General features: G+C 35.7%; 11 protein-coding genes across 22 annotated transcripts; 5 read left to right on the top strand and 6 right to left on the bottom strand.

Moving 5' to 3' along the window:
- Window positions 1-5,100: 5,100 nt before the first annotated feature.
- LOC119077612 (endoglucanase E-4-like) lies at window positions 5,101-6,969 on the top strand. Its single transcript, XM_037184829.1, has 7 exons — window positions 5,101-5,400; window positions 5,468-5,484; window positions 5,546-5,680; window positions 5,732-5,864; window positions 5,919-6,099; window positions 6,167-6,637; window positions 6,700-6,969. The coding sequence occupies exons 1-7, from the start codon at window positions 5,181-5,183 to the stop codon at window positions 6,911-6,913; spliced, it is 1,371 nt and encodes a 456-aa protein (XP_037040724.1). The 5' UTR covers window positions 5,101-5,180; the 3' UTR covers window positions 6,914-6,969.
- An 11,919-nt stretch (window positions 6,970-18,888) lies between these two features.
- LOC119077611 (sodium/potassium/calcium exchanger 4-like) lies at window positions 18,889-22,574 on the bottom strand. 2 transcript variants are annotated; one of them, XM_037184827.1, is made up of 10 exons: window positions 22,494-22,574; window positions 21,508-21,768; window positions 21,284-21,436; window positions 21,085-21,221; window positions 21,002-21,032; window positions 20,803-20,942; window positions 20,516-20,741; window positions 19,490-19,840; window positions 19,327-19,428; window positions 18,889-19,273 (listed from the first exon to the last, which is right to left on the bottom strand). In XM_037184827.1, the coding sequence occupies exons 2-10, from the start codon at window positions 21,599-21,601 to the stop codon at window positions 18,948-18,950; spliced, it is 1,560 nt and encodes a 519-aa protein (XP_037040722.1). In that variant the 5' UTR covers window positions 21,602-21,768; window positions 22,494-22,574; the 3' UTR covers window positions 18,889-18,947. The 2 variants fall into 2 exon arrangements, with proteins under 2 accessions (XP_037040722.1, XP_037040723.1); XM_037184828.1 differs by lacking the exon at window positions 22,494-22,574 and having other exon boundaries at window positions 21,508-22,211.
- Window positions 22,575-31,346: 8,772 nt separating this feature from the next.
- On the bottom strand, window positions 31,347-43,507 carry LOC119077609 (myogenesis-regulating glycosidase). Of its 3 annotated transcripts, XM_037184824.1 has the most exons (8): window positions 42,572-43,507; window positions 42,329-42,506; window positions 37,539-37,636; window positions 33,809-33,983; window positions 33,506-33,737; window positions 32,138-33,439; window positions 31,661-32,083; window positions 31,347-31,596 (listed from the first exon to the last, which is right to left on the bottom strand). In XM_037184824.1, exons 1-8 carry the CDS (start codon window positions 42,769-42,771, stop codon window positions 31,460-31,462), a joined length of 2,745 nt encoding a protein of 914 aa, XP_037040719.1. In that variant the 5' UTR covers window positions 42,772-43,507; the 3' UTR covers window positions 31,347-31,459. The 3 variants fall into 3 exon arrangements, with proteins under 3 accessions (XP_037040719.1, XP_037040720.1, XP_037040721.1); XM_037184825.1 differs by lacking the exons at window positions 42,329-42,506; window positions 42,572-43,507 and adding an exon at window positions 37,759-38,571; XM_037184826.1 differs by lacking the exons at window positions 37,539-37,636; window positions 42,329-42,506; window positions 42,572-43,507 and adding an exon at window positions 36,825-36,971.
- A 4,931-nt stretch (window positions 43,508-48,438) lies between these two features.
- On the top strand, window positions 48,439-50,441 carry LOC119077608. Of its 2 annotated transcripts, none has more exons than XM_037184822.1 (4): window positions 48,439-48,675; window positions 48,740-49,315; window positions 49,372-49,551; window positions 49,663-50,441. In XM_037184822.1, exons 1-4 carry the CDS (start codon window positions 48,547-48,549, stop codon window positions 49,756-49,758), a joined length of 981 nt encoding a protein of 326 aa, XP_037040717.1. In that variant the 5' UTR covers window positions 48,439-48,546; the 3' UTR covers window positions 49,759-50,441. The 2 variants fall into 2 exon arrangements, with proteins under 2 accessions (XP_037040717.1, XP_037040718.1); XM_037184823.1 differs by having other exon boundaries at window positions 48,444-48,675; window positions 48,740-49,316; window positions 49,376-49,551; window positions 49,663-50,440.
- A 1,430-nt stretch (window positions 50,442-51,871) lies between these two features.
- Window positions 51,872-53,201, bottom strand: LOC119077607 (putative uridine kinase C227.14). Its single transcript, XM_037184821.1, has 2 exons — window positions 53,019-53,201; window positions 51,872-52,944 (listed from the first exon to the last, which is right to left on the bottom strand). The coding sequence occupies exon 2, from the start codon at window positions 52,787-52,789 to the stop codon at window positions 52,073-52,075; it is 717 nt and encodes a 238-aa protein (XP_037040716.1). The 5' UTR covers window positions 52,790-52,944; window positions 53,019-53,201; the 3' UTR covers window positions 51,872-52,072.
- Window positions 53,202-54,656: 1,455 nt separating this feature from the next.
- LOC119077606 (sorting nexin-27) lies at window positions 54,657-62,354 on the top strand. Its single transcript, XM_037184820.1, has 7 exons — window positions 54,657-55,014; window positions 59,881-59,983; window positions 60,054-60,618; window positions 60,689-60,849; window positions 60,917-61,106; window positions 61,901-62,079; window positions 62,161-62,354. Exons 1-7 carry the CDS (start codon window positions 54,809-54,811, stop codon window positions 62,227-62,229), a joined length of 1,473 nt encoding a protein of 490 aa, XP_037040715.1. The 5' UTR covers window positions 54,657-54,808; the 3' UTR covers window positions 62,230-62,354.
- Window positions 62,355-70,913: 8,559 nt separating this feature from the next.
- LOC119077603 (tyrosine-protein phosphatase non-receptor type 9) lies at window positions 70,914-113,532 on the bottom strand. Of its 2 annotated transcripts, none has more exons than XM_037184816.1 (10): window positions 102,342-102,526; window positions 98,123-98,356; window positions 97,833-98,063; window positions 77,159-77,199; window positions 76,644-76,811; window positions 76,224-76,574; window positions 75,993-76,153; window positions 75,694-75,923; window positions 75,335-75,542; window positions 70,914-75,270 (listed from the first exon to the last, which is right to left on the bottom strand). In XM_037184816.1, the coding sequence occupies exons 1-10, from the start codon at window positions 102,396-102,398 to the stop codon at window positions 75,044-75,046; spliced, it is 1,908 nt and encodes a 635-aa protein (XP_037040711.1). In that variant the 5' UTR covers window positions 102,399-102,526; the 3' UTR covers window positions 70,914-75,043. The 2 variants fall into 2 exon arrangements, with proteins under 2 accessions (XP_037040711.1, XP_037040712.1); XM_037184817.1 differs by lacking the exon at window positions 102,342-102,526 and adding an exon at window positions 113,355-113,532 and having other exon boundaries at window positions 74,858-75,270.
- Window positions 88,270-89,827, top strand: LOC119077604 (serine/threonine-protein kinase/endoribonuclease IRE2-like). The gene is made up of 3 exons (XM_037184819.1): window positions 88,270-88,785; window positions 88,845-89,023; window positions 89,086-89,827. The coding sequence occupies exons 1-3, from the start codon at window positions 88,422-88,424 to the stop codon at window positions 89,692-89,694; spliced, it is 1,152 nt and encodes a 383-aa protein (XP_037040714.1). The 5' UTR covers window positions 88,270-88,421; the 3' UTR covers window positions 89,695-89,827.
- Window positions 113,533-117,144: 3,612 nt separating the features above from the next.
- Window positions 117,145-120,104, bottom strand: LOC119077746 (probable cytochrome P450 313a4). The gene is made up of 10 exons (XM_037185030.1): window positions 119,891-120,104; window positions 119,794-119,834; window positions 119,381-119,549; window positions 118,757-118,945; window positions 118,633-118,699; window positions 118,265-118,565; window positions 117,699-117,936; window positions 117,479-117,643; window positions 117,398-117,415; window positions 117,145-117,324 (listed from the first exon to the last, which is right to left on the bottom strand). Exons 1-10 carry the CDS (start codon window positions 120,042-120,044, stop codon window positions 117,158-117,160), a joined length of 1,509 nt encoding a protein of 502 aa, XP_037040925.1. The 5' UTR covers window positions 120,045-120,104; the 3' UTR covers window positions 117,145-117,157.
- A 3,084-nt stretch (window positions 120,105-123,188) lies between these two features.
- On the top strand, window positions 123,189-124,898 carry LOC119077601 (mitochondrial import inner membrane translocase subunit TIM50-C-like). The gene is made up of 5 exons (XM_037184814.1): window positions 123,189-123,437; window positions 123,514-123,685; window positions 123,744-124,272; window positions 124,446-124,569; window positions 124,635-124,898. Exons 1-5 carry the CDS (start codon window positions 123,284-123,286, stop codon window positions 124,823-124,825), a joined length of 1,170 nt encoding a protein of 389 aa, XP_037040709.1. The 5' UTR covers window positions 123,189-123,283; the 3' UTR covers window positions 124,826-124,898.
- Window positions 124,899-126,756: 1,858 nt separating this feature from the next.
- Window positions 126,757-130,972, bottom strand: LOC119077600. 7 transcript variants are annotated; one of them, XM_037184807.1, is made up of 3 exons: window positions 130,586-130,972; window positions 128,818-129,050; window positions 126,757-128,489 (listed from the first exon to the last, which is right to left on the bottom strand). In XM_037184807.1, the coding sequence occupies exons 2-3, from the start codon at window positions 129,027-129,029 to the stop codon at window positions 127,169-127,171; spliced, it is 1,533 nt and encodes a 510-aa protein (XP_037040702.1). In that variant the 5' UTR covers window positions 129,030-129,050; window positions 130,586-130,972; the 3' UTR covers window positions 126,757-127,168. The 7 variants fall into 7 exon arrangements, with proteins under 7 accessions (XP_037040702.1, XP_037040705.1, XP_037040706.1 ...); XM_037184810.1 differs by having other exon boundaries at window positions 128,818-129,065; window positions 130,591-130,972; XM_037184811.1 differs by having other exon boundaries at window positions 130,683-130,972.
- Between the last annotated feature and the right edge of the window lie 3,553 nt (window positions 130,973-134,525).

The raw sequence follows: 134,525 nt of genomic DNA, 5'->3' as shown, positions 1-134,525 counted from the left end.
TCTATATATTAAATACAGACAATCGAATTATAATTTTCATTCAATGAGCGACAACAACAACAACCATTGAATGCGTTATGTCATCCCAAATGATATGAATTTATGATGATATGTTTATTATATTTTATAGATTGAACCGCATGATTAAAAATTTTTAACTCGTAGCGAACATAACATTTCGTTCAATGTCAAGTTTTATGAATCATAAATATATTAGAGCTTCACACTCGAAGTGAGCTGACACGACTCACATGCGAATGTTTTTTTTTTTTTATTTGCTTTGTGAATATTGAACTATAAGAGATATTTAAAAAAAAATATTTTTCTTCAGACATGCTGGCTATTAGCAACGAAATTATTTTTTTTGTTTCCATTCGATACAAAATATGTGTACCCACAATATATACATGTATATCACTGTAGTTCTGTTTGAATTTAATAATCGTAAAAGTATGAATGGATCGCTGGAAGAATTAAGCAGTATACGAATTTAATGTTCTTTTTTGGTGGATGACGACACAGAGTAATATAAATGCGCAGTTTGAATAAAAACAGGTGAACTATTATAATGCGGTTCATCTTATCGCTTCTATCAAGAAATTTTGATGGTGACAGCCATGAGAACAGTATCTGTCTTGATATCAGATTGGTAATATCACACGATACGTTCTTAAGATACGAATTTTCTATATGCATTTACCAGCCGAAACAGGTATGGTCCGATATACGTTCTGAAGGTGTAAATTCGCCTTTACATTCTTACGCACACGGAATTCTGAAAACCGCCAAATTTTCTCAAGGGGGAAACAACAAGGGTAACAAGGGTGGGACAGGCTTCACTCGCCGTTGGAGTTAATGTAGGGAAATATGAGCAAATTATTGGAAGGAACGTGCCCAAATTATGAGCGCATGACGGGAAAATGTGGTCGAATGAAGCGAAAATGTGAGCGAATGGAGGAAAGTATGAGCGAATGAATAGTAAATAAGAGCGAAAGAATGGAAAATATGAGCAAATGAATGGACCGAACGATGGAAAAACATGAGCGAATGAATGGAGAATATGAGCGAATGGCATTCGAATGTGAATGGTGGGACAAGATTTTCCGTTGTTGTTTCACCTCGAATTTTCTGGTTTGTGGTTAACTTGTTGATTCCTTTTTAAGGGATGATCTAACAATTAAAAATGGTTGATCACATATTAACAATATATCAATTTAAGGACGGCCAGATTGATGATTTCAAGAAATAAAATTGGTCTGAAATGATGTCAGAATTAATTTGATTGGTTGATTGGTTTGTGTTATACAAACATGGATAACGTTAGGGTTGCAATGTGATTGAAAATTAGTAATGACGAATGATTGGTTTGAATTGATGTCACATGATTGGAATGACGCGTCAACTAAATATGATTGGTTGGAAATCGCGTCATTCTGGATTATGACACAATTGGGAACAGTTGAGTTTACATTAATAAAGGTGTTTCGGTGTTACAGAGACACTAGGTTTTAAATTTGTGTTGAAATACGTAAATATAATAAAAAGAACTAATAAAATTATGTAAACGCGCATACGTGGTTTCGTGCCCAGTGGAATAGATCCAATTTCTGAAATTGATTTATGTTCTGTGGTGAACATGATTTACTCAATTTTCATTGATGTGATCACTGCCAACACATTGTTATTCTTTAATCAAATTAAAATTTATAATTTTAATGAAATCCACTACAAACCACTGTAACTTTAACATACATCCGTAATTCACATACAATAATTATGGTTTGCGGTTCACTCTTTGCTAGGACTATAGAGGGGGTAACAACTATTTGCTCTTTTGTTTCTTGATTTTATTGCATGTTTTGACTATCCGTCTTGATTTTATGGTAAAAATGTAAAGAGGGATTTTTTTGAAAGTGGACCAGGCTTCGTTGGAACTATTTTTTAACGATGGTTTCTTTATACGCCCACACAGCCCTGCCAAAAACCGCTGAATCGTTGAATCTTAACATCTCTTTTTTGGCTAGTAGTTGAGGTTCAAAAGTCCGTGATTTACTGCCACCACAGACTAATCTAAAGAAAATCATTCGCCAGGTGTCACTTTTTGAAGCTCATCAAAATTTCCGGCTTTGTGTGTCCACTTTCTAAACAATTCCGCAGAAGAGCTTAAGAATTAAATCGCATCTTGACTGATTAAATTTAAGGCCAGTTCATACTCGCATAGATTTTTGCGATATATGCGACCATGAACTGGCCTTAACAAAAAGGCGATCAAACAGAGTAATAGAGAACTTGTATGAGTGACAAGTTGTCACACGAGTCGTATTTAATTTATGCCTTATTTATGATTGATTAAAGATCTTGCCGCACAAGAAAATTGAGAACACAAAAAGTAGACAGAGATCAATCCGTTTTACTTTTGATCGATAAACGGTACCCATCTTTTACTTCAAATGTTGTTCTATGCATTGAAGCTTGATTTTAGTAAAATTCTTGAAAGTCCTTATATCCTTATGTATGTACCTCTAAAAACCTTACCTATTGAAGAAAAAGAACTCCCAGCGAAATAGAAATATACGTCTGGGAGTGACCTACTGATGAACAGAAGCAACCAAAATTGTCTTCGGTCAACAAAATTGAAATAAAAAAAAACTGTGACGTCACTTTGACTTCATTTTAAAAATTGCATTCAAACACACGAAGCGAACAAACAACATCGTAAAACGCCTCTTTCATCAGAAAAAAAAAACTTTCACCACATGAACCTATTTGTTTTTATAAAAGTTAAAAAATGAAAAAAAAAAATCAGCAAAAATGATTGCATTACACCAACAACAAAAAACGCGAAATTGAATTTATCAATGAAAATATATAACAACAAATTCAGTATCACTCTTTGCCACCTAAACATCATCGACCTTACCGTGCTTTTGTTTGTTTTTATTCAATTACCGGTCTCTTCCACTATAACTATATGCTTACAGTCCATCGACAACAAAACGTTATTTGTTTTCCTTGCATATTAAATTTTGTTTGCTTTAATCGTAAAAATGTCTTTTTACAACATTCAATATTGAAAACGAGTAGTGGAAGTTTTAGATGCGAATTAAATTTGCTTATAGTAAATAACCATTTTTTTTTCTGTTGTTAAACGAATGGGCTGCGAACACCATGAACTACACTCACGCCAATTTTCAGCAAGATAAGCTTGGACGAGGTGTCTCGAAATTTATTGCCGAAGAAAATAAGTTTTGTGTGAACAATTTGATGAATCGAACGGAATGACATTTTCAATTTTTATATTTTGTTAACATTTCGTATATGGTGCTTTTCATAAAGTGATGTAACACAAAAAAAAACAAAATTATTGATGTTTGTTATATCAATCTGAGTCACTATACATGCTGTGTCGGAGACTGTGTCACACATGTTTTCAATATAGATCTCAAACCACAGAATTTTCACTCTTCATCCTTCTGTGAATTCATTTCTTTTTCTTCAAAACCTTATGGAAACGGCTAGTCATCTGGCTATCGAGAACGATGACATACATAAACTTAGAGCTTATATAATCACAATGTTGAAAATATTGAAGTAAAAGATTTTTTTTATCGAACTGATAGTCATCTGGCTGTCGACAACTATGACATTGACGAAGAACTCATGTAGCAAAATGTTGAAAATATTGAAGTACAAGATTTTTTATCTAACTATCTGTGTTAACACAAATGAAGTAAAAGATTTAATGACGTTTTTGTGATGCACTTGCCATGCCGTTTCTAAAGCAACAGTTTATTGAGTAACCTCTTTGCTAAACTATATCATTTATTACATAATAAAGATTTCACAAATTAAAAACCATACCGACACGACACACAACTGTACATAATAAACAGCAAATTGACCATCTGTTTCGGAATGAAAGAATTTTATGCGAAAACACGCATCAAAATAATAATACACGACTTTTTATTCATATTATACCCAGTGCATGTTTATTTCATTCAATAATCGACATTTTCATTTTGTAAAGTTGAAAATGCGGCAAAATTAATTATCGAAGAAGATAAAGTTGAGATTTGTAAGTCGTAGGCGAAAAACTGTTAATGGAACACCTTCGCGAAAGCCGAAAGTATTGAGTTGTTTGCGTTTTATTTTAAATGGTTGAAATACAAAAAATAATATTTGCATAAAACAGCGACGAAAAAAAAAAATTATTGTAATTTACGGTGTGGATATTTTAATGAGAGAAAGAGGAACTAGAAATTTAATTCCTTTTAGTAAGTAGTGAGACATTTGTGGTTTTTTAACGAAAGTGAGATAACTCAGGTCTGTTTGTTGGGCGGCCAGTATTTCAGTTTTATGTTTGTAGGGCGGTTACTGTTTCGCTGAGATAAAAAGGTGTGAACATAACACAAAATAATTGCGATAAGACGAAAACAATAGAGTACAATGGAAGTGCATTTTTTATGGAACATTTTAAGGCTCGGAATCAAAAAAGTGACTGACCTGAAAAATCCGAGCCTCAGAGCATTTTACAGTGTTGAGTATGTAAATTTTAAACTAAGACTGTCTCCGAGACAATATCTCTAGTCAGCATAGGCGAAGCTAGATACCTAATTCATTTTTTCTTTGTTGTTCGTTCTGCCAGGTTTGACGGTATAACAAAAGAAAAATTTGAATTATGCGCAACGTCAAATCAAATCTTTCTTTTGTTGTATACTGTCAAACTGGTACCTTCCCGTTGCTATGTGTATATAGTAATAAGTCTTTTGGTACAATCTTGTCATCTAGGACGACAACAATTGTCGGATATGAATAATATTGTTCTTATATTTATTTAAAAAAAAGGTGGGTGAAAGAGCAATAGGTGTTTGGGTACTGGTGAAAGTTCGAAGACTGGTGCACCCACCCTACAATTTCAAGACAATAAGATCTGACAATAACGGATTGAACAAGTTCCCCATAGTTATTTCGAAAGACATTTTTCTTGTACCTGACTGCAGCTCTGTCTCTATTTCAAGTAGCGATTGTCTTACAATGACTCTATCAAAATTTTATTTGAAGTACTGAAGGTATCAATTTAGAGATATATCAGCGCAACGGCAGATTTCTCTATATATCTGAGCAGAACAGTTAAAAACAGAGGAAAACTTGATTTTGTCAACAAAGAAACATATTTAATGGAGGTATTTAGAGTGGCTATTCTGTTACTAGGACTAGTGTCATTGTCACTAGCTGGTAATTACAATTACGGTCAAGTAGTAGAGAAATCTTTGCTGTTCTACGAAGCTCAAAGAACTGGATTGCTGCCAACAAACAATCGAATTCCATGGAGAGGAGACTCATTCATCACGGATAGAGGAACTAGCAATGAAGACCTTTCTGGGGGTTATTTTGACGGTAAGTCTTGTCCTACTTGACAGCCATTTTACAAAAAAAAAATTTAATTTAAACGATTGGATGCCAGCTGGAGACTTTGTAAAGGTTAGTTAGCTAAAGACTGGCATATCGAAAGTATAGAAAAGTGATTCCAACAATTTTTAAGTTCGGTTTTCCCGGTGCCTCTGCAATGACAATGTTGGCATGGGGTATGTATGACTCGAAACAAGGATACCAAAAAGCAGGACAGTGGACGAATGCCTTGGCATGTTTGAGATGGGGAATGGATTATATGATCAAGGTAAATTAGAGCTAAATCGACTATATAACCAGCATCTAACGCCCTCCCTAGACCCATCCAAGCGCTAACGTATTGTATGTGCAAGTCGGTGATGGTCAAGAGGATCATAGCTTTTGGGGTCGTCCTGAACAGTGGGCAGGAAGCAATCCACGTCCAACGTTAAGAGCAACCACTACTTTACCTGGTATGCTGTAATTAATTGTAACGTAGAATGTGCTGTAATTTTACCGTTTCATAGCCTCTGAAGTCGCCGGAGAACAAGCTGCCGCTATGGCAGCTGGAGCGATGGTATTTTTAGATAACGGAGAAACAGCATATGGTGCAACACTATTACGTCATGCTGAGCAACTCTATTTGTACGCAACCACATATCGTGGCAAATACAGCGACTCTTTCCCTGTGGTTCGAGAATTTTACAAGTATATCCAAATCGAATAGTAAATCTAGAGTAGAGTATGCTATACCCGAGTCACTGTTTCTTGATAGCTCTTATACTGGATACGGAGACGAATTTCTCTGGGCAGCTGCTTGGCTATACAGAGCTACTCGAGAAGATAAATTCCGACAAGATTACACCAGATGGTGGACAGAATTTTCACTAGGCGGCCGACCAAGTGAAGCCTCTTGGGACTGGAAGCAAGCACATGCTCAAATTTTGTTAGCCAAAATCGATGGTTCTGCTCAATACGTCAACGCAGCACGATCGTTCTGTGACTGGGCTGTACACACAGTTCCCCGAACACCAAAAGGACTGGCTTTCATTAGCGAGTGGGGATCATTGCGTCATGCGTCTAATGTGGCGTACATATGCCTTCAGGCAGCTAGTGCTGGTATAAACGCCAGCGCTTACAGAACATTTGCAAAATCCCAAATCGATTATATCCTCGGCGATGCAGGAAGAAGCTTTGTGGTAGGATATGGTGTCAATCCACCGCAACGACCACATCATGCCGCATCGTTAGTACTTTTATGTTTAAATGATATCGTTCATCGCGTTTTGATGAAGTCTATACCCTTAGATCTTGTCCAAATCTTCCGGCTGCATGTAATTGGTCAGCATTCTCGGCACCTGGTCCGAATCCACAAATTTTGAACGGGGCACTTGTTGGGGGACCGGATAGATACGATAATTACGTTGACGATCGCGCTGATTACGTGGCCAACGAGGTGACGCTTGACTACAATGCCGGCTTTCAATCTGCATTAGCCGAACTTACTTATCTTTACAATTAAGTTCCACTTCTATCAGGCCTGTTTATCGGAAACATTGTACACGCTTGCAGAAATAAAGAGTGTTTTGGTTGATTTGATAAATTTAACTTTGAATTTTTTTTATAGATAAGAGACACACGCCCGAATCGATAATCGTAATTAAGTGGAAACCATATTCCTTATTGGTAATTGTAGGATTTTAGCTCACTTAGAAAGAACCTAGAGGTGGGTGAGTAATCCATAAAATTTGTCTCTAAAGAAGATTGTGTAAAATCAATTGAATTACATGGAAGGGCAATCAAAGTTCAGTATAATTTTGCTTCAGCTGATTTTTAGCTGCTTCACTCATACAACAAAAAACTGGCTATGAGTGTTTATACCGAGGTTTATACTTAACATTACACGCATGTGCGTGATTGGAGCAGAAACGTATAAACATGCATAACCAGTTTTATTTGTATGAGTGAATCAGCTGAAGCAAATTTCGGCTGAGATTCGCCCGCCCTTTCCTGTAATCAAAAAATTAAAAATTCTTTTAGTGGACAATGGTTTTAGGTTGGGCATGGGCTGGACATTTGGTCGAAAAACTTGGACAGTTGATTCAGTATGCACACTGCACACTCAGCTCTAAAAGAAACCAAAGAAATAATAAGGAAATAATAGAAGAAAATTGGATGAATTGAGATTCGAAAGAAATATATAATCGTCTGAACAACACTGATCCATATCACAAATTTAACGGCTAACCCGAAAATTAGCATACGAAAACCAACGAAAAGATAACAAAATTCAATCCTTGACATTTGAAAAATTATATCTACCTCCTCTGGTGGATCGAAATGCATTGTCAATTTAACGATCGAAACTAAATTAATATTCGCATTTATAGTTCGATATGTGGAATAAATTAACACTTTGGGCAATAACATGCTACACGATGAATGGATGCAACATCTGCATAAAGCCGATTGAAATGGGTACTTGAGCATTAAAAACGTTTTTGATTTATTGCGTATAGTAACAATGGTTTACCCGCTGTTTTATGGGCCTTTTCAGGTTGGTTTCTTAATCGTTTCTCCCTGTAGTTCACACTCGATTCTTATATTAGGATATTCAGCAAAGTTGGATGTGTATGCACAATCACTGTCGAAAACCAATTTTCAATATTTTGTATAGAGGTGACATGGTGCCGTTGACCAAATACCAGTATTTTTATGTCTGAACACTAAATTTGATGAACCATAATCATAAAAGAAGTCTGATCCTTTTCAAAAATATTATTATATTGTGTGTGAACGATGTGGTCGGACGGCATAAAGTGATGCGGCTGATTTCCAAATCGCTTAAATTGTGTATCAACATTGAGTCGTAAGTTACAATCATAAAAAAAAAAAAAAAAAATTAATTTACTTGCCTACGCATTTAGCAAATAATTAAACGAAATTAAATTTGAGTGCTTCAACTCATTTACTTCAATTTATCAATAAAAATAACCAATCACCACATTCAGTAGTTTTTGGATTAAATTAATTTATGTGCATATTGAACTTGGTAATAATTTCATTTCATTTATTTTTTTCGTTTACAGTTCTGCGAAATTAGAAAAGACGCGCATTTATTCAATTAATTTGCGCGCAATATTTTCGCGTTATTGTGCTTCAATGTTATTTCCTTTCTTTCTCATAATTCCGAAACGATCAATGCAGTGAAAAGTTAAATTGCTCGGTTAAATGAGTTGAAAATGAAATGATGAACTCATGTTACAGAAAGAGCCAGTGTACAGGAAAGGTCAGTGAAATTTAAACATGAATTTCCTTCAGATACTTTTCAGCTGCACTTTTATCACTACCACGAAAAACAGCTGAATGACATTCATGTCTCAATTTCACTGACGTCCCCTGTACCTTTTTCTTACTCTTTTGTAAATTTTAAGTGAGAATATGAGGTCTTGATGCTTTCGTTCGGTTCAATAGTATTTTACGTGCTACATGCGTCGAAAACCGTACTTTTCATGTTTGAAGCACGTCTTTCGACGCCATCAGCATATAATATATATTACACACTTGTCATGAAGAAGTCGAGGCTTGCTGACAACAACATAGACCAGGATTGTAATTTTTGAATTATTCTTCTACTTAAGTAACTTTGACATCCGAACACCGCGCGTATGTGATAAAATCCATTACATAACTGGGAATAAAAGTGAAAAGTCTCTTCGTGTGTTTATTGACCTCAGCTTCGCCTCGGATCAACAAAATTCACACGAAAACTCTACTTTTCATCTTTTTATACCTAGTCATGTAAATAACTATTACATAACAAGGGATCAAAATTGAAAATTGGGGTTTTTATGTGAATTTGGTTTATACGAGGCAAAGCCGAGGTCATTGAACACACGAAACAGATACTTTTCAACTTTTAATCCCTTCCGGGTATGTAAGGAATTGTTACATGTTCTCACATACACACATAGCTCACATACAAATGAAAAGTCTGAATTTTGGACTTTAAAAAAATCAAAATCTAATCTCTCTAGGCCCTAATGATTTGTTGTAAAACGAAAGTAATTCCCGTGGGAATTAAATTTTAATTCCAAAAAAGATTCCATCGTGCACTGTTCGCTCAAGTAGATTAAGATCTAGGTCGATATTTCTATCCGTGTATCCTGGCTAAATTTTGATAAATGAAAAATATCATCAACGACAACCATCTGAAGCTTATCCTGTCCGGCCGGCGCACAAGTCTGGGCGACAATTTTTTGAGTGTGTACTACAAGATTACCACCTATACATGTTTTCAAAAATGACTTGCAACAAAAAAAAAATGCGGAAGCTCCGAGGCACATTTCAAACTCTATACTGCAATCAGTGCACCACCCTAAAAGCGACCTACGACAATGTCTGCTAATAAATTGCTGTGCTGTTACATGATTTTTGAAAATGTTCTTTCCACAAATCATTTTATTGAATACACGAACAGCTGTACGATACACATACTAAATAGTGTAGCTTACGACAACACTCAGTTTACCATATCGACGAGAAGCTCCCATTCATTTGCCATGGACAAAAGATAAAAGCCGTACACAAATATGATATATCTGCTAAATTTATTTCTGGTTGTGTCTCAATGTTAGTTTAACTAAATATGCTGGCTCAAAGCTATCTTTTTCATTAATATTGTAAACATATATGAATGGATGGACATTATAAACATAACTTGATATTCGTTGTTTTTGCATTAGGTGTGTAAAAAGGCTAGAAATGAATGTTGTATACAATGTAATAAAACTTATATGTTATGAATGGTTCATTCACGATGTTCAGGTCAATGAAAATCTTTCACCCACGGATGTTTACACACACACACCGGTTTTTATTTTTTTTTATTTTTTGCCGCTGCTGTCGATGTATGCAAAAACAATATCATTCAGTAATAAATGGAGTTAAATTGATAGATAATAGAATTTGTACGGAATAAGTGCGAATATTTATATTGAGTTGGTGTCGTGGTATGACATCGTAAAATGAGCATTGGGTGTCGTATCAGAATGGATTGCAACGATACCTAACTGAACAGACTTTAATAAATTATACGAACGCGGATGTTTATTTTGATTTATTGTCTTCGTAAGTGCTAGTGGCTACTAAGGAAACTAAGGTTTGGGACTAGTAAGTAGTGGAAGTTAGGCAAGAGAGTGGGGAACAAGAGGATCTTTGATATGGGTTTCAGATTCTCAATTGAAAAAGCTTTCCAAACACTCTAATCTATCTGGGTATTGATTGAATAGAGTCTCAAATGCTAATCACACAGGTCTCCTCTGAGGTATCAGCAACCTTTTCCCGTTATTTATCAGCGAAAATAGTTAGTGTTGACTTAGGGGGTAACCAATGGAAAAAAAATCTGATCCAGCAAAAATTGTTGTTATGTGCTGGACTAGTGTAACGTTAACAACTTAATTCATAACAAGTATCTACATACCGACCCTATAGTTTTATATCGAGCCAACCTGAAAATCAATAAAACATTATCTCTTTGTCATTTCTCAAGAGCACACGTATTTTATTCAAGTTCCTAACCATGAACCCCTGGTGTTTTCTCACAGGTTATGGGCATTAGTTATTGCTTAAAAAAGGAATTTATGCTACTTGAGTGGAGTTAAAATAGTGAACGATTAGTTTTGTCAGTTTTTTCGTTCAAGTGCGTCGTGTATTGTAAAAGTTACGTATGTGCTGACTCATCATGGCATCCAGCACACAGTTTTTGCCCGCCATTGCTAAACTCATCGGTCGCGACAATTTTACCACATGGAAATTCGCAGTGCAGGCTTACCTAGAGCATGAAAATCTATGGAAATGCATAAAAGGAGACAAAGCTGATGAGGAAAAATTAACCAAAGCCAAATCAAAGTTAATTTTGCTGATAGATCCGATCAGCTGTAAGCATGTCCAAGATTGTAAAACTGCATCAGAAGTATGGGAGAAATTGAACACCAAGAATTCCACCCACCCACTTCCAAAAATTCAGTGGTTTTAGAAGTCATAAATGCAAACAAAATAATAAAAAATTAAATTGAAGTGGATCCAGGTCTGCCAAGTATTCCGCAACGCAACTATCCTAAAAATTCAATTTCCACTCTAAATTCCAAACTTTCCATTACTTATTTTCAGAATTTTCACAAACCTATTTAATTTTTGACGTACGTTTGTGCTGCCATTCCGTGGCAGACAAACAAAAATGTCGGTGTGTTGTAGTAGGTCACTCACCGTGTGACATATTGATCCTCATAACCACAACGTTTTCCTCATGAACACTTTTTGTCGATTATTCACGTTCAAACTATAAGTGATGAGGACTAACAGAAGTCCATCCATTGCCACCGCTAGTTAAAAATACTTCTGTTGCCCATAAGTTATACGTCATGTTGCGCAAAGTCTGTCTATTGTGTATGTTATAATATGTTATCGTTGTATGAGAATATAGATCATTGTCAATGTCGTTTGTGACGCCAAATAAGCTGCCATTTGCACAAAGCTAACCATAATGTCAAAAAAAATTTATATGAAGCTTTCATTTTTTGAGGTTAGCTTTGTGACTATTTGACATTGATATGTAGGACTCGCTAGTCCTTTTTTTTGCTTATTCAAATTTTATATCTTTTTTTGTTACGATAAGAATTAGCATATTACCAATTACCTGCAACTTTCCCATATCAATTTCGATGTGACATCATTCTCCATGATTTGCCATTCAGCCTCTTCTAGCTCCAATCCCTCAACAATAGTTACACACCCATTACAATTACAAAAAAATAATTATTATTTAACCGAAATTAAAACACTTTTTGTGGTCCAGAGTCTCCCATCTAGTTAATAAGAAATAATTAATTCATTTTGCGAAACATCTGGTGGTTATGATATAATTGACTGATCGTCGTTCAGATTTCTTCTATTTAGTATTATGAGGCTACTTACATGCTCATCGGCACATTTCTAAAGAATTTTTCACTTTGCACACTCTATCTCGCTCACATAAATGTTTATTACAAAATGATGAACAAAATCGTATTCAATTATATTTTGGAGACTAACTGGCACCGACAATGACACAATCCGAAGTCGATTTAATAATTTATTGTTGCGAGAGAAAAAAAAAACGGTTCTTGATGTCGATTCATTAACAACAACAAAAACGTTTGAATATGCTTTATACATTGGGAAATAATTTAGATTTAAGATGTGTCAAAGATAGTATTAGAACATCTCAATGTCAGTGTAAAGTCTCACTTTTTTTGAGTGCCTGTATAATTTCATCTTCATTCATGAACGGTTTTTTTTTCTAGAGATTAATTTAAGGCATCTTGATACCTGTACCTATTTACATTTTGCGAGATCAGCAGCAATAGTAAATAAGACAACTTTTATCAATCAATTAAGCTCACTTTAATCAATTTCTTCTTAAATTTCAGTTCTGTTTGAGTATATGATTTATTTGAAACAATCCCAACGAAATGGGGAAAACTTGATTTTCCTAAGCGGGAAGCCTTAGAGAGAAATCAATTTGCATCTGATGATGTTCCAAAAGTAAATATGTTATTCATTGAGTAGGACACTCTCTAACACTTAGAACGTTAAGTATATTTCTCTTTCGTTTCTTCACATAATACTTACAACATGAATACTAGGGCATCTCCACCATATTTATACTGTTATTCAGCAGACCACTTAACCAAAGACCCGTCACAATACTTAGTTTATATCTGAACCATTTACACTCAAAAATTTCTTACAAGAGAAACGATAAAACGACGTAGAAATTAAGACGAATCGACACAACACTGAATTATAGTCTAAATTTGTGCGAAAAAATGATAAAAATGCGACCATCGTTTTGTGTCAAGCAGTGTTGGCTTTAAGGAACATTGATAAGTGTTTGTTGTGATGTAGCATACAATGACAAAACTCAGAATTTGTACCAAGTTTAGTGAACTATTATCATATATGAAAGAGTGACTCTCATTCATTATGCTATTATGTTTTCTCGTAGTAGGTTACTTCACCACAGACGTTTATCATTTCTTACTCAAAGCAACACTCAACATTTCTTGACACAAGACGATGGTCTCCCTTTTTCCAGGAAGTTATCATTTTTTCGAACTTTAAGCTACAATTTAGTGTTGAAACGATTCGTCTTAAGAGCAATCTTCACATGGGTAAATTGTTGCCTACATTTGAGCGCAAAATTATTATTATTTTGATGATCATTTTGGACTCGCATTTTTTGGAAAAAGTATGAAAATCGTTTGGTGTTAAAATGGGGTAGCTTTGAGTAAAAAATTGAAATGTTAATAAAGATATAGGTCCGAGAAAACTGAAAATATATGAAAATGTTCGTGAAATATCGAGGTTTCTCGGACCTAGGTCCGTTGACATTTCAATTTTTTACTGTTAGCTAACACATTTTAACACCAAACGATGCACGTACTTTTTCCAAAAATGACTCGAGTCCAAAATTACCATCAAAACAATAACAGTTTTGCGCCAAAATGTAGGCAACAATTTAGCCATGTGTACATTACCCTTAACTTAAGCAATATTCAATTCAGATGGTTTAGAAAGTACTTACTAATCGTTCTGTTATCATGTTCATCCAATAAATTTAATTAATTTGATAGTCATCATAACTGAGTTTGTAGTTCAAATCGCTGCTCACAACACGCTTCATTGGAATTTCATTTAACAAAAATAAAATTAGCTGAGAAGAAATCACCTTCTTAGAGCTATAATCGCACTTACGTCGTTTTGCTCTTCATTTATATTTTAATAATGAAAAGTTGGAGGAGCTTCCATTATTTGATCGTAGAAGTTTACAAATCGCTTTCCCGTAAATTTTCCGCGAAAAATGGCAAAATTTGCAGCGTTAGGCTAAACCACAAAAACATAAAAAGCGCGGTATAGTTCGACTGTAGTCAAAAACCAGTTATTATCCCCACGCACTTCCAAAAACTATGACACAGAATTATCAAAGCCATTTCACCTTAATCGTCTGATGATCACCGACGACAATGCTGACCAAACAATTTCTATACTAAACACTACACAACCAGCAATCCAACCATAAACGATAAAAATCTGTTCAGGAAGGTGTTCCGTGTCGGGAACTTTGTTCAGATCGACATTGATAACTTTCGATTGGTTGTCCATTTCGTCATTGCTCCACTTTATCAATAGTCCCGCACTCTGCGTTCGGAGTGTTACGTCGTTAGCACATTCAATGAATGGAAAATTTTCGTTCACATAGAATGAATGCAACTTTTTCGTGAATGCTGTGGATTCACCAATGACACGATATCCTCGTACGCCCCACCGCCTCTGGCTTGCTATCAAAATTTTCGCCGCTTTATCCAATGTGAGAAATGATATAGAAGAGTTTCGCAAGTAAATTTCTCGATTCAAATCCGAAGTGTTCAATGTACGGATTTTGCGTCTCCAATCTCGTTGTTTAAATTGATCGTTCAGAATATTGAGGATTTCGTTTTCCCAGTATCCAGGTGGGACCAAAATTGGAATCGTAGACTGATACAGATCGTCAATTGAGTTGATTTGTTTATACATAGTTGGTCGAGTATGAAAGCTTTGGTTCATCGACGAAAGTCCATTTACCATGAAAAATCCGATGAACGTTAATGGGACGATGAGGGTAGCTTCAGCAGGTAACAGTTTCTGGTATCTAATGGCCAGGTTATCACCGATTAATAAGTTGATAACATCGACCGCACTACGGAAAATTTCGCGTTTATTGCGTCGAGTCACGGTCAGAAGTATTACGAGCAAGACTATTATGGCTGTAGACCAACCGTACATTCTGTCCGATGAAACTGTTTTCAAATAAGAACTGATGCTCGCAAATGGAATAGCTTCCGGTACGACAAACACAAATGTTGTCATCATAATCGGATACAAACTCAAGCCTGTCCAAGCTCCAATTTCGTTGTGCCAGTTAGTTAAGACTATATTCGACATTGCAATGATGTCGGTGTCGTTCAGTGCTTGTGAAGTAGCTTGCGTCGCATTCATAGCTCGGGAGAATATTTGTTGCATTTCCGTTGTTAAGGTCGTTACCACATATTGGGGTGGAAACAGAAGGGGGTGCAGCTGGAAGTTGACCTTTTTATCCGGAAAAATGTTTCCAACCGACTCGTTGCCACTTACGTTTATCACACGAAACTTCACGAACGGATCGAACTTGAAAATGTTCAACGGTTCAACGGAGTCATGTTGACTCGAAAACGTCGCAATAAAAATATTCGTCAAACCATGGTTCCAACACCAACGGAATAATTCCTGTAGCACCACATTGTCAGCAAACGGCCGTGAAATGAAGAACCCAATTTTCATATTTCGCTGCAGCCGATGCAATTGTATGAATCGAGCTGGTAGGCTCGAACTACCTTTCCCTTCGAGCGCACCACTTTCGACTACAATAATCATCAACGGATTCTTGCTATTGATTCTCGTCAATCTGTCCAATCCTTTAATTCCCTCGTCATAACTGAACTTAAAGCGGTATGAACTCATGGGTACAATGTCACATTGATTAACGGGATGTATAAATCGTCCCACATCTACCGATGAATCGACCAGAAATATGTTGTGGTCAAATTTGAAGAAATCGTTTAACCGATTGATGAGCACAATTTCCTGATGATGATATTGTAGTTGCACACACGGCGACAGAACATTTATGACGATGAAAATTTGATGGAAATTCATGTTCTAGTAGAAACTCCCAATCGACTGAATGGCTGTGCATTTCGTCGAATATAAATAAAAGCGAACGTGGCCTCAGAACGGATTAAATATTCTGTAATTTGTACGTTGATTACAGCTGGTGATAGCTCAACATAAGCAAAGTGGCAAGTTGAACATTCAAATCATAGTCCTCGTTTGAATGGTGCTGTGATTATGATGGGAAGTGCCTATTTACCGCTAAATACACTGTTTAGTTTGGTAGAATTATGAATCCCAACAAAAATCTCTTCGAGAAAAGTGTGACGCAGTCTTTGAAATACAATTTCTAAAATGAATGATATCGCTAGAGTTGACGCTTTCAGCTTCGTTACGCAAAAATTAAATTTTACACCCAATTAGTTCAAACAAGCTGGCTTAGTTTTTCTCATCATCTGCCAAATAATTTTTAACAAAAAAAAATTTGACTGGAAACAACCAAAATTTTACCAAAAAAATCTGCGTCGCAAAGTGGCAAATGTTCAGGAACAGACCAGCAAGAAAATTTATCTGCCACATGCGACGCAGATTTTTTTGGTAAAATTTTGGTTGTTACCAGTCTAAATTTTTTTTTTGTAAAAATTATTTGGCAGATGATGAGAAAACCTAAGCCAGCTTGTTTGAACTAATTGGGTGTAAAATTTAATTTTTGCGTAACGAAGCTGAAAGCGTCAACTCTAGCGATATCATTCATTTTAGAAATTGTATTTCAAAGACTGCGTCACACTTTTCTCGAAGAGATTTTTGTTGGGATATCAGTCGTTTTAGAAGTGTAGTCAACACTGCTTTTTATAACAGTTTACAGTTTTAATTCAAAAATTTTACGAAAATCGAAAATTTGACGAAATTCGAAAATTTGACGAAATTCGAAAATTTGACGAAATTCGAAAATTTGACGAAATTTGAAAATTTGACGAAATTCGAAAATTTGACGAAATTTAAAAATTTGACGAAATTTGACGAAATTTGAAAATTTGACGAAATTCGAAAATTTGACGAAATTTGAAAATTTGACGTAATTTGAAAATTTGACGAAATTTGCCGAAATTTGACGAAATTCGAAAATTTGACGAAATTTGACGAAATTCGAAAATTTGACGGAATTTGAAAATTTGACGAAAATCGAAAATTTGACGAAATTCCAAAATCTGACGAAATTCAGAAAATTTGACGAAAATCGAAAATTTGACGAAAGTAATTCTCTATCTGCCACCATTCAAGAAATATCTCCAAAATCCCATTTCCAACTTTCGACATTTTTCACATATGCCCCTATGTTCTACTCGTAAAACTCTGAGACTTTGCCGAAGAAAGTAACTCTCTATCTGTCACCATTCAAGAAATACCTCTAAAAACATAATTGACCCACCCATTTCCAACTTTCGACATTTTTCACATATGCCCCTCTGTTCTACTCGTAAAACTCTGAGACTTTGCCGAAGAAAGTAATTCTCTATCTCCCAAAAAAATATTAGTCCTTTCATCCTACGCTCGAGTAGCTCAAAATTTGGTCACTCTAATCACTCTAGCTCAAACGAATCTGACCCGATTTTTTTAATTATTTTTTTGTTCGAATCGTGTTACGAATACCTTTCATTTGATGGGTCGCACGCCTCTGTAGGTTTCAATACAGCTAAGCTACAGCCGAAAACGCGTTCCCGACCCTCGAAAACCACACTCAGAAACCACTTCGAGGCCAATAAAACAAAATTCTGGTTTTTCCTGGGGTAATGGCGTATCACATTTTCATTTTTATGCCCACCCTGAGGTTCCTGCAAAATTTCATGGAGATTGGCTGACTAGTTTCCGAGATCGACCGTCGATAGATAGATAGACAGATAGATAGAAACATACAGAGTAAGTTGAAAGATTTTGATTGTTTGGAAAACGTTAATTTGGTGCATTTTCTATCAAAATGACCAACTTCAAAACGATGTATCTCCGGCAATTTTAAAGCTACATAGTCGAGTAATAGCTCGTTTTGCTCGTATTTGAAGCGCGAATAAGATAGAATAGGATTTGTGGTGATACAGGCCAAAGGAAAGAAACTTAAATTCTCGCCTATATATAGTTGCGCGTCTCAAAAAAATTTCTTCGTTCTTTTTTGGAAGTTAGACTGCGTCAAGTCCTCCGCTATCGCTCCGGACATGATAATTAAAATGAAACCCATCCGGAATATTTTGATGTCTGCGAGATTGTACTACATTTTGATATACAATTTTGTGGGCGCAGGATCTCGGTAAACGATCAATAACTAGATGGCTTGTTGCTTATTTAGTGGGTATATATTTCGTCGCATTTATTCGCAGACATATTCATTGCCATTTCTTATATAACATTTATGCCACTCAGCATCATAATATGCAAAATTTGCAAACTTTAGATGCCTCTGTGGCCTGCGACCTCGCGTCATAATTACACGAGCCTAATAAAGTACTTCGCACTCGATGTCATAAATAACTATTATAACGAAGAGTGCAAAGGGTGCAAAGTACTTCTTTAGGCTCCAGAATCTTTCATCGTTAACAAAGCGATGCTATTGAGGCATCTCCATAATAATAGCAAGATTTCTTAAAACTCATTCAATTCAGCACATTTTTCGACTCGAAAATGACGTGAAGCTCAAGCTTTGAGTACAATTAATGGAATTTACTCATACTCACACAGATTGTTAGAACAGTTTGGTGAAGAAAATATTTTCAGTTTGTTTGGCATAAATCTTTATTGTAAGCAAAAATTTAACTAAAAATAAATAAATAAAAAATTTCCTATGTACAGTTACCGGATGGTAACAAAATATCTAGCTCCATCAGGATACCAAGCGTCAAAAATATCGCGTAAATAGTCAACAATGAGAATCCAACCTTTTTATTGAGACGATATTTTGCAATTGCTAATACGACATACAACAATATCGTTGCTACTAACAGCGACGCAATCGTATATTCAACGCCATAGGAATTTAAAACAATAAACGATTTATCAGTGGTACTCTGATAAATAAGGTTTCGTATGAGCCACGGAACGCCTAGCGACATTAATATGGCGAGTGAATTTGCACCCAATGAGTTTGATACGCCAATTCCGCTTTCGCCTGGAAATTGAACAATTAGACGTTGGAAAAGGTATCGGAGATATTATCTCTACCTTTACGAATCATCAAAACACTTGAAATTGCTTCGGGCATGCAACCTCCAGCAGCCAACAATGTTAATCCCATTACATTCTCGGGTATAGCAAAAGTGTAGCCTAAAGAAAATGTCATTTTGAATCGTTTCAAATTCGATGACGATCAACGAAAAACACTAACCAACAACGGTCATCATCCAAACTATAAGATACGAATTGATCCCAATCCAAACGATACATAGAACAAATGACAGTGGGTAGAGCTTTTTGTATGTTTTCGGACTCGGTATCGTAATCGTAAGAATAAATTTAATTGGCCACGTATATGTCCACCAAAACTTTTTCTGCCATCTCCCATTCGGGAATGACCACAGACTGTCTACATCCGTTGAATCGTCTACTGCATGGACTGATTGACAGCTTGATTCACCGTTGATGTAGTAAATCGGTTTTTCCTGATTTGAAGTATTATTGTTCTGGTCATACCTGGATGGTGTGTCATTGATTTCATTTGGTGATGGAAGCGGAAAGTCTGTAATTAATTCGAAATGACGATTACGATTTCTAAGAGCTGCATTCGAGTGCAGATATGGTCACAATGTCAAGAGTTGCAGTCGCAGGCTTTGATTGTAGTAATACACTTGAATTCACTATCTCATTTCAATTGAGTCAATCAACACGTTTTAAAAAATCTTATCGGCGAGAAGTGTGGAAATCGACTAAGTAGATAATATACAGAAGTATTGTACACCGAAAAAAATATATGAAATGAAAGTATCTCCCTGCTGTTTACAAAATATTCGTCGTATGTTCACCGGTTTACACTTACGCTTACGGTAAGAGATCTTTTTTATAGATTTTCTTAGGCGAAACAAAGGCCAATAAACTTTTAAATACATTAACATTACGCACATATATAGCTGTGCGGCTAGCATCAATTTTGAAATGTGCACGACAAACGTTTTTGAAACATTTTCCCGAATTTTCCTGCAATTTTCCCAAAAAAGAAAAGATTTTTTTTTGGGAAAATGTTGGAAAATATGTGAAAATTCAAGAAAAGATTGGAAAATGATTACCTCAAAAATAGTCCCTGCAAATTTCAGAAATTTCCACTCTTTTAGCCCTACATTCTTATTTAACTTAAATCAGCTTCCTATTGTTGTTCAATGAATGGATCTAAATTGTTGTTTAAAAGTTAAGTACTTACCATAGCTTTTACGACAGCTGCTTCTTCCGGCAAAGAGTCCAGTAACGAAATTCCTAATTCGAGTATTTTGAAACAAAATCACAAAATACGTGAAGTACAAGATGACCAGCACGATCGATTCGTACAAAGTTATTTTGGAATCCCATGCAAATAAAATGAGAACCAACAGATGAACGGAATACAATACCGAATCTCTTGTAATGGGCCACCACTCTAATTTCACTACCTATTTGGAGAAAGCAACGTTAATGTCAACGTACATCGAGATTATTCTACGAAGTTCTAACAGAAACTGAAGCTATCCCTGCAACGGCTGCAACGCCGAGCGTATTAAACATCAGAGATCCAATTATTGTACCCACTCCCATGTCAGAATCCATGACGAATGTACTGATGACATTGGTAAAAAATTCAGGGGTTGTAGTTGCTGTTATTTAGACAATCGTGTCAGAACACTCTTTTTTATTACACATGACTGTTACATACCTGTAGCCATGAAAGTAGCGGCAGCAACATCCTTTGAATTACAGAGTTACACAAGGACAAGTTAGATAAGTTGTTGTAATTACCTTTGATATATTAAGATCACTACAAATACATTCCACAGACGGCAAAAAGTAGTCATTACATACGACTGCTAACAGTGTGAAAAAGTACATTGCCCCCAGTAAATGTAGGACAATAAAACCATTGAGTCGTTGTTCATCTAAAATCAGGAAGCAATTAACTTTCGTTTCAAAATCGAACATTCCTGAGCTTTAAACTTACTAGTGAAAATATCGTCTGGAAATTCATCGATAGACGAGTTGACCATACATTCTGGACTTTGATTTTGATTTTTAGCAAATCGTTCATGGAGTGCAGTAATTAAATGAATGTGATTGGCACTAGTTTCTGTGTCTGAATGGTTGACTGATGTTTCTAAATAGTTTCGGAAGATGAAAATTTTTTGGATTCGTCTTCCATCCACTACACATTGGAGGCACACTTACGTTTGTCAGCAATGTCTGCATACATAATCTCATCGGAAACAACATTTTGAGCAGTCCATAAGGTCATCCAAAGAAGAATTATTATTTTTACCATTCTGTTATGATAAACAGATTTTCTTTCTTTTTTTAAATTGTAAACGAGCAGCTATTTCAATAATCCCTTAACATTGTTGTATAGAGACTGAATAGGAACGAACACTTGATAGCAAAAAAATTTATTAACCGTAGCTCGTGCACCGAATGCATCCCTAGCTAAACGTACTATACAAACAATGTGTCGGTTATTGCACGACTTCGAGTTTAATGCAGTAAGAACGAAAAATTGTTAGACAAAAACTATTACAAAATATACACATCACAGGTTTTATAGTTCATACACTTCAAGTTGAATCGGCTGCAACAATTGAATTATCATTATTGAGTCGAAAAAAAATCAAGAAATCTCACGGTAGCAATTTGTAAAACGTTTTCAGCAATTCGGAATTGGATAAGTAACTGAATGTACTTCGTTGTGAATTACAGAGAACTATATTCTTCAGATGGAAACCGTTCTTGTTGAAAATTCAATCAAAATTGAAAATCAATTGTAAGCCAATTGAAGCTCAAGGTGTAAAAGTGAGAAGTCGGCTGATATGTAGAGGGGGCATCTTGATACACACTACAATTGTCATAAATGGATGTTTGAAACGTGAAAACAATAGCAATCAGAACAATAATGCGATTACAATTTATTGCATTGATAAAGGTGAAAATTTGTCACTACTCAAATATGAATGCCTTGGAAGTACCTACTAGCTTGTGAAGCACGATACGTTGGTGTTGTTCCGATTAGTAGCATAGATAACGTTTTTTGGTCAATTAGGAATTTTAACGGTCAATTCAAATTTTTTGCACCTTTAATCTCGTATCGCTTTTTCCAAATTATTTTTATTAGTTTTAAAGCTCGTTATTGTGTAATCCATTGACAAACGCATCGACTGGCTTACAATCTTGATTTATCTGCTATCTTTCATCAAAGTTTTCGTTTATTTAATGACGATGTGAACATCTTATCAAGCACAAACAGATGCATCGACTCACTTACGATTTTGATTTAACTAAGTCGCATCCGACCATTCGACAGTTGAAATTGTAATTGATGGTTTAGTGCACGTTCATGAACCTCATAGGACTGTGAAGAAGCTGGTGGACTACAATGCGGACGTTTTACGGCAGAAATTGAGTGAGTTCGACTGGGAGATAGACCACAATTCGACCTTAAACACACAAACCAACATTCTGAGCGAAAGAATCCGAACGGCATTACAAATGTTTGTGAAAGATGTCAAAGTGAAAAATCGCAACTGCAACAAATGGTTTGATAAAGAACTGAATATGCTGAGGTTGATTAAAGAGCATCATTACGCATTGGCTGTGATGGATACGACGTACCAAAATTGGAAGAAATACCGTCTAGCGAGAAACAAGTAGGGTACGGACCCCAGTATTCGGCATAGTTTAGAATATCGGCCACAACAATGGGTTTCATTGGGTTTCATTGTTCTAAACAATAGATGGCCGATATTCTAAACTATGCCGAATACTGGGGTCCGTACCCTATCAATCCGTTATTCGTGAGAAAAAACGACATTACATCGAAAACAAGTTACACAATGCAAAAGGCGATTCGAAAGAGACATGGAAAATTTTGAAATCTCTGCTTAACGGAAAAGGTAATAGAGAGATTAGTGAGATAACCATCAACGGCAGGAACATCAACGATAGTGAAGAAATTGCAGAGAAGATGAACGAATATTACGTAAGCAGTATAGTCAACATTAACAAGAGTATCGGCATAAGTGGCACTACAGAGACCCCACTTGTTAGTGCTACAGCGACGTTCGAATTCAGTCCAGTCGACATTCAATACCTAAAAGTATGCCTCATGGAGATGAAAAACAAAAAAGACACTGATTATATAAGTCCAGGTATTTTGATTGATGCATGGCCAATTATTGCCACAACAGTGTGCCGAATTGTTAATCAATCGCTTGAAGACTGTATGCCTGATGATTTGAAGACAGCGACTGTGGCTCCAGTTCCCAAAGTGAATCGACCAAAGAATCCAGAAGACTATCGCCCAATCAATATGCTTCCCACATTGGAAAAACTGATTGAGACTGTGGTGAAAAATCAGATAATCGCCTACATTGAGGAAAACGATCTGTTATCCATATTTCAATCAGGCTACCGTGAGTGTCATTCATGTGAAACAGCGTTGAATTTAGTTCTCACTAAGTGGAGTGATATACGAGGGGATGGAGATGACATTTTGGCGGTATTCCTAGACCTAAAACGTGCATTTGAAACCATAGACAGGAAGAGATTGCTTGCTAAATTGAGTTCGTTCGGTTTTTCACGCTCAGTAATCAAATGGTTTGAAGGTTATCTAAAGGAGCGTAGTCAACAAACCAGAGTGAACGGCTACACTTCGAGTAAAATGCAAAATGACCTTGGAGTACCACAAGGATCGGTTCTGGGAGCCATTTTGTTTATTTTATACATCAACGATATGCCATCACAGCTACGCAGTGCCTTTATAAACTTGTTCGCAGACGACACTCTAATCTACATTCACGGCAAGAATTTGGATGTGATGCGTGATCAGATGAACAGTGAATTACAAAGAATAAATCAGTGGTTACGACTGAATAAACTTAAGCTCAACGTCAGCAAGACGAAAATGATGTTGATCAGAGGATCATCGACACGTACAGCTATGAACTCAATCATGGTGGATGATGAAGTAATCGAAGTGGTTCAAGAATTCAAATATCTGGGAGTGATCATAGACAACAGACTTACATTCAAGGCTAATGTCGATTATGTGTGCAAAAAAGTGTCGAAGAAGGTGGGAGTACTGTCACGGCTGGCTAAGTATATCACCATGGGTGCCAGAATCAGTATTTACAAATCAATAATCGCCCCACATTTCGATTATTGTGCAACGATACTTTACCTTTGTGACGAGACATCATTCAACCGGATGCAAGTGCTTCAAAACCGTGCAATGAGATCTATCTTAATGTGCAAAAAACTTACACCTACACGGACAATGCTTGATTCACTGAACCTGTTGAATGTAAAGCAAAGAGTGCACGAAACGACATTGAAATTCATCCACAAGCTCAAATTTGGTGTCCTACCCAATTATCTGTGCAATATGGTTACATTCAACAGTGATATCCATCACTTCCCAACGAGGTCAAACCGCAACTTCTGGTTCACTTGCAAAAGGAGCGCGAAGGCACGTAATTCTGTTTTCCATAAAGGGCTCATTGAATTCAATTCATTGCCGAGTGAAGTGAGGAACGAAGCGAATAGTGGAGTTTTTAAGAGTAAATTGAGAAGTTTTTTAAAGGACGTCAGCATAAATTTGTGATTTTTATTTATTCGGAGACGAAAGTTGGTTATAAATTGATTTGAAGTATGACTTGTGCTGTATTGTAGTCCTTTTTCTGTGAATTTGTAAATTGTATTTATAATAGCTAGTTGCTAAATAAATGATTATCTTATCTTATACACAGATAATAAGCTTTTCTATAAATAAACGGCACGATAGAAAATTGAACGGTTGTTTCCCGATTACCAATGAACAGATTAGACACTTAGATACTAATATTTGATCATTATCTTTAGTCTTATCATTCGGAAGACATGTGATACCGATTTCCGAGTAATTTAAACTGTCGATACAAGTTTGATGCAGGTTGCCCATAAAACATTATTAGGTTGATTTTCTTGATGTATGACTTGAAACTTCAATTGCACTTCTGCATCCTAGTTTCTCCACCAGTATAATAGAGACCGAACGGCTTAACCGTTGTGAGATGTCAGGGGGTAGCTAGGGTATTTCTTATCAAACTTGTGGTATCTTTCGTTTCTAGTTTAGAGTGTTACAAAATATTGCCAGCAGTAGACTCTAAACAAATTTGTCAGAAAATTTTCCGATCCATTTTAATCCTTCGAAAATTCGCATAAGATTGGATTGGTAAGAGAGGCATGGATTTGGATATATCTTCTTTTTAGCTCTAACCAACGCTATCTTATTGAAATTTTCAATTTGAAAACTTACACGAATTCTCGTAGGCGTAAAATGAATCGGAAGATTTTGAGACAAATATTGATTTCGCAATTCAAAATTAGAGTTCTGAGGAAATTATTATTGCGCGAACGAATTGCGAATTAATTGCGACGGCTCTCTTTTCTCTCAATTTATTACATCTGTCAACATACTGCCAACATAATATTTTTGACTTCTACCCGGTCTGTAGTGTTTAACGAAATAATTAAAATTCAAGGAAACATGGCAGAACTCTTGAAAAAAGTAAGCAAAAAGCACGCCTCAGATGAAGTGAGGTCTTACGCATTGTACGCATATTTTTTTTGGGGCGAAGTAAAACCCAGATTTCGATAACGTACCACAAAACCGTCTCGACGATTACAAATTGGATTTCATTTTATGAAAACACCCGTCTACTGGTACGACCGGCAAGAGTTGGTATCCCGAGAAAATTTGATGAAAATAAACGACAATGGCTGCTGAATCTGTACCACGAAAATCCAGTGCTTTACCTTGATGAGGCGAAACACCTCTTCCAGATGCAGTTCAACATCTCCATTTCGACATCGCATATTTGCCGGATCTTGCACGATAACAACATGACATGGAAAACACTGGAAAGACGGGCGATACAAATTAGAGAATCTGAGATATTCAAATTCATGACTGAACTGGATTCATTGGTTTGGGATTACAGCAATTTGGTTTTTCTCGATGAGGTGTCTATCGACAATCAAGGCCTTCTACGGACAAAAGGGTACGGAGTCGTCGGCGAAAAACTGATATATCGAGGCGAATTCAGCCGGAAACCACGAATGTCTATGTTGGCGTTTTTGGGACAAGATGGTATCTTGGATACATACGTGACTGAAGGAACATTCAACCGACTGAAGTATTTTGACAATTGCAAGGACTTCGCGCTTTCTGGAATGTGTCAAAAGTATCCTGGCAACAACTCGGTGTGGATAATGGATGGTGCAAAAATTCACTGTCATCCGAGTAGTATTCGCTACTTCCGGTCGATTGGAATAATACCTATATTCCTGCCTGCGTACACACCGTTTTTCAATCCAATTGAGTACGTGTTCGGCTACGTTAAAAAACACCTCAAACGGAAGAATGCTGGAAGCAAAAACAATATGGAAGTGCTGGTGAATGAGGAGTTTACAAAAATGAGAACGTTTCCTTGCACCAAAATCTTCAAAAAGTGTGGGTACGTGATGAATGGAAAGTTTGATCCAGAAGTTGCATACCAGCAAGATCCGAAAAACTACGGATTCAGAAGTGGTTCAACCAAGGGAATGGTATAAATTGAGCTGCAGCGTCCTCCGATCCTCATTTCAATTTTAGTCTTCGAATGATTTGTTTTTCAAAAAAATTTATTCAATTTACAGTTCTGCTTACAGCATTGTTTGTAATATTCAGTCTTTGCTTTGCGTCGAAATAAAGGAACGTTTAATGATCACAATCAGCAATGTCATTGATCTGGTTTTCTTCCTCCACGCTGACTGCAGTCACTTCAACTTGCAGCTGGCTACCCATTGCATCCACTAATTGGCCGTTGGCAGCTAGCATGTCTTCTGTGGATTTCAATCGCACCTCGTAAAGCTCAAACGCTCGAAAGACGGTTTCCTTTATCTTCTCAAACTCTTGTCGTAGAGTTTTGACATTCTCTGAATATAGATCGTTCAAATTGCCAGCTATTCGGAGACCATGTTGTGTTGAGCGCATTCGTTCGCTTTCACTCGTCGGGACTGAACGAAACAAATGAACCAAGCTGACAGGTGGGAGCTCATTTGTCATCGCTTCGTGCCGGTTCGCTGGAGCTGAGTGGATAGCATTCGCCCACATCGTCCATGACGACATATTTCCAGATAGATAGCTGCCATGTATTTCCTTTAGCTTTTTGGCTAATTCGGTTAACATGACAGTACTGTGAGCCCCAGCTCTGTCGCGATCGGCTGGTTGCAGAATCGCGGCTGTCATTTTTTGATGTATCGGTTTAGACGACACCGATTTGCCGTATACATGCGCCATCACGTGAACATTTTTATCTCGGAATTTTCTGAGCATATCAGTGGTCAGCTGATCCACCGAATAGACTTTTCGTGCGGTCTTGTCGTGGAAGATAACAAACTTGCCGATTTCGTCACGGTCCGGGATTTCTTTTTCAGCGAATCGAAAACTTTCACCTTCCACTATCACTTCACGTTTTATCCACGGGCTAACTTTGTCCCAAATGACGTCCAGGACTTCTTTACAAGTATCACCGCCAACCACCTCCTCAATATCTGACGAATTCCTTCTGCTGATAAATGGCATTGAAACGGAACAAAGCGCCCGTGTAATCGGCTTGATATTCGATCTCCATTCTTTCGCTCTGCTAAAAGAGATATTTTGTAATTGTGTACAATTGTGTGTTCTTAAAATATTTGCTTTTCCAACCTTTTCAATTTCAATTAAACAAATTTGCTCGCAATAACGGAAAGTTTGAAATCAAAACACATGCACTGCTAATTCTAAGAAATGACAAACATATTCGTAGTAGAAATGTCAGACATTTTTGGTTATGTACCATTTTATTTTAAGTGTTGCCACCATTAGAGAATATGTAAACGCAAAAAATTGAGAGAATTCAAAAAGTATAAATTTGAGTGCAAGTCACAATACTGTAAACTAGAAAAACAATCAATAGATTCCAGACAAATCATTGACTCTCCATACAGGCCACTACCCTAATTACATATTAACCGTTAATTTACATATAAGTTGTCGTTATTAAATCATTAAATTCGTAGTCTCAAAAGGAGACTAGTGCGAAAATCAAAGAAAATAAAAAATTAAAGAGAAAAAATTCTTACATCCATTGATCAAACTGTAACTTTTAAATCTCATAGAAAGACTTAACTCGGTTCTTAAACACAGAAAAATTCGGTTCCAGTATGTCAATCGAAGAATAGTATTCATTGTGGTTGCTCTGAAGTCTATACATAGGGGAATTGCGCTGAATGTTTGATTTTTTGTTGAACGGTAGGTAAAAAGTTTGCTGGTCGCGGGTGACTCGAGATGGGCGATTAAAGTTGAATGCAGAGCTCAGGGTTGAGTCGATGTTACCGTGAACCAGTTTATGGAGTTTATGGAGTATAAGAATAAAAGTGGATGATGAGCTTTTAATGTAGGCTTTAAATGTACGACATCAAGGTACTTGAAGCATGAGTGAAACTCTAAATAGGATACTGCAACTGAAGAGTCTGTCAAAGAACTGTAAGAAACGATTTCTTGGAAAATAGTAGGTACTCTATTTAACGACTGTCGACTTTTGCTTGGAAGTCCGTTCATGCCATTGTTTATGATTAAGATGACAAACTAAAAATGATATCTTGTTCATAAACCTAATTAATCTAGTGATTTATATGGTGAGGTGTATTTTCAATGATATAATTAAGTCGTTCAGACATTCGTAAATCACAGCAATCCAATGTGACATATCTTAACAATGGACAGAGAAACCGATTATATAAAAAAAACATTCGCCGGACTAAGTAAAAGTGAACCGTTTTTTATAAGTGAATAAACTCTCCTACAGCTACAGGTAGTAGAAAAGCAGTAGCGTTTTGAACACTACAGTAATAGTAGATTACGTTGGATGCTGCAAAAGTAATTCATTACACAAGGACACAATTTTGTGATACGAGCAAACTCACGAGTAAGTTTTTGAGCAACAAGCTTCGGTAACTGTTTTCGAGGCAAGTGTAGAGTTTGCTTATCCGAGCCGAAGGCGAGGTATGCAACTACACTTGTCGAGAAAACAGTTACCGAAGCTTGTTGCTCAAAAACACGAGTGAGTTTGCGAGTTCTACAAAATTGTGTCCGAGAGCAATGAATTACGTCGCAGCATCCAACGTATTCTGGTTTATTGCCTGCTCATGCGAAAATTGACTATTACGCGGCTGTTCTGCAGAAATTCTACATAAATTCAGTATCTCAATAAACCAACACCAACAAAACAAAAATAAATCTGTTCTTCCGATAAAACGTTTACAAACAAATCTAATGTACTGACGAAATCGGCTCACACGCTACACGTCTACTAAAAAATTGATCCCGAAAAATGCACTCATGTTACATTAGTATTGTCGCAACAGGAGTTACAATTGCGTTGGTGACATGTTGACATTCAATAGTTTTTCGCAGTTATAGTATCGATGAAGACGCATTGTTTGTGCAATTATTTTGTTAGTCCTTTTTGATGTTTTCAAAAAAATGTGCAACAAAGTGTAGTGTTTGTACTATAAGCAAAAGCAATTAGTGTTACAAGTGGAAAATACAACGAAATGTGTGGCCATAAAGTGTTACTTCGGAACATCAAAATTATTGTTACAATAAATATGACCGACAATTTTGTGTTGCAAATTCTTCTAAAAGTATGTTGTAACCAGATTACTTGCGTAACAAGTTTTTCTGAAATAACTGTGTTCATCGATCAATATTTTTATCAAAAAAATGTTATTTTAGCGATATTTCTTACATTCTTTTTCGATCGATTCATTCAACAAAAAGATAAAATGAAAGCAAGGCAAATTTTACTTGGGAGAACTGTCAACTTGAAATAAACCCAAAATATCCCTAGTGTAATGGATCACTTTCGCAGGGGGTAAACAGCCGTGTAATAGTCAATTTTCGCATGGGGCAGGCAATAAAACAATTTTTTGCTCAAAATAAAGAGTGTCATTGATTAAAAATAGAAAAATAGAAAAGAAAAATTTGGCTCATCTTTTGGTATCTACGTCCTTAGAACACTTCACCTTACCTTTTCCATAGATCCTGAAAATATATCGTTGAAATTGAAACTTCATTTACGGTATTTCTTACGCGCCCCATCTGAAAGTTAACCTAGTTGTAATAGCGAAAATGATCCATTACAAAAGTGTACTATTTTCGGTTCACTTCTTTTCATCCTATATGGATCAACTTTTGCATTAGACAGGTGCTAATTCAGAATATATATTGAATGCTGCTACGTGTACTCCATTACTTCGGAGCTCGGAAGTAACTTTGTGATACTCGCAAACTCATTTGCATTTTGAGCAACTTGCTACGGGTAATGAATTTCGACAACTGTAATTGTATACCGAAGATCTTTGCTCCACAGTCCACAACACACTTGTGAGTCTGCTTTTATCACAAAATGAAGGCGTGTGGCGTATCTATTACTGGTATGAATTTCGCTACCGTTATGAAATTCGTATGAAGCAGTGTGCAGACCAGTCTGAAGTTGGTTTGTAAGTGGCTCACTTGGGAGGCTCTTCAATCTTCATATCTATGTTCAGTTCACACACTTCACACATACACCATACTACGCATTCAAAGAAGCAGAAATCCAGATAACCTTTGTTCAACCGTGGGTGGTGGCATTTCAAACGTCCATGAAGAGGATCTATTATAAGTTTCAACTCAACATATGGCAACTATCCATATTACTTCTCGAAATTTTATAAAATTCACAAGAATTTCATCGGGAGTCTTCTGTTGTTCTGTAAAATTTCATTGAATTTTGTGAAATTTTGAGAAGTCACGTGGATAGATGCTAGAATTAGCCATATACTTTCCAAGCAAAAGCCGTGCTTTCAGTTGCTAAATTTTTGGCGGAAATCGAAGAGGATTTCAACGTTCTTATCGCATTTTTGTGTATCACAGGAGACAGACAGAAGGGAATGACAATAAAAAGCGACGCATCAACAAGATCAATCGAATTAGAAAACTTTTAATAACGACAAAATTTTTCACAATTCTTATCACATTATTAACCATCTCGCAATTTGAATCACTACCGAATTTCGACTAAACGTTTTAAAATCTCGTATTGTCTGGCATCTTCACAAAATAAGCGACTTTATTCTCGGGTACCCGATAATTATGAATCCAACGGCTCCCTTTCCGCAACGATCCATCGACGCCGTCTTTCCAAACTCCTTGTGGCAGATAAACTGAAATTAATTCGAACCGTTACTCCTTGTTTGAGTTCTTGTCTCTTATACCATTGACAATTACCTTCTCGAACGGTTTGACCCTTTTGAACAATTGGCGCCACAATCAATTCCTCGCCCACAGAGAATTCGTCGTAAACATTCAGGCATGCCGCATCGTGAGATTCCAACATCCACAATGGTCGAACTAGCGGTAATCCTTCGTTCATCGATTCGCTGAGATATTTTTTCAAAATCGGGATCACCGTTTTCTGACGAATTCCAAATAGTTCTTTTGCTACCTCGGTCATCAAGTCATTCTTGTATTCGGATGGTAAATGAGAGAATCTCATTGCTGGCAAAAACGTTGCCAATTGAAACCATCGAATGAACAATTCTTTGTCGGGTAATGGTGGCTGTGCAAGTGACTGATATGACGGAATTTTCTGATAATTTTGTGGAAGACTGTAATCTCCACCGACTGGTCCAGATAAAATGAATGGAAAACCTATTTACCGAAAATATTACCAATGTGACACGACCATAAATTCAATCAACATACCAATTACACCATATGATATGACGGCAGGGATGACACTCTGCAGACCTTCCCATGACGAATTGACGGGTGGAAGACTGAGAAATGCTGGTGGTCTCGGAAAAGATATGGCACCAGAAACACCGAAAATAGGAACGTGATCTTCAATACTGGATGTGAAAATGGACTTGTAGTAGTCAGGATTCACCAAACTCTTGTTGCACTGGTAATAGTGAGGCATATTGTATGCCGTTCCGAAATCAATGAAAAATGAATCGATTTTGTAATCGTCGATGATTTTCTTCAGTTTCTCCAAAAGCCAGGGCACGGCATTGTTGTTCGTAACGTCTAGAACGCCTGCGCTGACTGAACTCTTGTATCGCGTAAGGGCTGGAATACTTCTCTCTGACAACCGCTCGTAGATTAGAAATTTCTTTTGAACGGCCTCAGCGAAGTTGGGGCTATCTGTGCTAATAAACGGCTGAATGGTGAATACGACCTTAAAACCTCGTCGATGCAGAATGTCGACTTTTTCTTGTAAGTCTTTGAATCTCTCTTCGTCCACTTTGTAGTCCCCGATTTCATTCTGCCAAAATTCATTTATCAACACATGCCCGATTCGTAGAAACCCGGAATTTACTACTTGCTCGGTGAAGTTATAAATTGACATTGTGTTTAGGTAGTCGACACCATTGGCGGAAATTTGCCACACAGGCTCCTCCATAATTGAATGAACAATACTCAGTTCGCCTTGTTTCATTCCATCAAACAAACTCTGTTGAGTTAGAAATTGATGTAAAGACCTCATGTCTTTCCCAAGACAAATCTTATACTTTAAGAACGGCATTCCGTTCGGTGTCAGACGGTTCACGAATGCAAATTGATCGTGCATTGCTTTCATACAAAATTGTCTAGAATTATTGTGGTTCATACTAATGTGTAAAGGAACATCATCCGCAATTTTTATAGCCACACCTTCCGCACCGATAAAATATCGTTTCACTGCATTCCCGAATTGCTGCGAGTACGAGTCTCCCGTTATAAACGGCGACATATCAAAACTTGCACGATCAATCGGAAATTCATTTGACTTTGTTATGCCTCCGCCGTACCAATTCCCTTTGTTTGCCGGTAAGTCGTAACAGTCCTGAGGATAGACATCTTGACTGAGTGCTTCCCATTTGATGTCATGACATTCGATGCCATCTTTTACTTCGTAATTGAAATACAGCCGAGCATTTTTATCCCATTCGAAGCATATACTTCCATCATCTCTTAAATTCTCATCCAAGCAACGGAATGGCTTAACTTCGTTTATGTTCCTACCTAATCGAGTTCAACATATTTACTAAATATGCAAATTGAAGGTTTCGCTGTTGTTGTTATACATACCCAACATTCCCTTAAATATCTCCTGACCGCGTTGGTTGTGGAGGTGAATACTTCGATCATCTTTTCCGAATTTCACTGTGTCGAAGTACAATCGGGTCAGTACTTTCTGATGATACATAATATAAGCGTAACCGACTAGGAAGACAATAATCAGGAATAGAATTGTGATAAACGTTTTAATTTTGAAGTCACTGGTAACCTTTTTCTTCCGTCTCATCATCGAAGGAAATGTCTACGGTACGATTGGTTATGTGAAACTTTGTCTACTGAACGGTGTTAACAATTTCATAGCATTCGCCTTACCTGAATTTTCTCTTTCAACAGGCTGGCAACCGAGTTAACACTGGTAATGGAGTTTTGGTTGCTGACGCCACCCGAACGATCGAATTCGTTGGCAATCATTTCTTTCCGGGTGTTGTGTAAACGGAGTACGGCAAGTGGTGAAACAGATAGCCGACGTTTGGTTCGTAAGTATGATCTTGAAAAGAAAAGTCAAAAACACGAAAATTAGAAGTTGTGCGTGCTTCCAAGAGATCGTTGTTGTTTCTAAGGTTGGAAATATGCTTCAGGTGCCCATGCACACATGCAGTATTTGGAACAGTTGCTACGCCCCTTTGGCTTATTCAGTTATAAGCGTATTTTTAGTAGCTTTCGAATGACATCAAATTTGACGATATTTGTCACTTCAACTGGACTTAAAGCAGAATTTTCGGATGTAAAATCACTAACTTTTAACGGCCATAAAAGTCCACAGGAAAGTCGAAGCATAGGAAGACGGGGCTCGTTTGAAAGCTACTGATATTACCTTTCGATTAATACTAAACACGATAAAATGGACGGTCTAACAAATGTGGATGGGTTTTGTGTTTTAGAAATACTTTTTGACTTTGGGCCAGTGCCAGCGCTGTGACGTGAGGGGTATAGGACTTTCTTGTACTCTATCTTATACTCCCATCTATTCCTTACCCAAAGAATCACGAAAAACGGTTGATTTTTCACTGAGATTTTACTCACGCCGTTTTTTCGGATTTTTGAAACACTGTTCCCCGTTTTCGGCCCGTCACATGAAAATTACTATTTTATCCGTGTGGTGTGAATATCCTTATTTTCTCCCTTCGAATGCGGTGAGAAGATGGAGATTTGTTGATGCTCTCTCTAATGACAGGTCAGGTGAGAAATGTGTTATTGTTTTTCCCATAGGGTAAACCAGAACAAGAGTTTTTTTTTTCTCTTTGCAACTTTGTTTTGATTTTGGAAAATGGTGAAACAAATTATTGATGTGTTGTTTCGTGGATAAAAACAGCTATTCACGCTTCGCACGGATGAAAAACTATGTGTTCACCTCGGGTGGAAATAGGAAATTACAACTCGCTCTTATTGGAATTTCCTATTTTCTCCCCTTGGTAAACAAACTAGGTCCCACCTGTTGGGTGGGTCAGATCCCTTGACTGTCTGAACCTGAACTTCTTAATAGATGTTGTATTGGTAATGATTTATTACCGGTCTAAATCTCTCATTAATAATTTAATTCTGTTTTGTTTTACTGAAAATCTTTGTAAAGTCTTGAGACGTTGTAAAACGATACTAATTTTTGATTCACAACTTCATTTTCTGTTACTGGCCTGGTTTTATGCTCATATTAGACCGTTATTGTCTATAAAATGATGAACGCCTTCAATAAAATTTAAACTCGTGTGAATTGCGGCCCTCGCTTCGCTCTGGCCGCAAACTTCACACTCGTTAATTTTTTGTGGTTTATTCGCTTTTGTTAACAAGACAAAATAAAACAACAAGAAAGACTTATTGAAATAGATCAAAAAATTCGTTTAGCAACAGCAGCTACATCGTTAGACCAATATAATGTATCTTGAAACCTAACCTCAGGAATTCTGTGCTTTATCAAACATTTTTCTTTAAATCGGTTCAGAACACTGTAACTGGGGACGTTGAAGTTAATTGCGGCTTGTCAACTTTCGGCACCCTGGACTTTACTTAAATCGTCAAGGAATGCCTCCAAATAAATTTCTAAAAATCTAGAATTCCGTTTTGGATTTTTAGAAATTTATTTGGAGGCATTCCTCGACGATTTAAGTAAAGTCCAGGGTGCCGAAATTTGACAAGCTGCAATTAACTTCAACATGTCAAAGAGCAGAAAAGGCTTTTTCTGAGAACTACTCCCAGATGGTTGAACCGATACCATCCATTTTCGAACTTGACCTGAGGATTTCAACACTTAATCAAATAAAAAAAAGTTTTTGAAAATCGGTTGAACTTTGCTCCAGTTACGGTGTTAACAAAGAGCAGAAAAAGCTTCTTTCGAGAACTTCTACCAGATAGTTGGACCGATACCGCCCATTTTCGAATTTGATCTGAGGATTTCAATGCTTCGTCGAATTAAAAAGAGTTTTTGAAAATCGGTTGAGATTTACTCAAGTTATCGTGTTAACAAAGGGCACAAAATTTTAACATTTAACGTTTTTTCATCACATTTCAATACATTTTTAATCATAGTGAACGTGTTATGTACGGTGTATTTGTTTTCGTAAAACCCATGACTTACAGTCAAGGGAATAACCGTTCTTGAAAAACGATAGCTTCAACCGTGTATGCAGAAAAAAAAAACAGTAAAGGGACCTAACCCGACCTCGCCATAGCGAGACAAAGTGATTATCAATCTCGATCAAGTACTAAAGGAATAAAATCATTTTTTGAAACACATTTTGATTATCTATTAAGTATTGTCTAACCGCGACGACGATATAACTCTTTTCTGTACATTATTCTGCTCGAGACGTTAACAAAACATGTTCCGAGTGAATTTACAACAGCTGAGTTGATGAGTTGATTATTATGAATGATTGAATTAAATCTTCGTTACACGTATACACAGAGAGTGCAAGTCGTTTTGGTTTGTGTAAGCATATAAAACATTAGAATGTCGTGTGATTTATTGTGATATAACTTCCTTTACTCTATTAAGACTCTGGTAAAACACCGATAAGCCACTAATTGAACGATGTCAAGCAAAATTTTCTTTTCGTGTTTTTTGTATGAATAATTACTTGTGCAGTTGTGAGTCTTATGAGAATATCACATTCCTAGAACGGAGTCACTTTTCAATCACGTAAGTTGGTGGTCGCAAAAATAAATGGAAATTCAAATTAAAATTCACATTACAATTAAGGCTAGAATTTTCCCGCGTAATTACTCTCAAAATTCACATTTATTTTTCTATCATTACTAGAGTCTCTAACTACATAGTCCCTGCCAGACCTTAGTTCAGTCGAATTACTTTAGAACGTTTGATAGAACTATTTACCGGAAAACTGATTTGTCAATCCACTTCCACCGTGTTATTGTTACGCTTTAGGTATAGACATACTGACTAATCCAGACTGAACGAATTTGAATCGTTCCAGCTATCTAAACAATCAGAAAAACTGTCTCTCTTCAATTTGCAACAAATTGTTCGAATCAACACCAAGGAAATATTGTACAGAAAATTCTCTTCTTTCGTCTGATATGTTATGATCGTTATGATGTAGGTAGATATAATAATAAGATGAAAAAACACTCGCAGAGCATTCGACACCCGAAATGTGAATATATTCAAATTGCGTTCATATGATGAAGATTTTACAGCGGTGTAACATTACACAAGTGTGATGAGTATAACGATGTTTTGTTCTGTCTGGTCGCGCCGTGAATGTAAACTCTTAATCGTAAATTAATTGAGTTACTCGAAAACATTTCATTGATGGGAAAACCCGATTTATAAAAAGACGTAGTAATTCTTGTCACAAGAATCTTACTCATCTGTAAAACATTGTACACCAGTTTAGCTGAAACTTATTGGAGTAAACTGGTTTTTGTAGTGTTGTGCGTAGGTAAATCATTTAAAAAGTTTAATGCGGTTTGTGACCTGAATTTCAGATTAGTTATGCCTTGACGTTACCACGGTATCCTTAATCCCATTTTGCGAGTTTACACATTTGTCTCAATATTTATTAACACAAGTATAAGTGTTACGTACCTGTACTTTGGAACATCATCATCACTTTCGGTTTCTGAGCTCTCATCCTCAATGCTGACGATTTCGTTAACATCACTTATGCTGACACCGTTGCTTTTCTGAAATGGAAATTGTTTTCGCTTTTATTTTGTTTGTCTAATTACTTGGTGTATGTGTTACGTTGTCGATCTCATTTTCTTTCAAGACAAATCAATAGAACTGAAGACCAGAACCATTTTACCTTCTCACTGTTATCAATTGATGGCAGATCGATTGGATCGTTATCCTCGGGAGGTCTGTCGATAACGATTGTTGGAACGGGACAGCTTAACGGATCCATTACAATAGTTCGTTTAAATTTCGATGTGGATCGTGAATTTTAAAAAAACACCAGAGACACAATTTGTCGTTGTGTATTTGCCGATTAGAATTTGAAAAACGATATACGTTCATTATGCTACAAATCTTACATTACTTTTACACAAAAATGTAGATTGATACTTTTTCGAAACGGAATATTAATTTACGATGGCAATACGTATGATGAGTATTTATTCAAAATACACGTGAGTGTTTACTGTTGAACTAATTTACATCTTATCGGTATTAAAAATTCGCGGAAACTAATTCGGTTTTTATTTTCTTCATTGTTTCACCCAAACAGTATAGTAGCTTTTTGTAGACTATAAGCCTTGGCTTTGCTGTTTCTTACTAATTTTTTTTTTAAATATTTTTTTTAACGATTCGTCTTGTCACAAAAACGACTATCTCTATCGACTATATTTATAACGCTTTGACCCTTTTACTGATACTCTTGTAACTCATTACAATATGCACTTAATAAACAGATTTTTGTAATGAAATCTGTGAGTTATATTACACAAGTATCTCACACGAATGTCGAACAACAACTGAGCGAGAAATATGGAAAAACATTTTATCAGAAATTAGCGAAAAGAATCAGAAAGAATTAACTTCAACACATGAACCACACGCTGGCGTATAATAATTTACTAATTAGTTTGATTACAGGCTTTTGTTGCAATTTATTCACTATCCGTTACAAAAATGATAAAAATTTATTCGGAGATGGAGGTAGATACACAGAATTAAGAACGTGATTCGTCCGAAACATTTTCAATGATTCTCGCATGGTGTGACGTAATTAAAATGAAATTAAAATTTTATAGCACTCTCGTGAAAAGAAACGATTTTTTTTTGTGAATGAAGTATCGATCCATTATTCTGTAAATAGACAGGACAGTTTTAATATAGACACAAGATGAATGACGAATTAATTTGTGTTTCGTAATAGTTTTGCAAACAAAAGAGCTATATTTTGTAAAAATAGAATTTTCAATCAATTTTATCAACAAATGGAAAGTAGCTTCAGTGAATGTTGCTATACAATTTGTTTTAACAATGTTCATTAAAGAATGCAAGAAAAGAATCTGACTACAATCAAAAAATAACAACAAATTACAGACGAAACAGCTGGTTGCATAAATCTTGAAACGTCTCCACTTAGAATAGTTATTTGTTTACCAAGTGGAGATAATAGGCAATTCCAACAAGAACGAGATCAAAAAACTGTAATTCGCTCGATTTTGACTCACCTATTCCGCTCCAAGGCGAAAACAACGTTTTTCACGTTTCTTAGTGACAAAATGAAGGGTTTCATATGCAACTATGAAAAAAATCATCTTCTTGTCGAGGTACAAACAACGTTTTTCATTTGTCGGACTGAAAATGAGCGAGTTTTGATATTTTTCTCGGGTTTTCGACCTCTTACATGAATTTTTTTGAGTATCTGTTTTGCATGATTGATTTTAGACATTTTCGCATGTTACTATGCCCTCACTTCGTTCGAAATAGACAATACACATCAATTTACTTGAAAATTTACACCCTTCACATTCACCATATTAAATTTGTTTAATCGAATAGTCATGGAAAAATTCATTCAAAACCGTAAAATTCATTCAAAACCGTTCTCACACGATAAATCGTAAAGAAATGAATTTTTTCCCGCGCGATATATTGGGAAAACCTGACATTTCATTAAAAAAAATCATGGCAAAATATGTCGTATTTCAGTTGTCCGGTGCAGAAAATGAATTTTTGAGAGAAAACTGCGTAACTTAATCGTGTTCTATTTTTCTGCGGAAACGGAGGCAAAACGGAATGAAAACGAAAAACTTTATCATGCGATCCGTGCTCGGACATTAGTAGTAAACAAACATTCTCTCCGTATAATAAGTGAATTATGTGGGAAAACAGATGAATAGATCATTTTCATTATACGGTACTTGTCAACGTAACCCCACTTAATTTTTCGTCAAGTAGTCCTTAACCTCAATCAATTGACGTTAACTGCGTTTAATTTACTGATTTTTATATGAAAATCGTTCGTTCAATTCATTCGATATTTTTCGACATGTCTGACAGTTGGGATCGTGTATGACGTTTACAAGGTCATGAAAATGATCTATATGCAAGAATTTTGCGAGTAAGAAAAGAAAGAATGAATGCAGGAGCCGTCAGGAAAACTCATTATTTTCAGTGCATGTGCGGTGTTAAAACACGAGCTTTTACATTAAAACGAAGTTGTAAGTTTTAGGTAGAGCTGAGTAGGAACAGCCTATAGGAGGATGGAGTTTAGAAACTGCGAGTAAAATCTATTACAATTTAGTACTTTTCTTCATCAAAAGTCTGCTGTCACTGAATTATTTTTTCATGAACAAACTTCACTGCTGTGACATTTCATGGGAATGAATCAATGTGAAGTTGTTACACAAAAAAATAGTACATTGATATAGGTTTGTTCCAAGGCCATTTGAATTGTCAAATTTCATCCACAGAACCATAACCTCAATAACATTTCTGTGTAGATCGTGCAGGCGACGTTGCTCGATTTGTATGAAATATCATGTAAGCGACGTTGCTGTGGATGAAATTGTCGTTATTAGGGTTGTCAAAGTTCGTGTTTACAGTTACTTGGAACAAACCTATTGAAGTACAATAAAAAAAACTGTGGAGCCTCTACAGGCCAACTGACTAGGCGAATGCTCAATACACTTTAATTTAAGAATTTTTAATTGTGTTGGAGTTTGTACTTTAATTTTTTTTTTAAATATAGTTTTTATTATCACTTCTTTTTACACTAGTGTGAAGTACAAAATAGGGCTCATATAGCAAATTTTTCTTACAATAGAAAGTTTAATTTAACAAAATTGACTGTTAAAGCCAGGGCCGTAGCCAGACTCGAATATTAGGGGGGGCTGAAGCCCCAAAAAAATTTTTATAAGGGAATGCGAAAATTTGGAAAGCCGAATTTCAATTTATTCGTTTTTCTTACAAGGTTGCAATTAAGTGACTTAGTGAATTTTTTCGAATAAAATATAGCGTTGCACAAAATTCAATAAAAAATTATTTTCTAAATATTATCGATACTTATCGTCAAATAAAATATTTCATTCATGAAGAGATCATTTTAGAATCATGAGTTTTTGCTGTCTGAAAATCCTGAATTTTGCCTGCAAGTTCTTCTCAGTAGAATTTTACTAGAATTTTCTTTTCGACTGGAATGAAATATTAAATAGAATTGTTACGAATTTGTACAATTGCAATTTAAGCTTCACAAAAAACAGGTTTGCTCAATGTGTCAATTGCAGCAAAAGTTCATCAGAACACTTCGTCAGAACAGACTTTTTATTGCGATCATTTCGGAGATATAAGTTACGGCAATTCGGAGGCGATTTCTAAACTATTAATAGTGTGTCACGTAAAAAATCTTTCAAGCTGTGTTGAGTGTAATATTGCATTTACAAAATTAATTGAAAAAGCATTATCTATCTTGGCTTTTTAGAAGGGGCTCTTCATAGCTCAGGGCACCCCCCTAGATACGGGCCTGGTTAAAGCGCTAACCAGTGTTTGTACAAAGTGTCAAAGCTCACGAAAATTCGAAAATGTCCACGCCAATGGGCGTGTGGAGGCAACGTTTTGGGCAGCAGACTCACCTCAACTTTTATCTACACCAGATTTTGGGAGAATATTCACGAAAGAATAAGAATAATTTTGTCAGAATTCATACAACCTAAGTGCCAATACCCTAGCAACAAAACAAGGAAAATTAAGGTGGTAAAACTGTACAGTGATAGAAATATTTACACTTTTAAAAATAAATTAAATGAAGTATGAGGAGCGTGTTGAAAATATTACGTCTCCTGTTACAATTTCGGTGTTCGAAAATGAATAATTTGTGATTGTGACATCTTTTTTGTGTGTTGCTACGTCATTTTGGTGTTCAAACATGAAATAAATTTTAAAATTTGTCTTTTTCGCGTGACGTCGATATTGCTTTAAAAAAGAACGCGTCATGGCAACTCTATTACAAAAAATCAGTGTAACATTGTCAAATGGTATTTTGACATGCGTCAAAACGAAGTTTGGTTGCTAGAGAGGGTATTGTAATATGCCTACGAGTGGAACGAAAAAGTACAAAGAAAAAGAAATTTGCTTCAGCTGGTCAATTCATACAAACAAAACTGCTTATACTTCATCATATGATCAGTTTTGTTTGTATGGTCCACTAAATCTGAAGTAAATTTTCTTCAAAATTAACTGACGACCGCTGTAACATTTCAGTGTTTTTCTTGTGCGCCAAAATGTTTGCAATGAAGTGCAAGCAAAATCAATGGGAAAATCCATGGACACTTCATCAAGTCCATTTAGTCAATTCCGTAGCTATTGAGATTATCTAAATTATCTTAAGTTGTCGTAAAAATAATACAATCGAGCTGGCTACTTACACTTTTTCTTATCTTATCACCAACATAAGGCCGTTGAATTGCTTCATTATCAACCGTGTCTAAGCCCGACGGTAACGACACCGAATTTCTTCTAAAATTTCTGCTGATGAGGTTTGATGAGTGACCCAACGACGACATGGGTACATCCCCATCTGAAGACTCAGTGGCTGATTGTATTCTGGAATGGGTAACCGTTTAATAACACTTGCTAATCGTTCATCAACCGATAAAAAGGGAGAGTACTTTTTTTCGTCGAACTTCAGCTCATCAATGTGTAGTCCGCGCCGTTCGATCAATGAAATTTCACGCATGGGTATTGTCGGAGGAGGAGGTGATAGGCTGCTAGCACTGCTGGCCAGACTACTTAAATCCGATGCACTCAACAATTTCTCTTCGAAGTCCTCGTAGGCTAATGGCACTGGTTTTGCTTTATCTTCAGACATTTTGGTGTGTAATTAGTACGCTCATCAACAAATTCGATTGTCTCACTACACTAAATTCACTTAATTCACTAAATTACGCGTTTCGTATTACAAGCAATCATTTTAATTCACCAATGTCAACCACTTTTTATCAACTGAAAAAGATTCAGATTTCAAGATTACAACTACCGTAATTAAGCTGTTCTAATTGCTTGTTATCGGAACCATATATTGTCATGTGGTCTCACCATTGAGTATCATCGGAAAGTATTCAGTTTAGCGTTTGCGTCGTATTAGATGTCTACAGTTTGTTCGTTGTGTAACTTCTATGTTTTTTTTTTTAAATTTAATTAATATCGTAATTTAATTATCACATATATGCTACGAATATCACGTCACTGTAATGCATTCCATCTTCGCCGACCTACATAATTTCCGATTTATTACACCTCCAATTCTGTAAGCAACAAATTAGTTCGACGAACGTCTGTGTACTGATTTTGGACAGTCAGTGTAATGGTTTTTGATAATTTGTTATCGATGAACGTAAACACGGTTCGGAACGAACAACAAACAAAAAATAATAAATTTTTATTTTGCGGTCGTTATGTGGTGTAAGAGTATGTATAATTTGCCAATTATTTTCTCATTCGTCACACAAAGAATAACGTCCCGAACTTGTTACATTCAAATTGACTTGCGTTATATATTGTCATGTCGATTTACTTAAAGTATAATACAATTATGACATTGATAGCCGGAACGCAATCATATTATGGGAAAGATAGGTGAAACTATAAACGATACTGACATGTACGCTATCAGATATCAATATTTTTCACAATAAAAATGTGAATATTGTCGTAGACCACATGTAAATTGCAGTTTTTCGTTTCAAATAATATTCCAGCAGTTTTGACGAGACAATTGAATTAGTTATATATTGCTAAGTATATAGCTGGTTAGACAGTAAACTTTGATTTATTCAACAATTTATCATTTAAATTACAAATGAATATACCAGTTCTGTGATAATTCATCTAAATCACTGATTCCACACTCTACAAATATTGAATAAATATTAAGATAAAAATGTTATTGTCGGATCGTTTCACGTGAACATTTCGACGAAATTCCGCAAGGTACTGAAAGTGGTTATCTTCCGAAACAGAAAATGTTTTACCTAAATATCCGCACAGTGAAAAAAATGCGCGATTTGGTCAATTCGTTAACGAAATTGAAGATTCGTAGACTTAAATTCTCAACAATTCATTTTGATTGAAGCTTTTAAAAGCTTTTTTTGGATTAAAGCTCAATCCACGCCATTAGCCGTATAAATTTATGAGTAAGAGATAGCTTTTGTCTCCTTTGTTACGATCTGTCAGTTTTTCTTTTTTGCGATTTAGAATGGAAATGAAAACTATAATTGAGATATCTTTGCTGTTTTAAGTGGTTTTTCATATTTTTTCGGACCAAAATGTTTTAAAGTGTGTTTGGAATCGATTGACATTAATAAAATAGAAAAAAAATATTTTCACACAATCTGTTAATGCCAATCTATTCCAAACACATTTTAAAACATTTTGGTCCAAAAAAATATTGAAAACCACTTAAAACAGCAAAGATATCTCAATTTTAGTTTTCATTTCCATAATAAATCGCAAAAAACAAAAACTGACAGATCGTAACAAAGGAGAAAAAAGCTATCTCTTACTCATAAATTTATACGGCTAATGGCGTGGATTCACACCGTAAGTGTACCTAAAATTTAAATTTTAAGTGAACGAGTTGATGATAAAGTGAACCAAAAAATACATTTCAACCGAGGGGTGACGCACTTACATTTAATCCATTTAATCCATTAAATCCATTTAATCCAAAAAAAAAATTTTTAGTTTTACCGAAATAATTAGGCTACCCACCTGAAAAATTTGTAAAGTGATTGCGAAAAATAGATTTACACGATCCCCAGCTTGTTTAAGTACTCGTGAGGTATAGGAATTTTTTTTTTTGTTAAAAATGGTATTAAATTTATTTAATCCATTTAATCCACTTTACACCGAAAACACCTAAAAGTGGATTTTTTCGCTTTTTAACATTGTAGTATCAGTTGTAGTTCGTGGTTCGATCAAAATCATCAATTTTTAAGACTTTTTACAGTACTTGGTAAAATGAACTTTTTTCCTATTTAATCCATTTAATCCAATTTTTATTCCATTTAATCCATTAAATCCATTTAATACCATTTAATCCATTTAATCTAGAAGTGAGTCACCCCTCGATTTCAACGCTTCCTTGTATGAAAATGACGCTGCGTTAGGAAGACTTGCGTGAGAAAGAGTTTGAATTTCGACCGCACTTACGGCGTGAATTGAGAGTTCATCTGTTCGGACGTTCACTCGTTAACGATAACGACTCCAAGAATAAACGACAAGCTCTGACTAATGTGGCTAGCAAAAACATGTTCAACCAATTTAATCCAATCTAATGAAGATATTTAGATTGAAGTAATTCGATAGTAAAACAAATCAGAATTTATTTTCCTGAATTTGTTGGAAATTTTTCAAAATTCAAATTCTCTAATGGCAGGGTTTATGCCGATACCGATAAGGATATAGGTTCAATGACTGTAGAAAGTACATAAATACTTAGAGTTGTGGATGATCTCCCTTCTACTTAAATCTTTTCTCAAAATTAATAAATTATTATCATTACCACTCGAACTAGGACGACGCTACCTGACTTCAACCTGAAAATTACTGACCTGATTCCTAGAAAAACACCCAACGTGACTTGAATGTGATTTTCGAAAAACCATTTTGTCAGGTCAGGTCTTAGAGAAACATAAAATTTTCATAAAATTTTTCAGTTAAATCTAATCTGAATCGAGAGAAATGATAGCAGGTGGTAAGCACCTCATCTCATTTCTCTGACCAAAAATAATTGGTCAAATGGGTGGAATTTGTTGTAGTTTTGCTAAATTGGTTAACCTGCTACAGACGGCAGCTTATGACCAGTATTATTATCTCGGTCTATTACTTCCATGGATCAAAGTATTTTTCATCGGTTGATTTCAAATCTTGTACTTCAATTTTACTATTTAAGGACTATATTACACAGAGCTTGTCATTATTTTCGTCGTCGGTATCGATAACAGATGAATAGCCGTATGTGACAGGTTAAAGAAACATACAGTCAGATGCAGCGAAATTTCAGCTGATCTATATTGTACAATCAAAACTGTTTATAAATACGGTTGAAGCTGCTACACACAGTCGTGTCAGAACCGTATAATATAAACAGTCACCTCTATGAATTCTCTGTCTCTAAAACTGTATAGTAGGACGTTTGACCACTGTTTCGATCTGAGAGAAAATCAAGTACGTCTTTCGACGTTTTGCATTAATATACAGGTCAAAAATACCATTTCTCATCAGGCCAGTGGTGCTTGATACAATGTTCTAGGAACACTATATCAACTTACATACGAACAAGTATAGCGAATTAAAATCGAAATGAAGTTCTAATCTAACACTATCCTTCCAGACTCATGGCGGTCTTATGGTTGAGCCACCAAAAAAAAATTAAACAAAGTTTTGGCTTTTGTATTTCCTACGATGTAGATATTATTGACTAGTAAGAGATTTTCTGTGAATAAATTCTGAAATAAATTCCTTGCTTCATCTAACAAAAATTAGGAGCTGACATATTTTGAATTTTTTAACAGTGTGTAATATCATAATTTAGATAACAAACTAATGTGCTAACCAATATAACACGACGCGATGGTAAACAAAAGATCGTCTAGAGATGTGTTTGTGATAAATGTACATCTAGATATTAAATGTGTCTTTGGATTCACAACAAATTATCGTAAAGACACAGACTGTGCGGTGTAGAATACTTACTGGTTACTCTGAATAATTGTCAGTATATTTTTGTTAAAGGAATACAATCTTTATATTATTACTGGAGCGAGCACAATGAGTTAGACGGTAAGAGAAATGAGTGAATTGTCTCTACCAGCTTATTGATTGAACTTTCGCTGGTCAAGTCAATAGTAGTATGTTGGAAAATATTGTCCAGTGAGAAATGCTTTCATGCGATTTTTGCAAAGTCTAGCTATTTACAAACGTTGAATCATTAAAAAAAAAATTCTTCTTTTTATGCATTAATTATTGCATTTACAATTACAGATGGTTACTTTCGATGCAACTGGCATTTCCTCTTTGGATGGTCCTGGAAATTCGTTAATTTGAGCGTCAATCTTCTGATAAAATGACGAACCAGTGGATTCGGCAACAAACAAAAGTCTCAGACGTGATGGAAAGGATAGCATCTCTGAAGTGAAATTGGGCAGGACACATTGCGAGAATTAACTGGAATTTTGTATTGCTGGATCTGGAGCAATCAATTTTTGGATGCTGTATTGCTTAAGTTGACAACCAATCTTACAAATGACAACATCAATTTTGTCAACTTAAACAATAATAGTCGCAATATTGAGCCCAGATACAATCTGCGGCCACGAAACTAAATTCTTTTTTGAAACTAATTAGAATTGTCAGTGATATTAGAATCAACGTAAGTTCCAACGAAGTTTATCTCCAATTTTGAATCGCTTTGTCTATAGAAAGTTTGTATTGTTTTAGCCATAACTATGGCCAGTAAATCGACCGAATGCAAGGGATAAATAATAAATAATTCCTTGTAAACGAAGTGGTTTCATTGGTTGTCAACTCAAGCAATACAACATCCAGAAATTTATTACGAAAATGACAGACAAAACATAATGAATTGAAGATTACACCACTAATGGGCAGATCACCAGAAAGATGGACGAACTCGATCAAACTGGCAGCAAATGGCAAAATGGATCGTTCAGAATGGAGGACAAAATGGAAGGCCTACATCCAGCAGGGGATATCAACGGGCAGATTAAGAAGAAGAAGAAGATCTCACCTGTTACGTAATTAGTTTTTTTTTGCCAATTTTGTTGATCAAATTTATCGAATCATCTGATCACGGTCCAATAGTCTCCACCGCAAAAGCAACAAATTTATAATTCTCTGATAGGTCCATGCTTGGTGTCGGGGAATCTCGCACACGCGATCATAGTATGCGTCCTTTTACGACATGTAACGAAAAGTCATGACTCTGCGAGATTCACCACTTAGAGGTGAATCTCGCACACCATGAATTTGTGTGGTGTGCGAGATTACCCTACCCCCCATGCTTTCGTTTCTGAGCAAATTCTGCTGCCGAACACGATTTCACATTATTGATAATGTAAAGCTCAAAACAGGTATCGAAAACGTGTTTCGATGAAAATTCTCTTTGTTATAGTTTCGTTAAGCATCAAAGAACAAAGAAACTTTCGGTCGAAACACGTTTTCGATGCCTTGTGTGTGTTTGAACTTAACTGGCTGCAACCATATCGATACAGGTGGCATTCTAAGCCAATGGTTAGTTTCATTTATGGAGGGAGAGTTGTGTCACGAACAACGTGAACGTTTATGATCGTATTTTTAATCAGCAACTACAGCATTTAATGGATTACTAAATATTTTCTTTGGGTCCATCACATTATAATTTCCCTCTATTCCATCTACTAAAACATAATGAATTTGACTGCTTTGCGATTTCAGTGCCGACCTAACGGAATTTTTTCAAACTGCTTGATACATGTTTCTCTTGCTTTTTGTTTACATTTACAAAAGGTCATTTCTGAACGCACTTCAAGTAAAAGTGATCATTTAAATTCGTGATTTTCACCAACAAAAGCATATTTTCAACATGGCATCAGATTTAAATCAAGTAAAAGTCGGTCAGCAAGTTGTTCTAACCATCGGAGACAATGGAAGACTTGAAGGTGATTATTTCGGTAGAGTTTGCGTCATCAACAAGGAAAAGACTCGTATTCACGTAGGACAATCACACGATTCTTTTGTTGCTGTTGAGATTGGTTAATTGCACGTTCTGGTTTCAGTTGAAAGACATTGAATATGGCCCAGCCCAGCAAAAGCTGTCTGGAACCAAACTGTTTTTCTTGCCGGAGATATTAGCGGTAAAAATTATTTCCGATGTTGAGGACGACGACAGCGGAAATGAACGAACCGAAGCTACGTCAGAAGATCGGATAAAATTCGAATTGAATGTCAGACAGAAGGAAAAAATCCAGAGTCTGATTAGAAACCGTTGTATGATAGAAACTGTTGGCGACGAATACGACAAAGCGCTGGAGGACATTTCCCATTATTATTTTGTGGGATTAACAGCTCAAGTTGGAGATGGTGAATCCGGATACGTCATTTGCAGCACTCCACACAAAATTTATGGCTTTAATATCACAACAATTGGAGGTATAAATGGCAAATTCAAGGAATGGTTCGAGTCAGACACATACACGAAGGTTGTACGCAGCGCGAACACCTTGGAAGAAAATCTGTTTTACTGCCATGAAATCAATGTTAGAGGCGTATTTGACACGAATGCTGTGCATAGAATGCTCGAATCGCGCGTCGAACTACCGTTAGAGTTGGTAGAAGAAATGGACTGTAGTAACGTAAGTGATTCAATATTGTCCTCTAATGAGTTAAATTAAACAATTCGATCATTTAGGGTCGTTGTCGTGTGGACACACTGATCGAACGTACTTCAATTCTTCTTAAGCTCCATGATTTCTTAACGGAGCACCTGTTAACGAATGCATACCAATTGTTTCAACTGAATATGGATTATTTCCGGAGTATGGCCTCAATTGATTTGCAACTGTATTACCGTCGTGGAAAATCAATTGTACCCGATATAGCTGCACCACCATTTCAGTCCATAGCTTTGAACATAAGGTCTCAAGTGTAATTTCTGATTTTCGATGAATTATATTCGGGCTGTACAGTGTACACAACTCGTAATGGTCAACATGCAGGCAATGTTCAATTAAATGATCACAAACTTCTACACGAAGAGCCAATTTTATTCAAAATACCTTTAGATTGTGGGTTTTGATGTGACCAAACCAAACAACAAATTATAGACCCAAAATTATGAAATATTGTGAAAAATATGTCGTGTCGTCCATCGAAAACAAAAGAAATTTTTTTGAGCTGGGATGGTCAACATCCGATAATACGAAATCGTCGTTATGTTTTTCGTTAATCCCCACAGTAAGTGAGTGCGTTTCCTTCCGGGCATTAAAATCTGCGGAAATCCCTGCAGTCCGAGAACCACCGGGTTCTTCAAGACCAGACGGAAAAAAACCTGACGGAATGGCGTTAATTCCTTGGGCAAGAGGCAAATCAGCGCTGTGTGATTTCACATGTCGTGACACTTTCGCACAATCGTATTTGAACAAAACGTCACAACAAGCGGGCCATGCAACGAATCAAGCAGAAACAAAGAAAATTGACCACTACAGTGACCTAGCAGATCGTTTTATTTTTATTACTGTCGCCACTGAAACGTCTGGAGTGTTTGGTGATACTGGTTTGAGATTCATTAAACAAATTGGCAGCAAAATTGCAGAGGTCACAAATGAAAAATGTTCGACGTCATATCTTATACAACGTTTAAGTGTAGCCATCCAAAAAGGTAATGCGGCGTCAATCATGGGAACAATACCTCCATCCAAGAATTTGAAGGAAATATTTTATTTATAAAAACAATGATGTAAATCAGAATAATAAATTTGAAACAACGTTAAAATCAACAATTTCATGTAAATGAACTGTATAAAATCTATTTTTAGCCCCATACGAAGTACTTGGGGCTTATAAGATTAATATGCCGTTTGTAACACGTCGAATTGGAAGCAGACAGTAAGGGCAAAGCATTTGGTTATGTTCATAGATGACGAATCCGCAAAAAAAAAATGTCCGTCCGTCCGTCCGTCCGTGACCCCTCTAGCTTGAGTATATCACAACCTTTTTTCAAAATTCTTTTTTTTCCCCGATTCGTATCGACAAAAGTAAGGTCAAGTTCGAAAATGGGCATGGTAGGGTCGGCCCCTCCAGAGCTAGGGCCCTATAGGTGTTTTTCAGTCTTTCGACGATATCTACCGAAATACGCACGCAATAGCTGCTTGTGATGTATCAAATGAAAGGTATTGACGAGTAGAACAAAGTTGCTGAACATTGTTTTTGGGTAAGATGCAACGTGGGCTTGTTGGGAGGGCTCAAAGGTCGTTACTCGGCCCTAAGTGTTTTTTGCACACAAATCGAGTAAATCTCATCCGATTTTGCTAGTTTTAGTTTTTTATGGAAGGTAATTGAATACCGAAAAGAACGTGACGAAAAAAGTTTCAAATTAGGGCCCTTGGACTAAGGCCGCTACTCGGCCCTAAGTGTTTTTTGCACATAAATCGAGTAAATCTCATCTGATTTTGCTAGATTTAGTTTTTTATGGAAGGTAATTGAATACCGAAAAGAACGTGGCGAAAAAAGTTTCAAATTTGGGCCCTTGGACTAAGGCCGCTACTCGGCCCTAAGTGTTTTTTGCACATAAATCGAGTAAATCTCATCCGATTTTGCTAGTTTTTGTTTCATTTGAGAGATAATTAAATGCCGAATAGAATGATGGCAAAAAAAGTTTCAAATTTGGACCCTTGCACTAAGGCCGCTACTCGGCCCTAAGTGTTTTTTGCACATAAATCGAGTAAATCTCATCCGATTTTGCTAGTTTTTGTTTCATTTGAGAGATAATTGAATGCCGAATAGAATTATGGCAAAAAAAAGTTTCAAATTTGGGCCCTTGCACATAAATCGAGTAAATCTCAACCGATTTTTTTGAGAGGTAATTGAATACCCAATGGAAAGTTGGCAAAAAATTTTGGGTTTCTAAAATAATGTCGTAAATTGTTGATTTTATTTGAAAGGTACTTCGTACGGGCTTTCGTAATTGCGCTATGCGCAATTTTAAAAATGAACAGTTTCAGTAAATTTGACAATGCCCAACTTGACTTGCATTTTGGTAACAGACGCATTAGAGGGTTGTAGACGTATTAGGGTTCCGGGCTTATTAGGGCTAAGGACGTATTATGGTTGCGGACGAAATAGGATTACGGGTTGTACGGGGCTAAGTCGCAGCAAACGCTCCGACTGTTCTGATGCCTTGTTTCTCTTACACTTTTTGACTGTTATGAAGAATGTAAACCTTGTTGATCGCGCACTTTCGTTCACCACGATTATTGATCGTAGATGGGGCGGCTTCAAGTGCTATTCGAATTTTATTGAAATCATTATTGAAGGTCTTGATGTTTCATTCTCACGGAATGTCATCGAGCAACAACCAAAGTTGTACGTAACAATATGACTGTAACTGCATTTTAAACAACGTTTAAAACCACATTGGAATGACACACGAAATCAGCATTACCCTTAGTAGTATCGATTAGATCTCCATTCTTGGAATCACTTCCTTTAGCTCGTAACATGGCCTCCTCTCTTGAAATGTTCATAGAATTCATATGACGCCGAGTCAGGCGCTCTGTGCACTCCATTGGATCGCATTCCAGGAAAATCTTTAACTGGAACATTTCACTAACCCTTTTCCATGCGGCATCATCGGTGTATAACAAATAGTTTCCTTCCACTAAAATCACACGAGCATCGGCAGGTATTACAATGTCATCTTCTTTGGGATCCTTGAGCGAATGGTCAAAAGAAGGTACACGAATTTCATCGCCGGATGCAATACGTTCCAGGTCTCGGTAAAGTTTAGCCGGATTAAATGTCCAATGTGCACCACGGCGAGAAAAAGCATATTCAGAATTGGGTAGTTGACTCAGCTCACTTCGGTATAAATGGTAGCCATCCATTGGCATCACAATTACACGAATTTCATTGTTTGTTCTATTACACATCACATCTGCGATCATATTTGCTAGATTTGTCTTTCCCGATCCAGGCCTGCCGGCTATACCAACAATTAATCTCTCAGATGAATTCATATCTTTATATTGCTTGATTATACGGTCGGCGATATCTTGCACTTCGTGAGACGGAACGAATTCTTTATGATTATCGGACATTTTTAACTGCATCAGTTGGTAAGTTGAAAATTGAATTATGTAAATGGAGCGTCGGGTATAATAAAGCCGAATAGTTCTTTCACTGAAGCTTCAATATTCTCCCATTCCCAAAGCATCCAAGAATTTATGACAGTGAGTGGAATCAATGACGCGCCGTCTGTTCACAACTACAGGTTCAACGAAAGTACATATTTTGATTCAATTAATTGAGATAAGCGATTTGAGTGTAGAACCTACTCACTTAGTTTGGAAAGTCGATAACTTGTCAAATGACGAGAACATAGGTTCAACTAAACAGTCTCGTTTGTTTCTTTGTATTGAAGATATTTGGAGTAAACTTATCTGACGAAGAGACTGTTTTATACTAAATGTATACAATTCGTTCGAGTGTACATACGGGTGAAGAGAGACGATTCGGACGATACTCTTATGAGTAACATACGCTCACTTTAAAGTCGCAAACTGGAAATTCGTAAAATGTACACACAAAAAATTCAATTTCTTTGATGGCCTGATAAATGAGTGAGTATGTGCTGACCAGAGATATTATAATATGGCGACTGGAACGACTGACCTATGAATTTCCAATTTACAGATGAATGCATTTACTTTCTGTAATTCTGACATTACCGGCCTCTTTTATAGAATTTAGTGCGATCAAGCGGTGCGTAAATGGATTTTCATACGCATATTTCACACTTGTGCGTAAAAGTGTTGACAATTTTCAGTGCTAAATTGAATTTTAATCGGTTTATCACTTCTGAAATGGTATCAATTCATTTAGTAGAGTCCTATGTGTGCAATACACGATAGACGCACTTGTCGATATCGTACTTTCGAGTGACGATGGCTCAAAGAAACAGATTTTTAAGATGAAATTTTCTCTGCCAAAAAATTGAAGAATGATGTAGATAAGGATCTAACTGGAACTAATAGAGGCTGTCCTTAGCTACAACTTAAGACAGCATCCAACTTTTAATAATCCCGAATTTTCGAGAATTTAATTCACTAAAATAGGGCTGATGGTCTATGGTTCTAATATCACTTATTCTAAGAACTTCTTTACTATAATCAGAACCATCGACTTCAGTTAAAGAACTTCTTTACTATACGTAATATCAGAACGATCGACCTCAGCCCAATTTTAGTGAATTAAATTCCCGATTTAGCTCAAAACATTAAGAAGACCATAACATTACAACGGAGGCACCTCGATTTATTGTTGGATAAACACTATGGATAAAACGTAATGGGAAATTTAGGGAATATTCTGGAATTTACTTCTTCCAAAGTATTTTAGCAATGGATTTCCGAGACAGATGGTTTCGTTTGGATTAGCATCTCCATACAAATGACACATACTAATTTAAAACAGTACATAATCAGTGTCAGTGTCATAATCAGTGTTAAACAATGTCAAAGCATCAGACCATATTCTCCGTGTTTGATGCACGAAAGAATATTCAGCAGAAAGTCAATAATTTTTGACAAGTGTCAGTGTCAGTTTGACCAGTTGATTTAAATCGATTTTGATCAATAGTATGGATGATTTGTAGTAATTAAAACATGACCAATTTCTTAGGACTTTGATCACTGCGACTGCGACTGCTTTCTGATTGTGTCTAATAGAAGACAGAAACTTGAACATTGTCACTTTTCTAAATCTCCATGGATCCAGCTCATGACTCCTTCTCATTATTTATCAAGAGTATAAAAGGCCGCTGTAATTTGAAGTCATTTTTACGCTTTCCTAATCATGCCTCCATCTGACGGTTAAGTGTGAAAACTCAGCACAACAATAATGATAACAAAAGCAAAACCAAAAAAAAGGGGCGAGCAGAAGTGAAAAATTATGTCAAAAGAAATGTTCACTTCTTTCACATCTAGAGCCATCTATCTGCATTGCTCCATCATACAGTTGACAAGTCTAATGGCGATACATGAATAATTGGATATGGGAATAATGTGTTGTACAATAAGCTTCCACAAACAGTGAAATTTAAGAACAGTCCAGTGAATAAAATACGTGAAATGCAGAGCTTCGGGCCGCGCGTTGTAACGATTTACAAAACGGAAACCGGATTCGGTTTTAATGTACGTGGTCAAGTGTCGGAAGGTGGACAATTGCGAAGCATAAACGGAGAATTGTATGCACCACTTCAACATGTTAGTGCTGTTTTAGATAATGGCGCTGCGGAAAAGGCTGGAATCAAGAAAGGGGACCGAATACTCGAAGTGTAAGTGACCGAGTAACTTTATTTTGATACACGTACAATTCCATCAGCACAATTTCTTCCTACCAACGTATGTTCAATGATGACACAATGAATCGATCGATTTTTTCCTTGTAAATTCGTTTTTATTGTGTGTATGTGAATCATTCATGCAATCTTGTTTGTGACTTGTAAGATTTGGTATCACAATACCATTTCCAGTTTTATAACAATGTTACATCAATGGTGCCAGTGTTGTTGAAATGCCTGTGGGAGCAATTTCTTGTTTTATCGTAATAACAATTATGTTAGCCAGTTTTCCGATTTGTTCATTTTTCTTGCGTCAATTTTCTCGCTTCTTGTTGTACAATGTACAATTAATTTTGGCTGGTGGTGTATATTTACTTACTCACTCTAACATGTTATGTATAGCACAATAGCACATACTGTAGGTATAGAACAACAGAAAACGTTCTTTGCATTTGTAGCTCATTTACGACTTTCAAAATATTCATAAAGAAAATGCCTTTTATGATGTAAATTACGCGGACATTAATTAATATGTTGGCAGACCGAAGTGCCGCACCAAATTGCTTTGTATTGATTTTATTTATCTGAAAATAAACATTGGTCTGTTTGTTTGTTCGTTTCTTTGCGTAAAGAGATGCAAATTCCAAATTTTTCATGTAAATCGTTACTTGCTCGTTGGTCTCTTAAAATAGTCCAATGTCCGAAAAAAAATCAAAGCAGCTCTCTAGGTCGAGTGATTGACATTGACTCTTGATTTCGATTGAATGATCCAAATACTCATCCATGACCAGTCATCTAATCGTTTTTCTTGGACTCCATTTCATTACCTAATTTCGAAACGAATGTTGTAATCACATCCAGGTATTCTATAATAGCTGCAGGGCTGTCACATCTCTTAAAACTCCTTTATATCCAAAAAAATTCAAAAATCCTGCTAACTGATAAAATGGAGCTCTAAGGGCAGATTTCGCCAATAACGGTCTGTTGCGTTACGATTTTTAAGACTGAAAACTCTAGTTTCAAGAAAGAATCAGTTTCAGGCATTAGATTGATCCTTCCACTATTGCCTCAAAGTGTTAAAAATTTGATCGGAGGTAACTGGTCATACAAAACTATTGCAATTGGCGGAGGTCTCCATTTTCAAACGCATATTCTACGGCGTTCTTCGCTAATAACGAATCTGTTCCGTAGTTTTTCACGCTCCATCGTCTCCAGCAAGTTTTTTTCGTCCACCATAGAAACTCAGGCGTCCGCTGTTAGACGGATCCTGAAAATTTACCATGAGCGAACCGTTGAGTTATGTTGAAGGACAACCAAAACTTCCGGGTATGGATAGAGCGGGAAAAGCTGTGGAAAAAATCCGTTTCCGCCCGTTGAAAAATATTGATAGCGGAGGTTGTTCAGACGCCTTTAAGTTCCAATTTCAAATTCCAATTTTTTAAAACATATCCAAGTAATTGATGTTATCACAACAAGTTCAAATCTCACCTGCAGGGCAGGGGTCTTCCTTTCTTTTTCACATATTTGCATTTCATTTTGAAGTTCTCTCTCGATTACAATTGTTATTCAGAGTTCCATACTCGAAACATTAATTAAAACATTTCCTAAACCAAGCAAGAATCTCCTAAAATACCCTTAAATCAAGCATCACCAATCAAAAAACTCCTAAAATCCTTCTTAAATTAGGCCTCCCAAATTCCGAAAATAGGAGGCACACTGACAAAAAAGAGTTGAAAATCTTACCATGAGCAGGTAAATTTTGTCTACAAAACTCGCCATAGCTATCAGGCCTCATAGTAAAAATACAGCTGTGGCAGATAATGTACATTATCTGGAGACAAACTTACCTGTTACATGTACGATTTTTAGCTCTTTTTTTGTCAGTACATTCTAAACCGCGGCAGTCAGCGCCACATGCAAAATACACAGCTGCGACAGATAATGTAAATTACCCGGAGACAAAGTTTCCTGTGACAGGTGAAATTCTCAATCCTTTTTTGTCAGTGTCAAATAGCTTCCGACTTACTTCGACCACCCATTACCTATTAAATGCGTAATCAATTAGACATTTCTGTTGCTAATAAACTATTTGCAAACTTTTCCGTCGCAATAATTCATCAAGACATCTTCAACTCATTAGTCATTCGTTTATGAAGTGATCAGACACATCAGAATATAACGTCTTGTCAATAATTCTTTTCATGTATTGTTGATTGGTTATATTAATAGGCATAAGTGTTACGAGAGTTTTCCGAACCAAAGGAAAATCGCAATATACATTCGCACAATGTATGTAACAAAAATATAACGTTCTATCGGTATCGTAGCTCAAATGATGTTAATTAAGCTGATCCAAATCAAATTGTATTTTGTGCCAAGCAGGCAATTTTCACGTGATTTTTTTCTATTTCGTTTCAAGAAAGAAAATCTTGAGAGAAAAACGGTTCAAAGATTTCTCATCTTCTACACACGCCCTGCCAGGTATATGAACACAAAGAATGTTTATATGCAAAGTTTTCATACATGTCGAGTATGATGTTACGACAGAGTTTTAGTAGAGTTTATTCAATCGTCTTTGTCAATATTGATAAATTGCTGTGCAAATATTGTTAAAGTCAACGAGTAAGAAGGAATCTGCACACAAAGACAAATTTTGTAGCTAAATGCCCACTTTGAAGGATTTCTGATTAAAATTTGCCTCGTATGTTAATAACCTCCCATTCCACATTATTTTCGTAATCTTGGTTACGTCTCTCCGTCTCATGCATATTAGTGCATTCTCTGCTCCAGCAGCGTAATGTGAGAATGTTGATGCTAGAGGACATTTTGAAAATGATATCAAAGATAATTGATGCATTGTCAACGTAAATTGGTTTTGTTGGATATTGAAGAGATGCCATGGATATAATTTCATTTGGTGGTTGTTTGTGCATATACACGCCAACGAATAATCTGAATAAAGTGCAATTGATTGCTATTCGCTATTAGGTTATCGCATTCATGGTCGTAAAGCTGAAACGACCTCGATACACTTGTGCATTTTATGAACCTTGTTTTTTTGATGTGGTCCCAAGATGATTCGATGTCTATGAGTTGAGATTGTTAGTTGATGTAGGGAAAAAATCTTGCTTGGTTTGTTGGAATTGAAATGACGTTCCTGCTGTGATACGAATACTTTTCGGTAGACGTGAGCGGGTGTATTATCCATCTCCATAAAAGAGGGATTTTTTTAAAAATAAGCCTGGCTCTATCGCAGCTGTTTTTAACGGTGGGGTTTTCATAGCGAAGTGTCTCTGAAACCGAACTCGTTGAATTTTTATATTCGCTGATTCAAACGTCCAAAATAGGCTAATTTTTGTACCAAATATACGGCAGTTATAATTGTTGCAAATGCGGGCATGGGGGCTCAATTTCTCGGATCTGATTTTTTTGAAAAACAGTCTTCCGAAATCGGACGCAATTTCCAGTGAACACTTTTATTTGTTCCTAGAAATATATTGGTCACTAGAAGCTAAAACCACTTTCCAAAAAAATTCGACTGTTGTGTCGCTAATGGAAACCTTTTCTTATGGAAATTTCTCTAAATGCATGAAACTACAAGGTTGTGCGGGTTGTCAGTAGAAAGGTAATTACATGTACTTTCGGGCAAAGAAGGTCTTATTGGGTTTCAAATTCATTCACACTGAAAACACTGAGCAGCTCAAATAATTGGCAAGAACTTGACTATTTGATTGAACTTCTAGCGGTTCCTCTGCATCCGAAACGCAATGACAACATCAAAGAACTATTTTGCCTAATCGTTACTGATCTCAGCTTTGATATGACACCACGCATGCATGGATAGTGTCATCACGATAAATGGACATTTGAAGTGTGAATTTGAGAGTCAGACCATCTCCGCGAATAATTCCGGGCACTGATTTGATCAAAAAATATTTTTTATGCAGCAACTATTGCTGCAAGCTTTCGGTTGATTCATAAAACGTTCGGTTTTTCGTTCGAACGTTCTCCTAGGTAGTAGCTGTCCAATGACCTCCCATACCTACGTTTACATTAAATAAAACGGCCGTAAATTTGGTCGAAAAACTAGTGTTTTCATCACTAGCTAATAAGCGAATACAAAAATTAAACGTCTGCGGTTGTAGTCTATTCAGGCCAATGGCTGTTTGGACATATAAACAGACCATGGTTAAAAATGCCGCCGACGGAGCCAGGTTCACTTTCACAGAAATCCCTCCAAATCCCATTTAGCGAAGACTAGATCTATTGACTTCAAATTTAACATCGAATTCGGCACAAAACATCTCCATTTCGAATTACATTGATAAGGAAAAGGTCATGTCATATAAACGACTGAAGTGTATACACAATGTTACGCGAGATATAGATTTGTGTACAATAAAATTTCCAATTTTCAAAGAATGTTATCAAACTGAATGTGTATTACCGCGGTGCGGAACTTACTGTATTGTATCAATTCAACACAAAAACGTTGGGTGTTCAAATGTGATAAGGATTCATGAGTGTTATTCTTTGCGTGATAAATTTTCTGTACACAAATTATGGTATTTGATTTGGATGATTTATTTGCTTTGCTTATTCGCTTATGATATAAGCCGTATGTTCTGCATATTATCAGATTCGAGATGAACGAAACGGAAAATGTGTTGACTAAGCTTTTCAGTGATTCGTTACGGGTGAGGTGGTAATCTAAGGTAACTGAAAACTGGATTCGAAAGAAAAGAAGAAAAGGAAATGCTGGAAAATTCTAGAAGTGACCGCTAGCACCCACCTTTGACTGAACTCCAGCGTGCCCATTTAAAGTCTTTCTTACCTTTTTTCTTCAATTTTTATTCACAGAAACAATATAAATGTCGAAGGGTCCACACACAAGCAAGTAGTTGACCTAATCAAATCTGGAGGAGACTGTCTCACATTAACCGTAATCTCAGTAACACAGCAGGTAAATTGGTGGTCAATATCAGCGATTTGTTCGTCCATTTTAAATCCCATAAAAATTGTGTTAATTCTAGGAGGCCGAGAAGCTCGAACCTCAGGAAGATGGTGCATATTCATACATTGACTATTCGGAAAAACGTTCTCTACCCATTAGCATACCCGATTACAATGTCATCAATCGGAAAGGCGAACGCTTTGTGACATTCAACATTCACATGGCCGGTCGTCAGTTGTGTTCACGTCGCTATAGAGAATTTTCCAATTTACATATGCTGCTGAAGCGGGAATTCAATGGATTCAATTTTCCGAAATTTCCCGGCAAATGGCCATTTCAACTGTCCGAACAGCAATTGGATGCTAGACGACGCGGCCTGGAACAATATTTGGAAAAAGTTTGTGCGGTTCGGGTAATAGCCGAAAGTGATGCTGTACAAGAGTTTTTGACCGATTCCGAAGATGATGTGTCATCGTCACCTGTTGATATTAAAGTCATGTTGCCGGACCACGAAGTGGTAACGGTTTCTGTACGAAAATCTGCCAAAGCTCAAGCCGTTTGGGATCTTATAGTGCAACGAGCCAACTTAACCTCGTACACTCAGCAATATTTTTATTTATTTGAAATAGTGGAGTATAACTTCGGTGAGTAGTGTGTCATTGGGGGTCCTTTGTTCACTCATCAGTCTAACTCAAATTCCGTTTCAATTTTCAGAGAGAAAACTGCAACCAGATGAAATACCCCATCAATTGTACGTGCAAAATTACAGTACCGCATCGAGTACTTGTCTATGTGTTCGACGGTGGCTGTTCTCCATTGACCGTGAATTAACGTTGCCATCCGGTGAACAAGCAGCGAAATTTATATTTTATCAGGTAAGCCATTCACCGACCATTCGTCAGTTGCTCTTGATCACTTAATCGAAACGAAACACCGAATTAGTCCGTGGATGAAGTAAACCGTGGCAATATCCGAGCAGATGGAAGACTGTACGAACTGAAAGCATTACAGGACGCAAAGAAAGCATCAGAGTATCTGACATTAGCCCGAACATTACCGGGTTACGGCGATGTGGTGTTTCCCCATTGTGGATGTGATAGTCGCAAGGAGGGTCATGTCATACCAGCTGTTGGTAAGTGTGCAATTGAGTGAAACTATACTGTATCAGGGTGGGACGATCAGTTCTGATCTGGTGATCCTTTCTCTCCCTCCCAGTCATCATTGAAATCAAGCGTAGCTTCGGAAAGTCTTATAAACAAAGTCTACCAGCATCCCGAATACCTTTCCTTAACTCATTCCGTACAGCTTGGGTCCGTCTACCATTTCTGCAGAATCTAATCTGCCTTAGCTAGCTCATCCGACCTTTCACGTCCTTTGACCCCAGAGTGTCCGGGAAATCAGGCCAAACATATGTGACTGCTCGGACCCATAAGGCATAAGATGTAGTCCTTACACACTTCAATTAGCTTGGAAGTCGTGACGGGAGACAACAGCTGATTGTTCGCTCATTGTGGCTGTATATCTGTATCTCACCCGTTAGACGAAGCTTCCGGCATCTTGAAGTCGTTGGAGCGCTGTTGAAGACGCTGGCCGTACGTGGTTACATTGGTTATGTACTATCCTTCAACCACAATGATCCCAGCCTACATTTAGGCGAGATATCAATGAAGCACATAACTTTCCTGGTATAGTATTTGCATACTTCGATGCGTGGTTCGGAAGTCACGTTAGGTCTGTGGTCCAGACTGCGGCTGTAAAAAGCTGTTAGTGAGGTCTCTAAACGAACAAATCAAATCTATCCTAAGTGGAACTGGTTCTCACTCTGTCTGTGGAAGGTCACCAATGTCTTAACATTCAAAATTAATTCTTCATATTGACTCGTCGATTCGACGCTGGTTATTAACACCAACTTCTTCGCCATTTCAGGAATGAAAAGTTTTCGATTGCACGCATGCCGTGAGGACGGAAATCTCGAAGCTCAAACCGTTGAATTGACATGGGACACAATCACCGAGTGGGAAAGTGATGAAGAATCGATGGCATTCTGTTTTCAATATAGTCGCAACGATAAACCATCCAGATGGGTTAAAGTTTACACGCCATATGTAAGTGCCTGCAAGTGAATTTATTGGGATGAGTGCGACGAATAATTTTTGTTTGTTTTTTTTTCATTTTCACCCGACCAGCATTCATATCTAGCTGATTGTTTCGATAGAATAATGGAAGAGAGAAAATGGAACGACTCCGGTGATTAGCGCGATGTGTTTCTACGCTGTACCTAAACAAAGGAAATTTCTCTTTGTTCGAGCATAATTATGTGAAGAATCGATCATCATAATCGTAGGCAAACCACCACTGATATTTGTTAAGTGAATTTATGGATTTTTCTTCCTTTCTTTTTGTTTGTGCTTAGAAATACAAAAACGAACGGGCTAAGCTGAATGAACGTTTTTCTTTAAAAAAAAAAATCACAAATTTATAAGCAATCGATTAGTGAATTATACAAATACCGCTTGAACTTATCGAATCGAAATGTTAGCATTCCAAACAAAAACAAAAAAAGTTTTCTTTTTTAGATTAAGCAAAGAGTAATTTAGTATATTGTGTAGTGTAATGAAAATTGTCGACGCATTTATTTAATCCACAGACACTCGAACCGCCACACATACACAAAAAACACAACAAAAAAAACATTTAGTCGCTCAGCCACCCGCCGTTTTTCGTATTTGATTAGCAGAAAATGTTGTAATAATTTTCCAAAATGTAATGTCCGTCGTTGTTTGAAAATATTGTGAATTGTGAGGACATTTCGTTTTCAATCGACTAACGCATTTAGTACGACGAAACCTATTTAAATATCAAAAATAATCGCTCGAAAAGCAACACCAAAATCGTACACGCTTTATCAGTTTACTTGTTTAACATTACACATTGCGCGTTCATTACTATTTTTTAAATGTTATAACACATTTAGGTTTATGAACCCCTTTACAATATATGGTATGATATTCGCATGAAAAAATTTAATCATTTAATTTATCATCACAACAAATCAAGTGATCTGCAATGTTCTCTGCTAATTTTGTTTTTTCCTTTGTCTTAGAATTAAGTGAAAAAAGAAAAAAAATTATTACAATTTTGTTAGATGGCCATACTAAATTAGTGAATCTTTCAGTTCAAAGATTTTGTGCTGATTCGGTTCAAGTTCGACTATTGTACACTGTAATTACATAAATGATATCTTCGAGGCTGCGTTTGAATTATTCGGAATTTTAATTCTCAAATTCCGAGAAGTTCCTAAAAATTCTTAAAGTTCTCAAGATTTTTTAAGAATTAAATTCTTTAACTTTGACAAATTTCTAATATTTAGCAATTTTTGGTTGTTTTTAAAGAATTTTTAAGAATTTCATAAAATTCTCGGAAATCTGTAAAACGGTCCTAATATTTTGAGTTTGAGAATTTTAAGATTTTTTTAGGAATATTAGGAGGCACCGAAGCTTAGCTAAAATTGTAGCCTTCATTTCACTTTTGATGATATCTTTTCATCAGAATCCGTTTTGAAAAATGTACGACGTCAGTAACGACCACGAATATGATAGCTTTAAGAAACCTCACCCCTTGGCAAATTTCTAGCCTACATTTGTGCGCAAAAATATTCCTTTTTTTAATGATTTCTCTGAACTAAAATATTTTTTTTGAAAAAGTAAAACCAATAAAGCATGCAAGAATGTGTTTCTTAAAAAAATTGGTTTGTGGTTGATAACTTATCTCACTTGGAGAAACCTTTGCAAAATATGTAAATTACACATTTTTGCAAGGGTTTCTCCAATAAAAGTGGGTAAAGCTAAGACTCACGAACCAATTTTCCCTTTATAAGTAAACTCAACTCAATTTAAGTTTGCAATTGGTTAGCACTCTACAGTTTTAATCGTTTCACATCGTTCTACATATTGTCAACAAAAGAAGCGTAGTTTCACCCACACGTACGTGTGGAATTGAAGAAACGTAAAGACAAACGCTACTTCTTTGTGGTGGAATACGTGTGGAACAAATAAAACGAAAAAAGAACGAAATCCACCAAAATTACATTCTTATGATTTTACAGTTTGTTCAAAAATGAAATGCACAGTTTTTAGTATTTCGAGATATTTCAAAATTGCAATCTGTCAGATAGTAAAGGATGCGTTTAATTACCCGGCGCATTAAAAGATTTGAAATTTGAATGATTTTTTCCACAGCTACATATTTTTGCATGTTAAGTTTCTTAAATTTTTTGCAAATAGCATTTTAATAGTAGGAAACTTAGATTTCGTAGGAAGAATTCGCGGACGGAAAAATGTAAATTTATTTTGAGTCTGAGTATTGTTCTACATCTATGATTTCTCTTAGATCGTGTTTCTTTTCAAACAAATCGATGGTCTTTGAATACTCAAATCTGTAGAAAGACCGTCTGCTTCATACATTTAGCAAATTTTTTACAAGAAGTTTTATCAGCACTTGGATAAATTACGATATTGGAAACACGAATAAGCATCAGGGAAAAAAATTAGTCAACAATTATTTTCTACTAATATATAAATATTTGGCACAAATATGTAAATATTTGTAACAAATAAATTCGCAATTTATTTGTGACAAATATATAAAATATAAAATAATTTTAAATTATTTGTTATAAATATTTTAAATATTTGTGACAAATAAATTCCAAATTTATTGTGACAAATATTTAAATTATTTGTGACACATATTTTATAAATTTGCAACAAATATTTAAATTATTTATTAGAAATAAATTCAAAATTATTTGTCATAAATATTTCAAAAAAATTGAGACAAATGATTTAAAATATTTGTCACAAATAATTTTGAATTTATTTCTCATAAATATTTGAAATATTTGTGACGAATATTTAAATATTCGAACCAAATTTTCAACATTAAATTTGCTTCGAATAATTGAATTTTTTTCCGTGATGATTTTTTGCTGCTAATTGAAGTTGAACAGTTAGCCGATGTACAACACCATCGCCTTCTTTGAATAAAGACACGATCTAAGAGAAATTATAGATGTAGAACAATACTCAGACTAAAAATAAATTTACATTTTTCCGTTCGCAAATTCTTCTGACGAAATCTAAGTTTCCTACTATTAAAATGCTATTTTCAAAAAATTTAAGAAACTTAACATGCAAAAATATGTAGCTGTGGAAAAAATCATTCAAATTTCAAATCTTTTAATGCGCCGGGTAATTAAACGCATCCTTTACTATCTGACAGATTGCAATTTTGAACTGTCTCGAAATACTAAAAACTGTGCATTTCATTTTTGAACAAACTGTATGAAAAGATTTTAGTTTTTATAAATCATCAAAAAATGGATATTTTTCCGCCTAAATGTAGGCTACAAATTTGCAAAGGGACCATTGCTCTTAAACAAAAATGAGTTTAGTTTGTAGTCGTTTGATTAGCTCTGAGAAAAGTCAGCTGTTTCACGAAATTGTCATAAACTGCTTAGTTTTCACAGAAAATATATGCTTTTTAGCAAAGCATCGTTGCCTCTTAAAAAAAAATTGAAAATTTAAAAGAATTTTCAGGAACTTTTAAGAATTTTAAGAGATTTTAAGAATTAGATTCTTATAAAATTTTTAAAAATTCTTTTAAAAAAATCAAAAATTTAAAATTTTAAGGAATTTTTAGAATTACATTCTTTTAAGAATTCTTTAAAATATATCATAAAATCCTAAAAATTCTTAAAAGTTCTGAAGAATTTTATAAATATTACCAATCATAAGCCCTTCGAGGTCCGAAGCGTCGACGTACATAACGAAAATCCTTTCGCTCAGTTAACATACGAAACAGTGATTGAGAAATCGAATTTTATTATTCAGAGATTTTAGATGAAGACAACGCTTCCGTAACGAAATACCAAACCGGAAACCGGACGTAAATTCTGATGATATTCTCGTTGGATGCGTGTATCGCGCGGGATCAAAGTATATAAACCACTCAAGGTAATGCAAATCCACAAAGCAACACGGAACCCAATTTTCGGCTGAATTCGATAGCAGCACTGGGCCAATTTTTGGGAATTTAGATCTTAAAAACTCAAGAATTTTAAATATTTTTTTAAAAGAATTTTATGGAGATTTTAAGAATTAAATTCTCAAAAATAGGTCCACTCATTGTAACATTTACGATGCCAGTAGAATTTTGGTAGTGTTGAAAGTTGTTCAAATACTTTTGTGCATCCGACAATTGAAATACGACCTATTTTGCCATGATTTTTCATTAAGTAATGTCAGTTTTTCCCGAACTATATATCGTGCGGGAAAAACTTCATTTCTTTACGATTGCGGGAAAAGAATTACATGAATTTTTCTATGACTATACGATTGTTCGTACCTCGACAGGAAATGACGATTTTTTCAGCACACTTCCTAATTTTCCTTACTCGCTTCGCTCGTAAGGAAAACTTAGGACTGGTGCTGAAAAAATCGTCATTTCCTGACTTGGTACGAAAAATACTATTCCCACATTTATGTATTCTATAGAAATCGTTAGCCAAATGAAATACGACTCTGCACGTAAATTCACCCGAAACTTGGGTTACGAGTATTTTTGTGATATACTGAAGATTTGCATTACCTTCAGTCTTGGCATGGTTTGGAATGGGGTATCATTTAAAGAGAGTCATCAATTCATTTACGTGTGTACCAATTAAAACGTAATGTCCAGATCCGAATCAGTTCTTTTTCGTCCGTACTTTTTATTTAGGCAACAATGTGATCTTTTTTTTTGTTATAAAAAAATTGTTTTGATTTTACTGTGAATCAAAGGCTCGAAGTAGGTCTGGTCTGAATTTATGTAAAATCTGAAATAGAATTGACCTTATTTGATAAGATTGTAAGGATTGAAAAACATTCAAATTTAACTCAGGTTAAGGCCAACACACATTAGCATCTAGTGTCATCGGGAATACGATATTTCTATTGTTTAAATCAGCCGGTTTTAACAATAGAAATATCACATTCCCAACTGTCACTAGATGCTAGTGTGTGTTGGCCTTTAAGTATTTATCATTTGTGGTCAGGTTCACAAACACATTGTATTGTTCAAGTTTAGACTGAGGAAACCTGCCCAGTTATGAGCTATAACTCTGTTTTCGTTTCATGCGATTTTTAGGCAGAATCTGGAACTGTTTCAAAACGGAAAATTCCCTAGAAATGTCAGGACATTCAAAAGTACCAGCACAAAAATTGTCAACACAAAAATTGTCACTATCTTAAACGGGTAAAGACGAGACGGAAATTGAAGTTTCATTTTCACTCACGTTTTTAGTAGGACAAATGATGAAAGTGGCTTCTTGTTAGTTCACCGACCTTCAAAGTACCATTTACATTGATTGTCCCTGTGATAAGTCATGTGTATCCCCGTGGATGTTAGAGTTCATCCATAAAAGACGTTCCCAACAGAAAGGTCCTTGGCAAAGTAGGACACGCCATGTTCTAGGTATTGGAGAAGTGCCGACCCCCTCTCTGTCAAGAATTTGAAGTAAATCACGAATATCCTTTATGGACAATTTATAGCAATTTAGTTATACAAGTTGGGAATAGGCCAACTGCAGTCACAAACAAGTTTTAAACTTCAGCTGAGGTAATTTTATTTTAAAAAAAATTACTGGACCTAACCTCAACCTGTTTTAATGCAAACTTGTATGGTCAAGGGGCAAAATACCCGAAACGTTCTTCTAAATCAGGTCAATTCAGATTAGGTCAAAAGACCTATAGGTCCTATAGTATAGGACTTACTGACATATTTTTTAGCCGACACCAGAGTTAAATAAATCTCACCTTAATTTAGTAAAAAGGAATTTGGTGAAATTTAGTAAAATGATTCTCGATATTAGACATTCTTCAAATCTATTTTTCACCATGAAATCATGACTTAAAGGATGTCTCGGTCAGAAATATGTCACTAAGTGCTGTGGGTCTTTATCATAGCTCCAATGGAAACAGGTTCTGGTATTTTCAGGCGAGGTAAAGTTTAAAGTAAGCCTGACTTGTTGTGAGCTTTAAACCAACAGATGGTTATGTAGACAAAGTGTTACTTGCAATATTTCTGTTTGTTTTAGCTCGCCAGATCTTGTATTTTGATTCTAATTTGAATTCCTTGTATCTTTTCTGTTATGCATTGAATTTGGTGAATTTGTAAATTTTGGTGAAATGATAAACCAAATCAAAAGAAACAATTTTACACTTGTTACACGATTAATATTCTAAAAATTGGGAAATCATCTTTAAGAAAATTATTATGAAAAATTTGAATGTTTTGAAACGAAAACAACTAAAAAAAATCTGAAAATAAAAGAAATCCAATAGCAAAAACTATTTAAAAACATTTAAAAAAAAAGTTGTTTATAAAATAATTCTTGTGATGTTTGTGTCCATTTATAATGAAATTAAATTTAAACAAAAAATTATTATTATTAAATCTAAACAAGAAAAAAAAAACAAAAAAAATCTAAATAATTATCAGCATGAAATTATCTAAATTAAGTCAAAACTCAGAAGAAGTAAACAGGAACATTCAAAGTTTAAAAACAAAAAAATCTATTTAATTTATCGTGAAATGTAAATTTCATTTAAAACAAACAAACAAAAATATTTAAAAAAATCTATTTCTGAAAATGTATGTCAGAAAATGATTAACATTAACATTGTATATGATTGAACATAGAAAAAAATCTTCAAAATAAAAACAAATCCTCAAAAAAAAAGATACACTTCAACCGTGTGCCTTTGTATTTTATATTAGTCCTGCGACTTTCTCATTGATTTTTCTTAAGGGTTGCGTATCAATGGTCCATGTCCACATATTTCTCATAATTGTTTCTCCAATCCAACAATGTCAACATATTTGGTATAGCTTTGACACAGTCTGCCAACAAGCGAAATCTTGCCGCCAGAATCTAGAAATACCTGGATGTTGCAAGAAGAAAACATTTATTTAAATAATAAAGGTGCTGCCCTTGTAACAAAGGTTGCTCACAGCGTATCCATCTATCACTTAAGACATTCTTTCTTAAACTAAAAACAAATCGAATTTAACAATAGAAAATCGTCGTCAAACAACAACAAAAAAAATAAGTTTTTCAACTGTAAATATGCACATTTTTAAGCTCGGTCTTATCAAGCTTAAATTGGTTAAAAAAGTCTATCACAGATTTCCCAAAGGATTCTATACCACCGAAAAACAGGCCATGCACTTTCCAATTTCTGTTCCCAAACGACTGTTGATATTTCTCTTTGTAGAACGGAATGCATTGAATGACAGATCATGCACACCGTCCTATTCAACCATATTACTTAAGATACACTCACACTCGTCTGCATAATTGGGAACCTAAACGAACACCAGCGGCAATTTTCACGGCATTTTTATCCAATTGCAAAATTAGTTGACTCGATGGGACCACTTGTAGCCACTTTGGAGAAGATCGAAATTTTCATCAACAAAATGTCATTTTGTGAAGGTATTCTGAGTGGAGAAAATAAGGACAATCACACTGCACATACGAAATAGTTATTTGTTCACAGAGGAAAAAAAGAGTTGACAATTGCCTTTCGATGGCGTGGGGTACAACTAAGTAAAAGTTGAACTGGCACTTAATTTCGCTTTACCATTTAGTTGATGACACGGCTAACAAATATTTGTATCAAAAAATTTGCTTTTGCTTCGTTTCACGGTGGGTTGAACAAAACTCGAGTACTATAAAGAGCCACGGTCAGTTTGCGGATCCAGCCGTTTCGGAGAACCGGTACACATGGTCGTCCGGGACTCACGAGTCAATTTGAATACTTATTGTTATCGCAATTGATTGAGTGACTAATTCTAAGCTAATTCGTGTTAAAATGGCTTCCTTCGACAACCTGGCCACGTAGCTACGACCAGCTAAAGTTGAAAATTCGACATTTTTGAATAGTGTTATCCCCAAGACGAAGAGAGTTTAGCGAGTTTATCTTTGAATGGCGATATTAGTGGATATTTTTACAAAATATATTTGAATTGCGCAATATTTGAAAAAGTTTATTTTCACCATCCTCAGCGAAACTTGGACTCCTCTATCTCCTCATCTACCTGTATATGTAGACCCTTCTTGCAACAAAACAATAATGCCTGATCAGCAATATCAGCATGCAGTGGCTTTAAAACGATACCAAACTTGCCATACCAGACCCACAACAAGTATCTGTTAAATGTTTACAGCAAAGTAACTCTACAACGAAATTTTCTATTTATTATCTATCGTCAAGTGCCCGTTCATTTAGAATGAATGGTATTGTGATCTGTAGTTGGTTAAATTGAAGATCCGCTACCACCACTCAGGTTATTATATTCCTTGGCTTCATATTCCTTGGAGACAATTTTACCATAGGGACGTAATGTAATATTGCGAAGGGGCCTAAAAGAGTATTGTTGAAGAATTCGGCACTGAATAAAAATTAGGTCTAAAGAAGGTACATCAGTTGGTCTTGTTGACCTATCAGTTGGAAATTCCAGATTTTTTTAATATTAATAGGTGTCATTTTAAAATTACGAGATTTCCATCGATGTTCATGTTTACCAGGACCTTGTATACGAACAACATTATCAACAATTTCTTCGCACAATGGAATTGGTTATAAAAAAAATTCAATTTTCCATATTTTTTTAAATTTTATTTCATTTTATACACTCATCATGTGTTGAAGTATAGTAATTTACAATGAAATCAATTTTAAATTTTCTTTATTAGGATGGTAAACATTCGTTTAATTTTCGTTCAGTTGTACGGTTTAAATTTCTGATTTAATTAAATCTCTTCCTTAAAATAATTTTCTTTTTACTTTACGTGGACTTTACACCATTTCTAAATGAATTATCTAGAGTTTTCTTCTTGTTGGATATAGGACGATCTTAAAAAGAAATTTGATTTACAATTTTCTCTCATTTATTTTGTACAATCAATTGAAAGACGAAAAACGAAATGAAAATTATATTTTGTTTTGATGTCAAAAGAATATGTTTACACTAGCGATAGCAAGATGAAAAGTCGATTTTTAGTGTGAGTTTTGTTGATTCGAGGCGAAGCCGATGTTAATAAGAACACTATAACGAGACTTTTTACGTTTATCTAGAGTTATATAATGGATTTTACATGCTAGGAGCGTAGAAAGTAGTGCTAAAAAATGAAAAAATCAATTTCCTGAACTGTCGACGCCCACAGCATGTAAAATCCATTACAAAACTCGGTGTAATTATAGACCTCGGCTTCGCCTTGGATCAACAAAACTCCCACAAAAACTATTGATCACTCGTCGTGTAAATAACGCTTTCATTTCTTTTTTTATCGGAAGAAGGTACTTAAAATTGACAAAAATTCTAAAACATTTTCCCATTTTTTGTTTCTTTTTTTAAATTTTTATTTTTACAGTACAAGTTTCCCTAAGGACAATGTTAAATATTACATTTTCATAACAAAATTACAATTGATTCTAAATTTTAATTTATTAATAATAGTACATTATGTATAAATAAATAATACCCAGTTTACGCTTCTAAATGATTTCACTTTTCTTGTTTCACTTTTGCTTTTCGATTTTTTGTAAAAATATTTTTCTTCATTTCTTTTTACACGCAATTAAGACAACCCGCTTGCTGGACAGTGTTATTATTCTTACAAGTTCATCATAAAATTATTTATCTCATCCGGAACAACTAATCAAAATGAGAATTAAAAAACTCTCCTTTCGTTCCTTTCTTAAATTAGCCTTTTTTGGAACAATTTTTACATTCTACATTTTTGAAGCTTTTTATATCGAAGAACGAATTACGGTAAAATTGTTAATCTAACTAGAATCAGACATTTTTACAATTAAAAAATCTTCCCGAAAATTATAATAAATTTCAACACAGCCCGAGTGAAGAAGCACACCGAGTGTGTATTGGGCTGCTTTTAATAGTCATTTATAGAACAAGATATAATGAGCTGAAAAGTGCGAATTGTGTTGATCCGAGGCGAAGGCGAGGTCAGTAAGCATTCGAAAATATGTAATGGATTTTACATGCCACACACACCGAAAATCGTACTTTTCGTAAATCATTGACTTCATTCGACTCTCTTAGCATGCAGTAGTCATTAACAAGCCTCGGTTTCGTCTCGATTCATATAAAATTCACACGAAAACATGAGTTTTCAACTTTTTATCCCTTCTTCTGTAATAGTATTTTACATGATAAAACGATGAAAAGTAGAGTACGAGGTAGAGGATGTGTGTGAATTGTGTTGATCCGAGGCGTAGCCGAGGTCAATAAACACATTAAAACGAGACTTTTCACTTTTAATCCAAGTTATGTAATTGATTTTTCATGCTGAGGCAGTGCACATGAAAAGTGCAATTTCCGGCGCATGTAGCATGTAAAGTTTATTTTACTGTTCCCGATGAGTGTGAGTTGGTGCACACGACACTGCCCATTCTTTCGTTTACCGGTTTACTTTCATTCCAACCGATTCATTACTTCACACCAATGCACTCTCATTGTATGAAAATTTCCTGTAGAGCGCCAGCTGCAGCGGAAAATAATACAGAAAAAGTGTTGTTTTAATGAGGATTTGTTGGAATTGTTAATCAAAACGTTGTTCTCTTCATAATATTTACGAATGAGAAATCGATTAAAGTCAATAGAAATTGGATGGTAAATTCGGTGTGGTGTATGCAGGTTATTGACCTCATGAAATTTCGAACCAAACTTGAGCTATTTGTAGTTCAAAGAGCGGAATTACGAAAATACATATCTTCGTGATAAAGATGTGGGAGTTTACACCGAAATGTCAATGGTCAAATTTTGTACATTTTTTTTAAAGTTTCTTGATTCATATGATGAATGACTGCTAAGACGTTTTACACTATTTTATGAATATAAATTCTATCAAAGAAGGACAATCGATTTCATTACTTTTTCGGTATACGTAGTGTTTGTGGTATAAAGAGACTAGCACAATTGTCGCGCGATTTTTTTTAAATTTTCTGTTTTAATATTTAAAAAAAATCTTGGTACTGAAAGAACAGATTAAGACACCCACAAAGGCAGTTGACAGTAAAATTTGAACGGTTCAATGGATTTGTTCCATATAAAATGTTTTAGTAGACAAAACGTCCACAAAAGTCGATGGAGGCGCCACTAGAAATTAAGCTGCCACTGCCTTCGTGATCAATTCAAACGTGTAAAATCATGGTCTTTCTAGAACCTAGAGAAAAACTACTTCGATCTATTAATATTTGTTTGCTTAAAATCTTCTGATGTCCATGGCCGAGCCGCCTACAACATTTTGTTTTCGTCGTTTGTTTTTTTAAATGTGAAAAGAAAAGATTTTTTTTACATTTTCCGTTTTGTTTTGTTTTGTTTTTTTATTAAAATTTCTATACGAGCGGCTCTACTACAGCAAATATTTTCTTTCTACTTACATCGATAGTGTAGAAAATTGTGTGTTGTTTGTTGTTACATTAAGTTTGGTTGTTGTTTTGTTAGTAAAATTAATTAATTTTAAAACGATTTGCTGAACAATTTTTTTTTTATTCAATTTTTCGGTCACAGAACTAAAGGCTGACAAAGTAACGATTGGATATCGTTCACATTCGACGGAGAGAATTTTTTTTCATTTCTTGAAAACCATATATTTTGAACAGGAATAAGAGCCGCCACCGGACCTAAGGTTTAAAGTAATAAACGTCCAGGTTCGATAGCATCAGGTCTTGAATTTTCTCGATTTTTTCGAATTAAAGAAAACTCGCGAAAATTCTCTGAAAATTGAGAAAACTTGCGGAAATTCACGAAAATAATTTCGCAAATCTTGTCCTTGTCAAAAAGCCATTGTAATGTTGAATCACCATTGCTGATCCTAATTTCCCGTAAACTTTAATTCCTCGATAATGAGAAGAGGACTGATATTCTCCGGGACTTGCAATTCATGGCTTCCACAATTCACCGGGGATTCCACATGAATATCACTTTCCACTCAATTATAATTCTCGATAATTGTAATTTCCGGACACGGAAGTTTTAATGGAATTTGAATGCACTCTTGATATTTTAGGACATTACCGCATTCCCTTGAAACGGGCGAAATCCTGACATTTTGGTAAACCCCAAATGTCAGCCCTTCCAAGTGAATGCGTCATCAGCTCTGAGCCCTGAACAAGTTTTCTGCAAAAAATTCGGCGAACTAGGAGTTAAGGCCCATGCCCGTGTCAAGGGGCAAAATCATTCAGCCCACAGAAATTGCGGTCATATTGAATGATTTAGCAGCCGAAGCACTTTCGGTCTGTAATGCCCATTCGTGCACGTTTGATTCAATGAAGCAATATATTCACCAAAAAAGCGAACAAATAAGTGAACACCGACTATGATCATGCGACGTTAGTCTCTAAAACGAGAAAAGTGTGTCCTTTCGAGATTCGTCACCTTCGTTGACATCGTTTGCTGAGCCAAATCGAATTGCAATCAATTGACTAAATTTTCTCGGATTTTATTTTGGTAAATCGAATGAAAAAAATTACTCAAAAAAATAAAAGTTTACAAAACACTAGAATAGGATACATCTGGAAGGTGTATTACATGTCGTGATGGTCAAATGTGTGATAAACAGCCCGAAAAAATTGCGAAAATTCGAAATTTACATTGTCATCGTCTTGATGGTTTTCTGTGGTTTGCCTGCACTTTCGTCCACTTAAAATTAGTTTTTTTCATTTCAAAATTCCACTTTCATTGACGTGTTAGCAGTGCACCGGTATGTTGCATTAGGCCACGGTTTTTTTTTCTTCTCCTCTCTCATGCTCATTAAATGTACAAACACTTCCGTCCATCTGGTGCCCATATGTATCACACCCACAACACTTTATCACTGACCCCTCAAGAGTAACAAAATTCTTATCTTTTCTGCGTTACAGTCACTTTCCATCATCGTCTGTGTTCGAACCAAAATTGTGTGTTAATTCGCTCGGAATTTCGGGTGAGAAAAAATTGTTTCTATTCGGAGTCTTCTTCGCGCTCGTCAAAGCCACTTAGATCCGCCGATTGTAGCATACCCCTGGATAATGCGTACTCGATGAACGCTAAATGACAGAAGACATACTGATCGGGCATCTGGATGGAATATGCACGTTGCGAGCGAATCTTTTCCACCGTGCCACGAATATCGGCCGTACCGACATCTTCCAGTCGAGATATACAAATGTCTAATGTGATGAATGTTCCTGTTCATGAGCGAATGTTAGCACAAATTTGAATCGGGTCTTGAATGGGAGGCGATCTTCTTACCAGTTCTACCTATTCCAGCACTGCAATGAACGATTATTGGTGGTCCTCGGCCATGACCAGCCCATGTATCATCCATGTCCTTGACCATTTTGGCTTGTTGTTCTCGGACACGTTGCAGAAAGTTCAGCATTGCCATTGCAGACGATGGCACGCCGTAATCGGGCCAACTAGTAAATTGCCAATGGGATACGATTCGTGATTCGTCAGTCTAAAATATTTTGAAAATTTGATTTCAATCGAAAATCTAAATGGTCAGGTCGTCCGAGCGAACGGTCATGGGGCATAACAGCTGTTCGAGTAATTTTAAGAAGCCAGAGTCTCGTTTCAGACACAATTTATCACGGAAGAACGGATCTTACCTTTGAATTTGTAAGCTCAAGCGTTGAAACGGTGTACTCTTCATTCGATTCAACACTGATTGTCCGTACCCGAAAACTGCCGTGTTCCCATTCACCACCCTCATCGGTCTCCCAATACTGTCCGCATTTGGTGCGTCCCCGTTCCAATACTCTTGTCGTCATGACTATCACCAAACAGTGTTGTTCCCAAACCATGCGCCAGAAGTCAGGTGTTGTTTTCGGCAATGGACCTGCAATGCAACAACAACAAAATTATTATTTTGATTGTAAACCAATCGATCCGATGATGATGCACCTACCTTGTGTCGAAATGTAAGCATTCCTTTGCTTATAGCCGTCCACAAAGTTGGCATTTATGTAGTCAGATGTCGGTTCGTCGTCCATTTGCGATAGAATCACTCTACTATGGTCGTAACATAGGACATCTGTGTACCGATTTTTAGCTAAATTAACTCTTATCCTGCCGGCAAAACACGAATCGTCAAAAATCAAACAAAACATAATTTGTGGTAAAGTGACAGCCAACCCACCTAGCATTCGTAAATGTTCCTTCCGGTGCCCTTGCTCGAATTTCAGCATATTCCTGCACCAAACCCTGTCGTCCTCGCGAACGAACCATATCTACAATTTGTTCGATTGTTTTCGGATCACCTTCAGCACCGGCCAAACTGTCATCGTCACTAAAGCCGGACGAGGCGCTGCTTGGTGGATTTTCCGAATAAAATTCGCTCAACTGGTTACCATCCTGGTGATTATTTAACTGTTGCTGATTGGTTGCCTCGCAAACATAATCGTTTGACACCTGCGGTCCGGCTGGTTGCCCAATGTTGGCTAATAATTCGTCCTCACGATTCGTCATCGATTTGTGACAATGAGCCAACCTGAAGAAAAATTGGATTTCGGTTAAGTTTACTGCTCAGAGGTCGGTAATGTCGGCTGAAGGTAGTTACCATGTGGAATGATTAATCTTCAGTGAACCACCAAGATGGATTGGTAACGATTCACGTGGGACGTGTAGGCTGAGTTGAGGCACAGACACGGTGAAGACGCGTTCACGCAGCTTTTCACGTACAAATAGCCGTAATATTTTGAACGGTGCCTTAAACCATAATGGCGAACTGAAATTGGTATTTTATTGTGTCAAATAAATTCGTCTGCATCGAATGGAAATTTAACGAGTCCATAGCACTCGGTCTAGCACCATCAAACAATTTATGTTAACGACACACTTCCATTACTTCATTTTCATTGCAAGCCATCATATAACTTGTTTATGAACAGCCCGAATCATAGAATTTGTATCGAACAACGATACCAACACTGTACAAATTCGGTCAGCATGTATGCGACTTGTTATTCGAATTTTCTTCCTTCGAAATATCAAACATCTGCCAAACACGGCGAAGATGAATATAAGAAATGGAAATCTGTGTCAAATGATGCAAATAATGTGAATTGCACTCACCTCACGATCAACACTTTTTTAAGTCTAGCTGGATAACCTCCCTGAAAATGAAAGAGAACGATTGATTAGTATAGCTCAACGAAGTAGATAATTCACATTTTTGTGTACATAAGTTTAAGAACGATTGCAAACGCACAAAAAAAAAAACGTCAGTACTTTTTTCTGGTTGGCAGAACGAACTGTGTGTATTCCAATTCGCAATAGAAACGAAGCACCGAATTTTGTAAACAACAATGGCCAAAAATAATCAATAAATGGAAGACTGTATACGCAATCCATACATGTATATAACGTACAATTCGTGCATATTATAAACGCAGAATGTCCTCTGTGCATATGTATTCGTTTTATACGGCTAAACATCCCCGTGGTGTACATAAAATGGATTAAGTGATTGAGGGGTTGTTTTTGTCAGCCGAGTGGCGATTATTTTCGGTAATGCTTGCATTCGAAATCGGTCGTATTAAAACGCTTTACCATACATATACAGTATAACCCTCTTAAATTGTACTTTGTGCAACCGATACTATGTTTTTGATGGGCTTTGTTTGGCACAGTATACGATGAGTTTCGATGCGTTAATATAGTTAGGATCAAATTGTTATTATGGAGGTGCCTCAAAACTAAATTGCGGTACCTTAGGAATTTGTTAATTTGTTCAGGAATTTTATGGAAGTTTTAGGAATTGCATTTCTGAAAATAGGCTCTGGTCACCAGAGTCTGGTGTTTATTATTCGAAAATGCACGTACCTCTAGTGGTAAATAATCAAACCAACTACCTATAACATCGATTATTATTGCCTTGAGAGCAAATACAATGAGCTGAGCATAGAATAAAAGATGCAGGAATTTGTTGTTGTTTCGCTCGTGTTCTGGGGTTTGGATTTTTGTTTTTAACATCGATCGAAATTAAAAATTTGACAGAAAATGTATGGACGTAGTCGTAGTGCCATTGTTTTTGTGTGAAGGGAAGAATTGACACTATGTCCATACATTTTCGGTCCGATTTTTACTACCACTCGATGTATAAACCAGACCAAAACGTATACGATTTGTCGTCGAGTTATATTCGAATCATCGGATGTTCATCGGCGATTCACCGGATGTTCATCGGCGATTCACCGGATGTTCATCGGCGATTCACCGGATGTTCATCGGCGATTCACCGAATGTTCATCGGCGATTCACCGGATGTTCATCGGCGATTCACCGAATGTTCATCGGCGATTCACCGGATGTTCATCGGCGATTCACCGGATGTTCATCGGCGATTCACCGGATGTTCATCGGCGATTCACCGGATGTTCATCGGCGATTCACCGAATGTTCATCGGCGATTCACCGAATGTTCATCGGCGATTCACCGGATGTTCATCGGCGATTCAACGGATGTTCATCGGCGATTCACCGGATGTTCATCGGTGATTCACCGGATGTTCATCGGTGATTCATCGGATGTTTATCGGTGATTCACCGGAAATTCATCGAATCACCAAAGATTTGTCGGGCGATTCACCTGAGGTTTGTCGGGTGATTCACCGCAGATTCGTTGGGCGATTCACCGAATATTGAAACAGTGTACATGTTAAAGTAGTCGACTTAGCATTCTTATAAATTCTAATTGAGCTAAATCAATCACATTGGCATTTGTAATAAGAATACAGCCACACCCGCTCCATACACAGAATCTAGCGAAGCTAAAGGAAATTCTATTGAAGAACAACTTTCCACTTACTGAAGAAATTATGAAAGTTTTCCAACTGGCCACGTCGGTCCCAAGGAATGACATCAAAAACTCCGTCGCCGCACCTAAATATTGTTCCGTCACTTACGTTCCCAAATTATCAGAAACATTGCGTCAACAAGTCAAACATTTCATCCGAGAAGTCGTTAACAAACCAGAGAACAAATTAGGAAAATCATCTTTCAAGAATAAGGACAAATTGAATCCAATGGAAAATTCAGGTGTCGTGTATCAAATAGACTGACTCAATTGCCCGTCAAATGCGGCACACGAAAACAGCAGAATCGAAATGCCTGTTCGGAAACTAATTTGGAAAAACCGAAACTGGCATCGGTATTAGCTTACCACACATAATCAACTGGTCATCAATTCGATTGTGACTCAATGTCGACAGAAATTCAAACAAGAAAAAGCTACAAATATCACATCATCATCAACGGCGACCGAGCGTGTAATTAAGAAACAGATTCCGCACATGCAGCCCCTACATATTCGACGGTCCTTAAACATTACGCAGGCACACACACACACACGAAATCGGCCAGTCATACAACGACGATCAACTGACAGTGTTATTTAAGTTTGATTGCGAAACGTTTTTCAATTTTCGCATTAATTTTTCGTTCCGACTGTTGATTATACTTTGTGAACCCTGAAATCCCTCTGACAATGTTTCCACCCACATATTTTCCACACAGCTATCAAAATGTTTGGCCAAATTGCAGCAGTGAGAGGAGGTGGTAAACAAGCATAGCCAAATATAAGGCTATATATGGTCCTGTTGCCAGGATGAGTGGGAAACGAAATGGTACACTTAGTTATAATATTCAGAATTTTCAGTTAAAATGATTTCGTGGAAAATATTCCTTTTAAAATGCACTTAAAACGTGTTTTGTTTTAATCACAAAGCTTAATAATATTAAGCTTTTATCTAACTCCCACGGAACTCCGTAAAGAATTCTTATTTTCAATTAATTTATTCTCATATAATAATTCCACGAAAATTTCATTAAAAAGTATTTCCACCTTATCTTCCCACATTCACTTCTGAGAATCGATTCCCACCCTTGGCTTTTTAGCTGGGTATACACAGTTCGTTCAACATTCTCCATTCAAAAGACTTTTAAAAACTTTTAATTGATGTTGTGCCACGTAACTTGTGAATAGACGGAATATCTAGGATCTCGCATTGCAACTCTGTATATTTTGTGAACAAACATTCTGAACTTATTGTTGATCCAAAATGTCGACCTATTTCCATTTCCTTTTTATCACCTCTTCTACCTTCCGACGGATTTGTTGTTGTTGTTATTCTTGTCCGCAAATATTTGCATTTTATTTCAGATGTAGGTTGTTCAAACATAAACGATACGTGTTATTAAGATCAGCGTAAAGTACTTTATTCACATTAAGTAAACTAATGGTTGTGCAATATGATACCGACGGAAATCCGTAAATTCATTTCTTCGATGAATATGACTGTGGTGGGGATGAAAAGTGGTTGCATTCAATTTTTCAACTATCAAAACAAGAGAGAGAAAATATACATTTTCTCTACCGAACTGTCATCAGACAGAGCGTCAACAAAACGTCATTTTCTCATAGCATTCTGAATGGAGAAAATAAGGTTAGTCACACCTCACATGTGAAATAGTTATTTGTAAACCTAGGCGTTGAAAAAAGTTGAAAATTGGATTTAGTTGTCTTCCAGCCAGAACTCATTACCGTGTAAACAAAAATTAGCTTTTCGCATTTTCTGGCTGCAAACAAGTCAACATACTAGTAGTTTCAAACAACAACCTTCCCACACTCTTCAACAAAAAATGTCCCAGCTAGACAGTAATGTACTGTTGTTGGTGGTGTTGTGCAATATTAAAATAAAAGTTGTCCATGGGAATCATTAGACTATTTTTGGTACCTGACTACCGGCTATTTGAAACAAATTATTCTTTCAAATCCGCTACATCCTATTCGATAATCGATTTTCTATCAAAAGGGCAGATTAAACACTATCATTTCCAATGAAAGTTTTAAAATCATTACCTGCTGAAAGGATTGATTCGATCTTTCATGCAAAAAGAAAACCACAAAGAAATAAATGGAGCATTAAACAGACAAGGGAAACGTTCATAAATAAAATTCCCATTAAAAAAATTTGCCTCAACTGTAGTGTAACATTTCCCATAAAATGCACAGTCAAACCACTGAAGAATGGGTACAGTGTCGTTCAGTTTAGCAATTCAAAAAGTCGCTTTGAAGCAGCCATAAAATCTCAGCGAAATTTAAGCGAAATAATGCAAATAATGCCTCAGTAATACGGTTGGGATGATACTTTCAGTCTCCATTCTATCTCACTTATTTATTAATCAAATTTGATTAATCTGCCTTGGCAACTATTCAAATTTTGGAATTGACCTATTTTATCTTGCACACACTGCATATAGACGAGACCATTGTGTTGGGAAAATTTTCGGTTCAAATTATTTTACTGCATGGACATGCTTTCGCTAGAAATGTAATACTGTTGGTCTTATTATTATGCAATCGATATTGTGGTGCATTCATTGAGGATGGAAAATATTACAATTTTAGATGGAAGTAATTTTAAACATTTTTAAATGATATTCGTTTCATTCTGCATAATAAATGATTATTGCAATGAAATCCTGCATTCACTTATTCAGACAAATTGCCATTTTTCCCGAATTTTCAACATTTCCATGCATTCAGAGAGCTATTCCATCTGTCCTACTTCGATTCATACAACGTATCATTCGAAAAATTCAATTCTTGATGAGTTTCTCTGGAAATTTTATTAAAGCAATTGTACGGAATATTGCCTGACGTAGTGAACTTTGATATTAAATCGCCCACGATGTTCCGCGTTTCGGTATGGATTCAACCGTACCAGTCACTCGATAAAATTAAATCAAAAAAATGGTCGAAAAAGCTTTTACATAGAACCACAAAAAAATTATGTTTTAATTGGTCTGGATATGGAGATAATTCTGTGCAAATTATCTAAAAAATCAGCAACAATCGGTCTAGTAACAGGACAGACTATACTATATATTGACCTAATTTTATCTCTTGCTGGAACAGATTATTGAGTAGAAAAAAATTCAATAATTTTTTTTGAAAAGGTATGCTTTCCACTCAAAGGTCGATTTCGGTCTGATTGAAAAACTAATTACTTGACGTGACATAATACACAATGACATTTTGTTGGACGAAAATCAGGTAAAAAATTAATTTTTCTCAACGCAAGCGAGAAAGTAGTTATTTTCATCCCTCCGCTGAAAAGTCGGAATCCCTTGTTATGAAAAACGTTGTGCAATTGGAATTTCAATCTTCAACTTTTCTTCCATCGTTGAACAAATAAGTATTTGCACGGCGAATTGATGTTTCCGTTTCGTGGAAAAAAGTGCAAAACACAACATGCACGCATTAAAAACGTTGTGTTCACCTCTAGGAGATATATTTTCTCTCCTCGGTAAACAAATAACTATTTCTGTTGACAGTTGTCATTTATACGACTTATTCTCGAAATATTTGAAAATAAACTCAATAATTAGAATACCCTTAAGACATTTCCATTGAGTGTAATGAAATCGAAAAAATGATCAGATTTGATTACACCGAATTGCGGTGGAAAGCAAGAAGCCTTTTCGACGTAAACATGTGGATAATCAATGAATAAATTGATATAAATTGTTGGTGGATGACAACATTTCAACATACAAAAAATTATTTTGGGCAGAGACTATCGAAAATAAACACAAAACTCAATGTGGTTGTGAAGCCGGATCGGATTACAAAAATAGACGGTGTAAAGAATTGAAATTAAAAAGACTGAAATGTCTCGAAAGGTCAAAACAGAACTCGTGTTTAATGAATGAATGGACACGTTCTTCTGCCACATGTTTTTCTCTTATCATTTTTTTAAAATGAGTTAGAGTTCATCCACCACAGCAAAGAATCGTCGTTTTTAAGTCCCTGGATGAAGCCATTCCACAAATGTTTTTTTAAATCTCATGTTGTATTAAATCGATTTTTTTTCGCTTCGCTAATAGTGCTAACAATCACAAATAACATCGATATCAAACCCAACAAAGTGCATTTACTGACCAGCATTGTTCAATTGAACAGAACCGTAGTACGGTTAGAATGTACAACATGCTCTTTATTTCAGAAAAACGAAATGTTCCACAATTTCGTATTGTTGCAAAAACCTCCAACTTTCAATTGCTTTTTGTAATAAAAAATATTATGGAACCAACAACGGAGCTTGTACCGAGTTTAGAACTATGACAATGGGTTTTAATTAAAAAAGGAGCATATCTTTCAACCATGATTCTTTTGTCAGAAACGTATGGATAAAGGACGTTAAAATGTAGAAAAAAAGCTCTTATAAATGGGACATTCTAGGTAATAGATTAAAACAATGTCGATTGAGGTTCAAACCAGAGTAAAAACAAAAAGTTTTAACGAGGTAAAAAATCATCATCCGGAATTTATGCAGAAGATATGAATAGTTAAATGCACAAAGGGGACGTGTAACACTAGCGAATCATAAGAAAAACGAAATTTCATTGATCTACCGTCTTTCTGAAGGCATGTAATTAAAGTGATAGCTATTTAATAAGAAATGATCACAAGAAAATAGGAAATGATCACTAGAAAAAGAGAAATGATCACAATTTTTTTATGATAGCAATAAAAATAGAATTTGATCACCAAAAAATAAGAATTTGATCACTAAATATATGCAATTTTACCACTAACATATGATCGTCTCGAAATAAGAAATGATCTACAATTATACGAATTTGATTACAAAAAATAAAGAAATGATCGTGCAAAATAAAAAATTTGATTGCAAGAAATAAGGATATGCTATCTATTATTCTGTTTGATTATTAGACGATGCAAGAGAAAAAAAAATTAACACCTAAGTTACCAACACCGTTCCGGCGCCCGGCTCGCATTGCGGCCCTCCGCTTCGCTACGGGGCAATGGGCCGGATCGCTCGGCGTGTTAAAACGCTTTTTATGTGCAATGAATTACACAGACTAATTATTAGACGATGCGAGAGAAAAAAAATTTACTCCTAAGTTACCAACACCGTTCCGGCGCCCGGCTCGCATTGCGGCCCTCCGCTTCGCTCCGGGGCAATGGGCCGGATCGCTCGGAGTGTTAAAACGCTTTTTATGTGTATTCGTTCGGACTTTTAGTGATCAAATTCTTTATTTTTAGTGATCAAATTCTTTATTTTTAGTGATCACATTTGATTTAGCGGGTGGTAGGTACTACTTGTGATCACTTCTTATTTTAGGTTGATAGAATCTTATTTCGTAGTGTTATATTTGAAAAACTGGTTGTGATCACATTCTTATTTTCCTGCAATCATTTTTATTTTCAAGTGATCAATTCTTATTTTAGATTTATCGCTTTTATTTCTTCCCCTTTCTGAATAGACTGACGATACGCTATAGACATCCTCAGACTATTCAAAGAAGCTAAATCAATAGAATTTCATTTTTCTTACAATTCACTGATGCCACACATCCCCTTTCTGCATTTAACTAATCATACATGTTATAGGGGGATCGTATGCGAAGCTCAATTTTTCTAAAATAATTTTTGTACGAAAAAATTTCACGTAATTTGCCATCAAGGCAGGAATTTCAAAAAAAAAAAAATGAAAATTGGGCCATTATAGCCATGCGAACGCAAGATGAATAATAGAACATTTTGTTGGTTTGTCGCTTCATTCGGTGTGCGTGACTGATTTCTGTTTTTCAAATGTTAAGGACATTGAATGAACGACGGCGTAGGTATTCCATAAATTTAGAAACTAAGAAATTCATTAATTCAGTCCTAACAGTAACAGTTAAGGACTTTCCAGTATTTTTTATCTATCAGCAGGAGGTAAAGTGTTATTTAAGCACCGTTTCGACACTCTACATAGGTGTTCACCTCACGCTAGATAGACGTAAGACAAGTGACTCTAGACTCTAGACGTACGTGCCTTCAAATGATTGTACTAAGTAGGGTTCTAATAGTTAGTTAATATCTGTGTCTGAATTCTTTATGCACATTAATTATTGCCGAATTTAGACAGGTCTGTTGGATCCATGCGTGATCTCGATGCCGCCTGTTCAAACTGTACGGTAACATGTTAAAAAATTTCGCTATGACAAAACAATTTTTGAGATCGAAACGAGATGCGATCGTTTAACGTTTGATTGAAACAAAAACAAAATTCTCCATACTCATGTGCAGTTGAGAGTGCGGGAAATGGTTTTGCGCGAAGCGTACGTACGTATACATCATAATTAACATTAAACTAAATATTATCATCACTCGGGTCGTTGTTGTATATAAGTTGTTCGAAAGGAACGTGAAAACAAAATGAAAATAAATTCAAGAATAAATAATGTTATGAAAGACCATCAGAATTAGCACATACCTCAACGTCACAAAAATAATTTCCTCGTGCCAAGATTTCATCTGCGCAAATACAACAAGGTGTGCATGTATAACATACGAAGTTTTCACAAAAATGTTAAATTTAAACAATTTTTTTCGGTCGAAAAAAACTTTGTATTACGATCGGAGTTCAAAGCCAAAAGTTTCATTAAATAAAAAAAAAATTGTTTTCCGATCAATGAATGTTTTGGTTCAATTAAAAAAAAATCGAATTTGAAGAAAGCACACTACACAAAAGCCACTATAGATATTGTAGTATTAGATTAAAAAACACTTTTCAAATTTAAATATTTAGATTTCGATCTCGACTATTAAATTCAGCATTCGTATACACATGAACGTGACTTTATTACTAAAAAAATTGGTTTGATTATATGGTCCAAAATATGTCAGTTAAAGAAAGCGATATATAATCGTTTCAAATTTTGCTTTTCTATTTGGAAAATTATTTTTAATTTTATTTGATTTCTTGATCGATCCTTCTTTTAGCAAAATAGATTATAAACTAGAACATCTTTCCATTCAAGTATAAAAATATTTATTATGTCTCTCACATACGCTCTCTCTCTCCTCTTCAAAATTCTACTTTAAACACTACGCATTAGTACAAGAGGATGACTTAAAGTTAATCGCTAAGACTTTTGATTATAAATTCAATTTTAGAAGATTATTACCACGGATAAGCACAGTTGTTTTGTTGTTTTTTTTTTTAATTGCACATAATTAACGTTATAATTTGAAAGCAAATTTCTTTGTTTCCATATAATTGTGATTTTAATTTAAATTTGTATTTGATGATGATTTGTTTAAACTAATTAAACAAAAGATTATCCACTTGCGAGACAGTAATTATAGATCGTACTTTTCAGATCATCACTCTTTTATTTCACTTCATCTCGTCGCTTAAAACAAACAACAAACTCTCTAAGCACACAGTTTCTTCAATCGCAATCGTACACAATGTGTTAGGGTATCGTCAAAATCGAAAAATGAAAATGTCTCGAGTTAGATTTTTAAAATGTCTGCTCAATGCACTAAAACATGTTCGTAAAAGAAAAGAAAATTCGTTTGGTATTGGGGACAGAGAGTGCGAAATTTAAGTGATCATCTGTTGAATTACTTTTTTTTCTCTGTGTATTCGGTTGTCGTAAAATTTAATTTGACTTTTTTCTTCTTCACAATATTGGGACGGTAAACTCAGTTCATTTCTTCAATCACAATCACATTATCGGTTGTACTATTTAAAAAGAAAGGAACAAAAATCATATTGCTCGATGCATTTACCCGGAAAATGATAAGAAAAATGGTTTAGGAATTTTATTTGAAGACAAAACGTTCAACCCTCTTCTTTATTGGATGATGATGGAAAATCAAATGGACGAAATCGAGCTCTAATGTGAATATGTGTGTGTACAACAAAAATTGCCGAGTTATACTGAAAACAGGACACGAATTTTCGAAAGGAAAACTATTTGCAATTCGGTTTTTCGTACATTAGAAGTGAAAAAGTGTAGCAAATCGATTATAACGAAACGGGCCGAGTATGCGTATTGAGATGTTGTATACCGAATGCTTTTGAGAAGTCGCATATTTTACATAGGTAACATTGCTGATTTCCACGAAAAACTTTTTTTTTTCTTTCTTGTTGTGTATTTAACTAAAAATTCCAGTGATAGAGTTTATACTGTCGATCTTCGAGTCAATTCACAATAATATTAGAATGAGTAAAGTAATGTGGTTCGTCAAATAAATTAACTGGAGTGTTAATTAGATAACGACAACCATAATATTGCGGGAATAAAACCGTATCTCGTCAGGTAGTGTGGCATATACGTTTGAATGTTTTGTAAATAGAATACCGATTGTTTTGTAAATAGAATACCGATGTGGTTCATACTAGTATACACACAAAGGTAGATGTGTTACACAGCTTGAACTGAATAATTTATTTTGACATCTAATTGAGCATTAAATCAAGTGAATTCAACGAAATATCGTCACAAGTATACTTAATATTTTATATGAATTATGTTGATTGAATATTAATTAGATGCGAGCCGACCATAAGCTCCATTCTGCACGTTAATATACCAATGCCGTTTACCGTTTCAGCAGGTTAGAAATTGTAAGTGTAAAATTGGATGGCGATAATTAAATTAAACAGAATTTTAACTCAATTACGAGTCAAAGTTGTGTTTGGAGAATTCGAGAACTCAATTAGACAAAGGGAAACGATATGTAGAGTTAAATGCTAAATGGAATTAATACGTCAAATAAACTGTCAACAACCGTTTGATTGAAGTGGCTTTGGTCAGTGGATTTGCAAGGCGAAAAACCGATATTCGACAAAGTATTGTAGTTTCAGACTTTACTTTGATGTTAACTAGAGGTACCACAATACTTTCTCGAAGGAGTTACGCCCTTTGGTGATGTTGCCATCCAATATATATCAGCAGTTTTACTGCCAAATCTATTACTTCATTTGAACTAAGTATTTTCAAGAGATTGATGATCATTTTGACGAGTGATGTCGTTATATATGACATATAAGTAAGCGCCACGTAAAATCTTCTACTTCACTTTTTTAAACATGATTCTTGTGCTGCTTGTTAACATGTAATTGAAATGCAAAATTGGTGCTCAGGTGGGACCCGAACCCACAATCTATAAGGTCACATTTTTCAGAGCCTGTCGTTTATTCCCGTACATAAGAGCTGACAACCGTCCGTAACAGGTTACAGGAAAAACTGTGGAAAACGAAAATGTTTCGGATAAACCTTTTTAATGTAAAGTTCAGACATAGTCGTTCCGAAGGCAGATAATTGACAAAAGATTGACAAAATGTCAATGTTTAATTTCGGTTGAGAACTAAATATTGGAAAAACTGATAAATTATGAACGCATTTGGCAAAATTAAATTCTTTTTTCAGACATTTCACATGGTTTTTCAAAGCAACCTTGAAAGTTTTTACTTTGAAAATGTTTCAAATTGTGTAAAGCAAAAAACGAGATAAATTAATTCCAAAAATGGAAAATATCGGAAAAATTTCATTTGAACGGCAAACAGAGCTGGGACGAGGCTATGGCGGAACGCTGGTCTGTCGAGGCCGCTTTGAACAGCGAAATGTTGCCGTTAAAATTCTGTCGAAAAATTATTTCAAATTCTTTCAAAGAGAAGTGTCAATTTTACAAAGTGTTGATTCACATCCGAATGTTGTTCGGTATTTCTGCAGTGAAGAAGACAATAAATATTATTACATTGCGCTGGAAATGTGCACCTGTACCTTAGATGAATGGATCTCTCGGTCTGACCTTGTTAAAAAAATAAATCCAACGAAAATTCTCTACGAAACCGCACTGGGACTGTCGTTTTTGCATACAATGACGATAAGTAATTTTCAACTCACAATCCATCGGAGAAATTAGTCAATTGAAGTATACTTCTTACAGTTCATCGAGATATAAAACCACAGAATGTTTTACTGTGTATTCAACCAACGGGCGCGGTGACGAAACTCTCCGACTTTGGGATGGCAAAGGACTTTTCACATGACAGTCAATCAACCGTCAGTTCAATGTCTTTAAGTGACAATTGGATGGCGCCGGAACTATCTTCTCATCATAAAGCGGTACGAATCATCAACCCCCTTCATCATCATCTGAAGCGTCTTAATTTCAATATCTATTTTAGAATAGATCGACGGACGTTTATTCTCTGGGATGTGTCTATTACTACACGCTGACACAAGGGCAAAATCTCAGAGAAAACAGTAAAGTATTAAGTTCTAAGCAAGGCCACAGCGTAGTACTTGCCAATGCATTGATAATGAATATGACAAAACTAGAGCCGAATCAACGACCGACATCTGCAAAAGTAGCTAGCAATCCTTTGTTCTGGAAAGCGGAAAAACTGTTGAATTTCATTGTGGACATATCGAATAAATTAGAAAAGCGTGATTCATCCAGCGACCAGATAAGAAGTGAAATGAAAACTATTGAGAGTGACATTGTTGGTGGTGATTGGTTGAAAAAACTTGATGCAGAAATTGTGCGAAACCTGCAGCAACGGCGAGGATATAATGGAACGTCAATGGAGGACCTTATCCGAGCAATTCGGAACAAGAGAGCACATTACGAAGAGACTTCCAATGAAATCAAAGAAATATTTGGTCAACTGCCTGAAAAATTCCTTCATTATTGGACAAGTCGCTTTCCGAAACTTATCCACGCCCTTTATATTATTGCCAACAGATATTTGCTTAATGATCCAACTTTTCACAACTTGTATCTAAGCGAATAAATGACTAAACTTTAGAATTGCTCGATCTAACTAACAATTATGAAAAGCTACAATTTCGAATTCAATTAAAATGTTGCTGCTCGATCTCTCATTCTTCATGTGCATGTAAACCACTTCGATTACATTTTGTGAGCGGATTTCAGAAAAATGAGAACAGGGATGGTTTTGTAGCTAGTTTTGAAATTATAATTATGGAATTTGATGAATTTTCATCGTTGGTCTTACAATATACCATGTTATCGTTGATGTGTTATTATTAATATCGGCTACATTTATTATTAACACAAGGACTTCCAAGTATTTTCTATTCCACTCAGATTGTACAAATTACATTCCTTTCGTTCCATTCCTGTATGGAATGTACGTGTTCCTGGTCATAGTTGAACACATTAAACTACTAAAGTGATTAAAAAGCTTTTACCATATAAAAGTGAAGAACATATAGTAGCTGGGGATTGCATCTACCACAACGGCATCCAACGAATGAGTCGATTTTAACCATTACATTGTAATTATATTGATACGAGAGAAATGAAATGATACACGTCCCATTCGTATTAATTTAAAAAAAAAAATAAAATAAAACGAGGACCAGACCGAGGACCAGACACTCTGATTTATTTTCTTATTAGCATCGTATAGCATCGACAACTGCCCATCGACATTTAGCTTAGGGCATATTATCGATTTTATTTACCGAATTTACTGAAATTTATCGAAACATAAATTCGGTAAATTTTCGGTTAATTTCAGTGAATTCGGTCAATAAATTTACAGTCAGAGACAGTGAAATTTCAGCATGAATTTACTTCAGCTGTTTTTCAGCTGATCCACACAAATAAATCAAAACTGTTTATACGGTTGAAACTGCTACACGAACGCGCGTGGTAGTGGTAAAACGGAATAATCCTAAAATGACTGTTTTGTGCTTCAGGTGAAAAACAGCTGTCTATAGTAAAGTCATGCTGAAATTTCACTGCCTCTAACTGTAAGTACCAATAATAGGCCCTGATTTGTGGCAGGATTTTTTTTTTTCGAAAATTTTGTGCATTTTCAAAAGATTTTCCCAGGTCTGTTTTGAATTTTTTAGTTTTCAACAATTTCTTAAAATTCTTGAGTTTTAGAATTTTGAGCATTGTCAACAAATTTCAGAATTTTCAAGAACTTCGAAAATCTTCAAGAAGTAATTTCACGAAAGTAGGTTCTGATTATGGAGTAGTGTGTTGCCAAACCAAGATGAAACCCCACCAGTTTCTTGGTCAAAAAAGTGTTAAATAAAACTCTCCGACAATGAAATTCTTAGGAAGCAGCTTTTAGAATCAAGTTTAATGTCTACCACTGTATTGCATTGTGTCAAATCACTGCTCCTGAACACTGAATTGACAAGTGTCAAATTTTGAGGCTTTAGTGATAAAAGCTTAGGATTGTTTCTATACAACGAAAACAAGTCATCTATCTGCACAAAAGGAACACAATGCCTACTGTGATTTCATCAGCTTCCAAATATTTTCTATGTTCATGCTAGAAGCAGTGCTGCGGTCAAGTACAACCATACTTAAATCCACTTTCACTGCTAAAATGGACCGACCTATTCGAAAAGCTCTTTCGATTACGCAAATTTATGTTACAACGAAAACATTGTCATTGTCTCTCTGGATATATTATGGCTATGAATGAACAATGTAACACTCTTCACTACTTACAACAAGTGCGTTTCGAAATTTCGAATAGACGTCAGTTGTGTAAAAAATAAACGACACTCAGCAACAACGAGTTAGACACACATCGATGGAGCATCGAATGGAATACGATGTACAATAAAAACCGAAATTTAAGATTTAGTGAGATGATCAGTTGCGTATCAGTGCGACATTAATATGTGTCGCTTTTTTTCTTAAAATATATTAATTTCAATTACCATAATTCAGTCATATAAACCGAGTCAGTGTCAGACGAATGCCATTGTATACCATAAGTACGACACACATTCTTGTGGAGCTATTTTACATACAGACAGACAGATATGTGTATAAGCGCGCTTCGTGTGATGACAAAATAAATATGAATTTCTGTACAGGCGGTGTAGGTGTCAGGATTTATTTATTTTATTTTTATTAGCTCTGAATGTGAACTGTTTTTTGTTGTATATACATCGAACAAAAAATCATCTATGGAAACAGCGTTTTGCACACTGAAGATCTCGACAAACGAACGGTCTCGCGTCTCGGTTTTTGAACTAACAGATGAACAAAACAAAAAAAAAATCAACAAAATTAATCGAGGAGAAAGTCATTAAGAAAACATTTTTTTTGCATTAAGTTTTCAAATAAAAACATTTAATTTCAAATTTATGGCGAATTAAGTTCACCTCGCCAAGTGACTAAGCGAATTGTTCGATTTTTACGCACCTTACTTCCGACTAAACATTTTCACGATTCATTTTTATGATAAAATATTGCTAGAAAACGACTTGATAGATAAATTCATTCCAATCGCAAACGAAATGGAAATGATGTCAGAGAGTCACAATTCGGAAGATTCGCTTTCAATTCGATTTCCAGCCGGATGAGAACTTTTCGATGTTTATAATTTAGAGACCACACCGTGCAAGTGTCGATGTGTAAATGAATATCGCAATGACATATATATATCGTGTCGATTACCAGAAATCTTAAAATGAATATTTAGCACAGTTCAACACTAACCTTGGTAATGAATATCTGACATATCCATTGCTTAAACATCAACGATGGAAATTTAATCTTCAATCGGTTACCACATACACACTATTATACACTGTGATGATCCAGCTACACACCGTACACTGTATATAATTAAATTAAAATAATAATAACGAAAACAAAACAAAAAAAAACTGCTAGACAATCAATCCAGATATATATAATCAACAATCAAGAATCTACATCACATAATAAAGATATTTCCGTCTTGTTGATTTTATGACACACACTGATAGCACACCATTATGTTTTTGATGAGTTTTTGAAATGAAACATTATTTTTAATGGCTGTAACTTCCGAAACACAACGAATTTTTTTTTTCTACTTTGTTTTATTTTGGGTTTTAATTTTCAGATTCGTTTTTTTTCTTCATCATCTCCACTCACTCGGTTGTTTATTAAAAATAATTTTGGGCAAACAACCGTGCACACACTTTTCGAAAACACTACCGTAACATTGTCAAAACGTATGGTTTCGGACCGAGAAAAAACTGAACAACAACCGTTTTCTATTAACCAAGTATAACGATTTGAGCAACGTTGCGAATAATGCGTATATAAAATACACATCCAAACGAAATATACGAGAGGAATGGAAGAAAAAGAAAAAAAATTAACTTCCACAAAAATTACTCGCTTACCGCTTATTCGTACACATCGTAAAACGAAAGAATCATCATCATTAGCGAAAGACGAACTGAACAAATTATTATTTTAATAATCAGTAAAAATAGCTGAATCAAGTCATACGAACGAAAATTTTGTAAAAAATAATCTTCCAAAATTATTTCACGTATACGTTTTGAGGTATGGCTCGAACATACACACGTCGTACTGTCTAATATCTAAGAGCGAGTCTATACGAATGAATTTAAAAAAAAATAATAATCTAAAACCAACAACAACAACAACAGTAGCGGGGAGATTTTTATGAATAAATAAAAAATAAATTAAACATTCACATAGATAGGTAATTAATGTGCAGGAAAACTACTATGTAGACATATACTATTTTCGATACGTAGGGTTGAACACAGAAAATAGTGAACAAATCAGAGATATACCTCGAACGAAGCTATAATGAGTTTTAGTTTATATGTCAACTGAAGAAATCTGACTAAAATAACTACAAAAAAAAACGTTTGACAGCGATACAAATTAACTGACTTAATTTTGCACGGTCTATAAGTTATGTTCGAAATCTATTCGCTTCCAATTGTCGAATAAATTTTCTATCTAAACTCCAATCTATCCGTCTGTTTATTTCTGTACATACAAAGTGAAGAATATCCACCACTCCCCGAAATAACGAAAATTGTTTCATAGCTACAATGCGACTGATTTCGATTTTTTATGTGATTTAAGTGAATTTTTTTTATTATTTTTTTATTTTTTGCTCACAGCAAATAGCTACTTGTGCATTGCATGATATACAACACAACATAAACAATGTATCCATTTTCGTATATGGTATTAGATTACGCGTATAAAGTTCAAGGTGAATTGAGACGGCACTCCTAAAACCAGTATGTAAACAAAATTTTGTATATAAAGAGAAGTCGACTAGAATTAATCTGAATTCATTTAAATTCTGAAGAAGGGGCACCCAGACTAGATTAGGAAGAATAAAAAAAAAAAATTGTGGACAGGGTATTATAGTCTCACAAAGTTAACGCTTTATTCAGGTGTCACTCACACATTTCCTTTGTAAACGTTCCATCGATGCGATCATTTTGTATAGTAACAATGTGCAGAAAGCTGTAAAAGCTTCAACCTCACGCTCCGACTCGGCAAGGTAAAACGCACATAACGAATGACATCTTAGTTGTATATGACAGAATCAACAAAGTTTGGATGAATTTTTGAGAGAATTCTCTCCATTGTAGCCCATCTGTCATTTATATGAGTGTTCTACCTTGCAGAAACAAGTTATCAAGGTCTTCGAGGTCTCACTGTAGCAACACATAGCAAAGCGAAAGAGAGCTGTCAAACTTGACAGAAGAACAAACGACAAATTTGAATTAGATGTCCTTCTCGTGGCTATGTGCAGCTAAAGTTATATTATAGAAAAATAGTTATAGTACGTAGCTGTCATGCATCACCCACCCATCGAAAGAAAAAAAAATCCCAGCAAGAAAGTACGGAATGTTGTTTACCTGCATTTGATAACTTAGCTTCAATGGCCCAGACATATTTTGATATTGATGTAATATTCAGAATTCTTTATCCGATCAAAACCGATTTTTTTTCGTAAACTTCAGCGAATCGCCCTACTCTAGGAACACGGAATATTTTCTGAGTAACTCTAGGGAATTTTGTTGGGGTACGTTGAACGTATCACGTTTGCTATTTTCCCGGGAGCAGAATTTTGTTGCCGTCGAAATTGATACTGAAATGTACAGAATGAATTTTCTCAATTCCGAGAAGTATTTTCTTGCGATATAATATCATTCAAAGAAGCAAAAGGAAAGCGAATTTCTAAATTGAAAAGTCTAAAATTAAATAAATATTTCCAAGAAAACCGTCATCATCTTTCTACCGAACAGTTTTCACTTGGATGATTAAATTTCAACGAAATAACCCAACCCTACCCAGCTTTTTTCTAGTCTTGTAAATAAAAAATATTTTCACAAAGACATACAATGTCAAATTTTGCGTACCTCTAAAATTTATATAAGCATCTGCCCACACATACGTGTGAACACACAACTAGAATTCGAAATGAAAAAAAAAATCATATAAAAGAGTAGAGATATTATATGAATGAGTAAATAAACGAAACACTTGAAACGAATTAATTCAATTTTTTTTTTCATTCATTTCTCTCCTCTGCGGCTTGTGCTCCAACAAGTAAACGTCATAAATTTATGACATAGGAATCCCCTCCCTGGTTACCAATTTTTTTTTTTTTCGTAGAGTTTGCACTCGCTGAACTTTTTTTTCTTCATTCAATTGAGAAACAAAATACTGATAAAAGAGAGTCGGTTTCGGCTACTCTATTTGATCGACACATATACAAGTGAAAATGAGTAAGTTAGAAGCTGAAAACGAAAAAAAAAATCTTCTCATTTTAGCTTTACATTTTGCGTTCCTACACATAAAATGCGCTACTCTAAATGAAAATGCGCAAATCACAGTGGAATGAACATTCCCAAGTATAGAATGAACATTCCCAAGTATAGAAGGAACTTCGAAAATTCGAACAGTAAAGTGCCCATTCCACTTAAAAAAAAAGTACTCCGTGAGAGAGCCGTTAGAGAGCAAGCTGTCAAATAAACAAAGAAAAATTGTAACCCGCGCGCCTAAGATATACTCATCTTTTATTCACATATTTTATTCAATGACGCAATAGATATACTTCACTTGTATACTTCTTCATTATATATAGGTGTAACTTAAGAATCAACGACAACTGAATTATATACTTTCAATCAGTCAGATGGTTCGCATGTATAACTCTACTAAACTTCTGTTTGACATTCATCTGTGGTTGGTGTAGTATTTTTTGTTTCGTATTTCTTTGTTTTTGTTTTGAACGTTATTTTTCAGAGGAAAACAAATGTTTTTCATTTTATGATGCGTAGTTTTACGAAAGTAAACAAGTTAAAGTGATATGGCATCTTGTACGTTTAACATCCTTCTGTTTCAAGTTTAATTCCGTTGTTTAGTAGATTTTTTTATGGTAAAAATGTGGACCAAACTATTCGGTAAACAACGCACATTGTATTGAATGTAAGATAAGTAAATTTCCTTCATCGGGGATTGAATATTAGGATGTTCTATGTTCTGCAATGCAAGGGATATTTAGTACGTTATTTAGGGAACTTTAAAGTTCGATTATTTTCTAAAATTTGATGGGTTGAGATACATTGTGAAAAATCAACTCCATTTCTATCTGGGACTGCGGGTATGGTCGAGTGGGGTGTCAATGGACAGAGCTTGAAGTAAGCAACAAAACTCCATGTTAGAGCTTCCTGCTACAAACTTTCCCAGCCGCCCAAAGCCCTTCAAAAATTTCGGTTTTTTCGAGATCTTTCACTTGTTGCGGCTGCTGGGTGGGCCAAACATCGGCGTTTGTTGGTCAATAATATTGCCCTCATCATCCTTCATAAACGTACACAATTTGACTTTATTCAAATCTCGCATGTTGGACTAACTGATAAAAAACGATTTTCGTGTCCACTTCGGAGAAAAATTTTCTAAGGCCATGACAGCCCAACAAAATTTTTTCGGGAAAAAAGTTGTTCTACAGCCTGGGACAGTCAAAAAAGCGCACTTTTATTCTATACGTGTTTCATCGATTTCTGCTGTTTTGCCATTGTAATTTGTATTGTTAAAACAGCTGAAATCGATAAACACGAAAATCATAAAATACACTTTTTTGACTGTCCATGGCTGTACGATATTCTCAGAATTGAACAACGATTCATTTGAGCCATTATCTCGATCGGATCGCCGTCGGCTTGAATCCCGATTCCAAATAAGTTGTTCGAAGTTTTGGCGAATTGACTCTTACAAAGGCAGTCAATTTTCAGCATAAATTAGCTTCAGCTGTTTTTTAGCTGATCCATACAAACAATCACAACCGTTTATACGTCTTTATACGGTTTTACCACTATCATGCGCGTGCGTGTAGCAGCTTCAACCGTATGAACAAGGAAAACCAGTTTTGATTGTATGTGTGGATCAGCTGAAAAGCAGCTGAAGCAAATTTATGCTGAAAATTGACTGCCTTTGACTGTAAGGAATTTATTGAAATTTTAAGGAATTTAGAAGAATTCTTGAAAACTCTTAAAAATTAATAAAATTCTCCAATTGTCAAGAATTCCTAATAATAATAAGCCCTGCAACCATTATGCAAATTAAGTCAAATAAATTTCGATGTAATCATCACACCCATAACTGTGATTCTACTGTTTTCTATTGTTTCCACTCTTCAGCTTGCAATTTTCTTTTACCGCCTGGTATATATGCTTGAGTCAACAATGTGTGATTTTAATCGCAAGAAGCGGTGAAAGACTAACCCATTTATTCATTAGAAATCTGTTATCCGTACAGCATCGGGTCTGTAACTCATCAAAAAAAATAAAAAAAATTTGAAACAATTTGGTTCATTTTATGAAGATCGTATAACTCATTTGCTATTCCGCTGTCTGCCCACATTAACAGCCAAACAGAAATTTCAAACGGAAAACGCATTTACACAATTTTTGGTGTATATAAGTCATTAAAAACATCAAACTTTTGTGTTACCTCACCGTAAACTTTCTTTTCGAAATTGAGATCAATTTAAGTCAAACTCATTTTTGTGCGTTTCCAACCGAAATGCAAAATTCAATTCACTTTATGTCGGTTTCACGTCTACACCGTTAGGTTACATTTATTGTGTGTACTCACCTTCAGCAACGTCAGTATCTTCTGAGACAGGTCGTAGTCAAAATTCGAATACTTGGACGAACTCATGTCGTAGATGAAAATCAATCCTTTCGATTGCGTTTCAACGTTCTGCAATGCAATGTCCAGTTGATAAACGACACCTTGTAACGTTGTTTTGTGAGTGACAGTCAGAGGACTGTGTAGATTAGCCGAAAATAATGCAATGGCCGCACCACTAACATCTCGTCCCGGCTGTTAATTTGAATTGTTAATCAATTTTCCATTGTACACTCGCACTCGCTTTGTCTTACCAAAATTGTAAACTTTCCGGTTTCCAGTTCCGTTCGTAATGGATCGGACATCGGGTCTAGGTTGTATAAGCATTCACGTTGTCTTATTAGTTCATGCTGCTCATATAGAGCCACAGCTCGTTGAACATCGAATTTACGAGCGAACAAAAATTTAACAGCAGTCGCTGTAGTCACGTTCTTACGGTTTACGTTCGATCCTAATTCGTTGACCAAATCAATGAATTGTTTTACGGCCTGTGTGGAACAGAGAGAAGATTATTAGGATCGAATTGAATTACATTTCAATTTCATCAAATCGAAACTGGAGATTAACTGGCTAATCGACACCCGCGTTCTCAAACAACAATCGTCAGTTGTTTGATCATTAACAGTTTCCAAAAAATTGTTCATCATTATGGAAATAATGACTAACAACATTTTGTTGGATTGGTGTTTAATGGATGATAAATTAACAAATTTTGTGGTTAAACCCGGGTAGTCCGTGACACCACAAATTCATGTGGGCAACTGTCGGATCACGCAATGCTCACACATTACCAAAAAAATTCTCAGTAAAAGAGAATGACTTTCCAAATAACGAGTTCACAGTGATACATACTCACGCCAAAAAACACATCAACTGGTCTTGCAATATTATTATGAAAATACTGGATGGATACACTGTTGTTCGATCATTATAGGTACTGGGTACTCGATAGTCGTCGCATCACAATTATACCTTCGAATGTAATGGCTAATTTGTTTCGCATTTAATTAAACTTTTAACAGAGAATCCGTTACATCAGACACATGTAATCTACGTCATTATTGAATCGGCAGAAGGTTCGGTAGAGAAAATGAATTCGACTTGCTTCGAAAGCGTGTTACTCAATCTTACTCATTCGTTTAGTCATGTGTAATTCGGTACACTATCTCATTTTGTGTGTACAAAGTCATAATTTTTCAAAGAAATTCTGCGGTTCCATCAGATTAGATAGAGTTTGCGTTTTTCACTGATTTCTGAAAATGTTGCTGGCGTATTGGTCTTACATCAATGACAATAAGAAATTTGTCTTGTTATGAAATCTTGTCTTTTAATATAGACGTCGCTGTCGATGGAAAAACGGAGTCCATAGACATCGGACCCATTTTCTAGGCAAGTAGTTTCTATGTGCCGAGAAAGGTATTGAACACTATAAACTGAATCAAAACTATCAGAAGCACTATCAAAACAAAATTCGTCCTACGTGTAGCGACCGACAAAGTGCATTTTCATTATGCGATTTTCTCTCACAGGTGACGATGGACGCAACGGTCCATGGTGTCAATGACTAGCTGAAGTCTTGTAGTTGACTCATCTACTCAGGTATAAGTGGACCTTTGTCTTCTTTGACAAAACAACCAAAATATGAGAATACTGTCAACCCGTGACACGGTCCCGTGTTTCAATTGAATGATTGAATAAATGATGTTAAAACTGTCAGCCATTGGTAAGCTTTGAAATCACACCGAACGTCTAACAGACAGGATAACTATGTACTACTCTATGTACTAGTCTTCCACAAAAATAATCCGGGCTCGATTCCTGCGTAGGACATTTCCACATGGAAATTTCTAGCAACTATGACGCATTGGTAACGTCCTCAAGTTCATTCAAGCTTCATAATTTGGGTCCTTGCAGTATGTTTGGCGGATGCAACAGTGTACACACTGACGTAGCCCAAATACACGACCAATTTGTGTACATTTGTCTAGCCTACATTCAGGCGACATATCAACTAGGCCTCATCTTTTGGATGGGTCAGATCCCTTGACTGACTGACTACTTTTCTCAAGAAGATTTTTGTAATCCGAGCAAAAAAAAATCACTCTAAAAGTATATAAAAGTATACCAGGGTATGCGTACCCTACTTTCGATACAAAACACGTATATGAGAAATTCCAGCACTTGATCATATACTGGCTCATACGTATTTTCAGTACTTAAGAGGCATCGATGATTTGCTGAAAAGTATACATTTGGGTGATTTTTAAATACTGTCTTTTGGTGATATATTTCCACCAAAATTATCATTTTTCAAGTATGTACGACCGCAATAACGACCACGAATGTGTTAGCTTTCAACATAAAATAGATTTGGTTGTAGCAGTTTGACCAACCCTGAGAAAACTGAGCAGTTTATGAAAATTTCGGTACACTGGTCACTTTTTTCAGAACTGGTCAAGTGACTACAACCAAATCTACTTTCTGTTGAAAGCTAATACATTCGTGGTCGTTATTCACGCCGGTAGTGCGGTCGAAATTCAAAATGGAAAGTGCGGAGGTCTTTCTAACGTAGCGTCATTTTCATACAATGAAGCGTTGAAATGTATTTTTCGGTTCACTTTTTCATCGAATCGTTCACTTAAAATTCAAATTTTAGGCACACTTACGGCGTGAATTGCGGTCGTGTGTTTTGAAAAAAGGATTCTGATGAAAAGATACCATCAAAAAGGCAGCACGAGATACAGACCCTGGAAAGAGGCGAATTTCTTGCTTACATATTGAATAAAAATGAAACTCGTGTGATTACGGCCCTCGCTTCGCTCTGGCCGCAAAGTTCACACTCGTCCAAACTTTAATTTTTTTCTTATCATCTATATAAAGATATTACACACACAAAATTTTGTAATGAATCCTAGAATATTACTCCAGTATATTCCATTAACGAGCTTAACCCAAAAATGTCTTTCTTAGTGGGATAATTGTCTTTTGTGGACCATTAAGAATTACTCAACTAATAACACGATAATATCACGGGACGATGATCTCTGAGATCCCCCGACCGTCATAGCCCAACTTTGAACTTATCTTCGGGAATGGAATTCCCCGTTGAATAAAAAAAGTTTTTGAAATCCGTTGAGGATTACGTCAAGCTATCGTGTTATCTCGGAACGAGACAAAAATTCTTTTGGGAATATCTCTAAGATCACCAGCCCGTTACGACCCATCTTCAAACTTAGCCTCAGCAATTTAATTCCCCGTCGATTAAAAAAAAGTTTTTGGAAATCCGTTGAGGATTACGTCAAGTTATCGTGTTATTCCGGAACGAGACAAAAATTCTTTTGGGAATATCTCTAAGATCACCAGCCCATCTTCAAACTTAGCCTCAGCAATTTAATTCCCCGTCGATTAAAAAAAAGTTTTTGGAAATTCGTCGAAAACTACTCGAGTTATCGTGGAATCAAGCGACCAGACAAAAATTCTCCTGAGAATATCTCTAAGATCACCCGTCCGTTATAACCCATCTTCGAACTTAACCTGAGGAATTTAATTCCCCGTCAAATAAAAAAAAGTTTTTGGAAATCCGTCGAAAACTACTCGAGTTATCGTGGAATCAAGGGACGAGACAAAAATTCTTTTGGGAATATCTCTACGAACACCCGACCGTAATAGCCCATCTTCGAACTTAACCTCATTAATTTAATTCCCCGTCGATTAAAAAAAAGTTTTTGAAAATCCGTTGAAAATTACTCAAGTTATCGTGTTATCAACGAATCATCAAAGTGTGACAAACATTTTCTGTATTTAAGGTTTTTGGTCATACATTCATGCATTTTCAATCATAGTAGTGATCATTGTGTGACAAACATTTTAGGGTGTTTATCATCTGTAAGACCCATGACTTTCAGTCAAGGGAATAAAGCTCCTAACTTTCCTTCGAGAGCATTCTTCGAGGCGTGATTCGGAAGTTACGTTTGGTCCAGATTGCCCTAGCACTTGTCATTGGCTGTTAGTGAAGTCCCTAAATGAACAAATCAAACATGTATGGATCTTAATGCGTTGATAATATCAACTTGATATGCTATCATGGCTGTCACTCCAAATCTTTAAAAGTATCCGGTAGTGCGGATTAGTGACGCAAAACAATTATCACATATCTATAAGAGTCGATTGAATTGATTTATAGCTTTCATTATGATAAGGCGAAACAACCGATATAAGAATAAAGAGCACAATGAGAAAAATAAGAAAGAAATGATTCACTTTATTGTGTTGATGTTTAACTATTATCCATGACAAGACACGTTTCCCAGGTCACATTGGACTGATTTTATAGAATTTTTGATGTTTAATTAGATTTTCAAATGTCGTATAGACATCACCACAAAATTTTCATTACAATTCTCTTTTGATAACTCTAGAGACTCACTCAGATTCACGTACATAAAATTTAGTCACTACAATAGGTACACCAACCTGAAGTGTGCATAGCACACAAAAATGGAACACTCTTTTCATATGACTGTCGCACATATTTTGAAGAGATCAGAACACAGAATTATTTTGAAAAATCGTAGTACAAAGCTAACTTCAGCTTCAATTAAAAATAAAATTCTCTGACTAGATTCTGGCATTCACAATACGAACGTTCTGAATCAAATGAAACATTACTTTATCAAATAAATCAACTTCGCTTCAATGTCACATTATTGCAGTCATACAGAACAGATAATAACGTTTCGGTTTGAGGGCTTTTCTTTCAAATAAAATCTTTTTTTTTTTCGAATCACAATACACAATCGCCGTATGGCATATTATTAGTGATTCCATTTTATGTCGACGCTTTTTGATAAACACAGACGAGGCATGTATATATAAAAGCACAACCGTATGAAAAGCCGTATACAATGTTCACTAAGCATAAATATGTGGTATGTGATAACAATTACGACATTCATCTTCAATACGAATTAACTTGATCATTCACCTGACAATCGATAAACTAATAATAGAAATAACTAACGCACGGAATATTACCCTGTTTATGAACAAACGTTATTCCAGATATTAAACCATCAACATTCTGTGAGGTGTCTATCTCAAAGGATCGTTATGACATTGTAACGAAAAGCGTTCCAGTGTGTTTCGATGCAACGATTTCCATAATATGAAAATGTATGTGCGTGTATGTTAACATCGACAATGCTTTGATCTCGGCTTTCATCTCATTTCGTCATAAAAACCTTTTATATTTTTTTATGAATCGCATTTTATCGAGTTTTGTCCACACACTTTGAACATTTCTAAAAATGGAACAGGTGACACATGATACACCTAGTCGTGAAGGTAACAACATTCATTTTTCTTGAAATAGGATTTGTATAGTGAGATTAATGGTAGAATTGTTTGCCTATTAAGGAACGTCTGATGATCTTTGTCAACAATTTTGCAGTTCGTGCGAAATGTAAAAAGGAAATTATGGGCGACGACGACCTACAAATGTTATTAATGTCTGCGACGGCGAGGGTAAATGAATTACGGGACTAATTGACAATTTAAAGTCGTTTTGAATCCACACTTAGAAGTTGGTGATTAAATTTTACAGACACTCAGAGCTGGACTTACTTTTGGTCCTGATTATTCGACGACATGAGTATGGATGATTCTCTGAAGCGAGTTCCTGAAGGATCGATGAGTAGTCGTTTTTTTTCAGGAACTCATTGCTTCTTCAGAAAGTCGTCTTTTCTTCAAATTTTGCATAATGAATATTACCTTTACAAAATGTTAAAAAAGTGAAAAACAAACGACGAGAAAAAGTGACTACTTTATGAAGAAGTGGTGACGTGGTGAGTTCCTGAAGAAACGGCAGCTACCCATCGCAGACACGTCTTCAGTCCTCATCTATACTATTTCTATCTTTCTGGGCGCCAATTCTCTTAAATTTAACAATTCCTAACTTGACAGTTTTCACCTTCATGTTGAGAGTAGTCCATACGATTCGGGTCTTTTAAGGTGATGTCAAGTAACGAATTCTTAAATTCACGAGAATTGGCGCCCTGAAGAAAGGAATTACGGCATCATTTCTCTTTTCGAAACTCTACATATAGAGAACTATTTGACTGAACGATGTCGCTGCAACAAAGCCAATGTCAACAGAAAAATATTTAATTTTTTACTCGATGAATTTTAGTGAATCATGATCTTAGGACTCCGGAACAGTTTGGTGATAAGGGTTTGAAAAAACGTTTGTTGTCATTTCATCATATCGTTTTATAAGACTCTTATCGATATAGGGCCGGTTTAAAAACTGATTAATGTCCTGGATTCCTGAGGTCATGTGCTATACGTTGATATTGACGTTGTTTCAGCTACATCGTTCAGTGAAATAGTTCTCTATCGGTTGAGTTTTGATAAAATTGAGAAAAGAAAAGTGACGCCGTCCGTAATCCCTCTCCTGGAGAGTCAGTTCTCTTTTCTCTATTCAATCAAAACTCTTCTGATAGAGAATTCACTCTTTCACTGAAAGATGTCGCTGCAACAAAACTATTGTCAACAGAAAAATAATTAATTTTTTACTCGACGGATTTCAGTCAAATAAAATGCCATCATATAGCGCACGATCTTAGGACTCCGGAACAGCAATCAGTTTTTCAATCGGCTCTATATCGGCTTAGCGATTAAAGTTTAGAAAAAGAGTATGATGCAATGGCAGAAAACGTTTTTTCAAACCCTTATCCCCAATCCGATATAGGACCGATTGAAAAACTGATTACTGTTCCGGAGTCCTGAGATCATGTGCTGCCCGATGGCATTTTATTTGACTGAAATCCGTCCAGTAAAAAATTAATTATTTTTCTGTTTGACAATGGTTTTGTTGCAGCGACATCTTTCAATGAGATAGTGGAATCGTTCTCTGTCGGTAGAGTTTTGATTGAATAGAGAAAAGAGAACTGACGCCGTAATCCCTCTCCTGGACGTTAGATTCTCGGTGCGTTCATAACTTTAATAATTCGTAACTTGACAATTCTCATGGGATTTTATACACTCAACTGTCAAGTTAATAATATTTGGAGTCACGAAAATAGGAGTATCATCGCCCGGATCACAAACGAATTACCAAATAATTCTACGAAAATTGACATAAATATCTCTCTTTCACTCTCTCTCTTTGTCTACGGAAAAACTACAACTCATCGAACGGATCGTTTTCTTTAATGACTGCAGTTGTGGCACAATGTATATATAATTTGCATAAATAATTTCTATCTATGGACATCCAATTCAATTGTTATTCTACGTCTATTACTATTATGATATCACTAATAACTAGCGTGACCAATTGTTATAAACAAATTACGATTTGCATCGAACGAAATGTATCAGAATCCGAAAAGATATAATGGATAATACTTGCTGATTCATAACAACAAACAAATGCAATAAAATTGCATCAATTTTCGTTCCGTTCATCAAACATCATCACTAAGACTATCATAATCGTAAAAAAGCAGTTCAATTGAAAATTGGTCTCTGTTTTTCCATCATAATAATAAAATAATTATTTTTTTTAAATAAAACTCCATACGACCTTGTAACATTCTATATGTAGTACATCCATCAAAAAAGCCACACAGTGTTTATTTTGAGTCACATTCATACAAACAACGAGAGAAACTGCTTGAAGCATCGTACGCTCAAAACCGAAGGGGAACATCTGCATCATATTTAAGCAATTTAGAAAATGGAAATAGAAAATTGATTTTCGATTATGAAATCATTGCTAAATAATTGCAGTGGTTAAGTGAGTAAAAATGATATACGAAAAAAAAGTTAGATAAAATGGCGAAAAAAGAACAAAATTTTATTTTTATTTTCAAAACAAAAGACATACCGCCCATACACCGCTGAGTAACAAATTTATGTCTTTGCTGAACGCAAAACGAGGTGTCTCCATTTCATGTAAACAAGTACGCTAATGAATGGAAAATAAAGAATTAACACTCGGTGCGATATGAGTAATTGTTTAGTCGTTGATATATTTTCAGAACGGTTACAACGTATTGGGGGCTTATACGTTTACGTTTTGAGTTGGTACAATTTGGTAATGTTGGAGCTGATGGATTCAATTTGTTTATGTCGGCTTTTGAAGAATTCGTACAAATGAATATTCTTTGGTTGGATTTACATTCACGCATCTTATGGTACATCGCGTACTTTAAAAAAAAAACAACAGAAAAACAGCAAAATGGCGAAAATATGTCAGGAATAACACGACCATCGAAAAATGTGAAAATTAGTTGTTATACTGGGCCAGATGTGCTACGTGCATCATATTGTCTTCTCTTTTGTTTTTAACGTCGAACAAAGGAAAAGACAATAGGTTGTTCGTACAATAGGTGCTTGTGCTGCCACAACGTTCGATCGTTGCACAACAGGTGCTCGTAACAAAACAAGTACTTTTAAGTGGAAGGCTTTATTGTATCTGAGATAAGAAATGGCGAGGAGGTACTCACTTCCACTTGTGATTGTAAATCAATGTAAAATACATTTTCCTATAACAGGACGATGCATCATTTTCTTGGCACTTAAGTGCCTTAATGTAACATGATTACACAGTGATTACAAATCGCTTGATTAAATCATATGAGAGTCACGTCAATGACCACTAACTTAAACGTGACGCAAACGACTTCACCATGTGTTGTGTATGTACAACAAAACAAAATTAAATTCTTCTGATCGTACGTAAAGTATCGTTTCCACTCAACAAAAAGTACTCCGTGAGAGAGCCGTGATAGATCGAGCTGTCAAGTAAACAAAGCAAAAATGAAAAAAAAAATCAATTTTGTCACTAACACCGAGCACTTTTATGGTAAGTGGAAATCAAGCCTAAGTCTGAATTCACAATCATCCGTTCCGTTTTGCTTCCTCGTACATAACAGTTGTGATTTTATACAATAGAGCATATTGTTTGAAATGACAACTGTCAGTGTCACCTTAACTACGCATTTGCATTATTTTCAGTGTTTATATCAGAGCCTGTAGCGAGATAGAAGGAATCTGAGGTTAAAAATTGTGTACGGTATGGGAGAGAATTGCATACGAATTCTCTCAAGAGAGGTGCCAATTTTTTCGACATGCTCGACATGTCGAAAAACGTACCAACTTATCGTTTCTCTGCTTTATATACTTTGCGAATACGTCACCAGTTCGCGAATCTTTTTCTATTTGACGTTTGGCTCGTCACTTTGACAGGCGGAAAAAAAAACAAGCTTTTGATCCCAACTGTCACAATTATCATTTACAATTCCTTATGACGGCAGAAAAGATGTTCAAATAATGGCCAATCACTAGCCACCGAAATTTGTTTTGAGCTAGTGTTGTATGGGGACAATGTAGCGTCATCTAGCGTAGCTTTATTTAACTATGAAATTTAACAGGGAATAATGATCTGGCTGTGTATGACTTTGACGAGAGTTGTTTTAGTTCGAATTATACAAGACTTGATAATGCATGCGTTGCATGCGAAATGTATATTGTCTTTTAGAAGAATTAAATGTTGAAATCTAAAATCTGTTGTGGTTTAATTTAGTGACCAACTGAGTTTTTTTTGGCCTATGTTTTTCTTCTACATGTCGTATATATCTCTCATTCATATATGGTTACACCGGACTTTTCAGAGACATTTTTATTTGAAAAATCTAAAAAAGAAAATCAATGCCAAGCGAAATTTCGATAGCTCTTGCAGCAATGTAATTGAAACAAGAGAAGAACAACAAAATGTTGAAAAATATTTTCAACAAAAAGAAAACAACCAAATTGACGTAGCGAAACGGACATCCGCCGGCTCAACACTCAGTTCTTTTTCAGACACGAAACCGATAAAATAAAATGCGTATGACTGGTACGATGACTATTAGCTGAAAGAATGCATGTTTGGCTGGTGTGAATTATGTAAATTGAAACCTGTGTGTCTTACAATAGTTAATTCGAAAACGAACGGATGTTAAATTCTATGGAAATGTTATCAGTGAATATCTATCAAGTATCGACGTATTTAATTTTGCTATAGATAAAAGTCATAAAAATCATGAACATCTGTGCCAATTTCGGCGCTAATCTAATCACTCACAACGCTAAGCATATTAATGACTATTGACTATTCGCTTTTCGATAAAGTGATGAAAATTAATTTCTACTTTTCACAGAATAATAAATGCAGAACTGTCTGTTGAGTGTTGAGCAACACAACGTTTTCACAAAGAATTTTTTTTATTGTACAATGTACCGTATAAAGCCGTATAATCATTCAGACGAAAATTGATTTAGCAATCGTAATCCTTTCGAAAGGCATGAACATTTTCACCGTAATTTAGTGGTTTCACTGCAGACGATAATGGCATTACAGCTCGGAAATGTAATGCTAAATAGCATTAAATGTCGTTGCTCTGCTAATCGTTGGTCGTATTACATTTTATGAAAATGAACTGGTGTAACACAAAGATTGTATATTGTGGAGATGCAAGGCATGTGCGGTGAATTACAGTCTAATAGGCTTTGTGGTTAAGTTAATATTCTTGGTAATTATAAGTTCAATAATTGAAGGAAATTTCTTCATTTTAACCGAATGTTCGACATACTTATTACATTGTAACTGTATGTGTACAGACATTGTTGTTCTTCCTAGAAAGGGTTTCAATAGAATTATTATTGAAGGTATTTGAACTCAGTAATAGTCTCTAACACAAATGTTGAAACATTATCTTTCCCAATAGATTTTAATGAGCTTTTATAGAAATATTGAGTAAACGATACGCCAAATATCGTTTTCACAAAATGCTTGTGCGGTAATAATTAATGTTTTCTATTTGGATTATGTTCTACTGGGTACGGCACAGGCCGTTTCGCGAATCGGCATACGACCGAATTAAAAGCATTGGTATACCAATATTACGTTCGAGATGAGAGAGTCGACGTTTTTCGAAGTAAATCAATAAATTTTGAAAACCCGACGTTATCACGATCTTTCTATGGAAGCAGCTGCACGAGAGAGTTTTTCTTAAATACAATGTGAATGTCTCATATGAGTTAGATGGACCACTTCTTCTCCATGGACATTAGGTTGAATCACAATTTGTATTTCAAATCGTTGGAAAGGGAATTGGATCAGACTCCTGTCAGGCCGAACCTTCGGGTAACTAGTCAATAATAGATTACGTTATTGTCTGGAACTTTATAATTTGCCGAGTGTTAGGGTTAATCGAGAAAGGATATACAGTTACAGGCGCCATGACTAGACATTGCGACCTTAACAAACATACACAAGCTTCTTGTCCGTCTCTAATCAATTGCAGAAGGAGAACCCTTGCCCACGAATTTTTGCATCGAGATCAAGTCCAGCAAACAGATATCAAGGACAAAGACATCCCAAACTTCATTAAAGAAATAAATCCTCAATCGACCAACTAGGAAATTATCACGTTTTCAATTCCAGCTCTTCAATACCAAGGAACTCAAGACTAGTTTGAACAGCACACTTATTTCAATGGTCTCGTGAATATGTCTTGTATGTCCCCTCGATTTTCGTTTTTGTTTCCAAATTGTTCCCGAACCCATTCCTATCATAATAACAGTAAATTTTTGAAATTATTATCGTCGTTGGATCATTTAACAAAGAGAACGTTTTCTCATTAAAACGAAAAAATTAACAAAAAAAAAATTATTTTTTCATTTTAATTACGAAATTTGTTACAAATTATGTAAATGATTCGCGGTCAATGACCGGCAATGATATTATGCTGATAAACTATTTATACGTTGTACCGAAATAAATAAAATGAAAATGACATTGTATTGTGCATTTGCGTGTGGATTTTAAGCCGGACGATCATTTTAATTTGTAACCAGAGTAAAATATATGAACAAACGTGGTAAATCGTTGTGTATATATATATGCAATGTACATATAACTGCATACTACGAACAGCACGCATTCACTTAAGTTTCATTTAAAACAAAAATTTAAAACAAAATGAAAACGAAATCGTTGTGCAATGATGTAAATGCGGTTTTTATGTGTATGTTATCATAGAAATTGTTCTCTTTTTTTCAATGAAAGCTTGTTTATGTCAACATCGTCATTGTTCGACTTAAGTGTGACACATTTTTTTATGTTCACACTTTTTTTACATGACTTTCAATCAGCAGTCAACAACACCGCCAACTGAAGGTCAAATTGATCGGATTGTCTGCAGATTAATATACACTCTGTCTCCTTCAACTACAATCGATTTTTTTTCTTAAAACGTTTTTTTTCCTACTAACTAACCTAGTAGTAGTATGAAATGTGCATCACTTAATGAAATGAGATCAATTTACAAGATTGTGGTTGATTGGTTCTATCAATCTATGAAGCATGAAGGATAAACAAACTCTAGTTTTCATCGTAATGATAGTTGGAAGACTATGCTGGCTCAACTAAAAATGCACTGGTATTATCTCGTACCTACACTCCTTAAAACTGTGACTTCAGCCTATTTTTAGCTTATTATATTTTGGCGCAAAATTTGAATTTACTTTAGCGGTTTCAAAATTTTGCGCAAAAACTTCACAAACTGGAAACACCTGATTTACTGGGAACATCAATGACCCTTACTGTGACTACACACAACGACGCGAAAGTGACAGATACGAAATTTTTCTTTTGACATTAGGACACTTTCGCATCACTGTGTGAAGGCACAGTTAAAACTCTAAAAAAATCTCAAATATGTTCAGACCCACCACAAAAATAATACTTCTGTGTAAAAAAATGTAAACTCCGAGTTTATAAAAATGTAAAAAAACGTGGTTGCGAGGTCTGGAAGTGGTTTCGAGCTCATTTCAAATGAAAAATTTCGAAGAATGTATAAGCAACAAATCGCAAGCATAATTCGCTCTTTAAATACCCGCTTTCATCATCATTTAAAGTGCAACGGAATCGATGAAAAAACTGACCAAAAAATTTGAATACAAAAAATATTCCATTCATCGCATGACGTGTAAGATGTTTCTTGCTGCGAAATCGGTGTCGGGTTAGCTCATCCGATACAGTACATCGAGTAGAAAGAAGAGAAAAAGAAAAACTGAGAGTCTTTGGATCAGTGCATTTTGTTACGAAATCAACTGAACGATTGAACCGACTAAATTACAAAACTTTCAATTCCGATTTACACAATATTTTACTCAATACTACGAAGAAACGATTTTATCGTTTACACTTCAACAATCATTCATCTACAATCTACGTGCAATGATAATGTACAAGCTGATTGAGACTCTTTAAAGAAATGAAGATTATTGTTGTAGAGACCATGAACGACGATGTGTACAACGCTTTTATCTGTTTTTCAAGTTTCCTCTTTATCGACGCTGCTAAACACATTTTCTTTAATCGTTGCTTTTATGTCAGCGAAATTGCTTTTCATGTGTGTTGAGACACAAATCGACATTTGAAATTGTCTTTATTTTGCAGGTTTTTTTTTCCTTTGAAATTTGAGCTTAGCAAATTTTCTTACATCACACAGAATAAAAAGGAAGTCGTTCAGAATTGTTTCAACGGTTTTTGTTTGTCTTTTTTTTTGCACAAAGGTAGAAAATGGTCTCTATTGTCGTAGGAAGAGAAGTGGATGTGTGTAATTATTGTTTGTCATTTGTCAAATATTGGGGATATCTATTCCTTTCATCGTTCCTTTGTTTCGATTTTTTTTTTCAAAAATTTTATTCAAAGTTTTGTGACACCGCAGAGACTAACAAAAGACTTTTGAAAGTCCGGAATGAAAGTGGTTGAAAATAAGGCCGGAATATGTTTAACACCTGCATCAAACGTTGAAACTGATGGGTTGAGATTCAGGTACAGGATATTCATTAGGTTTCGAGATTCGAAGGTCTGTATTTCAGGCAATGACAGCGTACTTCAAGAATCCTTTTGCACACGAGATAATTTTTTCAGTTGCGAGAAAGTCTTCCGGGCTTCGGTCGGGTGTATTTTTTTTTGCTTCAAAAATTCGGGTCTCGGGCCTCCCGCTTGCAATTCACAATAATTTCGAACTTGTCACCAGCCTAATTCCTTAAGATACAGACCAAGAGTAATGAAGGGAGCAATGACAATGACTGCTAGTGTCAAGATGACAATGACTGTCAGATTACCCCTTGACCGCCTTCGGCGAAATAAACTTTTTGAAACAAGGCTGCCTCCTATGCCGAAATTTTTACAATCGTAAAATGAAGCCCGGTTTCAAGCTGGAAATTATCGTAAATTATATGTGAAGTACGTGTCTCCATAATTCGAATTTTTAAATCGTCTAAACATCACCAATGGACAATGGACATATATACCACCGGAAATGATCTATCTAAATGAGACTTGTTTTACTGACGAAAAATTGGATTTACGACGGAAGCAACTAATCCATCCATGAATTTTCGTCTTTTCTGACAAGAACCTCAATTTTAAATCCATAACTCACTTTACACAATCGAGGTGGCAAAAATTGCTTTAAAATGATAACGAAGAGAGAATGAAAAGACGGTGTATGGTGTGAGATATCCAACAATAAATGTGTGGGTAAGTGAAGTAAGAAAGTGTAAGTACAAAATACTCCAAATAATCAATCCAGATTAAATTAGATTAGTTAAAATTCATTTAAACCAAACGAAATATTCAACGACGCAATTCTCTCCGATAAAAATGTGTTGAAGATGTAGAAAATGGTTTATAAGACGTCTGCACGTTGCTCAGAATAAAATTAAAACTAACCAACAACAGGTCAGTGAAATGATTTCCGAGTAATACACACACATGCCATCATTATTTTTTTACTTTGAACTCACTGATTCGAAATAAATAAAAAGCAAAAAAAAAAAATAATTCGTCGTAACATTCAACCAATAATTTTTGTTTCTTGCGAAACACAAAAAGGTGTCATCATACCGAGTTCATTATAAATTTTATTATTTTTTCTTTTTATTTTAAGAACTTAAGTATGTAAGGAAAAATCCATTTGGAGGCACAACATTTGACTTTATACATTTTATGTGTTATGTATGAGTGTAGAGAGACAACTTCAAACAATTGGGACGAATGTTGCAGACGGGAAAAAAGTATTTTTGATTATTCATTTCATTCGCACATTCATTAATTTAAATTGTTTACGAGAGTCCGGCAGCAGGAAGTCGTAATTTATGATATTTTCGACGAAATTCTTTTCTCCGATTAATAAAAACGAATGCAATTAAATTTCCACCCATCATTTGGGTGGGATTCAAAAACAATTTCGTGTTATTAAAACAAAAACACTCGAAATGGGGTGGGTGAACAACACACTTTTTTTTTGTACACATTGAATTCCAATGAATGAAAGACACATAAAGAAAGGCATAAGTAGAACTTTCAATGATCAAAGAACACAGTTTCGACTTGATTTTTCGATAAAAAAATTATTTCCTTACAGTTGTTGGATCCATTTCCGTGCATTTCCTTTTTAATTTCCTTTCAATAAACACTAATTACACGAGTATTAGCACATTTTTTTTGTATTATTAACTTTCAAACACTATTCCACACACACCATTCGACTAATTTCATATAAAGTTCGAACGTCTAGATAGTCATAAAAAAGTATAATGTATTCTCGAAATTCGTAAAATCCATATGGGTTAGTGGTGTGAAGTTGGCTGTCAAAGCCGCACACTTCAAAACGTGTAGATCTCTACAAGAAAAGCGGCAAATTCAAAATTGCGATAAGAGTGTTTTATCAAAAACGGTTAAGTCCACTTTTTTGAGAATTTTTATTAATAGTAGCATGACCACCATTCCGATCACTCTAAAACTTTGAAGAAAGCTTCTTGGTGTATTTCTATGGATAACTGTAGGATTTGGAAAGTATTTTTGAAGTGAAAACTCTCTTTTGGAGGGAAATAGCACCAGACAGTGGTTGCTGAATGCTGAAATCGAATATTTTATATGCTTCATCTAGTACCTCTCACTGTTTTACTGAATTTTTATTATGTTGAGGTTATCAAAGATGATATTCCACCTTTCTGAAGTTCCTCGAACTGATACCTTGGATATCTGTTGATGTCACAGGGAACCTAGAGATTTCATCAGCTTCCATCGAGTCTTTGTCACTTTCGAGAAGATTTTAGTCATTCTTGAGACAGCCGAGGTTGAGTTCCTAAATTTAAGACATGCCTGGGAATGATACCTGGGATTTACTGGTAAAATCTAGAGATTTCATCAGCTTCCATCGGGTTTTTGTCACTTTTAAGAAGATTTTAGTCATTCTTGAAACAGTCGAGGTTGAGTTCTTAAATTTTAGACATGTCTGGGACTGATACCTGGGATTTACTGGTGAAATCTAGAGATTTCATCAGCTTCCATCGAATTTTTGTCACTTTCGAGAAGATTTTAGTCATTCTTGAGACAGCCGAGGTTGAGTTCTTAAATTTTAGACATTATCGACACTCATCCTCAGACTACCAGCCTGTGTGTAAAAAAGGTTTGTGATTTTAGTTTCGTTCTTAATTCGTCCAAGATTTTACAGCCAATTGATGAACTTTTAGGAATGAGTTTAACATCTTCACCTGAACCGGTCGTAAGCAATGAAGCAAAGCTGGCCGATATTTACTCGTTGCTGAGACTGGAAATCCGACGATAGCCTACGGTATTTCAAACAATTTTTTAAATCAAATTATAAGCCCGCTGGTAAACAACAAACTGAGGAAATTGATTGTGATAATTTTGAAGAGTCATGTTGTTGTTGTTGTGAGGAGGACGAAGAGACCTATTTTTTGTAACTGTTAATAGTGGCTGGTTAATGCTTTTTTATTGATATTGTTTGCTACTTCCGTCTATTTTCATTTAATAATTAAGAGCGAAAGAATTTTAAGAATTTGAAGAAGTTCGGAAGACTGGTTTTGTATATGAAAGAATTTTTGTGACTAAATTTATATTTATAAAATGACAAGCGATCCAAGGAGCAGTAAATATTTAAAAGAACAGATATCTATCGCGTTACAACGAGGAAATGCAACAAGTATTTTGAATACAATGCCAGAAACAGAAAAATTAAATGAAGTTTTTTCATTATAATATTTTCTGTAAATTATCGATTGAAAATAAATAAATAAATTGTTAAAAAAGCAAAATAAAATTATAAAATTGCCGATGACTGAACTCGAAAAAATAAATTTTAACATGATTTTAGCTTTTCTTTGTAATTTGAAAATCTATTACTTCACTAATTTTATCGGTAATGAAATCGATAGAAAAGTAGACGAAAACGAGAAAAAATTGAAGGACGTGGTTTCAAAATCTATTTTCTTCCAGTAAGCAATTTGTAAAAAATTAGGAATTAATACCTGACAGTCTGCAGAAATCCTACGAATGACGAAAAATTCGAACGAAATTAGTAAAATCAGTCTCATTCACAGAAAACTTTTAAAAACAACCTTAGATGCATCACAAATAATTAAAATCTATTCAAAAGTGACAGAAACCCGATGGAAGCTGATGAAATTTCTAGATTTCACCAGTAAATCCCACGTATCAGTCCCAGACATTTCTAAAATTTAGGAACTCAACCTCGGCTGTCTCACGAATGACTAAAATCTTCTCGAAAGTGACATTTCAGCATTTCAGCATTCAGGAACCACTGTCTGGTGCTGTTTCCCTCCAAAACAGCGTTTCCACTTCAAAAATTCTTTCCAAATCCTACAGTTATCCATAGAAATGCACCAAGAAGCTTTCTTCAAAGTTTTAGAGTGATCGGAACGGTGGTCATGCTACTATTAATAAAAATTCTGAAAAAAATGGACTTAACCGTTTTTGATAAAACACTCTTAGCGTCAGCATGTTTGGGGGGAGCGTAAGTTATTTTAAATATGATCAAAGAAATGGTTTTACTCTGTACTTTGTCTCGATTTTTAATACAAACATAGTCAAACCTCGGAAATTAACGTAAGATGGTTTGGACTCAAAGTATATATATACACTGAAGGATCAGAGAAACAACTGTTCCCTTTTATCAGGTCAATTCATTTTTAGTGTTTGCATACTTTTGCTTGGACTCTATTGTTGATTTTCACTGTCACTTTTCTGATTTGTGTAGCTCTTGTGACAATTTTTTATCCGCTATTAGTTGACGAATATTTTGTGCTTCTCTGTCAATCTTGCGTCACGTATTATTTCTCATCCCACGCTTTAAAAATTCTCCTGTTTTAGGAGTTGTAGGAGGTTTTTAGACCTATATCTTATCAAGGTAAATATACATACTGAAGGTAACGCAATAGCAGGTAACGCAGGGAATAGCAAGAAATACAGTCCCCAAGGTCTGGGTGAATATAAGATTTGTTATGTTCCATCCGTGAAGTTTGGAGCGATAATGTTGTTGGAAGTGTGTGGTATAGGTTTCTTCCAAGGCCGTTCAAAATGTCAATCGTCATCCACAGAGAAGCCAACACAACCTCACTTTGAAGTTTTAACGAACACATTTGTTTAAATTGCGGTTATGTTTGCTTAAAATTTAAATAAGTTAGATAAGTTAGAATCTCATAAATAAAGAAAGAGAGTAGACAAAGAATATATAGAAAGTAATATGTTAAATCGAAAAATAAATGGTGTAGGTACGCACTAAGAAGGTACAGTCGCTTAACAAAAGATAAAAAGTAAATCCAAAAAATCAAAATATCTAGACAGATGGGGCCATGTGCGATGTTGAAAAATGAACAGGCTATGTTGAAGGTCGACGATGTCAGATAAACTCAGACGTAACCTCACTTAAGTTTCGTTAAATGTTTCGTTCATTCGTTTATATAAGATTTTTTTTTACGTGGATGGCATTTCTTGACGTGGATGGCATTTCAAACGGCCTTGAAGATGATCTTTTATAGAGAGCCCACATGATGAGTCGAAGAGAAATGACAATAATAATTTGCCCTTGGCAAATGAGTTTTAGCTCTACCGTCAATGAAGCAATAGAGTGTTTAAGTGATAGAGATGACGAAATGACAACCTATTGTTCCATCTCGGGGCCTGCTGTCAGATTCTTTTGTATTATCGATGACAGCAGACCCCGAGTTGATTGTCCATCTCGCTCTACTTGAACACCGTATAGCACATTTTCCGGGGGTGAAGTGGTTAAAGAAGATATAACCACTCAGAAACGCTAATGCAACTCCGTGTAAACAAACGAGAACTTTTATTTTAATATTGATACGCCATTTACATATACATCGGCGCCGAACAAATAATTTTATTTTGCCAATCGTTTTTCAATTCTAACTGGATAGCCCTGATTCGCTTTCAATACAACCATCCACTTAAGTGACAATTCCTCGAATTTCAGGTCAGTGGTAAATTTAAAATTGCGCACAAGCCATACGATAAACATACGAATAACAATTTGAGCGTACTTCTTGCCTGCAATTGTTTAAAAAATGACGTCAGTTAAGGATGCAAAGCAGTAAAAAGAAAATAATTTTTAGAGTTCAACCTATGCAATTCCTGGGGCCTGCAAGTGAAAAGGAAATTCAAAATAGAAAACTGAACGAGAAAAATACTCGAATGAATTTACCGGCACTGTATGGTAAGTATGAGTACGGATGTTGTTTTTCAAACCTTTCCGGTAAGAAACGGTCGGGATTGTATATATTGGCATCGTTTCCCCAAACATTTTTATTCCGATGCAACACATATAAAAATAGGGCTACTTCACATCCGGCTGGCACATAGGTTTCACCTGAAAGCCATTTAAAACGGAATGGAGATTGTAAAATTAAGAGAAATGTCCTCACCGATATAAAAATCTTCCGTAGCTAAACGAGATGTGAGCGGCACCGTTGGGATCAATCTCATTGACTCCTTAATACATTGTTCTGTGAATAACAGTTCCTTCAAATGTTCGGATGTTACATCTCCATCGTTGTTTGGGCAGATTTTTTGAATTTCCTCATAGACCTTCTCCTGGTATTGTGGATGCATTGCGAGCATAAGAACAGTGTTAGCAATAGAAACAGCTGACGTTTCGAATCCCTGTAATAAGCAAAAATATTCTAGCGAGGAATTATTTTGAAATTAGCACAAAAAAAAACGAAATCTGTTCCGCCGCTGCGCAAGGCAATACAGTGTTTAAGGAGAGCGAAAACCAGTTAAATTTAATTGGTCTCGGGGTCAGCTGTCAAATATTCATCAATATGAAAAAAGAAATTGAGAGTTGAGCCCAGTTTAAATTTGTATGTGATTTCTCTCATTTTGACGTGTGACCCCGAGACCAGTTTAAACAAAGTGGTCAAAAATCGCTCTCCTTAAACACTGCATTCATGCGATCCGTTAGCACTCGCCTCATCAAATCAAAACTCACCGTCATTAATATAGTCAACGATTCGTTTATCAGCTCATCTTCTGTAAAGCACTTCTGTTCGGTCGTCAACTGAATGGCTTCATCGACAAAGATTCTTAATCGTTTTTCATATTCGTCTTCCACTTGATGGCTCTGATCGCTACTAGCGAGCGCGATCATTCTTTTCCGAATAATGTCTTGAACGACGGCTCGCATACCTGCCGTCGCTCTTTTCGCCATCGGATATAATTTGGACAATCTGAATATTGGTCTTATATTATACATCGGCTCTAACACTCTTTTACGTACCACGACAAGAGCTCTGAAATATACAAAATTAAATGTATTCTCCACTCCACCGGGTAGAACAGCCCCTAGCTCAAGCATACTCATTGAGTGATTCAAAAAATGAACAATGCTCCCTCTGAACGTTGCAATCGACTCCCAATGTGCTTTCTAAACGTATAAAGGTCGAATTGAAAAAGAAATGAGATAGCAATAACAAACACTCACTAGCAAACAGGTCGAAACTGCAGGCATCGATACGTGAAAAAATATCAAAAGTTTCATTTGGACTCTTTTCGTTCAAAATGTCCATCAGAATCCTTAATGTGCTGTTTATGGTGGGATAATAGCTGTTCAGTATCTTGGTATTTTGAATCGTGGGATCCAGAAGTTTTCTGTGATATTTCCAATAATCGCCTAAATAAACAAAACGAAAGAAATGTCGACTTTCAATCGAAATTTTGAAATTAGTTTTAAAGAATCGTTTTTTGTCATGCTTCATGTATTCAGTATTCTTCAGGTAAAAGATCAGATTGTAAATTGCATGTATTTGACAATATCTCCAGTAATTTGATATCTCGTATCCAGGACGAGTAAAAGTATCCGAGGACTTCAGCCCGAGGTACTTTTACTCATCGTGATATCAAATTATTTAACGTGTAAAGAAAAACGTTTTACTTTACGAGCGAATGAAAAGGTTTTCACTAGTGAGGGAATAGCCACATTACTTCACTAGTAAAGTAATAGTACATTACTATACCAGTGAAGTAATTTGATGTCTCGTATCCAGACATTCCTTATTTTTTGACAATCTAAAGTTTTACTTTTAAAGATCAAATGTCAAATAAATACCCGAAGCAGTAAGCAGTCCTTGACCGCCCATCCCTTCTATAGCAACTTCGTAGAAAGAGCCCTTATGCATCGAACTGGGATGATTGATAACGATTTCAGCATCTTCTGGACTCGTAACAATAATAGCGAACCGTGGACCCAGCCAAAAACCGAAGGGTAATCCAACTGCCTGTTAGGGATGGTCGATTTTTTTATATTGTACCTATCCAGAAAAATTTCTAATCGCTCAAAGTTCAATGTAGCAGATGCAGGAAAATGACGAACTTCCGGAAATTTAACCCAAATTATTCTGAATTATGAATTCTAACGACGCAAAAAAAAAACTTTTAAACTTAGCTTTTCCTTCACAATTTTCGGTGACTTTGGGCGATTAGAGTTTTTCCAGATAAATCCGTTTTCAATAAAAAATGTACCCCAATTTTCTGCAGGTACTCCGCCCCTCTCGCCAAGATATCTAAACCAGTATAATGTACAGCTTGAAATTCTAACACTGTTCTCTTATTCGAGTACCTGTTGTATTCCAAAATATGTACGCTCCACCAATTATGGGCAATGACAAGATGCCGGGCAGATTCCAAGACGCGCGATACCAATTTCGCCGTTTCCAGCAATAGTTTAGAAAAATAATCAGAACGACAGTAATGAAAATGCTGAACACAATCATTTTTCAACAGAAAATCGATTACAGTCTCAACAGTAGCAAGTTACTTTTAAGTATAACGTCGTGTCGTACAAAAAAATCGTTTCTGTTCTAAGCTTCGATAAGACTGGACCAACCAAACTGATTTTTTTCGATTTCTATGTGTAAAAGTTTTAACCACGTATAGTTAACTTCGTTTCTTAAGCTAGATAAGTTCTTTCAAAAATAAGCGAAAAGATAGTCCATGTCGTCCGTTTCCCTCTCCGACTAGTGCTGACACGATTTACTGATGTTGCGTGTTGATTCTTCGCCGTTGGTAGAAAATGTTTGTGGTTCTTCTTGGACTGTCGTGGTGATGTAAATAAAAAATTGAAACTTCTTTTTTCGATATTTTGATCCTTGGTTCAGCTCTTCTTCAGGCTATTTATGCTAAACAAAAATAAAAATTTTACTATTAAATTAAGGGACATCCGTAAATATCATGTGGGTGGTTCACAGCTGTGATATGTTTGTGCAAAGGAATTAGAGTAAAAGTTTTATTTTTGATTTTGTTTAACATAAATAGCCTGAAGAAGAGCTGAACCAAGGCTCGAAATATCGAAAAAATAAGTTTCAATTTTTGTTGTTTTCGTCAAACCGCGATAGTCCAAGAGGAATGATTTACAAATGTCCCTTAATTATAAATTCGGATTCTTACAAAAACGAAAGAAAAATTTCGAACCAGTCTAATTAGATCTGGTTTACATCTGAAGAACATACGAAACACAAAACTGTTGCGTGTTGCATGGATGTTTTGCCAGATTCTTTTTGTCATAAAATAAAGTAATTCAAGGTTGTGACATCGGAAAAAAAATTCTGGCAACCAGACTGTTCAATATTTACCGAACGTTACTTTCTTATAGACAAAATAAGAATACGAAATATTTTACCGGGTAGGACGTGGCACATTCATTGTTCAATAAAACATGAGAATTTTAAGTTTTAAACGAACACCGGAAATACAGCAAAGTTTTTACGGGATCATTGATATATTTTCTCCATTACAAACTTCTCAACTCCTAATATAACTGCAAGTAGAAGTTATTTGGACGGTTTCGTCTAGGTCAGAGAGATGCTAATATGACGACTGGGTCGTTTTGATGGATAGAGGGAATATGTCAAATGATTTTGAAATTGGTTGAGAGAAAATGTATTGAATTCTCTCTAAAAAATCTATGTCAATCAAATCTTTGAAGAGCAGATGTGTAAACTCAATACCCTCTCTAGCAAACAAACTGCTTTTATTAAGGTGGTGAAAGAATCAAGTCGCCTTTGGAATTTACATTTAGATTACAGCGTAGTCAGTCAAAATGTAGAATAGTGTTTGTAGAATACAAAGAAATAAGGTGTGAATTTGACACAGAGAGCTGCGAGTTTGGTTGCTAGAGAGAGTATTGGTAAACTGAAATTACAATAGATCATCTTCAAGGCCGTTTGAAATGCCATCCACGTCAAGAAATGCCATCCACGTTAAAAAAATCTTATACAAATGAATGAATGAATGAAACCTTTAACGAAACTTAAGTGAGGTTACGTCTGAAAGTACCGTATCTTGAAGATGATCTATAGCTCACAAAGTTTGTCCGGCGGCAACTTCGAAATATATTCGGTCAGTTATTGTCGAAACAACTGTTTTTAATAATTAGCAAATTTCAGCCTAGTTAGGAACCGAAGGTATCGAGACGAAGGCAAAATGTAAAGCTCCGAATCATAAGATATTTTAGGTTCAGGGAAATGAGTTGTAACCGTTGTAACACTCAGAAACACTAATTCAACTCCGTGTAAACAAATGAGAACTTTGATTTTAATATTGATTTGGGAGGTTTCTAGACTTAAAAGTTTTAGGAGATTTTTGGGAAGTCAGCGATGTGTATTTTGAATAAGACTATTCACGATTCGTCATCTATGAACATAGGCAAACACTTTCCCCTTACCGTCTGCTTCGAATTCCATCAATCCACGCCATTAGTCGTATAAATTTATACGTCAGAGAGAGCTTTTTTCTCCTTTGTTACGATCTGTCAGTTTTTCTAAAGATCATTTTCATTATACGGTACTTGTCAACGTAACACCACTTAATTTTTCGTCAAGTAGTCCTTAACCTCAATCAATTGACGTTAACAACGTTCAATTTACTGATTTTTATATGAAAATCGTTCGTTCAATTCATTCGATATTTTTCGACATGTCTGACAGTTGGGATCGTGTCTGACGTTTACAAGGTCATGAAAATGATCTATTTTGCGATTTAGTATGGAAATGAAAACTAAAATTGAGATATCTTTGCTGTTTTAAGTGGTTTTCAATATTTTTTTTAGACCAAAATGTTTTAAAATGTGTTTGGAATCGATTGGCATTAACAGATTGTGTGAAAATATTTTTTTTTCTATTTTGTTATTTTGTTAATGTCAATCGATTCCAAACACACTTTAAAACATTTTGGTCCAAAAAAATATGAAAAACCACTTAAACCAGCGAAGATATCTCAATTTTAGTTTTCATTTCCATACTAAATCGCAAAATAGAAAAACTGACAGATCGCAACAAAGGATAAAAAAGCTCTCTCTGACGTATAAATTTATACGACTAATGGCGTGGATTACACACGGCACCGTAATCCTATAAGCCCCTTTGTACTTCGTACGGGGCTAAAAAGTGTCATTAGCATCGAACTTACGTGTTAGGCCGCGCGTCTAAATGGCATTACCTCCATACTACATACTACATATACCTCGGTTCAAACCATCGATTTTCGGTCGACAAGGTTTCGATGTGAAAGGACACCGCTATAATTAAAAACTAATCGACGATAGCTAGATTAAGACACTCAATATGGAGGTTGCAACAAAATCTGAGCGGTTGAGTGGATTTTTTTTCCATTATAACATTTTTAGTGATCTTGTCATAACATGGTTTTTCAGAACCTAGGCTGATAAGTTGATTAAATTAGGGAAACTGTTTAATCGATGACCAATACAGGAAATCATTCTGTGTCTGAAAAGAACCAAGTGGAACAAAATTTTCAAATCGTCGCTCTCACCATTCCATAGTGCCATCTGCCCCATCTACCTCAGCTATCGAAAAAATATATTGTTGAAGTTTTCACATTCTCGGCGCACATGTCACATTGACATTTAAATCCAATAATATCAGAGAATGTCTGAAAGAGCCGTATAATAAGAAAAAATGAAATAAAATTCGATCGTTCAGATAACATAAACAAAATGAGCCTGAAAAGCGCTTTGTTGCTCGCTAAAAGAATCCAAATCAAAAGCGTAATTGCATCGACCTACCAACTAAGCCGGACTTCGGTCAGATATGACAATTTCACAAGATCAAATTTTCTTTCACAGTGCCGTCTGTGTTCGACGGGAAAAGGTGAGGTTATGAGTGTAGATCGACAGTTTGTCAAATCATTAATTGTTTTGCATTTTACTACTTTGACAACGAACAGATAAACCGGCTCATCAGTCAGTTGTAGGGCAGGCCCCACAAATCTTATCGAAATTGTTCCCACAAACGGCTGACATTGAGAAAAGCGCTGAAGAAATCCAAAAAGAACAACAGAAGAAAGAGGAGGAAGAGAAGAAAGAGCAAGAAAGTTCATGGAAACGCATGAAATTGGGGTAGGTTTCCACAAATTGATTGTCAACATTTGCTCGTTACAAACCCATCGTTGAACAGATTCGTCGTATTTGGTGTGTCGGCAACATCGTTATGCGGTTGGATCATTTATGACCTTGGCTCTCCCGAAAAGGATGAAAACGGTGTGGACATCGAAGATGAGTTCAGTAAAATGTCCGTCGTACCGCAATACTTTAAGCGAATGTGGCGATCGATGACGTACTACCAAAAGATGATTCAGGAACCGTCACGTGACAAACTTCTACCAGATCCACTCAAATATCCGTACGTTCAACCGCCATACACATTGGTCTTGGAAATGAAAGATGTGCTGGTGCATCCGGATTGGACCTACCAAACTGGTTGGCGTTTCAAGAAACGTCCGGGTGTTGATCACTTCTTGGAGCAATTGGCACGGAATTTCGAAATTGTCGTCTACACAGCTGATCAGGGCATGACCGTTTTTCCCATATTGGACGCTTTGGATCCGAATGGTTTCATTATGTACAGACTGGTCAGGGATGCTACACATTTCGTTGATGGCCATCATGTGAAAAATTTGGATAATTTAAACAGAGACTTGAACAAGGTATGTAAGTGAATGTTCACCTAATCCTGGAAACTTGTCAGTACTTGTTCAGTTTGCGAGTTCTCTGGGCGAAAATTTGAACCTTAAAATTTAACTGAAAGTTTGGACCGACCAGTGTCTATCAGAAGTGGGTTATTATACTGGTCGTAACTGATGTTCGTTGCACATTATAGGTTATCGTCATCGACTGGGATCCGAATTCAACAAAATTGCATCCAGAAAATACATTCAACATTGCTCGGTGGACTGGCAACGACGATGATGCAACTTTGTTCGATTTAGTCGCATTTCTGAAAAGTTTGTTCACTAAGCAACCCATCAGCTATCCGATTGATTTTCATTTGATTTTCTTTCCTTTTCAGCCATTGCCACCGCTGAAGTACAAGATGTCCGAGAAGTGATCACATATTACAGGCAATTCGAGAATCCTCTGGCTACATTCAGAGAAAATCAACAGAAAGCAATTCAAATGGAGGAAGAAAGAGCACGCGAAGAGAAAAATAATAAATCGCCGGCAGTCAAGCGATGGACGCCCAATTTTCTCGGGAAATAGTTTCTTATTTTGTTTTGTCGTTGTTCGAATTGATGCTTTCGGAAGTCTGAGATAAATTTTGTTTTTTCTAATTTTAATTCGTTTTGTAATCAAGAGTTGTAACGAAACCGTTCCGATTAATGATTCAAGAGCAATATGTATTCGATCGTTGAACTATTTTATTTTTCCTCCAGCTTCAAAACGAATGAGAAATCGGAGATTTGGATCAGAATATTACCGGATTGTTCGCTTACAGACTGTGAAGAAATAGTCCCGTCAATCACGTAAACTACTTGAATCTGAATCGTAAGTTAATCGACCAATTTTTTTAACATAAAGAAAAATTACTGAGCGACTCTGCTGCGGTGGAAGGATACGTAAAACGTGAAGACGTTCACCAAGTACGTTAGTGGTTTGGGGGAAATAAAAACATATTCTCATAGTTATGCGACCGTTAGTCTCACTGAACCATGCGATTTGCCTATTGTCAGAACATTGCGACTTGTGCTGTGATAGCAGAAGTTCCTCAGCGAAATCGATTTTCCTATTTCTCTTAAGGGGTAATGTAAACTTTGATGCTCACTTTCATGGGCCTAAAATATTTTTTTTCGATACATCGTGACACCTAGACATAGGAAATTCGTCAGTTTGTGAAATTACAATTTCTCGACAGCTCTACGGTTTCTAACACTTTTCTTACATGTCGAGACCTGAGCATTCTTTACCGATTCTTTAAATTTTTCGAAAATTCTTACAAACTCGAAATTCTTGAAAATTTTCAAAAACAAATTCCTGAAAATAGGTCTTGCACATGCCGCCGCCACCTAGTGCAGTCCTGATGAAGTTTTAGGATACAACAGCCGAAGCTCGAATTTTTGATAGTCGTGTCATTGACATTTAAAGTATTCGACACTGACACGGTGGCCCTCAAGTGAGATAATATTTTGTGAAAGGGTACCTAAAGAGTATTGTTAGGAGTGATTGGACCTCGGAGTACTCAGAAAAACCGATCAACTACATTTGAGCTGATCCTTCGATAAAACTTTTTTCGATCAAGGACCACCGTTCAGAAGAGTCAAATTAAATGACTTACCCCTGTTCGTCTGTTAGTACGAGTTACGGAGAGTAAATAATTTCGGTAAGCTCATCAATGACAAGTTGCAGATATTACCGAAAACCGATCGATCCAAATTTTGAAATTTTGGATTCCAAAATACATTTTTTAAATCAGACAATCCTAGACCTGAAGAAGCTGAAATCCAATCCGACTCTACAACGATTCGAAATAAATTTTTGAAATCCGGAATGACGTAAAATAAATCAGGTTGGGTTAGGGTCGGACCGGAGCTTTTTTTACCAAGTTTGAGTAATCCGCTCAAAATTATTAACACTCTCTCCGCTGGTAGAGTGTGTTTCGAAACAAGAAATGCTTTCAAACTCTTTCATCGTGTTAAAATTTTGACAGTAAACGGAGTCATAACGAAATGAAAACGGAGATTTTTTTTTGTTTAGGCCAGTTCATGGTCGCATACGTCGCAAAAATGTATGCGAGTATGAACTGTAAGGTTTACATTCAACAAAAAGTACTCCATTTGAGAGCCGAAAGAGAGTGAGCTGTCAAGTAAACAAGGCAAAAATTGAGAAAATTCAATTGAGTCTCTTAAACGGAGTACTTTCTTGTTATAGGTGGAAATCAGGCTATAAGCACAAAACGCACTACACTCAGGCTACTCATATAAAAATGGAAAGAGAGAACCTATTTCATTGTTAGTTTGAGTGAACGAAGTGCTATTCATGCTTATCTCTATCGGTATCGGTGAATGTATGAAAATTGGTTCATCACGATCAAAATAACAAGAGAATTGTTTGTGCTTTGTGTGAAAACTCTATTGCGATTTCGTACCATTAGATCCTTAGGTAAATGTGTTCCAAACGTTATTGAAACCACACAATTTGTTCGGCTCTTATGCCTATCACACGCTTTATTTCTCATGAAATTTTAGACAAAAATATGGTATTTATCTGAACGATTTTACATTTAGATTTTATTTTTTAATGTCAAATTACTAAAAGCCTACAAAAAACATATAAATTTCGCCTCAAATGATTTACTTCAAAAAAGAAAGAAAAATTGACGAAAAGAATATTGAAAATGACTTAGCGGTAAAAGATACTGATACCTGAGTGAGATTAACAAAAAAACAAAAAACTGCAATTCAACAATCCGGATTGGGACTTTACTACATTGCCCACTAGATTTTACGTACACAATCTATTTCAAATTAATGGTTAGTCAAACGCGGTATTTAAGAGGAGGACGAAAACATTTTCGAAAATATACTTAGCATCGACGTTCACATGACATCAACGAGGCTGCTTCAATTTCGTTTGCTTTTCACGCTTGCCACGAACTTTCTCTCGTTCATTGGCCCGTTCTGTGTACCAATTTTCTTTGTTCTTTTGCTTGGTACCGCCTGAATTATTACCCGTCGCACGCAATTCCTCTCGTTGCTTCATCATTTTACCGTACCATTCTGAGTCCGTGTCTTCGTTACTCTTCGCACGCAATTCTTCGCGTTTTTTCATCATTTTATCGTACCATTCCGAGTCCATGTCTTTCGATTGCTTACGCATATTTTCTGATTCTTTAAGCACATTGTCACGATTTTTCCTGTCTTTCTCTTGCTTCTTTTGCGTCTTTTTCTGTAGATTTAAGTACTTTTGTGTCGCTTCGTCAAATAATTTTTGGCGCTCCGTCTGAATCTTAACAAATTTCTCATTCCGTACATTTTCATTGGTGTCCACAGCCGGTCCCTGGCTTTCCACAGCAGCGTTAAATTTGTTTTCAGCGAATTTTTGTCTTTTGTTCGTCGCACTGTCGTCTTTGTCGAAGTTCTTATTTCTTCGAGTGTCAGTCTGCCGAGAACGATTTTGGGAAGTCATTTTTGGAGCATCCCAACCCTGTTTTGATTTTACTTTGTCGATGCCTTGTTTCTTTGCGTCGTCAATGTTTTCACATTTCTTAAAATTGTAACTGGCAAACAGATCGTCCGAATTCAAATACTCTTCTCTGCAATAGTTCTCCTTAACCGGCTCCTTTGGTATATGTATCGCAGCATCATCAGCACCAGTCCAGACTTTTTTCTGTTTCACCGGGCGCGTCTCCGCAACATTATTTTCGTGTGTTGGGGAATGTTCATGACCAGCATGATGCAATTCAACCAATCGGTTCACTTCAACTTTCAGCGCCACATTTTCTCTCTCCAAATCTTGAATGCGTTGGGTTAGCAGAGACATATCCGGTATGACATTTCCATGCGATAAATTTACTTTCCAACATTGCGATGACAGTATGGCCGCTACGCCAATGATCAATCCGAACAAAAGAATGTTCGATGGATTCCACCACACAGATTGCTGGTCAGAATCGGTGCTACTGTCTAATACTTGCACTTCGTTATCTGTTGATCGTTCAACTAACGAATAACTTTGAACGGCTGCGATACCACTGACGTCGCTTCTGGTTTCTTCGTCATCTGCGTAGTCAATCCTTAGCTCTGGTGTTGCCATTTTCGGCGGCATAGGACTATGTCGATCGTTAATACTGTCACAATCACTGATTACCGATATCCCATCCGATAAATCACCATCAGTCCCATGATATGTCACGCTCAAGAAGTTATCTCTGTGAAGTAAAAAAAAAATCGATTTTTTTTTTGCTTGTCTTCTGATTCGTCATTTTATGATTTAGGAAAATGCATCTTCATTTTATGCTGGAACAAGATAATAAATTCTGCATGCATCGGCAAGAGATCAACAGCGATAACGTAACAGAATTTGCTCAAAGATAATAAAATTTTACAAAAAGTACATTTCAGGGGAATGTCTTTAAGTAAAGAGACAATAAAATGCAAATTGTATGTCACTGCCAGTACCATAAAATGATGACACGCTCATCTCAATTATGCAGATAAAAAAATATTTGTGACAAAAACGTGATCTTAACGACTTACGACACACAGCTGCTGCTGCTGCGACTCGATTTCGATGGTATTTTCGTGTCGTCATCGGGATGCTCGGTGATGTTTTCCACACCGCTACCTGGATGATTAATGGGATTGGTTGATTCATCGCCGAGAAATGTCCACGATTCGATAATTTCGCATTCGATTGGATTCGGTGCAGATTCATTGCCATTGTCGGCATTATCGATGTTGGCATCCATGGCAGTTGGTTGATTTGTTTTCTGAAAAGATACCAGAATGATTATGAGCAAAACGATTAATGAATGAGGAGGTGATAAATAAGGGATGTCACTGAGATAAGTTGATGGAGCGTTTTTTGTTCGGTCAAGGTGTGTCTGCACTTATCAAAAGTCCTATCCTTGTTTGAGTTAAAGATATTTTTTCGCTAGTGCAGATCAAGAAGCGTAGTGGAAGTACTTCGACAATATTCTAGCAAACAAACTGCTGTTATTAACGTGGTGAAAGAATCAAGAAGCCTTAGGAATTTACATGCAGACTACTGCGTAGTCAGGCAAAATGTAGAATACAAAAAAATAAGGTGTGAATTTGACACAGAGAGCTGAGCGTTTGTTTGCTAGATAGAGTATTGACTTCGAGAATTTGGTCGTTTTCTTTAAAAAATTTGCAAATTGGAACGGTAAATGCAATTTGCACCCCGGTGCAAATAGTCTAAAACACACTATTTGCACCAAATTGTCGGAACGTCCAATTTTTAGACCAGTTCGCACAAAAAGATTCACGTTGCTTCTGTTCAAACATTTGATTGGTAGGCCAGTTTGAACAGGGAAGATTCAAATTGCTCCTGTTGAAACAGCCAATGATGAGGCCAGTTAGTATAATGAAAAATATAAGGTGTTTGCACCCCATTGCTAAGCCAAATTTTAGAGGAAAGATTCAAGGTGCTCCCGTAGAAGCAACCAATTGTTATGTTAGTCTGTAGAGAAAGTTAACTGGTGCAATGATTTGTGGGTGCAAATAGTTTCTTATAGACTATTTGCACCCGGGTGCAAATGGTCACTTTGAATTTGAATTGGAAATATTGGGTTGGCGAATAATGAATGGAATGTCACAACGAGACAGTATAAATTGGCATAACTCATCGGTTTGTTGACGAATAGTATACGTTCGAAAAGATGTGCCCCGAATTACACGTCTATGTATACGTGAAGCGTAACATAGATTTAACGCACGAAATTATTTAAAAACAAAAAAAAACTCTCGCAGACATTCGACTTGTATATAATGCGAAATCTTGTATGTTTGGGCGACTAAAATGGTAAATAACCAACGAACCGTGGAATGGCTTCTTTATTGAAAAAAACTTTGCAAAAGAAAATATTTTCTTTCTTTCAATGAAATCCTATTTTAGTCTCGGGTTCAACAACTCTTTATAAACTTGCGACAGACTCACTGGACTCACAAGAAAATAAAACTTTCACTCGGTGGATAATTGAAAATTGTTGCCTGAACTAATTTCGTCGCCGTAAGATTCGGGGATTGATTATTAAAAATTGATCTTTTGTCCTCCACGTCAGGATTGTGATAAATGAAGTGAACTTCAATCGGTTTATCAATTTTTTGTTTTGTTTATAAACAATTCGAATTACTTAACGCGAATTATATCTGTTATCACTTTCAAGGTAACTCAAGGTGTTAATATTTAATAAAAGACAACAACAAATAACGTACATCTGATGGGCACTAACAAAACCGATAGCTGATGCAAATACGAACAATTTAATTGAAATCCACACACTTTGATGTGATCAACTGAAATCTTTAGTCGTTATTTGCACAAATCGCTCGTGAAGTTGTATTTTTGGTAAATATTTACGCGTGCATAATGACTGCACTTTTTCGGATGGATTAACTTACACAATTCACAAAAGACCTTTCTCCTCGAACGCTCGGTTGAAAAGCAATAAAACTACAGAAACTGACTATTTATCACTGTGTCGACGTTTCTTTATTTTATTAGTGTTGCAGATAAAGAACGAGTCATTTTAGTGCGAAAAATGGTACTCTCTCATGGAGTATCTTCCTAACTACGTAGTTTTTATTATTTATTTACATTTTGCGCAAAAGAAAATGTGTATCACTCATTCGTATTCGTATGTACAAAAATACTGTCATCGATTCAATGCTGCCAGTCATTTTCAAGTTAGCTCGTTGTATACACGCTAGCATTTTTAGAGTACAAACTTTTGGTTTCTTTCGATGACCTACGCTATTCAAACTCACTTAGTTCTAGATTGAGAATAAGGTTCGGATTGACGCGTTTAAGTTCAGATGAATCGGAAAGCTGTTTTTGAGCTGAGACTGAATTTTAAATTGCAGGGAACTACGTGTACGTAGATCTCAACCTGACATAGTTCGACCTAAGAGTAATTATACCTAGAGAGGAAGTTTCGAACAAAATTACGTAAAATATGTGGTCCCAACATGAAATACGAAATGTTTGCCCTTATAATTAAGTTGGCATATCAGAAGTATCAGTTCGTCCATGTATTAGTGTAAAATCGTACGAAATATGCATCTTATGCAAACTGATGTTGGGGATACATATTTTATCGTACTAAATGCCAGTCTAGGAGTAATTGGTCTAAGGTTTCGACTCGAACTCTCACCGAAACTGAATATTCAATTTCTGGTTGACCCGAACGCTAACCTGAATCTGAAAATTTTCGGGTTAGATCAGGTTGGGAGCACGAAATTTGTACACAAAATTATTTTGGGTCAGACCCGAAATTCAATATTCAGACTTAGTTCCAGTTCGGGTCAAACCTGAAATTCTAATTGAAAAATCTAAGATCAGCTACGGGTTAAAATCAGTTTCGGATTGAAATCAAGTTAGGATTTAGGATTGTGAGTGCTTTGAAGATAAATCGGCCATACCTTGTCTCTAGACTTATTGGTTTGTTCCGTTGTGATATCTATTCAATTGTAACTTACAAACTCGCTCATTAATAAACTGCTGTAACACCCGATAAATAACTTTATTTCTTAACTAAAAAGTCAATAAAATGCATAGAAGGTTAACTAGCCAGAACTCTAATAATTTCAATTTTGATATTATGTTTATCTTGCATTATGCTGACAATAATTCGAAAATAATATGTCTGTCAGCACTGGTTTTGATGGTATGTAACCTATGTAACAGAGAGCACGAAGAAACGAAAATTATGAAAGCATAAAAGCCGTAAAAGCTGCATTCGTTTTTTTTATATTCCCAATTATGTCTGCAGGTGGCGCTTTTGAAATTTTGAACTTGGAGAAGTCCAACGGTAATATTTACATGGTTCTTTGGAACTACGTAGCCAAAGTCGTTTAATTTTTCAAAAACCACGAATGGTTATCTGTAATCGAAAACGTCGACGAAGATATACTATGAGCTCAAGGTAATATAGGTAAATGCTTTTTTAAACTAATAAAGTTTAGGCATGGGCGATAATGATATTGATTATCGATAATCGATATTTATCGACTTTTTTTATCGAAAATTATCAAAAAAAATATCGATAATCGATAATTATTGATATTTTGATAATTATCAAGATATCGATAATTCGATATATCGATATTTCGGTCCGAAAATCCGATATTTATCGATATATTCCGATATATCGGTATATTATCATGAATTGTCAGATAAATATCAAAATATCGATATTTTGATAATTATCGAATTTCGATATTTTGATAATTATCGATAATTTTTAAATTATCGATAACGATATGATTAATCAATTATCGATAATTTCTTTCGATTGATAGTATCGATAATTTTGAACGTCTCCCATCCCTAATAAAGTTAAATATTTGGTTGAAAATACTTGGATCAAAAGAAAACTCAACTAGCTGATGTATGAGGTGCTGGTGGGCGGCTGTTAAAATTAAATTATGAATTTGATTTATAGAGACGAATGTTATACTAGGTATTTTGTGAGTTATTGGGGATAATCTCGAGGTTTGAGAAGCTTCAATAACGTACTCGTATCGTCTCTTGCAAGATAAATCTAGATTCAATTCCATAATTCAATGCAATTAAGCGTAATCGAAATCTAGTAGATACATATTGTCTCATTATGCTTTCTTTATCCAGGCTAAGCTAAAATTAATTTAAATTTAACATAACTGCCTATCAGTGGCACCTATTATGAGACACTCATGTTTATAACAACAGAACGCATCGTATACCACCGTGGTAAACGATTGAAAATTCCTGGTTTTTTCTCGATTGCATTTTGTGTTATAGGCAATACCATCATAGCCGGTGTATATATAGCTATTGCTATACTGCTCATCATTTTGCTATATATGCACAAGTGGCTTTGTGAATCGAATTAGCGTAACAACAAATATTCGCGTACCAATATCGAGCTGCATCGACCCAGTACTTATAAGTTCCATCTTACATCGTCATTTAGTTGCCTTGCTGCATCATCTCATCCAACCATGATATATACTTATGAAGTAACCTTGCGACCTTGATCTTGAGAGAGTAGAGGCTCTATATGGGCTGTGCATATTATATCGTTGTTACCGACCACAGCGAACGTAAAATCGAGTACGGCTTGTGTGAAAATTGCTTTCTGTGTTATGGTCGCTATATCATATCGGAGAGTTGATGGAATTACGATTTTTTTTCCATATTTCATGGTGTAATATTTATGTTGCATCTGCACGCGGAATATGCAGCATTGTTCGACTGGATGTCATGGTCTGACTTTAAGTCATGATTGATAATTTTTTTTTTCTGCTTTCAGATATGATGAGTTTTCTTTTTTGTTATTAACTTTTAGTGATCATGTAACAAGTAATATTATACGTGGTCAATTTTGACTTTATGACACAATAGAAAATGTAATTCATCTGGAGGGTTTTTTTGCGTGTTTTGCGATCGATTATACCTGGTGTATATGCCTGGTGAAATGGGTATGTGATCTTTCGAATCACATGGAGTTCCGGAAATTTACTGCATTTTGTACGTTCATCACACTTAGCGACAATTAAATGTAAGTTTCGAGAAAAGCTGCAATTAAATTTCTTTCATTACGTTAAATGAATAATCAACCATAACAGCGACGATGGCATTAATCGAAAATCTTAAATTCAAAACATATCGAAAAATAATTTGATTCCCTCCTCTCACTCTCTCCCTTTCTCCATGGGATCGATATCGCGCGTTGTAGTTTAAATGTTCAATTTAATAACACAAACGTTGAATGTTTGTGAAGGAAGAAGAAATAACCGAAAACAAAACAAAACCGAAAAAAACACCAAAACGTATTTATGAGTGGTAATGATTTATATGAAACTGAAATATGGTAAGATTAATTACGCAGATGGACGACCGAAATTAGACGACAGCTGCACAGACCAATACGCTTCGGAAAGCGTGTGTTTTAAGAATGATATGGGTGGTTATGGCATGATTTTGCTCATTTTTGTACGGTTTTTCCAGACATTGTCTTAAAGAAAGACGTGGCTCTTTTGAGTATTTTTTTTGTTTCTTGCAATTTTCAGCATATTGTAAGCTTTCGTTAGAAAACTTCCACATTTGGTAAAATTCAGTTTTTTTGTGGGCGCTAGAGGTCATGAAGTAAAGGTCTAACAGAAGTGTACTAAGACCGTTTTCCATCTCTTCAGACTCTTGTGCGAATGTGAAATGTGCGTTCTAAAACTACCTACCGTCT

The sequence above is a fragment of the Bradysia coprophila genome, unplaced genomic scaffold (assembly GCF_014529535.1).
Source record: "Bradysia coprophila strain Holo2 unplaced genomic scaffold, BU_Bcop_v1 contig_24, whole genome shotgun sequence".
Taxonomy (NCBI): Eukaryota; Metazoa; Arthropoda; class Insecta; order Diptera; family Sciaridae; genus Bradysia; species Bradysia coprophila.
The sequence above is the reverse complement of the archived record's forward strand: the minus strand, read 5'-3'. Positions and strand labels throughout refer to the sequence as shown.

Coding starts and splice junctions, on each gene's coding strand:
- LOC119077746 (XM_037185030.1), bottom strand. CDS start 120,044: ATGATTGTGTTCAGCATTTTCATTACTGTCGTTCTGATTATTTTTCTA. Junction 119,835..119,890: donor CATATTTTGGAATACAACAG/GTACTCGAATAA, acceptor ATACTGGTTTAG/ATATCTTGGCGAGAGGGGCG. Junction 118,566..118,632: donor TTTTTTGAATCACTCAATGA/GTATGCTTGAGC, acceptor TGTATATTTCAG/AGCTCTTGTCGTGGTACGTA.
- LOC119077607 (XM_037184821.1), bottom strand. CDS start 52,789: ATGCAGTTAAAAATGTCCGATAATCATAAAGAATTCGTTCCGTCTCAC.
- LOC119077603 (XM_037184816.1), bottom strand. CDS start 102,398: ATGTGCGACAGTCATATGAAAAGAGTGTTCCATTTTTGTGTGCTATGC. Junction 76,812..77,158: donor AAAAAAGTGTTGATCGTGAG/GTGAGTGCAATT, acceptor TACCAATTTCAG/TTCGCCATTATGGTTTAAGG. Junction 76,575..76,643: donor AAGATTAATCATTCCACATG/GTAACTACCTTC, acceptor ATTTTTCTTCAG/GTTGGCTCATTGTCACAAAT.
- LOC119077608 (XM_037184822.1), top strand. CDS start 48,547: ATGGCATCAGATTTAAATCAAGTAAAAGTCGGTCAGCAAGTTGTTCTA. Junction 48,676..48,739: donor AGGAAAAGACTCGTATTCAC/GTAGGACAATCA, acceptor TTCTGGTTTCAG/TTGAAAGACATTGAATATGG. Junction 49,552..49,662: donor GTCGTGGAAAATCAATTGTA/CCCGATATAGCT, acceptor TACACAACTCGT/AATGGTCAACATGCAGGCAA.
- LOC119077612 (XM_037184829.1), top strand. CDS start 5,181: ATGGAGGTATTTAGAGTGGCTATTCTGTTACTAGGACTAGTGTCATTG. Junction 6,100..6,166: donor GTGGTTCGAGAATTTTACAA/GTATATCCAAAT, acceptor GTTTCTTGATAG/CTCTTATACTGGATACGGAG. Junction 6,638..6,699: donor CGACCACATCATGCCGCATC/GTTAGTACTTTT, acceptor CTATACCCTTAG/ATCTTGTCCAAATCTTCCGG.
- LOC119077606 (XM_037184820.1), top strand. CDS start 54,809: ATGCAGAGCTTCGGGCCGCGCGTTGTAACGATTTACAAAACGGAAACC. Junction 55,015..59,880: donor GGGGACCGAATACTCGAAGT/GTAAGTGACCGA, acceptor TTTTATTCACAG/AAACAATATAAATGTCGAAG. Junction 60,850..60,916: donor CGAAATTTATATTTTATCAG/GTAAGCCATTCA, acceptor ACACCGAATTAG/TCCGTGGATGAAGTAAACCG.
- LOC119077604 (XM_037184819.1), top strand. CDS start 88,422: ATGGAAAATATCGGAAAAATTTCATTTGAACGGCAAACAGAGCTGGGA. Junction 88,786..88,844: donor TTTGCATACAATGACGATAA/GTAATTTTCAAC, acceptor TACTTCTTACAG/TTCATCGAGATATAAAACCA. Junction 89,024..89,085: donor TATCTTCTCATCATAAAGCG/GTACGAATCATC, acceptor TATCTATTTTAG/AATAGATCGACGGACGTTTA.
- LOC119077611 (XM_037184827.1), bottom strand. CDS start 21,601: ATGGTAAAAATAATAATTCTTCTTTGGATGACCTTATGGACTGCTCAA. Junction 21,033..21,084: donor GTGATCTTAATATATCAAAG/GTAATTACAACA, acceptor TGTAATTCAAAG/GATGTTGCTGCCGCTACTTT. Junction 19,841..20,515: donor CAGCTGTCGTAAAAGCTATG/GTAAGTACTTAA, acceptor AATTAATTACAG/ACTTTCCGCTTCCATCACCA.
- LOC119077601 (XM_037184814.1), top strand. CDS start 123,284: ATGAGCCTGAAAAGCGCTTTGTTGCTCGCTAAAAGAATCCAAATCAAA. Junction 124,273..124,445: donor TAAACAGAGACTTGAACAAG/GTATGTAAGTGA, acceptor TGCACATTATAG/GTTATCGTCATCGACTGGGA. Junction 124,570..124,634: donor TTTAGTCGCATTTCTGAAAA/GTTTGTTCACTA, acceptor TTTCCTTTTCAG/CCATTGCCACCGCTGAAGTA.
- LOC119077609 (XM_037184824.1), bottom strand. CDS start 42,771: ATGTCTGAAGATAAAGCAAAACCAGTGCCATTAGCCTACGAGGACTTC. Junction 42,507..42,571: donor CTGAAGTTCGACGAAAAAAA/GTACTCTCCCTT, acceptor TACCCATTCCAG/AATACAATCAGCCACTGAGT. Junction 31,597..31,660: donor GGGTCAAACCGTTCGAGAAG/GTAATTGTCAAT, acceptor AATTAATTTCAG/TTTATCTGCCACAAGGAGTT.
- LOC119077600 (XM_037184807.1), bottom strand. CDS start 129,029: ATGGATGCCAACATCGATAATGCCGACAATGGCAATGAATCTGCACCG. Junction 128,490..128,817: donor AGCAGCAGCAGCTGTGTGTC/GTAAGTCGTTAA, acceptor TTTACTTCACAG/AGATAACTTCTTGAGCGTGA.